Source organism: Sphaeramia orbicularis, chromosome 8, assembly GCF_902148855.1.
Source record: "Sphaeramia orbicularis chromosome 8, fSphaOr1.1, whole genome shotgun sequence".
Lineage (NCBI taxonomy): Eukaryota > Metazoa > Chordata > Actinopteri > Kurtiformes > Apogonidae > Sphaeramia > Sphaeramia orbicularis.
In genome coordinates this window covers 11419031-11534030 of record NC_043964.1, presented here as the reverse complement: position 1 = coordinate 11534030, position 115000 = coordinate 11419031, and the positions used below count along the sequence as shown (strand labels likewise).

Below are 115000 nucleotides of genomic sequence, written 5' to 3'. Positions count from 1 at the left end.
TAGAACACAATGAGTAAAATGTCCACACTGTAAAAAAAAAAAAATCTGTAATTTAAAAGAATTTTCACAGTTTATTTTACAGATTTTTCCTGTATTTTCAAGATACAGGAAAAGATCAATGAAATGACAAAAATAGACTGTGATTTTACATGTCAAATGTAAAATAACACAAAAAACTGTAACTGTGAATAACCATAACATTTCAATTTTTTAAAATATTTTTTTTTTTCCACAGAAAAACAGTTAAAAAACATTTGCAAATGTATCATAATTTCACAAATATTTCTTTTCTTATGAGAGTAAACTGTTAATTTGAAGTTTATTACTGTAAAAAAATAAATAAATAAGTAAAACAAAATAAAATTACTGACAATTAACCGTAAAAGAAGTATTGGTTTTGTAAGTTTAACAAGGCTTGTTTGTTAATTGACAAATATCTTGTGTAGTTACGGGAGGTTTCACAACAAAAATGTTGAATAAATATATTTTTGTGAATATATAACATGTTTAAGCACTGATAAACTGTCCAGTTTGCTGGACTGCTGTACAGTTTTTATCAGTGGATTGTACAACTGAGTCTCATTGAAAATTATTTATATCCATATATATATATATATATATATATATATGTAATTTGATTGTTTTAATACATGAAAATATTCTTTATTAAACATGAAAAAGTCCCAAAAATATGCAAAATCTCATGTAAAGTTAGGACAAAAAACTGTATTTTAATTATTAAAATGACTGTATTTTTATGAGATGGTTATGTTCCGTTATTTAACAGTATTTTTTTGGCACATTGTATATTTTTTCACTACAGTGTAGTGAAATTTTACCACGTGTGAGTGAGATAAAGAAAAATCAAGTCAAAAATGCTGGTTGGCTTAAGTTTCTAAGATACAGTCTTGGGTCGAAATGTGAAATTTGAGAATTAACGACAGAATGCTTTTCTTTTTCTTTTTTTTAATCAGTGTATTTTTATTCATATTCAGTCCTTCAAACATAGATTTAGATTTTAGTGATTTATTCCGAACATGCGATGAAATTTAACATGCATGCGAACAAGCAAAACATACATAATAATACAAATACCAACAATCGTAACAATCTTAGAACAGCACAATAGTTCAACTTACATGCCTGAAAAGTAAGGACAAAAAGTAAGACAAACACAGAGACATATAACAGAGGTATAAAACGCCACAAAAAAATAAAAATAAATACAAATAAAAATTAACCAATCACTTTGTACACAGCATACGTTAACCACAGTCAAGGTGCATTATCAGCTGTTCTACATAAGATATAAAAGGATGCCATACCACATTATGACAGAATGGGTTTTACTTAAAAAGAATATTTGTGTCAGAGCTACCAGATCTACTTCAAAAAAACAATATATTCACTTTACAGGTTCTATCTAGTGGAACATTTATAAATCTATTGTATAAATGTACATAAAACAACATATATGTGTAATAATACTTTATCATATACCTTGAAAACATCAGCAAAACAGCAATTTTATTATTTATTTTCCAATTAATCTTATTAAAATATTGTGGAAAAAAAATTCTTAGACCATCAAAAGTCACTAAAAATAATGGTTATGCAATACAGTACTAACTCCTGTTTGTATCATGTGACTAAAACAGACAGAAAAGAAAACATGGAATGTCTAAAAGCATGTGTTTTTTTTTGCTACTCGCTGCAGTTAGAGTTAAATAAACAGCCTGGACCAAAAAAAATAAATAAATAACTGCCTGGATTTAACTAAGCAAATAGTTCAGATCATTCCATGGGTAAGTACTGGAGTGGTTAATGTTTCAAGAGTAACAGGTTATTTAACTCTAACTGATGCTGTAAGTAGCTTTTCATGTCTTTAATATATATTAAAAAAATGGATGATGGACAAAATTGGATGGTCTGATTCTCCATCATCAGTAATCAAAAATTAATGCAACTATGGATGGAAAAAATATTATGAAACTTATTGTGACACTACAGTTGCGGAAAAAATTATTAAACCATCAAAAGTCATCAAAAACAATGGTTATGCAATCAAGTCCTAACTCCTGTGTGTATCATGTGACTAAAACAGACAGAAAAGAAAACATGGAATGCCTAAAAGTACTGTTTTTGTCAGTACGATACCATAGATATTGATGTAAGAACTGAAGTGATTTTGGTAATTATCAAGAAAACATGGAAAATGGATAGATATCAGCTCTGAAATTAAACTATTATGAGCTATTTTTGTTGTTGTCTTTATATTTGTTTAAACAAATGTACCTTTAGTTGTAGCAGGCATTAAAATGAACAAGAAACTGAAGAAAACAAGGGGTGGTCTAATAATTTTTTTCCGTGACTGTATCTTAGGGTTTCAATTGTATTTTACGGTCAATGTGCTTTGAAAAAAAAAAAAAATCAGCCTTAAATGTCGGCCATAAAAATCGGTCGTAGATATCGGTGATCAGCTTATAAAATTTTAAAAAATCAACATTGGTCTTAAAAAAACCTGTATCAGTCAACCTCTAAATTTTAAGAAGAATTTCAAGAATTAACGACAGAATGTGTTTTACTCAAACAGAGCTACCAAATCTACTTCAAAAACTGTCTGCACATGACAATACATTCACTTTACAGGGTCTATTTAGTGGAAGATTTATAAATCAATAAATCAAAAGTCATCAAAAACAACGGTTATGCAATCCAGTACTAACTCCTGTGTGTATCGTGTGACTAAAACAGACAGAAAAGAAAACATGGAATGACTAAAAGCACTGTTTTTGTCAGTACGATACCATAGATATTGATGTAAAAACTGAAGTGATTTTGGTTACTATCAAGAAAACATGGAAAATGGATAGATATCAGCTCTGAAATTAAACTACTATGAGCTATTTTTGTTGTTGTCATTATATTTGTCCAAACAAATGCATCTTTAGTTGTACCAAGCACTAAAATGAACAAGAAACTGAAGAAAACAAGGGGTGGTCTAATAATTTTTTCCGTGACTGTATCTGAGGGTTTCAGTTGTATTTTACGGTCAATGTGTTTAAAAAAAAAAAAAAAAAAAAATTAGCCTCAAATGTCGGCCATAAAAATCGGTCGTAGATATCGGTGATCAGCTTATAAAATTTTAAAAAATCAACATTGGTCTTAAAAAAACCTGTATCAGTCAACCTCTAAATTTTAAGAAGAATTTCAAGAATTAACGACAGAATGTGTTTTACTCAAACAGAGCTACCAAATCTACTTCAAAAACTGTCTGCACATGACAATACATTCACTTTACAGGGTCTATTTAGTGGAAGATTTATAAATCAATAAATCAAAAGTCATCAAAAACAACGGTTATGCAATCCAGTACTAACTCCTGTGTGTATCATGTGACTAAAACAGACAGAAAAGAAAACATGGAATGACTAAAAGCACTGTTTTTGTCAGTACGATACCATAGATATTGATGTAAAAACTGAAGTGATTTTGGTTATTATCAAGAAAACATGGAAAATGGATAGATATCAGCTCTGAAATTAAACTACTATGAGCTATTTTTGTTGTTGTCATTATATTTGTCCAAACAAATGCATCTTTAGTTGTACCAAGCATTAAAATGAACAAGAAATTGAAGAAAACAAGGGGTGGTCTAATAATTTTTTCCGTGACTGTATCTAACTGTTTCAGTTGTATTTTATGATCAATGTGTTTTTTTTTGTTTGTTTGTTTTTTTTTTTAAATCAGCCTTAAATATCAGGCACAAAATTCGGCTGTAGATATCAGCGATCAGCTGAAAAATTTTTAAAAATTGACATCAATCTTAGAAAAACCCAAATCAGTCGACCTTTAAATTTTACCACATGTGAGTCACTGATAAAGAAAAATCAAGTCAAAAATATTGGTTGGCTGAAGTTTCCCAGATATAGTCTTGGGTCAAAATGTGAAATTTGAGAATTAACGACAGAATGGGTTTTACTCAAACAGAGCTACCAGATCTACTTCAAAAACTGTCTGCACATGACAATACATTCACTTTACAGGGTCTATTTAGTGGAAGATTTATAAATCAATAAATCAAAAGTCATCAAAAACAACGGTTATGCAATCCAGTACTAACTCCTGTGTGTATCATGTGACTAAAACAGACCGAAAAGAAAACATGGAATGACTAAAAGCACTGTTTTTGTCAGTAAAATACCATAGATATTGATGTAAAAACTGAAGTGATTTTGGTTATTATCAAGAAAACATGGAAAATGGATAGATATCAGCTCTGAAATTAAACTACTATGAGCTATTTTTGTTGTTATCATTATATTTGTCCAAACAAATGTACCTTTAGTTGGACCAGGCATTAAAATGAACAAGAAACTGAAGAAAACAAGGGGTGGTCTAATAATTTTTTCCACGACTGTATAACATTTAGGAGCTAATTTCTAAAAAAAATGTAGACCAGTGTTACTTTAGAAGCACATTTGACTGAATCTGAGCCAAGTCTTTGTATAATGTATAAGATGGGACTTCAGACAACATCCCATTAGTGGTAATAAATAAGTAAATAGCAGGAGTGAAATGATGAAGCTGCTAAAAAGGCAATGTGCTTCTGTGTTCAGTCCCACTGGGATGACAAATTCACTCACTGTATGTGGAATAACCTTATTTGTCTATATCGCAGACCTTTTATGATATTTCTGTTGAACTCCCGCAGTTAAACTATAATAGCACTACTTTATCTCTTCCCAGAAACGACACTGTAAAAAAAAAAAAAAAACAAACGGTAAATGACAGGCAACTACGGCTGCAAAACGAAAACTGTAAAATTAAGGTAAAATATTCTAATTCAAATGGAGTGCAAACACATTAAATTTACAGAAAATTTCATTATGAGTTTTACAGAAAAATACCATTATTTTACAGATTTTTCCAAAATTATTACAATTAAACACCTTCAATAAAGTGACAATGCTCAAAGTTCTCTAAAAAAAATACCATTATTTTACATATTTTTCCTAAATTATTACAAACACCTTCAATAAAGTGACAATGCTCAAAGTTCTCTAAAAAAATACCCTTATTTTACAGATTTTTCCTAAATTATTACAAACACCTTCAATGAAGTGACAATGCTAAACGTTTAGCAGAAAAATATCATTATTTTACATATTTTTCCTAAATTATTACAAACACCTTCAATGAAGTGACAATGCTAAACGTTTTGCAGAAAAATATCATTATTTTATGGATTTTTCCTAAATTATTACGATCAAAGGCATTCAATAGAGGGACAATGCTAAAAGTTTTGCAGAAAAATACCATTATTTTATAGAATTTTTCCAAAATAATTACAATCAACCGCCTTCGGTAAAGGGACAATATAAAGAGTTCTCTAGAAAAATACCATTATTTTACAAATTTTTCTTTAATTATTATGATCAAACATCCTCAATAAAGTGACAATGCTAAAAGTTCTGCAGAAAAATACCATTATTTTACAGATTTTTCCTAAATTATTATGATCAAACCTCTTCAATAAAGTGACAATGCTAAGTTTTGCAGAAAAATACCATTATTTTACAGATATTTGCTAAATTATTACAATCAAATGCCTTTAATAAAGTGATGATGCTAAGAGTTTCCAGAAAAATACCATTATTTTACAGATTTTTCCTAAATTATTACAGTCACACACCTTTAATTAAGTGATAATTCTAACAGTTCTCTAGAAAAATACCCTTATTTTACAGATTTTTCCTAAATTATTACAATCAAACGCCCTCAATAAAGTGACAATGCTAAAAGTTTTATAGAAAAATACTGTTATTTTTCAGATTTTTCCTAAATTATTACAATCACACACCTTTAATTAAGTGACAATTCTAAGAGTTCTCTAGAAAAAATATCATTATTTTACAGATTTTCCCTAAATTACTGCAATCAAACTCCTTCAATAAAGTGACAATTGAGAGTTTTGCAGAAAAATACCATTATTTTAAAGATTTTTCCTAAATTATTATGATCACATACCTTTCAATAAAGTTACAATGCTAAACGTTTTGCAGAAAAATACGATTATTTTACAGAATTTTTCCTAAATTATTATGATCAAACACATTCAATAAAGTGACAATTCTAAGAGTTCTCTAGAAAAATACCGTTATTTTACAGATTTTTCCTGAATTATTACAATCACACACCTTTAATTAAGTGACAATTCTAAGAGTTCTCCAGAAAAATACCAAATAACACCGCAGCCCACAGGTGCAACAAGCTCAAAAAATTATCCATTATAAGAAAAACAAAAGAGAACAGATCAAAATTTATTCACTAGCCCAAAAAATTATCTACTCTAAGAAAAAAAGAGAACAGCCCAAAAAATTATCCACTATAAGAAAAACACAAAACAAAACATCATCCACCTTTTCAATTAGGGGGGGTACTATTTACCCAAAATGTCTCTTGCTTTAAAATTAAGTTCACCACAAAAAATAAAAGCATAGGCTGAAAAATTTTAAGGCCTTCAGCTAATGTGGCTAATGCTGAGGAAGTAACCCACCGGAAGTGGAGGTCACTGCGCTAAAAATACATTTATTTTAAAAATAATGGTTAATTTTTTTGGCTGTTCTCTTTTTTTTCTTATAGTGGATAAATTTGGGGCTGTTCTCTTTTTTTCTTATAGTGGATAATATTTTGGGCTGTTCTCTTTTTTTATTATAGTGGATATTTTTTGGGCTGTTCTCTTTTTTTTTTTTTTTTTTCTTACAGTGGATAATATTTTGGGCTGTTCTCTTTTTTTTCTTATAATGGATAATTTTTTGGGCTGTTCTCTTTTTTTTCTTATAATGGATCATTTTTTGGGGGCTGTTCTCTTTTTTTTCTTATACAAGATACTTTCTTGGGCTGTTCTCTTTTTTTTTTTTTTTTCTTACAGTGGATAATATTTTGGGCTGTTCTCTTTTTTTTCTTATAGTGGATAATTTTTTTGGGGCTGTTCTCTTTTTTTTCTTATACAAGATACTTTCTTGGGCTGTTCTCTTTTTTTTTCTTATAGTGAATAAATTTTTGGGCTGTTCTCTTTTTTTCTTATAGAGGATCATTTTTTGGACTGTTCTCTTTTTTTTCTTATAGTGGATAATTTTTTGGGCTGTTCTCTTTTTTTCTAATAGTGGATATTTTTGGGGCTGTTCTCTTTTTTTTCTTATAATGGATAATTTTTTGGGTTGTTCTCTTTTTTTTCTTAAGATGGATAATTTTTTGGGTTGTTCTCTTTTTTTCTTATAGTGGATAGTTTTTTGGGCTGTTCTCTTTTTTTTCTTATGGTGGATAATTTTTTGGGCTGTTCTTTTTTTCTTATAGTGGATATTTTTTGGGCTGTTCTCTTTTTTTTCTTATAGTGGATATCTTTTGGGTTGTTCTCTTTTTTTTCTTATAATGGATACATTTTTTGGGCTGTTCTCCTTTATTTCTTATAGCGGATAATTTTTTTGGCCTGTTGTCTTTGTTTTCTTATCGTGGATAATTTTTGGGCTGTTCTCTTTTTTTTCTTATAGTGGGTAATTTTTTGGGCTGTTGTCTTTGTTTTCTTATAGTGGATAATTTTTGGGTTGTTTTCTATTTTTTCTTATAGTGGGTAATTTTTTTGGGCTGCTCTCTTGTTTTTCTTATGATGGATAATTTTTTGGGCTGTTCTCTTTTTTTTCTTATAGTGGATATTTTTTGGGGGGTTGTTCTTTTTTTTCTTATAACGGATAATTTTTGGGCTGTTCTCTTTTTTTTCTTATAGTGGATATTTTTTGGGGTGTTGTTCTTTTTTTTCTTATAACGGATAATTTTTGGGCTGTTCTCTTTTTTTTCTTATAGTGTATATTTTTTTGGGCTGTTCTCTTTTTTTCTTATAGAGGATATTTTTTGGGTTGTTCTCTTTTTTTTCTTATAATGGATCATTTTTTTTGGGCTGTTCTCTATTTTTTTTTCTTATAGTGGATAATTTTTTGGGCTGTTCTCTTTTTTTCTTATAGTGGATATTCTTTGGGGCTGTTCTCTCTCTCTTTTTTTTTTCTTATAATGGATCTTTTTTTTTTTTTAGCTGTTGCACCTCTGTGCACAGTGTGGAATTCTTATTTTCTTGTGTGCTATTATCACCTGCTCCACTCAGATGCTTTTCCACTCGGGAGTGAAAGGGTTAAGTCTGACTCTGCATGCACTGAGCAGGCCTCCCTCCCTCCCTCCTCCCCTCCCTCCCTTCCTTTCTCTCTCCCTCCCTTTCACTGCTCTTCTCTCCGTTTCCATCCATTTTTACTGTGTGTTTTGAAGGGAGGGGGGGTGCACTGTGCTGGTCCATCTGCAAACCCTGGTCCCTGGCTTGGATTTGTGATATGCACACGCGCACAACTAAGTTTGACACCAAAACGCGTCCGCCGTTACGCACGGGCGTTTCGGATTCATTGTGACTTCATGCGGATGCTTACCTCTGGGTTTTTTTTCCCACACTAGTTCGCTGTTCGAATCCGAAAGCTGCGGGATATGTCGAAAGGCGGAGGCGTTCCTATTCCTTCTTCTTCTTCTTTTTCTACCCAAAGCCTCCCCAAGTTGGGACCCTGCTGACGCGCAATGACATGAAGGTAAGACGGAAAGTGGAAACGATGGATCGGATCATTACAGTATAGATTTTTTTTTTTACATTTATTTATTTTATCTCACTGTTATGTCGAGGTTTGAACTTTTAAAAGCTGAGTCACGGTCACATACTTCACCCACCCCGATGATCATCCCATTTGACGCAACGTGCATGATAATGGAGCGTTCGTCCTAGTTTGGGACAAGAGGAGGAAATAAGTCAAATCGACTGGTTTCGACTCAGTGATTTTGCTTTTTTTTTTTTTTTTTTTAACAGCTGTAATTACACATTTAGGCCTGATCTGGATACGGGATGTTTTGATTTTTGTGGGTAGAGTTTTGGAAATAAGTGATCACACATTTTATATATGAGTGGATTTCTGGAAAACAAGGTGTTGTAGCAGATCAAGCCAAGGTCAGAAGATAAAGTGGATGAGTAAGCTGTTTGTTTTTTTTTGTTTGTTTTTTTTTAAAGGAAATTACAAGTGAAGGTGTGTATGATGGAGGTGTGGTAAGAGTGTGTGCTTACCTCATCTCTGTATAATTCATAATTTAGTATGACAAATGGAAAAGTAAACATATCACTGAAATGACTGAAGGTGCAACAATAATAGGAGCATTTCATTTGGATTAAAATGTGGCCAAAGGGTGAATATTAGGGCTGTGTATTGGCCAGAATCTGGTGATACGATACAAATCACAATACTACGATCACGATACGATATATCACGATACACTGTAAAAAAAAAATGACTGTGGAATTAACACCAAAAAGTTGTAAAACTGCAACATAAAAACCCTGTAAGTGACAATACAATGCAAAGTTGTTTATTTGAAAAGATTTTAGTGTTAACAATTAAATCAAATATAGCTGTAGTTCCCACAGGAAGAGTATGTGAACAAAACCATCTTTTTTTTTTTTTTTTAATAAAAAAAAAAATTACAAAAAAAAGTAAACATTTAACAATGTAACATGTTAACTTTGTAAATTAATGGGTTGGTAGAGCGGCTTGTCCAGTAACGAAAGGGTTGGTGGTTGGAATCCTGGCTCAGACTGTCCATATGTCAGTGTCCATGGAAGACACTGCACCCTAAATTGACCTGGTGACTATGGATACCCTAAAGGTGTATAAAATGCACTGAACTAGAAGCACTCGGAGAGCGCAGACCTCCGCCAAGGCTGATCAGTGCCCCCCCCCCCCCCCCCCCCCCCCCCCCCCCCCCCGTGGGCCCCCCCACCCCCGATCACCACCAAAATTTAATCATTTCTTCCTTATCCCATTTCCAACAAACCCTGAAAATTTCATCCAAATCTGTCCATAACTTTTTGAGTTATGTTGCACACTAACGGACAGACAAACAGACAGACAAACAAACAAACAAACCCTGGCAAAAACATAACCTCCTTGGCGGAGGTAATAAGTGCAGTCCATTTACCAGTTAAATCTACATGTTTAAAATGTTAAATCTACATGTTACTCCGTAAATATGTTTACAGTTGAATGTGTTTTTACAGTATTGTTCTGGAAACCACAGCTGCCAGTTTTTTTTCCGTAAAAACAACAGGATTTTTCTTTTACAGTGTAAACATGTCACTGATATGACTGTAGGTGCAACAATAATAGGAGCATTTAATTTGGATTAAAATGTGGCCAAAGGGTGAATATTAGGTGTGCGTATTGGCCAGAATCTGGTGATATGATACAAATCACAATACTAGGATCACAATACGATATATCACGATACACTGTAAAAAAAAAATGACTGTGGAATTAACACCAAAAAGTTGTAAAAGTGCAACATAAAAAACCTGTAAGTGACAATACAATGCAAGGTTGTTTATTTGAAAAGATTTTAGTGTTAACAATTAAATCAAATATAGCTGTAGTTCCCACAGGAAGAGTATGTGAACAAAACCAGATTTGTATGTAGAAATGATGGATTTCTATCTGTATCTGTATAAATTGCAAGACCATAATGCTGAAATAACAGCATGTTTTCTTTTTTTTTTTTTTTTTTTAAATAAAAAAACTTATTAAAAAAATAGTAAACATTTAACAATGTAACATGTTAACCTTGTAAATTAATGGGTTGGTAGAGTTGGTAGAACGGCTCGTCCAATAACCAAAGGGTTGGTGGTTTGAATCCTGGCTCAGACTGTCCATATGTCAAAGTGTCCATGGAAGACACTGAACCCTAAATTGACCTTATGGCTGTGGAAAGTGCTTTGGACACCATAAAGATGATAAAATGCGCTCAGTAAGTGCAGTCCATTTACCATTCAAATACAGTGTTAAATCTACATGTTTAAAATGTTAAATCTACATGTTACTCCGTAAATATGTTTACAGTTGGATGTGTTTTTTACAGTATTGTTCTGGAAACCACAGCTGCCAGTTTTTTTTCTGTAAAAACAACAGGATTTTTTTTACAGTGTAACCATATCACTGGTATGACTGTAGGTGCAACAATAATAGGATGCATTTGAATAAATACCTAAAAATATCGATATAGTATTTAATATCGATACAGTATTGTGACATGAAATATCGCAATATATTGCAGAACCGATATTTTCTTACACCCCTAGGGAATATTAGTGCTGCACTTTGATATTCCAGTTAACCCTTTATAGTTCAGTCACAGAAATACTCTAATATTTAAAATGTCAACCTTAGTGTGCTATTGGAGGACCTAAAAATATTTTATTATTTTTCTGAAACTTAAAAAAAAAAAAAAAAAAAAAAAAAGTATGTATATATATATATATATATATATATATATATAAATTTTTAAGTTTCAGAAAAATAACCCACCATAAGTTCTACTCTCCTTTTTACATCTTCATTTCCTTACATAGTAATTATTATTTTATCTGTTTATTTCTTTGTATTTTATGGCTTGTCTGTTTTATCTTGTTGTACAGTGTCCTTGGGTGTCTTGAAAGGTGCTTATAAATAAGATATATCATTATTATTATTATTATTATTATTATTATTATTATTAAAGAAACAAAATAAAACAAAACAAAGCAAATTAAGACAAAAACAAAATAATTTTTAAATGAACAGAATCTATCTCCAAGTATGTCCAAAGTCTGAATTTTGCATGGTCGAAAAGGAGTAGGAAGAAGTGTAAACTTATCAAAAATATAAGAAAAACACATGTGGAAATTAGCACTGTTGCTACAATCTGGCGTATTTACAGCTGCAGTTGCTGTAGATGTTCATTAATATGTACTGTCCCTAATAAATAAATAAATAAGGTGAGAAGAACATCACTTTTAGAACATTAGACCAACATAAGACACCTGTCCACATCCACATGATCCCTTCGAACATCATTCCTTACATTAGTACCACTACTTCATGGTACCTAACAAAGCAGGTACACTCACTGTTCATGCAGAGGTGGACCTTAAAGACCCTGTAGACCACATTGGACCTGATATTGTTCCCTCACTGTAACTGTTGCATTCACTGTCTTGTAATGTGTGCGGAAATTACCAAAATTGCCCGATAAAGGGTTAAAGCACCATCTGTACTCATTAGCTGTGTTAGAACCTGTTTATTCCCTTTAACATTCCCTTTTTTTTCGCCTTACAGGAAGTTACATGCAGGGTTTGTTTTAACCGAGCCTCTATTTGTTGCTCATAAAGTCTCCCGCTGAGTAATCCCAGCAACCTGCCCGTGTTAACAGGAGATAAAGGGGATGACTAGTATCTCCTGCTCCTCTGCTTGAGATTTAACCTGTGGACAACTGAGCCGCAAATCTCCTACTACCACTTAAAAATCTATTTACAGCTCTGTTACGGCATTGGACGCTGTCTCAGATGTTACAGGCCAACAGAGTGTGGTCACTTTTTATTCATAGCACGCCCAGAGTTGGAAAACCACAATTTGTAAAGCATTAAATGTTATAGTGACTCAAGAGTAAACACAACTTTTGATTATTAGGTGAAAGGTTTTATCTGCAAACTGAGGTGTGAGTTAACTAGAACAGACAGATACAAAGGTTTGTAAGTTATCGCTGCATGAATCAGTCCAATGTCCAGATCTGTGTGGTTGATAGTAGTTAAAAAATAAGAGGTTGTTAGTCATCAGATGCACTGTGGTGATATAATCAGGTCAGAAAAACAGGCATGGTAAGAAAACACCTCCCATTTCTGACAGTGCTCCACTATATAAGCGGGTTTTCTCACTGGGTTATGTCGTCCTCGCATTCGAGCGTAGTCCGGAAGTAATATTCGCATTTCAGGGAAAGAAATGAGTTACTGTTAAATACATTTGGAAAAGGCGATGTTGACAAAACAGTCACCGGTTACTGTGCTTCATGCACTCACACACAGACCTCTTGAAGTTGTTCCAAGGAAAACTGATCTCACGTGTTGTGTTTCACTCTTCGCTCGGAGGTGCCGGTTTGTTCCTTCCTGGTTTCAAACAATATAGAAGAAAATGTGTGTGAAAGTTAGTTACAATAAAGTCGATAATGTGTTTTGTGTTTGGGGAAGAACAACATCATCTGGGAGTATTTAACCCTCAATGACTCACTGGTACCTTTATAGCAGTTCTCAAATGAATTTTTCTCCTTATTTAACTTTTCTTAAGTGCTTTATCACCATTTATCGCACTATTTTTCATCTGGATTTAGCATTTTTTACTGTAAATCATTCATTTTCCTATCTTTAATTTTTATATTTGATTTAGATGTTCCTAAAAACCCAGAGTTAATGCACAGGTTATTATATCAAAACAGAGAAAACTGAAGAAAAAGTGATATTTTCCCATATTTAATTCACTGATCGTGTAGATGTTCATAAAACCTCAGATTAAAGTTGAGGATTATTATATCAGAAACAGAGAAAACTGAAGAAAAAGTGACTTTTTCAGCCAAAATATCATTAACTGAACATAAACCAAGCATCTTCATCCACTGTCATTGATCCAACTCCATGGGTTTTACTGATCAATCAGTGTTGTAGAAGATGACGGTGTTTCTACGGTAACTACAGAGCCTCTGAACGTCCAAATGGGTCATATCTGATGACCACGAAAAGATGACAAACTGTATTTTACACCAATTATTAACATGTATTGATAGGATTAATGGATCAACAGGTATTAAACATTTTATATCAGTAAATGGTGGCTGTTTGGGACTTTATGGGGTAAATAGGCAATGGTGACCCAAAGCATCAACTGATTAAAAATGTTAAATAATGCTTGAAAAACTAATCCTATCAGTATATTGACTTAATTTAGGGAGGCTCCATAGTAAACGTGGAAACACCATCATCTTCTGCATCATTGATTCACCAACAAAATCCAAGTCATATGACAAATGATAGTGGCTGTAGACACTTGGTTTTACATCCATTTAATGATAAATTTGGCTGAAAAAGTCACTTTTCCTTTAGTTTTCTTGGTTTTTGATTTAATAACCTTTGAATTTAATCTGAGCTTTAATGAAAATCTACACGATCACTAAATGAAATACAGGAAAATAGCTGATTTTCACTGAAAAATTTTAAATGTAGAGGATAATATTATAATAACCTCCTGAGACCCATTAAGTCAACATTTTCGCCATTTTACATTAATTAATTGCCTTAATTGGAAACAGCAGGATGCAACAGTTTTTTCAGGTACATTTTTTATTTATTTATTTTATAATATAATGTCCTTTTCAGTCGACATTTAAAAAATATATATATATTTTAACCCTCTGGTATCCCGTCCAGCAAGGCCCTTACTAAGCACCAAGTGTGCACTTGTGGAATAATGTCAAAAAAATTGTCATACAGTTTGTTTTTAATTCTTTTACACTTTTTTCTACTTCATCAACTTGAGCTGTAAATAAAAATACCAAATACTCAATAATTGTCACATTTTTTAACCCTTTAAATGCTGTGTTTGTAATGTAAACAAACCATTTTTTGGATGCAAAAAACACAAAAAATAATTTTTTTTCAATATACTACATAAAAAGTGGATCGCATATTATTTGATTTTTTCATCCTGGCATATGTCAATGATTAACTCCAACACTGGTTAATTTGCATGATTATTTTTGATGCAAGGTCAAATGTTCAAAAATACTAGCATCTGTCACCAAATGTGCCATAATGGCACACCTATAAATCAAACTATTAAATATTATATATTGATTTATTTTTCTGCTCTAATTTGATTTTGAATGAATGAATGTTTATTTCAGTTAAATACAAGATACAAAACACACACATATAAAAAAGACAACAAAACAAAACACCTACATATTAAAAAAGAAACAAACAAGCATAAAATTAACACATTTTGTAACTGAAAAAGGAAGAAGCTGAAGCCGGAGGCTTATTTCTGCTTCTCCTATTTACATCCTTAGTCCATGTCCACACCTTAAGTTGCAGCAGATAAATACTTAAACTTAAATTATACTACATTCAGTGTAATAAGTTATTTTGTAAACATATTACTCTCATAGCCCTTCATAATTTGACCAATTAAATTCTTTTTGAAACTCAACAGTGAGCTACACAATTTCACTTCATCCTTCAATTCGTTCCATAGCTTGACACCAATAACTGAAACACTGTGATATTTAACGTTTGTTCTTACTTTACACTTTTCAAACACAAACATCCCTCTTAAATTATAATGTCCTTCTCTTAACTTAAAGATTTTCTGAATACAAAAAGGAAGGTTTTTACTTTTAACGTGAAACATAAATTCCATTGTTTTTAAATATACAATGTCAAGAAATTTTAGCAAACCAGATTCTACAAAAAGTGGATTACTTGATTGGAGATAACCAGCTTTGTTTATGACTCTAATAGCTTTTTTTTGGAGGAAATTAATTGAAGAGTTGCCACAAAAATAGTTTTAGGTCTTTAAAGGTTGATTTTTCTGTCAGTCTCATTTGTGTTTTTTCTTGTAAACAGAAATATCATTTTATGCCACTCAAGTTGTCAAGAGGAGGACGTCTTCGTTGCATTTTTCCACTGAACTGATCTCCACAGAGCCACGCTGCCGAGGGAATCGCAGTAGGCGGGCCTGCTGTTGAACTTTTTTGTTTTATTTTTGCTACCTGTCAAACACCGCGGCATCATGCAGACCTCTTCGCTTCGGCGGCAGATGAAAAATGTGGTCAACAACTACACGGAGGCTGAGATCAAGGTCCGAGAGGCCACCTCCAACGACCCCTGGGGCCCTCCCAGTTCGCTCATGTCTGAAATCGCGGATCTGACTTACAACGTCGTGGCTTTCACCGAAGTTATGGGAATGATCTGGAAACGGCTTAACGACCACGGGAAGAACTGGCGTCACGTTTATAAGGCTCTGACTCTGCTGGACTACCTGGTCAAAACAGGCTCTGAGCACGTGGCCAAGGAATGTCGGGAGAAGATATACTCCATCCAGACGCTGAGAGACTTCCAGTACATAGACCGGGACGGACGGGACCAGGGTATCAACGTCCGTGAGAAGGCCAAGCATCTAGTGGCTCTGTTAAGGGACGAGGAGAAGCTGAAGAAGGAGAGGAGCCAGGCACAAAAGACCAAGACGCGCATGGTTGGGATCAACAGCGGCTTAGGCTCCGGATCCATGCCTCCGCCGTATCCAGGGCGACGCACCAGCCACCCGACTTCTGCAGGGATGTACGGAGATGAGTTGGGCAGGTGCAGAGGATCGCCGTCATCCCTTCACTGTGAGTAGTAAGAAAAAGCAAAAATCGCAAGAATGTACGGCACAGGTGTCAAACATGCGGCCCGGGGGCCAAAACCGGCCCACCAAAGGGTCCAATCTGGCCCTTAGGATGAATTTGCGAAATACAAAAATTACACTGAAGATATTAATAACACTGGGTTACAAAAAAATGTTTTTTGCAAGTTGTCTAGGTTTTTTCAACTGAATTAGGACCATTTTGCACCGCTAAATCCAAAAATGACATCTGTTTTTCTCAATCAGGTCAGGTTTTTTTTTGCTAATTTGATTTTGAAAAATTTGATCTTCTCACAAAATTGATTATATTTTTGTGACTTTATCAGTTGATTTTTTTATATAGTTCTCACCCAAAATAGGTTTTAAGAGAAAAAAAAATCATTTCACCATTGTACCTGTTAGGCACAATGGTGTATTCACCGCAGATGTAGCAGAATACGTCAGGCTTATTTTTGCAAGATCTTCTAGTCGAAGCCATTTCATTCACCTGTAATATTAAAAAAAACATTAATCATAAATTGGCAAAAGTAAAATCTTCAGAACTCGTTTATTGCAAGAAATATGAAAGAATTTTGTATCATAGGATGTGAAAATGCCCATAAATGTAAGCAAAAATGTTAAAAAGCCAATATGTAGCATAGTTCAGAAAGTTGACCTGATTGAGCAAAATTAATGTGATTTTTGGATTCAGCACACCAAAATTATCCTAAATCAGCTCAAAAAACTTAAACAATAAATTTGTTGTTGACCAGTGTAATCAAGGATGTTGAAATCTTTTTAGGTCAATTCGATCTAAAGTGGATCAGACTAGTAAAATACTATCACAACAACCTATAAATAATGAAAACTGCAAATTTTCCTCTTTGTTTTAATGTAAAAAAAAAAAAAAAAGTAAAATAAGAAAAAAAAGTTACATTTACAGACTATCCTTTCACAAAAAATATAAATAACCTGAACAAATATGAACAATCTGAAATGTCTTAAGAGAAGTATTTGGAATTCTAACAATATTCTGCCTGTTCCTAAATCTTTAAGTTGATGGCGTTTCCACGGTAACTATGGAGCCTCTGAACGTCCAAATGGGTCATATCTGATGACCATGAAAAGATGACAAACTGTATTGTACACCAGAATTTACATGTATTGATAGAATTAGTGGATCAGCAGGTATTAAACATTTTATATCAGTAGATGGTTGATGTTTGGGTCTTTATGGGTTAAATAGCCAATGGTGACCCAAAGCATCAATTTATTAAAAATGTTAAAGAACGCTTGAAAAACTAATCCTATCAATATATTGACTTAATTTATTTGTGAAATACAAAAATTACACTGAAGATAGGATGTTGGAATCATTTTAGGTCAATTCAATCCAAAGTGGATCAGACTAGTAAAATACTATCACAACAACCTATAAATAATGAAAACTGCAAATTTTCCTCTTTGTTTTAGTGTAAAAAAAAAAAGTAAAATAAGAAAAAAAAGTTACATTTACAGACTATCCTTTTACAAAAAATATAAATAACCTGAACAAATATGAACAATCTGAAATGTCTTAAGAGAAGTATTTGGAATTCTAACAATGTTCTGCCTGTTCCTAAATCTTTAAGTTGATGGCGTTTCCACGGTAACTATTGAGCCTCTGAACATCCAAATGGGTCATATCTGATGACCATGAAAAGATGACAAACTGTATTTTACACCAGAATTTACATGTATTGATAGAATTAGTGGATCAGCAGGTATTAAACATTTTATATCAGTAGATGGTTGATGTTTGGGTCTTTATGGGTTAAATAGCCAATGGTGACCCAAAGCATCAATTTATTAAAAATGTTAAAGAACGCTTGAAAAACTAATCCTATCAATATATTGACTTAATTTATTTGTGAAATACAAAAATTACACTGAAGATATTAAAAATCAAGGATGTTAAAATAATTTTAGGTCAGTTTGATGTAAAGTGGATCAGACTAGTAAAATACTATCACAATAACCTATAAAAAATGAAAACTGCAAATTTTCCCCTTTATTTTCATGTAAAAAAAAAAAAAAAGTAAAATAAGAAAAAAAAGTTTACGTTTACAGACTATCCTTTTACAAAAAATATAAATAACCTCAACAAATATGAACAATCTGAAATGTCTTAATTGAAGTATTTGGAATTCTAACAATATTCTGCCTGTTACTAAATCTTTAAATTGTGATGCACATGTATAAATGATCAACTTCAGCGTAATTTTGTTAATATTGCACTTTTTTTCTTAAGAATTTTCAGGTTCATATTTGTTCATGTTATGTTAATAATGTAGGTGTAAACATTTTCATAATGGAATTTTACTTTTTTTACTCAAAAACATAGAGAAAACTTTGGAGTTGACATTATTTATCAGTTCTTATCCTATTATTTATATCATTTTTGGCCAACTTTAGATCATATTAGGCTGAAATGAGTTTGACACCCCTGATGTACGGTATGTGATGTACAGAAATCCACTGTGATGTAACCTCCTCCGTCAACATGTGGCCTGTCATTGCTCAGGAACGCACATATGACAGGTCACAAGTTTACTACAGAAAGAGATCAGGAGATAAATGACGTGAGATAAAGTCAAGTCATGATTGTAAGAACGATCCAACTGACAAATGAAGATTTCAGTAGTTTTTTATTCTCAGGTTTATGTTTATGCAGTCATCCTCCATAATACAGAAAATATAAACAATGAGGCTAATTTTAACCCATTGCTACTTTTGTGTCAGTTCAAAATCCTGTTTTTCCTTTATATTTAAGTGATTTATTATCATTTATCATAAAATTATCCTCTGTGTTTTGTGTTTTTTGAGTGAAAATCAGGTATTTTCCTATATTTACTTCACGGATCATGTAGATCAGGCGTGTCAAACTCATTTTAGTTCAGAGGCCATATTCGGCTGAATTTGATCTGAAGTGGGCCGAACCAGAAAAATAATAACGTAATAACCTACAAATAATGACATCTCCAAATTTTTGTCTTTGTTTTAGTGTAAAAAAAATCCATTAAATTATGAAAATACTTACTTTTATAAACTATCAAAAAAAAAACCAAAACCCTGAAACGACTGAAATTTAAATTAAAAAACGTAAGAAAATTTATTGTAGTTTTAACAATAGTATTACTCAACTTATCATTTCTCCATGTGCATTATGGGTCAGATCTACAAAGACACTAAACACTGAGGAACAGGCAGAAAAATTGTTAAAATCGTGCTTAATTTTCTTTAGACATTTCAGGTTGTTCATATTTGTTCAGGCTATTCACATTTTAGTGTTACAGGATACTTTGTAAATGTAAATATTTTCATAATTTAATGTAATTTTTTGGACTAAAACAAAGAAAGAAAAATTAAGATGTTAATTCTAGATTTTCTTGGCTTAATTCAAGACTTTTTTTTTTACTTAATTAAAGATTTTATTTGTCTTACTTCAAGATTTTTTGCTAAATTTGAGATTTTTTTTTTGGCATACTTGAAGATTTTTTTTTACTTAATTGAAGAGTTTTTCCTTAATTCAAGCTTTTTTTTTTTTTTTTTTGCTTAATTCAATTCAAGACTGTGGAATTTTTGCACTTAGCAAAAACATCCCAGGGGCCGAACTGGAACTGGATGTTTGACACCCCTGATGTAGATGTTCATTAAAGCTCAGATTAACATTGAGGGTTATTATATCAGAAACAGATTAAACTAAAGAAAAAGTTACTTTTTCAGCAAATATATCTTTAACTGAACATAAAACAAGCATCTCCATCTTATGTCATTAACCCAACTCCATGGGTTGTACTGGTGAATCAATGTAGTAGAAGATGACGGTGTTTCCATAGTAACTACGAAGCCTCTGAATGTCCAAATGGGTCATTTCTGATGACCATGAAAAGATGACAAACTGTTTTTTACACCAATTATTTACATGTATTGACAGGATTAGTGGATCAGAGGTTATTAAACAGTTTAGATCAGTCGCTGGTTTTGGTCAACAGTGGTGGTTTGGGTCTTGGGTTAAACTGGGTTAAATAGCCAATGGTGACCCAAAGCATCAACTGATTAAAAATGTTAAATAATGCTTGAAAGACTAATCCTAGCAATATAGTGAAATAATTCAGGGAGGCTCTGTAGTGAATGTGGAAACACCGTCATCTTCCACATCATTGATTCACCAATAGAATCCATGTCATATGATAAATGATAGTGGCTGTAGACACTTGCTTTTACATCCCTTTAATGATAAATTTGGCTGAAAAAGTCACTTTTCCTTTAGTTTTCTCAGTTTTGATTTTATAACCTTTGAATTTAATCTGAGCTTTAATGAAAATCTACATGATCACTAAACTAAATACAGGAAAATAGCTGATTTTCACTGAAAAATTGCTAAATGCAGAGGATAATATTATAAATCAACTGAATGGGAATTATTTTGAGACTGAATAGGTTTAGGTAGAAGCTAAATGCTTATATACCTACCTCACCTACATTCAAATCAAAATCAGTTTTAGGAAACAAATCAAAAAAGCAAAAATCACTCCTGCTCGTATCCCTCGAAAATATCCCCAATAACCCCAATAACAGAAATGCTGACATATTCTAATGTAGCATTTCAGTTTCTGTATATCAGTTTAGTTTTAGGAGTGTATAACCAGTTTTATCTACATTTAGTGTAGAGATTATTTGAATCCCACTGCAGTTTAAAGGTTTAGATTTAGGGTGATCTAATGGCAGAAATATTGATATCTGGTGATATTTCGGATTAGTGACGCTGAGCAGCAAGCAGCACCATGTGAAACATAAGAAAATGAAACATGAGAAGCATGACAAGTATATTAAAAGTGGTTTTTGGTTATTTTAAGTTGGTATGTTTGAGTTGAAAAATACACATCGAAAAATGAGTTACAGTATATCCCACAATAACCACAATCTGATTTTTTCAGCAAATTGCATGGCTGAGCAACTGACTTGTTTTAGTTTTTCTTTTTTTTTTCTTTTTTGATCTTTTTTTAAAAATTTATTTTCATTGTGCATCTCCAGAAATACAATACAAAAAAAAAAGAAATTCACATTTTATGATATAAGATTTTGTGACACACAAAGTATAACCCCCCTCCCCCAGAACCAACGGCGACACCCATACCAACCCAACCTGGATCTCAAAATTCGAAAACTGCTAATAAAAACAAATACACGTATATAGATGAAAGAGAATATAATTTACAGATATAAACAGACAGTGATCAGGATAGTCATAGACAATTCTGTTGCACTCTTTCTTTAACCATAACATAGTTTTAGTTTATCTTTTGTATATTTTTAGTCTCAGATATTATGAGAAAAACTGATTTATTGAAACCAAAAAAGATAAGATGAAATAATCCATAACATTTAATGTGGAGCTAATTTTACTTATTTTGTGTTTTTTTTAACCACCAGAACCTCTGTTAAGTAAAATAACCCTACAGCACAGGTGTCAAACATGCGGCCTGGGGGCCAAATCCGGCCTGCCAAAGGGTCCAATCTGGCCTGCGGGAATAATTTGTCAAAAACTGCAAAAATTACACTGAAGATATTAACAATCAATGGTGTCAAAATCCTTTTGATTCAGGTTCCACATACAGTCCGATTAGATTTCAAGTGGGTCAGACCAGTAAAATATTATCATAATAACCTATAAATAATGACAACCCCAAATTTTCTCCTTGTTTTTTGGTGTAAAAAAGTAAAATTACATGACAATGTTTACATTACCAAACTATAAATTTACAAAAAGTGTGAATAACCTGAACAAATATGAACAATGGAAATGCGTTAAGAAAAGTAAGTGTAATTTTATCAATATTCTGCCTGTTACTAAATGTTTTGTGCGATTGTAACGCACATGTGTAAATGATAAATTGATAAACCGAGGCATAATATTGTTAAAAATGGAATTGTTTTTCTTAAGACAATTCAAGTTGTTCATGTTATTCAGATTTGTAAGGAAGCTTTGTAGATGTAAACCTGATCATAATAGAATTTTACTTTTTTTACTGTTATTATTTTACTGGTTTTGCCCACTGGAGATCAAATCGGGCTGAATGTGGCCCCCTGAACTAAAATGAGTTTGACACCCCTGCCCTTCAGTTTCCATTTGTGACAGAGATACAGGTGTTTTTCCAGTTAAATATTTCTACTTCCTGCCCTGTTTCTGCATTACAAAGTATAATCCCCTCCTTAGTTTACCACGGAGTAAAACTAAATTCCCACTCTAACATTCTAGGTAATGAGAAAAATTATCCTTTGCTGCTTTCATAGATAGTGTTTCAGTTTTGCTCTGCTCTGATAGTAGGACATCTGCATTCCTTTCATTCTCCTGTTTATGGTCATGTCAGCTAAACTGGATTTACAAAAGAGTGGAGGCCCTGTTTGTGCTTGTCTCAAACTAATGTGAAACCACAACTGGATGCTGTGTTTGGACGTTAACAGTCTTAGATTATATAGTTGAAGCGTGTTGGGGTTAAAGCATCTTTATATCAAACAGTAAACAAAGTCAAAAGCATACATGTCAGTTTGTCAATGTGCCACATGTACCGTAATGTTTAACAGATGTGTGGTCTGTGTGGCCTATGGTGTTTACTCCCAGGCGTTAGTCAGTAGCAGAGCTGTGGCAATAAAGACACCAGACTATTTGTTGATCTTTGATGTCTGCGGCCTTTTCCGTGGTGTAAACAGACATGCCCGCAGATGCTATCAGGCTGTTTTATCAGCACTTATCCTTCAAAAAGTCCTTCTTCCCCTGATACTTTTTTTTTTTTTTTGCTCGATAAACGTTCCTTTCATACTTTTTCGGTTGGCCTGAACATCTGCCAGTGCAAACATGTGGTCAGTTCCCACCTTCAAGCTCTGTCTGTGGTTTAGCGACGCCACAAAAGGAGCATGGTTCGCAAAGAAAAATAACTCCATAAGATAAAACTATAAAATATTACTTTTACAGACCTGGCATTCATCATGTTAGATAACCGTTTCAGTTTTTAGTGCAATAGTTGTTTGTAATTTAAAAACACTTGGTCTTTATCTGGGTAGGAGTTTCCAAAAAGGCTCAAATGACAAAAGCTATTTCATTTAGAGCACAGGTGTCAAACATGTGGCCCAGGGGCCAAAACCGGCCCGCCAAAGGGTCCAATCTGGCCCCTAGGATGAATTTGTTAAATACAAAAATTACACTGAAGATATTAACAATCAAGGATGTTAGAATCATTTTAGGTCAGTTCAATCTAAAGTGGATCAGACTAGTAAAATATTATCATAATAACCTATAAATAATGAAAACTGCAAATTTTCCTCTTTGTTTTAGTATGAAAAAGTAAACTTAGTAAAAAGAGTTACATTTGCAGTCTAGCCTTTTACAAAATATATGAATATCCTGAACATCCTTTCAGGCACAACAGTTGTTCTTTTTTTTCTATTATTAGATTTTTTTTGTGTATTGTTTATCATTATTATCATTATTTTTCAATTGTTTGATTTTTTTTAAATTTGTGTATTATTTATTATTATTTTTATTTTATTTTTGTTTCATGTTTTGTATTATGTCTGTCTGAAATAAACTAACCTAAACTAAACTAAATATGAACAGTCTGAAATGTCTTAAGAGAAATATGTGGAATTTTAACAACATTCTGCCTGTTACTAAATCTTTAAGTTGTGATGCACATGTATAAATGATCAACTTAGGCGTAATATTGTTAACATTGCACTTTTTTTCTTAAGAATTTTCAGGTTGTTCATATTTGTTCATGTTATGTTCAAGTACAATTCGTAGGTTTAAACATTTTCATAATGGAATTTGACTTTTTTCACTCAAAAACATAGAGAAAACTTTGGAGTTGACATTATTTATAGGTTCTTATCCTATTACTTACATCATTTTTCTGGTCTGGCCCACTTTAGATCATATTAATCTGTATGTGGCCTCTGAACTGAAATGAGTTTGACACCCCTGATTTAGACATTAGTGCTTCAGGTGTGTAAATATTCAGGATGTGTGTTCATTTAAATGCATGAATTAAACGCTGCACAATAGCACCGTCTCTCACTCTGCTCTGGATGATAAAACGGAAAAAAAAACAGGCGCATAGTGGTAGGCTTTTGAAGATTTTGAGACACCGGCGCATGGATGGAGTGTTGAACAAAAAAATGCTGTGCTTAGTGTGGGTGGGGGTCATGAGGTTGGCAGTAGCTAATTGCCAGCAAGCATTCCAGCGCAGACAGGGGATATTGAGGGGCAGCACAGTGGAAGTGATTGATTTCTGAAACCCGACTTTGCCAACGTGTGGCCTGCTGCCCTCTTTTAGCCCCGTGACCCACAGCCTGGCACCCAGACTGGTACCCTGCCAGCACCCCCCTCCCAATCTGCTCCCGAATTTTGGAACCCACCCAGAGGGTTCGGGGTAATAAGGTGGGCCCCTCTCCAACCCGTCCATTCCTCTCCCCCTCCACTGCCCCAACTCTCCACACAGGCACACCATTGTTCTCAGTGCAGGCAGAGTTAGACAGACCGTGGCAAGCGATGCCAGCAAAGGCCCTAAACAACAGGCAATGGAAAAACATTAACATGCAAAAGCAGTGCCAGCTCTTTTCTGACCTTAAAAATCAGCCCAAAGTGTTTCTTTCTTTGTTTTTGTCTCCTGCCCCCAATATTTCCATCTGTCAATGTTTCTCTCCACATCCATCTGCCCTCCTTTCCTCCTTTAACACCCAATCCTTTCTCCTCTTCCTCTTCTTCTTCTGTTCTTCTTAGCCTCCACTTCCTCCCCTCGACTCGCTCCAGACCTGGAACAAGCTCGGCCCCAGACCAGCGGAGAAGAGGAGCTGCAGCTGCAGCTGGCCTTGGCTATGAGCCGAGAAGAAAGTGAAAAGGTACCTCTAGCCCAGATAAAACGCACACATACTCTCTCATCAAATCGTCCGACCATTACCGCCCAATGCCCCCGACAGAAAGAGGCCTTTTTAGTCGCCCTCCTGCTCACATGTTATGTAGTAATGCTGTAGTAAAACACTAAATGGCTCCCACACACACGCTTGGACACCATCTGCCTCTGTGGTTAAGCACTTCTACCGGCTGTCTCCTCCAAGCCGTCATTTCCCAGAACCTTTAACTGAAAGTGATATCATCAACTCTGTCTCTGATGTGGTCAATAATGGCACTTTGGCCAATCAGTGTGAGCGATGCTGAAGACCGAGGAAGCTGCTGAAAGAGTGAGAAGCCAGACAGGATGCATGCATTGATCCACTCCTAAGCACCCGGGCGGCCCTTGTCTCTAAGGCAAGGGCAGCTGTCGTCCTGTGTGACTTCTGCTTTGCCTACGATGGGAATATCCAGGGTGCTTGTGCAGGTCTTGAAAGTCTTAAAAAGAAGGGAATTTTTAAACATATTTACCAGAATGTGAAAAGTCTGAAATTTTTTGTGAAAGTCTTAATAAAGTATGGAAAAAAAGTTTTTCTCATAGGCTACTAGGGATAGGAATCGATAAGAATTTAACGATTCTGATTCCATTATCGATTTTGCTTATCAATCCGATTCCTTATCGATTCTTTTATTGATTCTCATTGAGTGAGGGAATAAAAGAATACAAATGGGTGTGTTTGCATTAACTGTTTTTTATATTTCCATCTCTGCACAGAAAATATACCATATACAGTATGTATAAATAATAATAACAGAAGACGGTGGGATGGTGGCGGTGGCGGCGGCGACGTGCAGTGAAAGTGAAACTAAAGACGCTTTACTAATTCCTCTATTGCCACATGTCCATTATGTGGAACCAGTTCAACTCGGCTCGCCTCCTGCTGTTGTGCACCTCATTTCCTTTCCCTTACCTTCGGAAACTTGTATTTGAGGGGGTACGACATTTGTTGCCTGCATCGGAACCGGAACTGGGCCCAGCGTTCACTCTGCCGCTACATTCACAAGCATTGCTAAGTAGCGTATCAAATACATGACATTCCTGTAAATGAAATGTTTGAGCATATTGGAGGTATTCCACCCTTTTGAAAACATGGAAGCTTTGACAGTGTTACAAGTGGACCTGGTGTCGTCTTGTTTAGACCGTTTCTGCCTCAACACCATGTTGGCTACGTTCTGACCAAAACAATGCAGCCTACACGTGACGTCATCGCGCATGCGCAACGAAGGCAGAATCGATAAGCAGAATCGTTAAGCAGGCAGGCAAACGATTCCAAGGAATCGAGCTACTGGGATCCGGTTCTCAAAAAGAACCGGTTCTCGATTCCCATCCCTATAGGCTACATTCAGACTGCAGGCAAATGTGGCCAAAAATCGATTTTTTTTACCTATGTGTGACCTGTATCCTGGGGTACCGATAAAGGGGGGTAAACATGAGAAATTCATGGGGCCCAGCATTTGTGGGGGGCCCATAGAGCAGTAGAGGGGGTCCAGTAGATACAGGTTAGAAGTTGTAAACATTTAGTTTAAGATCCGCTGTATAATAGAGGCACAGAAGTCGGGAGTCGGACATTGAAAGCATGTAAAGTTTCAGTTTCGTTTCACGCTAGTGTAAGTGACGTTATGTCCGACAGATCGACAAGATACTGAATTTTATGAAAGGGTCCACAACGTTTACCTTTCACGGGGCCCACAATTGGTAGCGGCAGCCCTACCTCTATCCGATCTGTTAGAGACAGTTTGAACAGCACAAATATGATTTTTAAAAATCTGACCCAGGGAACTTTCGTATGTGGTCCTAAATCCGATATGTATCCGATATTTTGCAATGTTGACTTCAGTCTGAACGGCCTGGTCGCATTTATCTGACCCTTACATCATTGAAATGCGACAAACGTCACAATTCTGTGTCCCAGTAGTGTTACTTTCGTAAACACAGTGCATGCCTGCATGGTCACGTATTACATCAGGACCTCTTTTGCGAATGCGGGTCACTTCAGGGTCGCATTCAATCCATACTCAAAACTGATAGAAGTTAATGTATAATATGAACGAGCACACAAAAAAATCAGATTCATCAAAAAATCTGAATTGTGCGTTAAGACCTGCTGTCTGAATGTAGCCAGAATTGAATTTTAGAGTATGTTCAAAGGCACATAATCATGTAAGATAAAAAAAATACATAAAGGAAACATAAAACCTTGTTATTATTTCACTAACTGGTCGGTATTGGAATGATTCTAGTTTGTGTGATATTCGTGCACTTTTGTGATTTTCATATGTTTTGAAAATGTTTCTGTCAGTTAAACATAATTTACTGTGAATTATACATTCATTCATTCATTCACACATTTATTAAATTGAACTTTTCTACTACACACAACAGGTATAATCTTAACCAAAAAAGCAGGCAGACAAGCATAAAAATACATAAAGTCAAAGCAAAAAAACTGTAGTTTTGGAAAAAGTCTGAAATTTTTGTTTAAAATAAAGACCAAGCACCCTGGTATCCTTTATTGTAGTGTTGTTTTGATGTGCCATCCAATTAAAACGGCTGATTTTAATGATCACACTGAGATCCGCTCTTCCATTTGATCTCTGTGATTCTGTTAAATCACCTGAAATCGTTGTGTTTCCTGATGAATCGGTGATGAAGTGAAGCGTGCTTTTACCTTTCCCTTTCATTAGTCTTCCTCCTAATCCTTCCTACTTGACCCTTAGCCACCTCCTACTGTGGATATTGATGAACAGACCCAGCTCCAGATCGCTATGAGTCTCAGCAAGGAGCAGACCCAGAAGGTACTGATACACTGGGGACCCTTCTTCCATCTCCAGTCCTCTGTATTAAAGCCGACCTCATGGCTAACTTTATGTCCCACTGAGAAACAACTGCATGTACTCACTTTCTGTCCTTAAGGGATTCCATCTGTGGCTTTCTTCACCTCTGAACAGCACAAGGACATGTCATTTTATGAAAGGATTTGAGACTAATATAAGGAGGCTGCATCTTTCTGTTCCACTAACCACGAACACTGTCTGGTATGGTGTCAGGAAAGGGCACAGGGACTGAAACCTTTACACTGTTTGGGGGGCTTCTGCCGTCTACGCATGCATGCAAAGCACTGGGAGAATCTCAAGACGTTTTTTCACCTTTTTGACCAAATACTAATTGTGATTCCCTTCACAGCCAGTTCAACGTGCACTGGGCGCGACGAGTATGGATGAGGAGGCTCAGCTAGAGTTAGCCTTGAGTCTGAGCAAAGAGGAGCACCAGCAGGTAGGACTGCATCCGTTTGTGTTTTGGACCCGATGCTTTGATTTTTTGTATGTTAGCATGGGTAAAAAAAAAAAAAAAAAAAACAGCTTTAATGCTTCCATAAGCTACAAATTATTTAAATAAATTAAGTCAGGGGTGTCAAACTCATTTTCTTCCGGGGGCCACATTCAGCCCAATTTAATCTGAAGTGGGCCGGAAACAGTAAAATAATAGCATGATAACCAATAAATAATGACAACTTGAAATTGTTTTAGTGCAAAAAATAACATTCAGTTATGCCCATATTTACATTTACAAACTATCCAAACCAAAAGGATGTGAATAACCTGAAAAAAACAGAATTTGTTAGGAAATTTAAGTACAGCTTTATCAGTATTGTGCCTCAACTTATCATTAATACATTTGCACAAAATATTTAGTAACAGACAGAAAGTTGTTAAAATTGCACTTCTTTTTCTTGACAAATTCCATTTTTTTCAGGTTATTCACATCCTTTTTGTTTGGATAGTTTTGTAAATGTAAACATTTTCATAATTGAACGTTATTTTTTGCACTAAAATAATTTGGAGTTGTCATTGTTTATAGCTTATTTTGATATTATTTTTGAGTTTGATGCCTAACTTGCACTTTGCAAATTCATCCCGGTTTTGGCCCCCAGGCCACATGTTTGACACCTGTGAATTAAGTGCTAAAAAATACTATCAGCTAATACACATCTACAGTCGTGGAAAAAATTATTAGACCATCAAAAGTCAACAAAAACAATGATTATGCAATCAAGGGCTTTAAACCTGGTGGGTTCCCTCTTAAAATATTACTGATATTTCGAGATTATTGTCTGGAGTGTTGGTATTTTTATTTTATTCTCTAGATCAGGGATGTCAAATTCATTTTGGTTCAGGGGCCATATTTAGCCCAATTTGACCTCAAGTAGGCCAGACTAGTAAAATAATGACTTAATAACCTATAAATAATGACAAATCCAAGTTTTTCTTTTTGTTTTAGTACAAAAAAAAAAAAAAAATTAAATTATGAAAATATTTACATTTTACAGAAAAGATGTGAATAACCTGAAAAAACAGAAATTTTCATTTTGAAAAAAATATTAGTGCAATTTTAACAATATTGTGCCTCAGCTTATTATTTATACATGTACATTACACACAGTGTTACATAAACATTTGGTAACAGGCAGAATATTGTTAAAATTTTGGATTTTGGAACTAAAATTTGAACAATTTCTACAGTATTACATCTTTTATTATTAACACAACTACAGATCACAGTGGATCCATAAATTTACAAAACATTTAGTAACAGGCAGAATATTGATAAAATTGCACATTTCGGGTAGTTCATCTTTGTTTTTATTTATGTATTTATTTGCATTTTATTGTGAAAGAATAGTTTTGTAAATGTTAATATTTTCACAGTGTAATGTTATTTTTTTCACTTAAATTTTTTCCACATAATTTTTCACAAAGAAAATTTGTAGTTGTCATTATTTATGGGTTATTGTGTTATTATTTTTACTGTAGATCACATTGGTCTGCATGTGGAACCTGAACCAAAATGATTTGGACAACTTGGACTGTTTAGGTTCATTTTTGCACTTTCATCCTATGGGCCAGAATGGAATTTTTGGCGGGCCAGATTTGGCCCCCGGGCCACATGTTTGACACCTGTGCTCTAGATGATAATCTCTCTGTGTGACACTATTATTTCTTTCCATGTCTTCTGCTTTATTTGTGTTTTTGAGTTACGTACTTATGTGTTTTATTATTATCTCTGGAAAACATTATGCAGTCGCGGAAAAAATTATTAGACCATCAAACGACATCAAAAACAATGGTTATGCAATCAAGTACCAACTCCTGTGTGTATCATGTGACTAAAACAGACAGAAAAGAAAGCATGGAATGCCTAAAAGCACTGTTTTTGTCAGTACAGTGCCATAGATATTGATGTAAGAACTGAAGTGATTTTGGTTGTTATCAAGAAAACCATGGAAAATGGATAAATATCAGCTCTGAAATTAAACTACTATGAGCTATTTTTGTTGTTATCATTATATTTGTCCAAACAAATGTACCTTTCATTGTACCAGGCGTTAAAATGAACAAGAAATTGAAGAAAACAAAGGATGGTCTGATCATTTTTTTCCCACAACTGTACATCATGTCCTCTTTGTTTCACATAAGAGCTGTTTTGATAAAGACCTTAATTCTCTCTTCTCTTTTTGGAGAAATTTCTAGTCTGCATCCATTTCTCACATCTATCTCTTGGTCATTCGTTCCTCAGGCTTTTGTGCTTGTACGCTGTCACTAAATCATAAATATAGTATGATTTGACAATATGTGAATTTTGCCGAAAGCTGTCGTGCCCACAGGCATCCATGTGTCTGTATCTGTTGACAGGAGCAACTCAGTCGCCAAGGAGACGAGTCGATGCTGCAGAAGGCTCTTGAGGAGAGCAAACGTGAGATGGAGACTAAAGGCGGGGTATGAATTATTGGGGTATGGAATATCTCCATGGGGGTCTTTGAAAGCATGAATTTATTGACCAAAGCCAAAATCACTGATGTAAATAAATACAGTTGCATCAGCTGTCATGTGGATATGTTAGATTAGGAGAAATATTATGAAGTGCTGAAGCAGGATATTGATTTATACTGATGGTGATTGTGTTCTTCTGTCTTTGGTCAGACCGCCTTCATGGACCTGGTAGATGTTTTTGCAGTGCCCTCAGATCCGCCTCCTAGGAACCATTGCTGGAATAGTGGTCCACATCAGGCAGCTGCCCGTGTGGGGGGCACAGACCCCTGGGACTCCCTGGGTGAGTCTGGGTTTATCTTATCGTGACTAACCTTTAAAATACTGAGTCATAAATGTTCTGTGGTGCATCATGGACGTGCACATTTGGGGGTTAAAAAGTGAAGTTGAAATTTGTTTTGAACATGGAAAGAAGAAGAAGAAATCTTACAAGCAAGTTGAAATAGAAGAGAGAGAAAAAACAACGTTCTGAGGAAAAGAAACTGTCATTTATATGATATTTTCATTTATATATTTGTAAAGAGTGGAAGGAAGTTTATTTATTTCCACCTCTTCCTCCGTAAGTTAATCATTAGTATTTATCCTGTTTTCTTATTGATTTAAACTTATATTCTATGGAAATTAATTTTCCTTAGTTTCTATAGATATAATGAATATAATTTTATCCATGCTGTTCAAAATAATACAAATTACTAATATTAATTTATGTATTAAATATATGAATTACTCCTCAAGCAACATATTCCTTACAAATATGTAGGTATTACTCTCCATAATATATGATATATAACACCATATACATACATATATAAACCCACACATACATATATGCATATGTACAAATAAATACATACCTATACATTGAACAATGTTGCCCATAAAGTTGGAATAATTTCGTTTTCAGATATATTCCTTGTTTTTATTCCTATTTATACACATCAGTAATCACCTTTGATCTGGTACAGTCATTACATAGTGAGTCCCAGTTACACTTTATTTATCAAGAATAAATCACATTGTCACAATCATTTCATGAAAAGAGGTAAAAATACTGTATTTATAATATTTTGTTATTTATGATTTTGATAGGCTCAACACCCCCCATAGCATCATATACCCTGTAAGCTAGACAGAATATGTGAAAGTGTCCTTTATTTAATTTACCCATATTATGATTTCTATTATTGTGTGCCCCCCCCCCCTTTTTTTTTTTTTTTTTTGTTGTTGTTTTTTTGTTTTGTTTTGTTTCATGTTTAGTATTAGCTTGTATGTACATGGGCAGGGTGGGAGGGAGGGGATTTGGTTGGTTAAACCAAGAAAAACAATTCAAGACATTGTATCTAAAATGCGTTATATATTGTTTTTCCTTTCTTGAATAAAATAAATATTAACAAAAAAAAAAATTCCAACTTTATGGGCAACAGTGTATACAATAGTACATACACATACAAACCCACATATACTTAAATATAAATACATATATACATATACATACTCAGGTATGTATACTGTGTATATACACAATCTGTGTACATAATATTCAGTAAATTAACAAATAAAAATAGTAACTAGAAAATAGTTTATGTTTGGTTGTTGCTTTAACGTCCTGAGACCCAGGAAATGTCAGGAAAGTACAAGTTTTGGCTTTTTTTAAATTAAATATTTGCCTATATTATAAACATCATGATGCAGCAGTTTTTTCCAGATGCATTTTTATTTTTTGTTTTTATGGAATGTCCTTTGCAGTGGACAGTTTTTGTTATTTTTTTGTATAACTCTGTGAAACCCATAGCCGGTTCTTATGAGGTTAACTCCACATTCAGTCTGTTCCAAAGTTAAGAATGACTGATACTTAAAAACCTCTCTTGGTTGTTCACGCCCTATTTATTTGGCAGTTGAATTTTCCTTTTAAATTATATTCCCCCTCTGGATCTCTGAACAACTGTTGAATATTTCCTGATAGTGTGTTGTTTTTGGCCATAAAACATTAGCTTGTAAGAATTATGAGTTAGTGTGATCCAAATATTACACACTGTGACTCATACATGTTGCTGTTTTTTAGTGAGTCCCATGTACTTCTGCAGTTGTTCCCCTATACTTCAACACAATGACATAAACAGCAAAGAATGGGGAGTGACTTCTGACTTTCCTGATTAACAAGTTATGCCGAAAACCATAAACTACATTTTAACTGAAACTAATTTTTTCACATTTTCAATCGATGATTATCTCGTCTTCTCTGTTAACAATGTTGAAAGAGTCACAAATATCCTGGAATTTGGTCAGAAGCTCAACTTTAACCCTTTAGAGGGCACTCATAGAAATACTCCTTAGTGTGGTATTAGAGGACATAACAAGACTTAAGTACTTTTGTGAAATTTTTCAAACATTTTTATTGTAATAGTAGTAGTAGTAGTTTTAGTTTATTCGGTCGTTAATTACCTTAAACAACAAACAAAAACAACATATCCATTGTTCTATATGCAGTGTGACTGAAAGGGTTTAGGCTGAAGTAAAGGCTTATTTCACCTAACCCTATTTACATTTAACACAATGTTTCCACACGAAAACGAACAAACAAAAAAAATAAAAAATAAAATAAAAAAACATTTGATATAATCTTTGCTAAATATACAACAGAAGAGAATACATATCGTCATGTAGAAAATCCAAGTCAATGAAGTTACCATATTTGGTTCATTGCCTGTAAGTGGCAAAAATTCAATAAGTATATATAAAAAAATACAGGAAAAGACATGCTATGTTAAAGAATCATGAATTTTATAACATTAGACCAACATAAGTGTTAATCCAGACACCTGTCCACATCCACATTATCCCTTTGAACATCATTCCTTACATTAGTACCATTACTTCATGGTACCTAACAAAGCAGGTACACTCACTAGTCGCTTTTCCATTGACCCTCAAATTGCGCGAATATAACTTGCGCATAAAAATGTACCTAATGGAAATACAATTTCGCCAAAACTCTTGGTTTTTTTGCACTGGCAAGAGGTGGTTTTTCGGGTTTAGTGCAATTGGTATTCTGTGTGAAACTGCAGTGGAAAGATGTTTTTGCGCAACTAGAATCATGTGAATTAAAAAAAAAGAAAAAAAACAATGTTGACAGATGTTACAACAAGCGAAGAACAAGTGTTTTAAAAGAAATATGGCACGGTATGTGTGGACACACCAGGAAACAAATCATTTTTTAATTTAGTACGAGATAGAGGGGTAATATATCATAATAATGAATGTATGTGTAAATCAACATGATATTTGCATTTGTTGCCATGTTTATGGAATGAGTTCTCATGTTATCTCACGATAATAAATAAACAAATCATCGCATTTGTGATTTAATGGAAAAACCGAGATTACGCACTTCTCTTTTTTCGACATTTAGTAAATATCGGTAAAGTTGTGCATATGTCCATTGGAAAAGCGACTACAGTGCATGCAGAGGTGGACCTTGCAGTCACCGTCTTGTATGTGGGGTGTGTATTGGCAAGAATCTGGCGATACGATCCAAATCACAATACTTGGATCACGATACGATATATTGTGATGTATCACGATACTGTTAACAAGGCGATATTTTTTGATTTGTTTCTTTTTTTAAAAGATTATTTCCCGGAAAAACTTAAAGTGCAGTATTTGGATAAATAAAGTTTTAACAGGCGAGTTTTGTGAGTACAAAAAACACACAAATAAATAAATAAATACATAATGTTTTGCAGACATTACAGTTTAAGATCCTTCTTAAATATTCGTATTCTATTGTGAAAAGAATGCATAGTTTTCAGCCCCTGACTCATCCCACATCAGAACATTATTTTTGTGCAATTCCAATAAAGAAAACTGACATCTGCCTCTTTCAGACAGTAAACAGTGCTTTTAGGATGCTTGAAGTAACCGTTATTGATTTAAAAAAAACTACATGTATGACCTGCGATATCACAATACTATTTTTGTAGTCAACAAACAAAGCAAAATACCCATGTGAATATAGAAATAAAAGAGCATGATAAACAAAAAACAAAAATGAATCTCCACTATGTCTGCATTTGAATAAATATTTTAAAATATCAATACAGTACTTTTTAATATCAATACAGTATCATGAAGTGAAATATCACGATATATTGTGGAACCGATATTTTCTTACACCTCTGGTCTTGTAGTGTGTGTGGAAATGATACAATATAGAAATAAAAGAACATGATAAAAAAAAGAATCTCCGCTATGTCTGCATTTGAATAAACACTTTAAAATATCTATACAGTTCTTTTTAATATCGATACAGTATCATGAAGTGAAATTTCACGATATATTGTGGAACCCATATTTTCTTACATCCCTGGTCTTGTAACGTGTGTGGAAATTATAAAATATAGAAATAAAAGAGTATGATAAACAAACAAAAAAAAGAATCTCCGCCATGTCTGCACTTGAATAAATACTTTAAAATAAAATATTGATACAGTACTTTTTAATATCGATACAGTATCATGAAGTGAAATATCGCGATATATTGCAGAACCAATATTTTCTTACACCCCTGGTCTTGTAATGTGTGCGGAAATGATAGAATAAAGAAATAAAAGAGCATGATAAACAAAAACAAACCAAAAAGGAATTTCCGCCATGTCTGTACTAGAATAAATACTTTAAAATATCGATACAGTACTTTTTAATATTGATACAGTATCATGAAGTGAAATATCGTGATATATTGCAGAACTGATATTTTCTTACACCCCTGATCTTGTAATATGTGTGGAAATTATACAATATAGAAATAAAAGAGCATGATAAACAAAAACAAACCAAAAATGAATTTCCGCCATGTCTGCATTTGAATAAATACTTTAAAATATCGATAGTACTTTTTAACATCAATACAATATCATGAAGTGAAATACCGCGATATATTACGGAACTGATATTTTCTTACACCTCTGGTCTTGTAGATGTGTAGATGTGTGTGGAAATGACCAAAAATAGTCGCTTGCCTGATAAAGGGTTAAACACCAGGCCTGAAATAGCGAGCGAAGGAAGACATAAAATTGGATCAAATCAAGTTTCCTTTTAGGAAACTTTACACCATGAGGACATTTCATACACACATGCATCAGCTGCAGTTCTTAGTTTATTCACTGTACTCTTAGATTTATTACTGACTGTGCTTATTAATGACTACACTCATCATTGTCATCTGTATGCAGAGGTTTGTAAGATGTGATAAGCATCGGGTTTCATTTATATATATATAAGGACCTGACTCCTGTTTTTTTTACCCTCATGTATCACCTTGCTGTTGTCTTTTACTGTGAGCTCCTTTCATACACACTCAAATGAGAGTATTACGTTGCAGGTGCCGGCTATTTATAGCGAGATCGGAAAATCACTGTGCAACGTAGGAGTCAATGCAGATGTATTCGTAGCTGTTCTTGTTTTATATAGAATTTAATGTGTTTTTGTTTATTCAGTTACATTGAAAATGAGGATAGAATGAGGGCAGAATTAGATAAAAGTTTACTGAATGAGTGGATAAATATATGACTCTAGATGCCTTTAACCCTTTAACCCCTGAGACGTTGTTTCTGCTGTGAATTTGTGTCTGTTTCAGGGTCATAAAAGCTGCTGTGAGTATGTGTTTGTGTTCCTTTTCTTCTGTGGTTTTTCTTTACTGTGTGTTTTAGGTCAAAACAGGGAGGAATAACCGAAAAAGACAAAGATGGGAATTGAAGTTTGACAGGTTTTTACTAAATAAGGCGCTCAGAATGTACATCAGTAAAAGATTTAGGATGTGGAACGTGAACAGTGAACTGGAACACACTGAACAACAACATGTATTTTTCAGTAGTTTTTTTCTAAATCCGTCCAGCTGCTTTTTGGCACCAGGCTGAACTCCAAAAAGCAGCTACATGGTCAAAACTCAATAAAAACACAGTTAAAAAAAAAAAAAAAAAAAAAAAAAGGAAAACACTGCAAACAACAGTAAAAACCAAAAACGACAAAGATGGTGTAAAAAAAAAAAAAAAAAAAGCCTAAAGAGTCGGTCTCACTCACTGCTCTGTGTTTTGCCCCCCATTCCATAGGTGGTGGGGGGTGTACTGAGCATGCTCGGATGTCTTTGGAAAGTGCAAAGTTGATTCTATCAGCACGTTTTGAAATTTTTACTATTGAGCGAACAGTTGAATTTTTCTGAATATTTTAGATAAATCATACATTCAGAGCGCTCACCACAGACACATCAGGGGTTAAAGGGTTAAATAAATATGTTTCTATGAGTATGTGCTTTTTAATGTCTATGGTTACACATCTCTCATCACCTCTGTGATTCACCTCCATGTTATTCAAGATGGCAGCAGCAATATACCAAGGCCCGACTCCCCATGGATGGTACCGCCACCCAGCAGCCCTCCCCCACCGTGGGAGCCGAGCCAGCCCCCAGTTGACCCATGGGATGCCCCGCAGAACAACGCCTCCAACATCAACTCAGCCAACAGAGTGTGGGCCTTTCCTTCTGACGCAGGTATGTATGTGTCAGTGTGTGCAAACGCTCACACTGACTGTAGAGTGAGTTTGGTTCAATGAAAGAGAAGAATTAGAATAAAACATTTCACCATAACAACATTATGACGAACAACCACCACCACCAGTCCAATGGAATACTCACCCTACCTCAGTACAATAACCACAACATATGCACCTTTTTTTCCTAATCTCAACTGTACATATCCATTATTACCTCTATATATATCCTATACTGGGCGACACACTGGTGCAGTGGTTAGCACTCATGCCTCACAGCAAGAAGGTCCTGGATTCGATTCCAACACCAGTCGATGGGGGGTTCAGAAAATGAATGAATTAATGAATATATCCTATATTACCTGTATATATTGCCTGTATATATCCTACAGTATATTGCCTATATTGCCTGTATATATCCTATGTTACCTGCATATATCCTCTATTACCTGTATATATCCTATATTACTTGCATATATCCTCTATTACCTGTATATATCCTACATTGCCTGCATATATCCTCTATTACCTATATATATCCTCTATTACTTGCATATATCCTCTATTACCTGCGTATACCCTCTATTACCTGTATATACCCTCTATTACCTGCATATACCCTCTATTACCTGCATATATCCTATATTACCTGTATATATCCTCTATTACCTGCATATATCCTCTATTACCTGTATATGTATATCCTCTATTACCTGTATATATCCTCTATTACCTGTATATATCCTCTATTACCTGCATATATCCTCTATTACCTGTATATATCCTCTATTACCTGTATATATCCTATATTACCTGTATATATCCTCTATTACCTGTATATATCCTCTATTACCTGCATATACCCTCTATTACCTGTATATACCCTCTATTACCTGCATATATCCTCTGTTACCTGTATATATCCTCTATTACCTGTATATATCCTCTATTACCTGTATATATCCTATATTACCTGCATATATCCTATATTACCTGTATATATCCTCTATTACCTGCAATAACCCTCTATTACCTGCATATATCCTCTATTACCTGTATATATCCTCTATTACCTGTATATATCCTCTATTACCTGTATATATCCTATATTACCTGCATATATCCTATATTACCTGTATATATCCTCTATTACCTGCAATAACCCTCTATTACCTGCATATATCCTCTATTACCTGTATATATCCTCTATTACCTGCGTATACCCTCTATTACCTGTATATATCCTATATTACCTGTATATATCCTCTATTACCTGCAATAACCCTCTATTACCTGTATATATCCTCTATTACCTGTATATATCCTCTGTTACCAGTATATATCCTCTATTACCTGCATATACCCTCTATTACCTGTATATATCCTCTATTACCTGCATATATCATCTATTACCTGTATATATCCTATATTACCTGCATATATCCTGCAGTATATTGCCTATATATATTATATATTACCTATATATCCTATATTACATGTATATCTTACATTACCTGTATATATCCTCTAATACTTGTATATATTATATATTACCTGCATATATCCTGTATTTCCTGCATATATCCTTATTTGTTAGACATACCTCTCACTTTTAGTACAGAGGTAGCTTTTCTATATTTCAGTAGTTTTTGTGGTACTTTAGTAACATAAGTGTATTCAATATTTTATCCAGCAGCTTTTTGCACATGCCTACATTTCAGTATTTTTGCGTGATATTTTTATACAATCTTTTTTGCATTAAGTGTTGTTTTTTTTTCATTGTTCCTGTGACAGTGACACTAAAGATCTATTCTATTCTATTCTATTCTATTCTATTCTATTCTAATTCCCCCTTGGTGATACATAAACCTAATCTGTATCTGTGTTTGATCATTTTTCTGGCAGCTTCCGGTGTGGATCCATTCTCTGCACCATCAGCAGTTACAGGAGCTGGAAAGGACCCTTCACCCAGAACTGGAAGCCCCTCAGGTTAACTTTATGTTTTCTTTGCTAGTCTCAACTAGATCAGTAGATGATTTATGTTGCTGTCTGCTGTTTAGATCTGTGAGGGTTAGACTGTATTTCTACCCAATGTACATGAACTTTCAGCTCTGGAACCGTAATCCCAGGAAATAGCTTTGACTGTATGTATTTCCAATATTGTCTAAACACCGGCTCAGAGGAGGAAAAAATTATAGTTTTAGCACAGATTCATTTCATCCTTAGTATAAATGCACTAATCATCTATCATATGTATTTCCATATTAAAGCTATACCGTATGATGTGGCATTTTTACACTTTTCTTTTGTCATCTTAAAATGCTCCTAATAAGTGTGTGTCAAACTAAAATGTAAAAGAAATCCGCCAGGCATTGAAACTCAAAAATGTTTAATTCTCATATATTTCTGATAAAAGTCTGACCAATCATTTTAGTCGGTCCGAATAAAATAATTGGCCGAACCTGACTGAGCCTCCTGTCAATCATCCATTACGACCGTCCAGCTTCCGATCCATTATCGCTGTCTCACATCCGATATGTGTCCCTCTGAATCTGACGCTTCACTGGTGCTGCTTCTCCTGTCACTGACCACAGTCTACTGTTTGGGATGTGTATGGATAGAACTGACATGCACATGTGGAAGGGAAAAAACTGATTTATGAACAGAAACAACAACTGAGGGGAACAAACGGGAGTCTGATGAATGAAGGATGGAGATAAAAGTCCGGAAGTCAGTTGTACTGGACTAAACCGGTCTGCATAAAGCTCAGCTTTTATGACGGTGGGACTCATACAGGTACATGTACATGGTGTCACACATGTAAGATGATGTAGGATGATAATTGTATGGACTATGAAACTTCAAATGTCCACGGAAAATTCGCGGAGGCCGCGCGTTCACAGTGCGCGCGCCCATCCCCTGAGCACTGCAGTGAAAACACTGACCCAGTACTGCACAGACCAGGTCTACTGATGGAACAGGAGCAGTGGGCCTGCGGCAGGTGGATGATGCGTCTGATTACTGAGGGAGGGGTCCGTGGACATGCCAAAACGGACCGGACCTCCACCTCTGCTTCCTCCTCCATTTCCATCGTGCATCAGGAGAGGGAGGAGGAGCCTCAGAGCTCAGGCAGAGGGAAGGGGGCGGGGCTTTGGAGGGAGGCGGGTTGTTCATGTTCAAACTTTTACTAAGTGCTGTGAGAAATGCCACATCGGTAGGTAGAGCTTTAATAATGTGCTGAATCATAATGAGAAACTATATATATACAGTGAGAGCTTTTTAAAAATAGTTGCACACAGTGTAATTTTACCTTCGTTCTGAATGTGAAGTGCTTTAACTTTTTGAGCCAGTGGTGTCATGAGGCAAAATCCCTGCTATTGTGTCGGAAAAGGGCAAAAAAAAAAAAAAGTTAAAATTAATTAGGTTCGGAAGTTAAATATTCTAACATTTAACATTCAACTCAGCTTCATTTCCAATTATGAAAGCTCAACAAGATTTTTTTTTTGTTAAGTTTGTGTGCATTATCCCCAAAATTGAGGATTTGAGTCAGTTTTCAGCTCAACAAACATGTTTTAGTGTTAAGCATCACTTTAAATATAATGCTGAGTACTAATGTGGTACAAATGTGAACATGCCTAAAGGTCCTGAGTGATTAGAGCAGGGGTGTCAAACATACGGCCCGCGGACCAAAATCGGCCCACCACAGGGTCCAATCCGGCCTGTGGAATGAATTTACACCGATCACAGATGTTGAAATCAGTTTAGTTCAGGTTCCACATTCGCCCAATTTGATCTCAAGTGGATCAGACAAGTAACATACTATCATAATAATCCATAAATAATGACGACTCCAAATGTTGTCTTTGTTTTAGTGTAAAAAAAAAAAGTATAATTATATGGGATGTTTACATTTAAAAACTATCTCTTTACAATGAAAGTGAATAATCTGAACAAAAAATATGAACAACCTGAAATATCTTAAGAAAATTAAGTGCAATTTTAACAATTTTCTGCCTTTTATTAAATGTTTTTGTGTGTTTGTAGATCCACTGTGATCTTTAAGTTGTAATGCACATGTGTAAATGATAAGCTCAGTCATAATATTGTTAAAATAGCACAGAATTTTCTTAAGATATTTCATGGCGTTTCACGTTATCGACATTTTTAAAGGATAGCTTGTAGATGTAAAGATTTCCATCATGTAATTTCCATGTAATTTTACTTTATTCACTCTAAAAGTTTGGAGTTGACATTATTTATAAGTATCATGTTACTATTTGCAAGCACATCCCATTTCAGATCATATTGGGTCGAATTTGGCCCCTGAACTAGAATGACTTTGACACCCTTGGATTAGAGGATACAGCCCCCAGAGAAGAGACCTTTAGAGAGTAAAATAAAAGCCTACAACTAAATGTAGATCCTGGTGCCTGTACTGGAAACACCCTGAGGTCTTTGACAGGTTCATAGTCCCTGCAATGTAAACATGGCCTCACTCTGGTTCTGATCATCACATGTAACAGACATACTATTTGCTGACGCTAGATTAGATTAGATTACATTAGATTAGATTAGATAAAATTTTATTGATCCTTTGGGGAAAAGTCTCAGGAAATCGAGGTTCCAATAGCAGCACAACATCGAATATACAAGAAATACTGCAAGAAAATAGCAAAACAATGACTATAAAAAAAAAAAAACGTGAGAAAAAATAAAGGAAGGTCCGCACAACCAGTGAGCTCCCAAACCATTTAATAGTGACGTTTCGGGCCGAGGCCCTTCATCAGACTGAGGACAGAAACTTACACAGGTGTTCTATATGTGGCGTCTAATCACAACACGTGACCCGCGTTACACGTCATAACAGAAAAAAATATTAAAACTTTTCAAACATATGATCAATTGTAAATGATCAAGAGTCTTACATTTCAGAGTATCCACAAATACAAAATACACAGGTGTTTGGATGTATCTCAATGTTGCCCAATATAAACTTTTTTAAAACAATTTTTCTTTTGTTTTTGCTCTTGTAAATCTGTTCTTGTATTTTTGTTAATAAGAACCGTGCACACATGCTGTGGTGCTTGTCACCCCATTCAGATGGACAGTATAACGACGCAGACCTGTAGAAATTTGATTAATATCTGTTTACAAATATGAGTGCAAAGCAATTTGATCATTAAAAATCATGTATATTTGTAGACGTTTGTAACACTTTATGATTTATGATTGATTGTACATATGATTAGGCTTTACAAGTTATTTTCTGATCTTCTAAGATGACGTATATTGCATGTCACGTGCTATTTTGGTCAGACACTGCATATAATAACACCTGTGTATTTTGTATTTGTGGATACTCTGAAATGTAAGACTCTTGATCATTTACAATTGATCATATGTTTGAAAAGTTTTAATATTTTTTTCTGTTATGACATGTAACGCGGGTCACGTGTTGTGATTAGACGCCACATATAGAACACCTGTGTAAGTTTCTGTCCTCAGTCTGATGAAGGGCCTCGGCCTGAAACGTCACTATTAAATGGTTTGGGAGCTCACTGGTTGTGCGGACCTTCCTTTATTTTTTCTCACGTTCTACTTTTTTGGGATCCTGCACACCTCTAATTTTGGATGTGCGTGTCGTTCACCTTTTTTCATTTTTTTATAAAAAAAAAAAAAAAAAACAGGCAAATTACAAATTGTAAAGTACTAGTAGAAACAACAAGTAGCACGGTGGTAGCCCTCCTGCATGGCCGCCTCCCCACGGGACCACTGAGGCCACCCGACAGCGAGAGGACACCGTATTATGCGCTCGATTCGAAATTCTGAGACACACACACTTTTATACTTCTGAAAACGGCCGCTTTGTCATGAGCTCGTCACAGCCACGCTCAACATTTGATCAAAAATGTAATCGATAGCTTTGGATCACACGTGTGTTGTAGATGATTTTTTACCAAGTTTGGTCCAAATTGGATGTAAACCCTAGGAAAAGATGTTGAAAGTATGAGGGGTGTGATTTTATAGGTCCACACTTCCACCCAATATGGCCGACTTCCTGTTGGGTTTAGGGCGGGGCCATAATGTAATTTTTACATGGGCTCTGTCCATACCAAGTTTCATTTTTCTACACGGAAAAAAATTTGGGTAGGTCTTCCATTCGCGTAATGTATTTTGATTTTTGAGGGGGCATGGCCAAGTCATTTTGCTAATTTTTTTTTGGGGGTGACTTCAAATAAAATAAATTTTTGCCAGTATTGAATTTTTGGTCAAATAAAATTTAATTTTTGTTAATGTTCAGGGGGTCAAATTTGCATGCAAAGAGGTGACAAAATAATAGTAATAAAAACAGAACTGTGTGATTTTAATAGGGGTGGGTTCGGGCCTAATAATAGTAATAATATGTGATTTTGTGATTTATTCCGAACATGCAATGAAATTTAACATATATGCACTTGCAAAACATACATAATAATACAAATATCAAGAATCATAACAATCTTAGACAGAAGAAAAGCACAATAATTCCATTTACATGCCTGAAAAGGGGTGGGAAGAAGTGCAATTTATTTAATCCCACCCCCTCTCCCTACAATATTATTAATAGTATATGTCCCTCTTCCTTTTACATTACTCTTCTATATTTATATATCTATTCACACACACACAAACACACATACACACACACTCATTCATCCATATACACATATATACGTTTATACTTATACACACACATACAAATACACATATAATCTTTTACCAATGCCATTCTTAGTTGTGCTAGCGAATAAATAAACAAATAATAACTAACTCAAGGAAGGAAATATACACATAAACAACAGTGAACATATGGTGACAATTATGTAGCTAATTATGTTGAGTGTATGTATGTGTGTGTATGTATATATATATATATATATATATATGTAGATGGGGATCTGTTTGATGAAGCCATGGATGGAGGCCAAGTCAATGTCAATGGGCGAGGAGAAGCAGCCAGTCCTGAGCTCTTTGACCTGTCCCGTCTTGGTGAAAGCCTAGCTGCCCCCAGCGCTCGTACGTGTCAGACCCCTGAAGCCTTCCTGGGTCCCACAGCGGCATCTCTGGTGAACCTGGACAGCCTGATCCCAACAAATCCCCAATCCAAGAACAAGAACCCCTTTCTATCAGGTAAAATGTAGATATGTGTATCATTGTTATGAAAGGGACAGAGTTTATTTTTGATATGTATAGCATTTTTGTGTTTGTGTTTAGTCAGAATTTAGTCTGATATGTGTAGGATTTGTGGAGTTACTTATGGGATCTGACATGGGAATTCCACATTTTCAAGATTCAAGGTTTCTTTATTAGTACCCTAGGGTAAATGTATTTGCAGAAGAGTATACAACAGTCCAATAACCATAAAAACAAGACAAAGTTAAGCAGTGTATCAGGTGAAAAAGATGTTTATTCTAATTATTGTACAAAGTGCAATGATTAAAATACAAACCAAAATAAACCATTCATTCATTCATTCATTCAGAGGTGAATTAAGTGTGACATTAGTTTAGTTTAATTTAGTTTTGTTCAGACACAAACAATACAAAACAGGAAAAAAAACAATAAAAAAAATAGAATAATAGAAATTGGAACAACTGTTGTTCCTGAAAGGGAGTAGGAAGAAGCCACTGCTTATCCAGTCCTACCCCCTGATTCCAGTCCTCAGACCGTTACTGCTTAATCACATGTTATACAACATAAGATTATTATTATCCATAAACACACCCCTGTAAACCTGTACACCCATACACATACAGGCACGTAAGAAAAAGAAGAAACTAGAAAAGCACTCAGAGAGCGCAGACCTCCTCCAACGCATATAAGTCCGCCTTTCCCCCCTCCCCCCGATGGCCAAAATACAAAACTTCCTCTCTGAAAAAATCACTTTTTTCAGGAAACAAAAAAAAACATGGATCCTGGAGAATTCTGTTGGGTTTCTGTAAATTGGCTTAAAGTCTGGTTTTCACCAACTCTGTATGTAAAGTGTCATGAGATAACTTTTGTTATGATTTGGCGCTATATAAAAAAAATTTGATTGATTGATTGTTTAGTTTTATTATAGTATGGTCTTTGTTGTTGTTGTCAGGTGACCTTCATGTCATAAGAAAGGGCGGGATTATCTTGCAGATAGACTGAAAATGTGGAGTCATCCTTGTTCTCACCATTTAATGTGAAAACTCAAAATCTAAAAATTTGCAGATAGGAGGTTTTGTTTTTTGGCCATGTTCCTTGTGCTAGTATCAACATTTCCTGAGAATTTCATCAAAATCCGTCCATAACTTTTTGAGTGTTCTTGCTAACAGACAGACAGATAGACAGACAGACAAACAAACCCCAATGAAAACATAATCTTGGCAGAGGTAATTATATAACTCACCAGTGGAAACTTAACCATCTCTTTTTGTTTTGTGTCTTTCGTTGCAGGCCTGAGCGCTCCTTCTGCCACCAATCCATTCCAAGCTGAGCAGCCCAAACTAACACTGAATCAAATGGGCTCGGCCTCTCTTTCTTCTGCATCCAATGCCACTTCTCTTCCATACAGTGCCTCACTGCCGCTGCCTATGAGCCACCAGCCTGCCAGCCTCCCCTCCTCACACACTCACCCAGCCCAGCCCGGTTTGGACCTGCTCGGGAGCCTGCCTGAGCCCCTGTTGCCCCTCTCTTCAGCCAGCACTCAGGGATCTCAGGCCACACAAAGCAGCCAGAACCCTTTCTTATGAGGACCAACGATATCAACATATCTCGGAGAAAGGGGAAGGCCATCCGGCTACACTCTCGATATACAGTATCAGTGTAGCGCCGACTGAACCACAGCTCCAAGGACTTCTAGGAAAAATACTATTCTTAGTTGTCTATATAAGGTGATACAGTACAGTAACCCTTAGATCGATGCGAACTGGTGCTGTGCTGGACTTCAATAACCTGTCCTGCTCCTCTCGACATGATTGGAGCAACAGGATATAAAAGATGTATCAACTTTGTATCAGAAAATATAAGCATCGTGACAACTCCTTTTCAGGCTGTAACTATTGCTAACAAATTTAGGACATATAAAAGCACAGTTCAATAACATTTTGTTGCCACTCCACGTAGCCATAATTACCAGGGAGATGCATCACGGTTTTTCAACTTGTCATCATGTTTCTTGCTCACTCCGCTGATTGTCATTGGCTTAGCTGCCCACTGCTGCCTCATATACTCTGACTCAATGAGAGAGAGATTCTGGTGAGGAGACAGGAGTTAGTCCCAAGTCCTGTCCAGTTCCTACAATGTTGCTGCATCACAATGTTCACATGGAGCATCTGTTGGACTATAACCGATGCACAAATGCATATACATACAATTTACTTATAAATATGATATGAAATACTGGGGTTAATTGAATGACATTGTAGTTTGGGAATACCGCAAATGGTTTAGATTCACTTTATGCAAAAAGATGCGTTAGAAAATATATGAATCATGAGTTTTATTCATTGCTTGTGAACCACTGACTCTCATCAAATATAAGGGTATAATTGAAATATTGCTCCATTCTTCATTTGGCTTTGTTTTGATTTTCTGTTATCTTCCTTTATAGTGAAATCTTCACCACACTGTCATAGTCCAATACCAGTTTGTTATGCACTTTATGCCCTCTGCTGGTAGCATTTCATGCCTGCAGTACTGTACTATGGTATTGGGATCAACATTTTTTCTTCACAATTTCCTACAAGTTAAAAAATGAAAAACAGGACCTTTATTGAATTACTCTGGCCTAAGAAGTCTTACATGCATCATCACACTTCACCATAAGTAGCACTCAAATATTTTTTTAAGAATTTATTTAGAAAAAAGCCAGTACAAAGAGCTGTAACACCAGCAGTAGTGCTGATTTAATACATTTTACTAAGGCCAATCATACAATCATTCCACTGTGCCCTGACTCAACTGAGTCTGCTTCTCATTCATCCTAATGAGCGATAATCCTTTTCTTGTGACCCAGATAGAGTATTTATATGAAACATTCAGCATTAACTGCTTCTTTGTCATTTGTTGAGTCCGATATTAGATATGAGGAGGTGATCCACATGAAATCTTGTTACAAAAAAATAAGGTGCGTCCAACATTTCTGCAGTGAAATCTTAGATAAAGACTTGAAAGTTCTTTTATAATAGTGTCTTCATGTTGGACAAATAACATCAACTGACTGTTACAGACTCCAGCCAGCCCAGGACTTCCTGAAGCCCCTCTCCGGTGCAAGCACTCAGTTCCAGTGTAGTGATTGGTTGAGTAGCAGACGCAATGATGTCCTCAAGCCGGAACAGTGACTTTATCTCTACGAGACTCATAATACAAGGCATGTCCCTGAAAAAGTTGGAATGAAAAATTCAAGTATTAGAAAATGCACAATGGTAAGAATAGCTTTGTCCAAGAGACAGAGTTACTATGAACTCTGCTGACCCAATGTCTCTGACATACTGCAGGTAAAGTAAATCAATACAGAAAATGATGTATAAGTGTGTCACCTTTTGTTAAAGAGAATCAGCACTGATGCACTGCGAAGAGGCTCAGCAGAGAGAACGGACAACACCTGGATACAAGAGGAAGATACCTGAGCAGTGTTGGATGAGTCCACAACGAACTATAGAAAAATATGAACAAAAGATGGTTAAATCAAACGGGATTCCAATTCACCCTCCTAATAATGTTCCAGATCGTAGCACTATATTTAGAGGAACCTACAATGACAGAGGAGCAGTCACTGAAATAACTTGGCCAAATGGGCCCCATGCAGCCGCCCAGCTCTCTCACAGTCACTTTCTTCCTCCTCCTCAGTGTCAGGTCTATCAGGTTGGTTCCTACCTGCAGAGGTAAAAAAAAAAAAAAAAAATGTCAGGTCTGAACTGTTTTACACACTGTGTAATAAAACTGCCTCATAATGAATCTTACTGTGGGTAAAGTTGAAGGAGGTGTCCCCAGTTCATTCAAACCATGCAAACTAAGCTGTAAACATAATGTTAGGAAAAATAACCATTGCCTTGGTCTTAGTGGCAATGTTTTCCTAAATAAGTCTTTTAATACAACAATGAAATAATACTGTGCCTGTTATTTTCTTAATTCAATTAAATTTAAGCCGTACATGCTATCTATAAAGACATATTTGCACATACATTCTCTGGATGAATAAAGGTAATCCTTTATTACTTATACGGAAATAAATAATCAAAACTAAGGTTTGTATATGCATATACATTTAAAACATCTTTATGAGGAATTTTTACACTATTTTTGTACGGACATTTGTATGGGTTAAACAAAAAAGTCAAAATATGAAACTGCTATAAATATGCATAATACATGTGGACTTTATTTTATTTTTACATAAATATCTTAAACATACAAATTCAGTATACATATACATTTGTAGTACTACATGTACATTTAATCACAACCTATTAAAATATAAGATCTGCTTACTCTAAATGTTTAGCTCTTAATAAGCTACATTAGCAAGCTAGTTAACGCTAACACCACACGTCTCTCACTTGCTTCTAATAAAAAAACACTTAATAAAGCGTAAAGGATATTATGTAATCGTTTTAACAACAGTGTTTTCCCAACGCCAGTCGCCCCGAGAAGCAAACAGATGTCATTTCTGCTCATTTCGCGTTTTCTGCAGCAACATAGTGGTGTTTTAATCCAGTTAAAGCATGTAGCAAACATAGCCTCTCAGCCTCATTTGGCACCATGGCGACGCTACGTCATCCTGTCAAGTCACTCTGATAGGATAAAATACAAGTCAATCACAAAAATCTTGTTTTTTATTGGTCACTGTTAAATATGCGTCACCAAATCTTCGAACAACAGTGTTCATTGGTTCACACACAGGAAGCTGTAGCTGCAAAAACTACAGGCGTTGCATGTTTACTGTGTTGGTATTATTCCCACCATATTTCTAGAATTAGTGTGTGTGCGGAGACAACCATGGAAGCCAAGTTAAAGAAAGAGTTGGGGACTAGCATCCTGAAGCCGACTGGACACTCAGGAGGTGGATGCATCAGCGAGGGCCAGAGTTATGATACTGACACTGGGAGAGTGTTTGTGAAGATAAATCACAAGAGCGAGGTATTATTACTGCAATCATTACTGTGCATTTTGTTGAATTCTTCATTAGCATATGCTGTTTGTGAATGCAACATATTAAAAAGGCAAATAGCAAGTAGGATTTGTTAATGATGATTTGCTAGCAACCTCACAAGTCCTAGTATTTGACTGTCAGCAGGTGGACTTTGTACACACACTGTGCAATGATGAATAGTCGAATTATATACACATGACAACACTATAACATCATCCTCATTGTTTTCTTTCTGTTGTGTTTTTTAACTCAGGCCAAACGGATGTTTGATGGGGAAATGGCCAGTTTGGAAGCCATTTACAAGACAGCAACAGTAAAAGTTCCAAAGCCTGTAAAGGTGATTCAACTTGACACAGGAGGGAGTGTGATTGTGATGGAACATCTGGATATGTCAGGTCTTAGCAAGTATGATCCCTCTCCTACAGTATATATCAAAGTGTATTAACCCTTTCATGCATGTATTATGAGAACCTTTGTCAATATTTTTTTCTTGATTGCTTTTATTCCTTTTTAGGCATGAAAAAAAACAATGCAATTGATTTTTTTTTTTATGACCCTATTTTTCATGGAGTTACAAAAATGTCCACTCAGCTGGACACCATGCATTTAATTTTTGAAGCAAAGAAACATATATTTAAAACTCATCATCAGAAAGTGATAAACTGTGTGAAAACTATGAAATAAAAACATTTTTAATGCCCCTAATTGCTAAATTGCTAATGTTTTCTCACATTTTATCATACTCTAATATTAGTTATTACTCATTTCATGGAGATAATATCCTCCTGAGACCTAGGAAATTGACAGTTTTAGCTGTTTTACATTAACTCTTTCATACATGAATTATGAGAACCTTAATCAAGATTTTTTTCAGAGTGTTTCTATTCCTCTTTAGGCATGAAAGAAAAAACATGATTGAAATTTTTTTATGAACCTATTTTTCATGGAGTTGCAAAAATGTCCACTCAGCTGGACACCATGCATTTAATTTATGAAGCACAAAACATGTATTTACTGATATACTGTGTGAAAACTATGAAATATAAACATTTTTAATGCTGCTAATCTTATTTTTTCTCATATATTAACGTGCTCTAATTCTAGTTATTACTCATTTCATGGAGATAATATGCAAAAAACCCCAAAACTTTTTGCTTAAAAAATAAACTGTTAATTACAGTCTAATAACAATTACCAATTGATTTACACTAAAACATGTTAGTGTAGATCAGGTTTATCAAGAGCAGCAAAGATACAGTAATTGTATGAACTGCAGTGTTTGGGATGATGCATAAGCTCCACTATGTTGGCTGACAACAAAACACATGAATAAACAACAGAACAGCTGTAGAATAGCTGTCCACTGTAGTGACCACTGTGCATGAAAGGGTTAATATGTGTAGCAGCACATCCATCTAGACTGGACAGCAGACCTTTTAAACTTTGTAAAATGAAATTCTGTATCACCTGTATAGGTACTCAAAACACTTGGGAGACCAGCTGGCAGATCTGCATCTTCACAACAAGAAGCAGTTGGAAAAATTTAATAAAGAGCAGCAGACAGTGGGTAATGCACAACAACCCATTTTTGATATGTATATTGACTGAATAGCAGACAGATTTTTATGTGAGAGTTAATTGTTGAATCATAAAATCTTTGTTTTTATGCAGGAAAAGGAGCTGGAGAGGTAGAGGTGGAACCTGTGGACAAATTTGGTTTTGGAGTAACCACATGCTGTGGCTATTTACCACAAGTAAGCACAAAACTATGTACTTTACCTGGCTATTATGAATCTGAATTCACTTAGCTTATGTCTCCAAATTTCTTATGTGATTATTTATTTATTTTTTAATGCTTATGGCCATTATGGGAATTAACTTGAGTACTGCCCTCTTGGACCTTTGTCATTTGTGTTGGGAAAGGAGTGTCTCCATTGTGTCTTGTCCTGTATTGTGTAATTTTATTGTGGTGGTATCTGGTAGTGCTGTTTCTGTGTATGTGCTCATGTGTTTATGACCCCTGCTGCACGCTGAATTTCCTTTCCTAAGGACAAATAAAGTTGAAAGTTGAATTACTTTACCTGTACAATATGTTAAACTGGACAACATTAGAGATGTTCCAGTTGACCTGACCTGGACACTATGTCTGTGACCCACAGTTTTTGTTGTTCTTCCACAGGAAAATGAGTGGCAGGATGACTGGGTGACATTTTATGCCAGACAGAGGCTGCAAGTTCAGCTTAACATGGTGGAGAAGACTTATGGAGACAGGGAATCCAGAGAACTTTGGGCCCAACTACAGGTATCCCTTCTTCTGAGTGAAACATGTATCCTCTCCTTCCAATTTCCTCATTAATGACATATTTAATGCATTACTGCTTACAGCTGAAGATCCCTCAGTTTTTCACAGATGTGGAAATTGTCCCTGCTCTACTTCATGGAGACTTATGGAGTGGTAACGTGGCTCAGTGTGCAGACGGCCCAGTCATCTTTGACCCTGCTTCCTTCTACGGCCATTCAGAGTTTGAGCTTGGAATTGCAGGGATGTTTGGTGGCTTCAACAGTTCGTTTTACTCTGCGTACCATGACAAGATTCCTAAGGCACCAGGTTTTGCACAGAGAAATCAGCTTTACCAACTCTTCCACTATCTGAATCACTGGAACCACTTTGGTGGTGGATACAGAGGCTCTTCCATAAAGATAATGAAGAATCTGCTGAAGTAACTGCACTTAGAACCACTAACACAGTCTTAAAAGGAAGCTATGTATTAGTGGCAGATGATAATTTGACCAATATTAGTTCTGCAGATTATTTAACAATCCAAGTATTACAGTCTGATATTGCACTACCTACTATATTGTATAGAGACTACAATTCACTAAGACCATGAACATACACAGCAATAAGTCTACTCAGTCTGCTCCACTTATAAACATTTGCTACCATCAAAACAACAACCTGATCTGTATTACTCACTTAGTATCTTAAATTTAAAAACTAAATGAGGTGTAGTGTTTTTTAATTATATTTTTTCTACAGTAACTTCTATTTATATTTTTCAACATTTCCAACTATATCATTCTTTTCTTTTGCCTGTGTTTGACCAGCAGACAAATGAATTATACTGTTGTGTAAAGATCAGACTTGACAGTGAATGAGAACATTGTATGCTTTAGCTATAAGAGCTTAACTGATGTGTCATATTGACTGAATAACTACATACACCTACAAAAGCTTGCTGTGTAATAATAAATCCTTGCAGTATTTGGTTTCACACTTAACCAACAATAAATCCCAAGATGTTGCAAAGTGTTTGAAAGTTGTTGTTTTTTTTGGGGTTTTTTTATTGAACAAGACTTGAAAACTTTGTCTCATTAACACTTTTTTTAGTCCACCTATAATAATTTGTTGGGGCTATTTGTTGTAAAGGGAGGGCACACTAAATACTTGGACATTTGGTCTATAGGCACTGATATTTCCAAACTTTTATCCCGCCTCCCGAAGGGGAGGCAAGGGGTATTTTTTGGTTCAGTTTGGGTGTTTCTTTGTTTGTTAACACTCTAGCAGCAAAACTATCAGTTGAATTCATACCAAATTGGGTTTATATATTGCCAGTGACCCAGAATAGATTATATTTTGTGACAAGTAGGTCAAAGTAATTTTTTTTTCTCCAAAGTTTTTATATTTAATTTTTATATTGTAAGAATCAAAAGTGTACAATTGAATGTATATGAAATTTAACAACATAGTTATTTAACAGTCTCAACCCTGATGCACCTCATACTTCAACAAAAATATATAAACATACACATCCAAAATGAATTCATAAAGTAAAACTACATCCTCAGTTACTATGAGAAATTGTTTGTGTCCATCTTTGTATAATAAGACAGGCTGCCACATTGCATAAAATTTGGCTGCATTGTCTCTTGTGGTATATCTTATTTTCTCTAATGTCAAATAGTTTATAAGGTATTTAATCCAGAGGTTGAATGTCGGAGGATTTCTGTCTTTTAATTTAAGTAGAATGAGCTGATGGTCAAAGTTAAAAAAATTTATGAATTTTTAAAATATTTTTTCTCCCATTCACTTACAATAGGCAAAATTTCAAATGTCTTTTAAAACATCAATGTTGTTTGAATTTACTTCAAACTTGGAACATATATAGAGGCAATTGATATGCTGACATCAGCACATACATAGACATGATGACATCAGCTGGATCGATGACAAAATAAGTAACAATACATGCGAGGGGTGGGGTTTGTTGTGTCTGGCACCACTTGTTCTTTCTAGAAATTTTAGTAGTTCCTATTTTTTTGCAGTTATGTATGGATATAGACACGCAAATGCATATGTATATTTATTTTAACCCTTTCATGTATACTGGCCACTACAGTGGACAGCAATTCTACAGCTCTTCTCTTGTATATTCATGGATTTTGTTGTTTTGTTTTTTGCACATATAAAGTTTTAACACATTACATATGTTTTCTGACATGAATTGGTAACATTGCGTAGATGTCCCCTGAACATAATAGTTATAGTTTTCACGCAATTTATCAGTAAATACATGTTTCTTTGCTTCAAAAATTAAACGCATGGTGTCCAGCTGAGTGGACATTTTTGCAACTTCATGAAAAAAGGTTCAGAAGAATTTTTTTATTGTTATTATTACTATTTTTTAGTGTATTATTATTATTATTATTATTTAATTTTTTATTTTTTTAATGTTTTATTTATTTTTCATTAGAAAATTTTCAGTCGCATTGTTTTTTTTTCATGCCGAAAGACGAATAAAAACACTCGGAAAAAAAAAAATCTTGATTAAGGTTCTCATAATTCGTGCATGAAAGGGTTAATAAAACAACAGACCTAATGGTCTTTTGAGATTTTGCACAGAACTGTATAAAGAAGATGATGTAAGAATCGCACAAATATCTCTATACATAAATAGATAGTGATATTGTTTCAATTCACACATTATGAACAGGTTTATCTGATAAATTTGCTTTGTCGCAGAGAACTACGCCCTTCATGTGTCACGTGACCGCGAGCCCTCTTGAACCTCGTCGCTTTCCGTACCTGGAATGGGCGTGCATTGAACATCCCGCACAGTTTGTCAGGATTTATATCTGTAATTTTTGTAACCACAGTTACTTTTATTTCGTGTACACGCCGTTTGTATATCACCACAATCTAGGCCGACTTCTTGCTATTTGTATATGTTAAATAACTGTCGTCGTTTCGTCATTCTTTGCTTTATGCTAAGTAAAAAATGCTAATCACAGTTAGCTAAGTGGTCTGTTTGAGTGTTACTAATAGCAGAACAAAAGCTAGCATTCGTGTCTGCTACAAAAAAAAAGTGTTTATCAGGTTAAATGTTAGAGAAAATGGCCTTAACAGAAACTGACAATGGGAGTTCCGGCGGTGATGGAGGAGAGTCGGACATCATTGTTAAAACTTGTGTCTTGGGGGGCTTCAGTGAGAGCGATGAGACCAGGGCTCTGATCTCCAGCCTGCCGGAGGTCCAGGGGGACATGGTGTCAACAGAGTCCGTTACACAGAGATTTTTGGGTGAGACACCGCCCTTAAATCGATTGATAAACCTGTTTTAATGTTTGGCTTTTCCTTGCTATTCATTGCACTTTTTCCTCTTGTTTCCTCAGTGATAATGAACAGATACCAAGAGCAGCCTCATCTCTTAGACCCACATCTTGGTACATAAGTATACCAGTAAAATAAGTATTTAGAAGTACTGGAAGTTTATTTGTAAAAGTACATTAATGTTAAAAACACCCCTTTCTTTGGTGTTCAATCAGACTGGATGTTCAACATGATACTGGAAACGATAAGGAATGAAAAGTCTCCCCCATCATTGGTTCATTTGAGCTTCAAATTTCTCTACATAATCTGTAAGGTCAGTCAGAAACAGTATTTTAAAGGATAATCTTTGTCTGTTTAGTTAGTGAAAACCCACTACACTTAACCACACAAAATAAAAACTGCGACAATCTTAAGTGTGTTTGTTTTATTTCTTATTAGGTGAGAGGATATAAAATCTTCATGCAGCTTTTTCCTCATGAAGTGGCTGATGTCCAGCCTGTTCTGGACCTGCTGTCCAGGCAGGACCCTAAAGACACTGAGGTGAGATTAATCCTTTATACCTTTGTGGCTTTATTTCTTCAGGGTTTTTGTGAGTCATTAAAAAGCATTAAAAGTCATTAAATAGATTTTGTGAAAGTTAAGGTCTTAAATGGCATTAAAAAGCATTAAATTCAATATCCAGAGGCATTAAAAAATTGAATACACATAATGGGGAAAAAAAGCATTGTTATTCAAGATTTATTTTGATAATAGAAACATTTAATAATTTTGATTAGAAGTATAGTGTGATGATTGACAGGCGGAACCCTTCAATTGGCTATTGTTTATGACCAATACACGAAGTCACAACACCAGATGCTTGGAGTGCAATGTGCTGTGAGCGTGCTCATGCTGTGGCGAAAGGAAGGGAATATTAGCAAATGTCAAAAAAAAGAGAAAATGCAAGTTTCAGCAGAAGTGGTTGGATAAGGAACTATTTCAGAACCTGGTTAAAGCCTGTTGATGGTAAACTATCATAAAACTATATATAAAACTGTATCTGCAGTGGGACATGGGCATTAAATTTGTTTAAAGTGGCATTAAAAAGCATTGAATTAAATTTGCTGATACCTGCAGAAATGAATGGATTACCTTATCTTTGTTGTAAAAATTGCATTCATTTGCTCATATTTTGTTTTACTAAATACTTTTTCCAGACTTGGGAAACCCGCTACATGCTGTTGTTGTGGCTGTCTATGACTTGCCTCATCCCTTTTGACCTTTCTCGACTGGACGGTCATCTGGAATCTGATGGTGGCAAATCCAGAGAGCCCATCATGGATCGCATTTTAGCCATTGCCAAAGTAATATATATTAATGTCTTTGTGCTGTTTTGTATTGTGTTTAAGATCCTGGTCCGTATTTCCACTGTTCACATAAAATAATGGCTTGGCTTTATCATTTGGGTAAAAAAATATCTAGAGGTTTGCTTGTAGTAATTCTATAATAGTTAGGACACACATCATGATACAATAATAACCAAGTAGCACGCACAGTCACCAACACAGCAATAACAATGCAGCTTCAAATAAATTAGCATATCATAATGTCTTCCTATCCACATTGAAGTTCTTTATGGGAAAGTTTTATAAAGATAATTCAGTTGTCTAAATTCTGAAAGATTTATGTTCATGGCTGTTAACTTTCTAAACTGTGATTTTACTACAAGCGTATCTTCCTACAGTAATAATCATCTGCATTAATAACAGTAGTTTTTTGTTTGTTTGCAGTCTTATCTGGTTGTGAGTGATTGTTCCAGAGATGCTGCATCTGTACTTGTATCAAAGTAAGTAATCAGTACATAATAATTACATTATGTGGTTATTACTGTATCTCTAAAGATTAGAATCATTATAACACTATTATGATATTCCTCTAAATATTAATAAGCTATATCCTTCCAAAGAAAAGAACTTGGCTATGAGACTGCCCCCACAGGCTTGTATTGTAGGCACTAGGCATGATGGGCAATCACTTGATCTACCTCTCTTCTCACCCTGATGCATCCATCACTCTGGAACAGGGTCAGTTTGGACTCATCAGACCACATGACCTTTTTCCATTCAAAAATAGTCCAATCTCCAATCTTTATTTTTTTCTACTAAACTGAAGGTTGTTTAAGAAATGAGAAGTTACTCCCAGCATCAGTTAGGGTTAAACATACATTTCCAGTCATTAATCTCTACAGTAATTCCCCAATGCAAGGCTTTTTGCTATTTGTTGACTTTTTTTTTGACCAGCCAGTGTACATCACCACACACTTACAGAGGATCTGGAGTGGTGATTGAGAGATATTATTATCAGATTCTTCTACATAGTGTATATTCTTCTACATATTAAAACGTATTTGCACAATAATTTATCTTAAACTAGAAGCACTCGGAGAGCGCAGACCTCCGCCAAGGCTGATCAGTGGCCCCCCCGTGGGCCCCCCCACCCCCGATCACCACCAAAATTTAATAATTTCTTCCTTATCCCATTTCCAACAAACCCTGAAAATTTCATCCAAATCTGTCCATAACTTTTTGAGTTATGTTGCACACTAACGGACAGACAAACAAACAGACAAACAAACAAAGCCTGGCAAAAACATAACCTCCTTGGCGGAGGTAATTACACTTGGCAATTGTCAAGCAAAATAAAACATTAATATAAAGAGCCATTCTGTCTCCATTAATAAGAAAACTACAAAAATATGAAACATCTTTGAATATTTGTGTAGAAACATAGAAAACTAGAAGCACTCGGAGAGCGCAGACCTCCGCCAAGGCTGATCAGTTGCCCCCCCCGTGGGCCCCCCCACCCCCGATCACCACCAAAATTTAATCATTTCTTCCTTATCCCATTTCCAACAAACCCTGAAAATTTCATCCAAATCTGTCCATAACTTTTTGAGTTATGTTGCACACTAACGATCAGTGCCCCCACCCCCCCCCCCCACCCCCCCCCCGTGGGCCCCCCCACCCCCGATCACCACCAAAATTTAATCATTTCTTCCTTATCCCATTTCCAACAAACCCTGAAAGTTTCATCCAAATCTGTCCATAACTTTTTGAGTTATGTTGCACACTAACAGACAAACAAACAAACAAACAAACAAACAAACAAACAAACAAACAAACCCTGGCAAAAACATAACCTCCTTGGCGGAGGTAATTAGGTTAAAAAGGGTACTTCACATTGAGATATATACAGTATATGTACTATTCTAATGTGGAGTTATGATTTGTATTCCGCTCTTCAGCCAGTAGAGGGCAAAGGTGTCCTTAGTATGTCTTGACTGGTTTCTGAATTTGTTTATCCATTTGAATCCTCTTATTGCTTTCTTGTCTTATTGGACATGACTCTACAGGTTCATGACACGCCCTGATGTGAAACAGAAGCGCCTTGGAGACTTTCTGGACTGGAGCCTCATGACAATAACCCAGACCAATGACCAGTCTATGACAGACATAATGGTGCTAGATGGTGCCCTGCAGTCTCTGGTAACACACAAACACACTGATCATGTTGAAGTCTGTGGTGTTGCATGCACGCTATCTGTGTGTGCGTTTGAGGCCAGTGTAATTTGTTTGCACCGTTGTATTAAAACCTGCAGAGAATAGTTTACAAGAGCTGACATGACTGGTATGTTTCATCTTATGTGGCTTTGGCAGGTGTGTAGTGTACACCTGTTGCATTTGCAGGACCTGCTGCTTTGACTGAAACGGTTCCTAAGCAAATTAAAAAGTGTATGAACGCACAACTTTTCCTACTTAATGCCTTTTGGGTTTGATTGTTTACAATACAAATCTTTATTAAAAATTGAGAAACTTTTCAAATGACTTCCAGTTCTCTTAGGTAAGGTAATGCAGCCCTCAAGCAAGCATTACACTGATATGGTTGGCAAATTAACTTGCATAACATGTTTACAAAGCATCCCTTTGTACTTAATGTCTATGACATGAACCTGGCTCCAGTCTATGTGGTGCTTAAGGCGCTCAAAACTGGCTCTGTGTGATCAGTCAGCGAGCCTACAGGACCTGTACTTGGATGTTTTTTTTTCTGTGTACACTGGGTGCAGTTTGTTCCAAAAAGTGAAAACAAAAGACATTTATATCTACATGTTATTTTGAGTATTATTTATATGTTAAATGTCACATACATAAGTGTTTGGAGTATTTAATGTCTTTGTAGATGTTACTGCTGTCATGTGAACCCTGCATTACCTTACACTGACTGATCACCTCTTTGTGAACCATAGGCAAAACTTTATAAACATGGAAAAAGAGAAGACCTCCTTCAGTACGGTAAGTTCTCATTTATCTGCTAGTACGGTACTCCTAATGAAGCACAGCTGCATTTGCTTTATGTGCAAAAACAGACTTCCATGTGTTGGAATTAATGGAACATATTATTGTCACATGGCTTGTCCTCATTCAGTTGCATTTTGCCCACAGCAACTGCAATTTTTTCTCTGTGGATTTTAATATAAATGTTACTCCACAGGGGTGTTATCCAAGTACACTCAATGTGTAGTATTTCCTTTTTAAGGTATAATTACAGAGTTTTCCTGGGGATGAATCGGACTTGATATCAGATCTAAAAATAGAATTTCTTTTGACATATGGAACTTGTCTTTCTTTCTTTTTTTTTTTTTACCTTGCATGTGATCATAATTCATGGTAGTTTCAGCAATTTCCAATGGTGTGAGATCAACAGATTTGCCTAATATGAAAATTTGCATATTTGGAAAGTAATAAAAAGTGAACCTGGATTATAGAGGAATATATCTTTCAACCTCTAGCCAGAGAAAAAGTTCTATTTCTGTAAACATCCATGTCCGTTATTTCTTTGTGTATTGATTTACAATATAATGACATTATTTATGTATTTGTCTGAAGCTCCTACAGTTCTGCAGTGCCTTGAGAAGAAGCATTTATCAGACAGCAGCCAGGCCATGCTGAGGAAGCTGGGTGTCAAGCTAATTCAGAGGCTTGGCCTTACATTTCTAAAGCCTCGTTTGGCTGCATGGAGGTTAGGCCCATAACTAACTAGTTATACATGATCATGTGAAGACTCAACCTTTAAAGATAATGTCTGTGTAACACAATTAGATGAGCATGTGTGAAAAACCTTGTCCTTTATTTTTTATCTTTGCATAGCAGGAAATAGCTCTTAAATAGTTATTATGATTATGATTATTGTAGTATTTGTATATTTAGTTGGAGCTTAATGTATTGAGTCAAGTTCTACCATTTAATTTTGAGAAGTTCGGTTTATATAAAAATATACTATACTATACTATACCATTGTATTTATTGTGTCCATATAACATGTTTTTATAAATAATAATATGCTGGTATGATCTGGTAGAACAAGATGGGAGTACAGAGTTGAGTATGTCTTTCTTAAATATTTCTTTACATGTTTTTTTAGGTATCAGAGGGGAAGCCGCTCCCTTGCAGCTAACCTGTCCATGTCCCAGACGACTGCAGTCACTGCTGCTGTGAGTCCTGATGTAGAGACGCGAGAACAGGAGGAGGACTACGACATTCCTGAGGAAGTGGAAACTGTTATAGGTCAGTCTCTGCCTTAACTGCCTTGGAAAAAGTGTCGTAATGCCCCTGCTAAAGAAATCCCATCTGCACATTTGTTTGCAGAGCATCTGCTGGTGGGACTGAAAGACAAGGAGACTATTGTGCGTTGGTCTGCAGCAAAGGGGTAACGATCTGTCTGAATTTAACCAAGAAAAGTTGAACTGTTTGTAACAAGTCATCCCTGTTGCTACTTGTCCCTGATCATCTTAATGTCAAGGACTGCACCTCTGAAAGAATTTCTGTGATTCAGTAACGGCCTATTTTATCTAATGCTTCAGCATAGGGAGGGTGACTGGAAGGCTTCCCAAGGAGCTGGCAGATGAGGTGGTTGGATCAGTGCTGGACTGCTTCAGGTCGGTTCTTGCTAAGGGCCTTTTGGCTCTCCATCACTTATGATTTGTGACTCTGGTTATGCGTTTTTTTCTTGTCACAAAAAGGACAATGTTTAAAAGACGGTATTTCACAAGCAGGGTTCAAGGTTTTGTTTGTGTTCATATTTAAGCTTCCAGGAAACAGACAATGCTTGGCATGGAGGCTGCCTGGCTCTTGCAGAACTCGGTAGGAGAGGCCTCCTGCTGCCTTCCAGGCTCACAGATGGTAAGTGGCACAATAAGATAGATGAGCAATAGTGAGCAATTTAAATGTCTCTTTATTCAACATTTGTATAGTTATAATGCATCACCACATCCTCCGTGTTAACCATATATAGTACAAAATATTAAGACAGTTTAAATATTAAGAGCCCATATATACATTCCTTTTCACCATTACTAATCAAGGGTAAGATCAAGGCATAATATGCACATACCAATGACAACAGGCTTTTTTTAATGACTGTCCTTGTGGCAGTACTTTAAACATGTCACGTCTGCTCCTCTATGAGTAATTGAATATTTCAGTGCTTAATTAACATTTTAACAATGACATTGAACTTTCTGGTAGTTTCATGTTAAGGCTTGCAGTACTGATGGCAAGAGATATTTTATCTTTTCTTTCCAGATTAAGTTCTTAACAGCAGCGAGGCCTCCTCCTTAAAGCGCGCCCCGCTGCCTTTGCTCTCTTGTTTGGTTTATGGCAGGTATTTTCACCGTGGGCTCTGTTTGTTCTTTTCATGGCTTTTGCCTTAGTCTTCGTCGTGTACTTGGTCTTCGCTGAAAATTCAGGTCTTCTAGTGTCTGTGGGTTCCTCTGAGGGCCTGTCTTTAGCGCTGATTTCACATGAAGAGACAGTAGAACTTGCGATGGCTAGTTGACAAAGTGCTAGTGCTGCCGTCTGCCTCTGGTCGCATGGTTCTTCTTCATCTTCTAGTTCCGTCTCCGGTTGAAGATCTTCTGAAGTGCTCCGGGCAGAGCTGTATTCGGAGCTAATATGAGGGGATCGGAGGCTGAGGTTCAGAGGCAGCTCATCGCCTTTTGATTTCTCAGAGCACTCCAGTCTGTGCTCAGATGGACCCTTTTCTTTGTCGTGGTTTCTCGTTGAGAGGTTGAGTGGAGCCAGATCCTCTCTTTCTGTCTCATCATCGTGATCCGATGCAGTTTCAGGACTTTGCTCAGACACAGATTTGGAGGAATAGCTACTGTCCTCTGTTGATCTGAAAGAGTCAAGACAGAATAAACAGTCAGAAAGCTGAGCATTGTTGCAAATACGGCCTAATACATGTCATTATTTAACTAGTTCATTCCTTACCCTCCATCCACCTGCAGTGTTCTCAACTGCAGCAGGCTTTCTGCAGACTCCTCTTCTCTTAAGTCAGGTTTACTGGGTTGTGAGGCAGTAGTGGTGTGTTCACCCAGTGTGGTATAGTGAGGGCCTTCCGTGTCTCTCTGGATAATCTGTGCATGGCAGGGTCTGTCAGGGGACCCCAAGGCCGAACATCCCTCTTTAGGACTCAGCCTCGTTGCCTTGTCTCCACTCTGCCCCTGGTTACTCTCCTGTCCTGTAGGTGTGTTCAGGCTGTTGTGAGCGGAACGTAATTGCATGTATAAATCATAGTCCTTGGGGCCGAGGCTTGAGCTGTACACATCCAGAGGAAGATAGCGGTGTCCTGTAATCGGCATGGAGAGCTCGTGGGGTCTGTACAGGGTGTAATGCAGAGGTGGGCCTGGGTGTAGGGAGTGGCAGTACCTGTACGGGTACGGGGGGAAGAGGGGCGGGTGAGCTGGGGCGACAGGTTGAGGGACTACTGGCCTTTGGGGATCCAGAAACTCCGTCCTGAAGGGAGGGGTGTTTGGCTCGCCGGCGTGGTGGTTTGCTGGGAGGTAATATGTTGGATAGAGGTGCTGGTCAGGCAGTAGATATGGAGGATATTCAGGGACCATTTGAGGAGGGAAGGGTTTTAAAGGAATAGATGGTGAAATCGCCCCCCAAGGAAACCCGGGATGGTTGAGAGTCGGAGCTTTTGACTCTTCTGTCTGCTGCACAGATGGTTTCAAGGCATCTGGGCCGTCACGGTTAGGTGTGACAGGGGAGAAAGCAGATGGGCGTGGCAGAGCCTTGGCCCCATTACTATCCCTGATCTCTCTATCTACAGCTTTATTCGTCACGCTCTGGCTTTCCTTATTGACTGGACTCTCACAGCCGACGTCTACTTCCTCTACGTCATCTGTGCTCTTCTTCTCCTCCTCTGCTTTTTTCTCTTCGGTTTCCTTTTTTTCAGGACTGCTGCTCTGAGCTGCAGGAAGGGTGCTCGAACAGTCCTTGGGTTTGACAGCGACCCCCTTCGCTACAGCCTTGACCTGTCTGGCTGTTGTCCCGTTTTTCTGTGTCATGAGGGAGATGGAGTTTTTACACAAGTTGTATTTCATGTGGTTAAAGAGATGAGACTTCTCATTGCACGTGAAGGGACACTGGAAGCATTGGTACTTGAAGGGTTTTCCAGGCGGCCGGGGGATGTAGTGGGGTCTTTTTGGCTTGCGTTCCTGAGCAACGTCCATCTTGATTCCGATGCACGTTTACTGAAGAAAAACAAAACACAACAGTCATGGTTTTGAGTTTGTTGGAATCAGAATCAGAGTATTTAAGAAGCTCTCAAAGGGATACATTTAGACTTCAAACTTCAAGAAAACAAAGACATTCTGGGATAAACAAATTGCAAAAGGGTGTAGACATTAAGACGCTAGGTCCAAGTGGAATTTTAACTATAAACTTACTGATTATGAGATCTATTCAACTCACTGGTGGAAGCCAGTTTTCAAAACATTTTAACAGCTAAAAGGACATGACCTTGGAGTTTTCTGTGTTTTCTATAGGTTTTACATGGTTTAGACATCCTTTTTTCATATAAGCTGAGTAACTTGTGAATCATTGCAGGTTTTCCACCTCTTGAGTCCTATGTCCACTAGAGTTGTTTGACTGGTTCACACGAAGATAAGTTCCTACTCTGTGTTTTTTTAAGTTGCTCGGGCAGTAAAATCTCTAGCCACACAAAACACTGCACCCTCAGGCTAATATATTTCTTCAACTGTGAGTTCACACTGGGCTGAACACCAAACAGAGAAACAAGTAAATATGGAAACCAGCTCACTGTATGCAAAATTGGATCCACATGTTTGCATAGGTGTACTCCAGCCCTAATGCAGTTTCGGTTGATTGACAGTCGCCTGAAAACACCTCTGCTTCACCTGTCTGAGCGTTCTGATAACACTCTGATCATCCAGTAAACTTACACAGTCACTGCTACATGGCTAGGTACAGTAGGCAGGTGTCGGGCAGACTCGGCACTTACTAAGACAACCCCGGAGGGCATGCAGAGACTTGCTTTCTCTCTCAACATTACTAAACTCTGCGCTGTTGGCGTGGGAACCAACAGCCACCTGCTTCCCATGACTACACCTGTGGGATGCACTCATCTCTCATTCATCATTTAATGAGCTCACAAGCTCCTGAGAATATCAGAAGTCTGTTTTAAATACATCTCCGTTAATGGAACAACTGAAACCAGCCATTTCTGTTGCAGGGGAAAGAAGAAAAAATGCCTCAGCTTTCCCTTTGAGATGAAACATCACCTAAAGCTGTGAGTTAAGTGTTACTGGGTGCCGCATGGACGAACCGGCTTGTCATGCACTGTCGCAAGAAGTTGTCACTCAAGTTTCTGTTCAACTGTAGTAGCATGCACAGCCACTCCCTTTAAAGACCTTAAATTTGTCAAAAAATCAATTTTAACAGTAAATTTCTTCACTATCAATGTCACCTGGTCATCATATTTCTATTGTTTTTTGCCTGTTTGTAAAAATTATTGAATAGTTGATTTTTTTAATATACTTTTATGACCAGTTTGTTAATGCTAGAAGTCTGTGAAACTGTATTTCTTGGGTGTTAAAGTCTGCTGTATGGGTCTATCACATCCAGGATTATCTCAGTCTCTAATAACAGTCAGTCAAAGCCACATTTTGTTAAACTTTCTGGTGACAGGTGCGCTCTTTTACAAATACAGGTAAAAATAACAGTGACAAGTACTTTCTCAAACTGGTAATAGTTTTTGCTAATTGCATAGAAAGTCTTTGACATATAATTAAGATTAAGCCCGTGTAATTAAATGTTGTTCTCTCGTCAAAGAGAGGTGGCAATTTAAAAAAATGGTCTTACCTGCTCGGCTCGTATCGCCGTCTTCCTCTGAGTTTTTGGGTTTTCAGCGAGCTCCTCCACAGTCAACACTCAGTGACGGTGGATCTGGACACGATGTTTACTAGTGTTTTTGCCGAGAAGTTTTAAGTGTGTTTGTGAATATGTGTGATCATGCATGTGTGTGCTGTATTTAGTGATGTTAGTCGTGTGGTGAGTTCCTCTCTCTGAGGTGTTTTCTCACTTGTGGGTGGAGCTTTATCTTAAACAGCAGGGCCCTCAGGCAACATTGATGTACCTGATATTAGTCAAGCCTCAAGCAATGATTTACATGATGGGGTGGGGTGGGGGCTCCCAGTATTTCTTCCTCTTTTGTGATTTATTTTTTTTGTTCTTTTGTAGAAGTGGTCACTTCTGCTAGTGACTGTAAATAACATATTGATTTACATTCACACTTAGAGTTTCAGGTGAAGTTCAATGACACGCAGATAAAGTCAAGATGTGCCATTCGTCAGCTGGATGGTCAAATCAGTGCTGATCTTCTTTATCTCACTGTTGACCCACAAAGATCCAGTGCTACGTTTGTGTCAGCTCCCAAATGAATGTTTCTCTATATTTAACCTTTTGATATATCATCATTTAGTATGATATTATTCTCTGTATTTTGCATTTTTCAGTGTAAATCATGTATTTTCTTATATTTAATTCATTGATCATGTAGATGTTCATCAAAGCTCAGAGTAAATTCAAAGGTTATTATATCAGAAACAGAAAAAACTGAAGAAAAAAGTGACTTTTTCTGCAAAATATATCATTAACTGAACACAAAAACAAGTGTGTCCATCCCCTGTCATTGATCCAACTCCATGGGTTTTACTGGTGAATCAATGCTGTTGAAGATGACAGGGTTTCCATGGTAACTACGGAGCCTGTGAACGTCCAAATGGGTCATATCTGGGTATTTCTATTATTATAACCTTTATTTAACCAGGAAAAAACCTCATTGAGATTAGAAATCTCTAATCAGCAACAGCAGAAGTTACACAAAATAGAAACCACAGCCATGCATCCACACTAAAAATATACATAAAACACAATAATAGTCAGCTCTATAACCATACATAAAACACTAAAATAAGAACATACATATAAAACACCAGCATTATTTTAAAAGGTACTAATAGTATAACAATATTGTTCCTTAAAAGCATCACAAAGCAGAACCAGATTCAGTCAATTAGGAAAACATCTACATCCAGATTTGTCCTTTTTCCATTCATTTAAAATGACTTTGAATGTATTTAAAGAGACCATGAAAAGATGACAGACTGTATTTTACACCAGTTATTTCCATGTATTGATAGGATTAATGGATCAACAGGTGTTAAACAGTGTATGTCAGTAGATGGTTTTGGATGACTGGATGTTTGGGTCTTTATGGATTAATGTTCAGTGCAATTAATCTAACACTCAGGTAAAAGTACAGGTTTTATAAAAATGTAGCTGACTTTAACTCTCTCCCTTTACCTGCCAGGTGATAAAGTTAATCAGGTTGTAGTTTCTCTGCCTGGCGTTACTTAAAAGAGCTGGTGATTTAATGGTTGTGTCTGAGGGCATAGATGGCGTTCCCACAGTGGAAAAGGACCATGTAGGCAGGCGCTGGCACGAGCACACGCTGGCATTTGTCATGTTTGGATTCAATACATCTTACAATAAAAACTGATAGATTTCATTATCTAGAATACTCCAACAGCATATCCATTTTACTCAGTTATAATTTATCTTTTTGTTGTTTTTACAGTCATTTATTCTAATGAAGCACTTGACACTGTGACACTGATGGTTTTCATTATTGTGTTTTTTTAAAGTCATTTGCACTTTTGATATTTATTTCTGTTAACTTTTGATAATATTCTTCTTGTGAAGCATTTTGTGACCTTACTTGACGAAAAGTGCCATACCAAATAAAGCTTTTGTACTTATATTTAATTAATAGACATGTATTAAAATTATGTAAATGATTCACTTCAGGATTTGTTTGTAGGCCAGGTTTTTTTTTATGTTGCTTTTAACCCTTTCATGCATGAATTGTGAGAACCTTAGTCAAGATTTTTTTCTTCAGTGTTTTTATTCCTCCTTAGGCATGAAAAAAACAATACGATCGATTTTTTTTTTTCTATGGAGTTTCAAAAATATCCATGCATTTAATTTTTGAAGTAAAGAAACATGTGTTTAAAAGCCAATATTAGAAAGTGATATGAAAACAACGAAATAAAACATTTTTAATGTTGCTAATCTGATGTCTTCTCCCATTTTAACATATTCTAATGCTGGTAATTACTCACTTCATGGAGATAATATACAAAAAAAAACCCTTCTTGTCTAACAAATAACAATTTATTTACACTTAAACATGTTAGTGCAGATCAGGTTTATCAAGAACAGCAAAGTTACAGTAATGGTCTGAATGTCAGTGTATGAGATGGTGCGTAAGTGTCCACTGTGTTGGCTGATATGGAACTAAAACAACGAAACCCATGAATATACAAGAGAACAGCTGTAGAATAACTGTCCACTGGAGTGACCTATGCATGAAAGGGTTAATCAAATCAGTGAATTTTCCACAAAAAACGATTGCCTTAAATTAAAGACCCTGGTGCTAGAAGTACTGAAGTCACAAAAAAAGTCTGTTAAAAATATTTATAGGGTGGACTTAGCTAAACAAATGCAACATGTTTATATGCTCAACTTGAATTGTCCAAAAAGGTGACCATTACTTCAATTCAAGTCTTCAATTTGGGATGAACAGATTAATTGAGCTTTTTAATGTCAAATAATTAAGTCAGTTTAAGTCGATTTGTTTTGACGTCATTTGTTAGCACATGCCTTCCATCCAAACCAAAATATGAATAATATTAATTAACAATAAAATAGAAAACCACCAACCCATGAGTCAATGAATTCCAAGTTTGCAATAAAATTTTTTTAAACAGCTTTTACAGATTGAACATATTTCTTGTAGAAAGTTTTAAGTAACAATACTCTTGAGTCCAATTGAGTCAAATAATGCAATACTTGATTTTTTTTTCTGACATTTGCTCTAGTCTTTTGCCTGCTCCACACAAAAAATAAAGAATTAATAAAAAATAAACTAAAGAATAAAGTAATAAAGCAATCAATAAATTACTATGAAGTAAAACATAAATCTCCTTTTTACTCCCATTGTAAATGAACTTTACATGACCGCACTTACCATTTTAACTAATCAAATAATCTGTTTTTTGTGCACATTCCTATTCCTACTCCTATTTCAACCATCTCATGCTTATCACAGTTTCTGTTTTTTCTTTACTTGCAGTTGTGCCGCTCATCATCAAATCCCTGACTTATGAGGAAAAAAGGGGAGCATGCAGCGTCGGGTCCAACGTGCGTGATGCCGCCTGTTACGTGTGCTGGTCGTTCGCCAGAGCGTACGAACCCAAGGAGCTGCAGCCTTTTGTCTCCCAGATCGCCAGGTACCTTTCTTTTTTTTTTTTTTTTTTTGCCATTCCCATAAAACTCACAGCTTGACTAGATCTGTATCTAATAAGGAGACTGTGAAAATAAGAGTGAGTCTCCTGTTAGTAAGTGAGTGAAGTGATTAGGGCGTTTGATAACACACATGTACAGTAGTAATGTTTGTTTTTCTCTTTGGTAAATTATTTTTCTTTTCATTCCTTCTTGGACGCAACAAAACCACACTTATGTTTGCTGTTTGATCTGCTTCCATTTAATGTTTTTATTCTTCTTTGTTGATGAATCACGGTGAAAATAATTAGCCGTAGAAAATCAAGAAGCAGAATACCCTGTTTTAAGTAATCTGTAAAAATTTTTCTTATCAGATTGCAGCATTTTATGGGTTACAAGCTGATAGAAATTTGCATAGTAGCTGTATGGTTTGCCTCTAAGCACCTATTTACTGCCTCAAACCAGTTTTTCTGTGCCACCATCAATCATGCATGTCCCCGTGTAACCAGCTGACACATGCTGCGTTAAGCCCTCATACTCACACAGGCTGCAGAGAACGTTTTTTCAATCACACACATGTTGTTTTGGGACTATGAAGTAATTGTCATATGTTGTTTGACCTTAAGTGCAAACATTAATAGCGTAAATGATGCTTGACGTGGCATCAAGCCCATGCATTTCCATTATATGGTTTTCTGTCTTGACACATTCTCTTCACGTAACTTTGACTCTAATAAAATAATTAATGCAGTTGCTCTTTTTGTGGCTGTTTTGTACCAGCTGTTCTTCATGCGAGCCCTGTTTGATACAGTAAAGACACACTGCACAATTTAATTTAGCCCACACTGAACTGTTAAATCCCTAAATCTCAGGTGCGACTTAGTTAACTGTTTGGGATTTCTGTGCATTTTTAAGACATTATAACCTTTTAAACTTCTGTAAAAGTAAGTAAGAAATGCAACATTTGTGCAACTGAAAAGGTTCTTCTTATGTCACGTTAGCAGTATTTGCATTTCATTAGCCTCAAAGCATAATTGCCTAAGTCACATTTTTTATTAAATCTGCGTAACTTTACTTTCCTAACACTGCTTCTACCTTTTGCAATATTTATGACATCTTGCAAAAAATATGACTTAGGCAATTATGCTATGAGGCTAACGATATGTTGAAACCATGTTTAAAACACAGATGAAATAGCCAAAAAAAGAAGTATTTCTTAAATTTTTTTATGTATTGGTTGTTTATTTTAAGTGTTCGACTTTTTATCTGATTGCTCCAAAGCTAAATGAACTCCTGCCCTATTTTTTGTTAAGTTCAAATTCTAAGAAGTAAAAGCCAAAATATCTAAATGAGCCTTTATCCAGATTAAAGGTGTGAAATGTCAAGACGACATAGCCTTTAAACATCTATAAAAGTAAGTAAACGATGCAACATTTGTGCAACTGAAAAGGTGCTTCTTATTAAGTCACATTTTTGGCCAAATTGTGAAATCTGCGTAACTTTACTCTCGTAACACTGCTGCTTCATTTTGCAATATTTACCATCTGCTGAAAAAATATGATTTATACAATTATGATATGAGGCTAATGAAATGTTGAAACCAGGTTTAACCCATAAAGACCTAGTGCTACTTTTGTGGCACTTCCCAAATGATTTTTTTCTCTATATTTAACCTCTCTGAAGCGATTTATCATTATTTATTATTATTATTATTGTTGTTATTGTCTGTATTTTGCATTTTCTCTGTGAAAATCATGTATTTTCTCATATCGAATTTACTGATCATGTAGTTTTTCATAAAATCTCAGATTAAAATTGAGGGTTATTATATCTAAAACAGAGAAAACTGAAGAAATTGTGACTTTTTACAGCAAAATATATCAATAACTGAATGTACTCCCAGTGTATCGATCCACTGTCATTGATCACACTGTGGGTTTTACTGGTGAATCAATGTTGTAGAAAATGATGGTGTTTCCACAATAACTATGAAGCCTCTGAATGTCCAAATGGGTCAAATCTGATGACCATGAAAAGATGACAAACTCCATTTTACACCAATTATTTACATGTATTAATGGGATTAATGGATCAACAGGTATTAAACATTTTATATCAGTAGATAGTTTTGGTCGCCAGTGGATGTTTGGGTCTTTATAGGTTAAAACACAGATGAAATAGCCAAAAAAAAGGAAGTTTAACACATTTTTTAATGTATTGTTTGTGTATTTTAAGTGTTTGGCTTTTAATCTGATTGTTCCAAAGCCAAATGAACTCCTGCCCTATTTTTGTTAAGTTGAAATGATAAGAATTAAAAGCCAAATTATCTACGTGAGCCTTTATCCAGGATTTAAGGTGTGAAATTTCATCAACAGCCTAGAGGTAGTCTTAAAAAACTAGAGGAGCGTCTTTAAAGTTGCACATCAAACCAACAAGCGGTGTAAAGAGTCAAAGGTGCACGATCATGCCATGACGTACGCTCAGTCTTTGTCAATAGTAACGACTCGCCTCCTACTTGATGTCTTCTCTCAGTGTGCGTGTACGGACCTGCGGCCCTTGACTGTGCAGACCAGCTCTGCAGAGTCAGTTTGAACCCCTTGCGACTACCATTTTCATCAGCAGTCGCGACAACACCCTCCCTCTCCCTAGTCTACAGGATTGCCAGGTTTCGCCTACTGCTGTAGGTTTCGGTCGCCGTTTGGCAGCGGCGCTCAGACAAGCTGGTTCCTGCTCTACTCATCACAGCTTGATGACATTTACAGAAAAATGGCTTTTTGAGATGTGGGACTAAGTGACTTGCGGGCACGCAGATATGCACGCTGCTGTATTTCTGTTACATGCTCGTTTTACTCATTAATTGAAGCAGCCGCAGACATAGTTCCAACTGTACTTAAAGATAATAAGCGATATCAGGGCTGGTTTTTGTTTCTAAACCCCCTGGGCATGGGCAGTTGGTAAATCCAAACAGTCCAGCTCCAGGCCTGGATCTGGTTGTTTGCAATCAGGAAAGTGCAAATGAGGCCAACAGCATTAGTTTCAGGCTGTCATTATGATGTAGAAGTCAGTTTTACCCCCTTTAACAACTGATTTCAAACACACGCCCTCCTGAGACTAATGAGTGGAGGGATATTGATGACAAAGCAGACTCAGTTTCCAGTATTGCAGGGGAGTCATAGTTAATCATACCGTCCTGTGTTTACCTACCGTGCTGGGAAATGTGTCACAATCAGAATCAGTCTCTCAGGGGTGATGTAACCTCTAATTTGTAAGTTTTTATGTCTACAAATTATGTCTGTTTAATGGCACACAGTAACAAAACAGACGCATTTGAATAACGGAACTGTTAAGATTTGTACAAATACAAATCTTGTTTTTTTTCTGCTTTATTTGTGTATTTTATTTATATTATTTATTGCTTTTATCTCTTCACACTTACTGTCTTTTTTTTTTTTTTTCGCTTTTTTGTTGTTTTTATATGCAACTGCGCTATTGTGACTAAGTAATTTCCCTTGTGGATTAATGAAGTTTGTCTAAGTCTAAGTGAACACAGGCACAATGGTCCTTATTAAAATATGGGATTTTGTTGAGATGCAATCAGATTGTTTTCATATGTACATGAAAGGCTAAATGGTTTAGAGTGCACACTTCAACAGGTGATTGAAATCCTTGAAAATGCTTGAATTTCAAGGTTGTCAAGGTCTGAAAAGTGCTTGAATTTTAGTTTTAAGTGCTTGCAGTTCTTACTCTGTGATGTGATTTGTTTATTTGTTTTTACTATTAACTCTGTCAGGTTAGATGGCAAGCCAAAGCTACTTACAGAAAGGTGATTTATTTAGAAAAATAAAAGTTTATGTTAAAAAAGAAAATTAGCAGGTGTTGTCAGGTCAACTCCAGGTACATTTTTATCTTAATCTTTGTTTCAGTGTGATTGGACCTCAAGAACACCAAGTAGCTTCCCTTTTTTTGGATAAAACTTTGTGTTCTGCTTTAATTTCTAAACTTTTTGCTATTATGAAAGATAATTTTGCATATTTATATCATAATACAATGTACATTATTGTGATAAAAAGTGAAAAAAATAATCATGAGTATACGCATTCCTGTAGATATGTATCAAGATTCTTTATTGTCAGTTCACTAGATGCATAACATACAGAGAATTGAGATACTGTTTCTCTCACCTTGTTCAATGTCATGCATTTAAAAAGAGGTAAAAAAAAAAAAAGAAGAAGAAGAAGAAATAAACAGTATAAAGAATAAACTATAACAGAATTTAAAGTCTGCAGTCACGGAAAAAATTATTAGACCATCAAAAGTCATCAAAAACAATGGTTATGCAATCAAGTACTAACTCCTGTGTGTATCATGTGACTAAAACAGACAGAAAAGAAAACATGGAATGCCTAAAAGCACTGTTTTTTGTCAGTACAATGCCATAGATATTGATGTAAGAACTGAAGTGATTTTGGTTATTATCAATAAAACCATGGAAAATGGATAGATATCAGCTCTGAGATTAATGAGCTATTTTTGTTGTTATCATTATATTTGTCCAAAAAAATTTACCTTTAGTTGTACCAGGCATTAAAATGAACAAGAAATTGAAGAAAACAAGGGGTGGTCTAATCATTTTTTCAGCAACTGTATATGTCAGTCCATTTACAGCAGCAGCAGTAGTAGCAATACAGTAATGGTTTTTAGATGAGAAGTAGGGGTATAAGAAAATATCGGTTCTGCAATATATCGCGTTATTTCATTTCACAATACTGTATCGATATTAAAAAGTACTGTATCGATATTTTTAGGTATTTATTCAAATGCAGATATGGTGAAGGTTCATTTTTGTTTTTTGTTCTTTTTTATTTATATTTTATTTATTATTATTTAACACTGTTTTATTAAATAATGGTTGTTTGAAGCATCCTAAAAGCACTTTTTACTGTCTGAGAGGCAGATGTTAGTTCCTTTGGAAACTAGGAGAGTTAGAAAAATTTTGTAATGTAGCATTAGATCCTGTTCTATCAAATAAAAATGTGTTTAGTATTTGTACATATTTCTGGTGTAATTCAATTCTTCCAGGAAATAATCCTTAAAAAAAATGAAAGAAAAGAAACAAACAAGAAATTGCTTTTTTAACAGTATCATGATATATCATGATATATCGTATCGTGATCCTAGTGTTGTGGTTTGTATCGTATTGCCAGATTCTTGCCAATACACACCCCTAGTGAGAAGGTGCATAATGGAAACAAACAGTAGCAGATATGACAGTAGTGCAGTGTTTACCCCAGCGATAAGGTGCAGCGCTGGAAAAATTTAAAAAATGACCCTTAAAAGTGCTTGAATTTGACCTTGAAAAATGTGTACAGACCCTGTTTAAGTTCGAGCTCCTTTTTTTGCATAACATATATCATTTCTGTCTGCAGTGCTTTGCTGATCACAGCTGTGTTTGATCGAAATGTCAATTGCCGCAGAGCTGCCTCTGTAAGTTCTCCGGTCAACGTCCTTTGATTGCTTAAGATATACAGTTTCATGACAGAAGTTAACTTTTGTGTCTCATTTTGTCCCAGGCTGCTTTCCAGGAGAATGTGGGCAGGCAGGTTTGTGACCGCAGTATTGACTACTTGTACTTCATGACTAATAGAATTACTGTGATTTGAAGTCTAATAGCTGCCAAATATCAAGGTCTTGCTCAAACTTGCCTTGTTAGTGAAAGCTTTAACTAATAGCCTGACAGTGAGGTTACAGGGCACCGAGAAATACTAACAGTGCCAGTAGTCCTTGAGGCGCATTATACATCCCACTTAATAACTGAAGTCATTGCATGCATTTGGATTCCAGTAGGTTTTTATTCTATCCACTGCAACATAAACCATTCTTTATAAATGCTTAAAATGTCTCTGTCTCGCTGTTTATTGCTTGATTTATTTCTTCATAGGGGACATTTCCTCATGGTATTGACATCTTAACTACAGCTGACTACTACGCTGTTGGGAATCTCAGCAACTGCTATCTAAACATTAGGTAAGAACCAGTGGATTTCTACCATGAAGTTGAAGTTGCATCATTTAAAGGCCATGCTACCAAATATTAACCCTTAAAGATGAAGACTTTCATCTACATTTAACCTTTACAAAGTGATTTATGATCATTTACAATAAGATTATCATGTGCATTTTGCATTTCTGAGCTACAATTATTATTTTTCTTTATTTTTTTTATGTAAACGGTAAAAAAAAAAAAGTACATTAAAAGTTAATTACATCAGTACGGTTTTCCAAGAAGCAGAACAAAAAGTGACTTTTTCAGCAAAATATATAATTAACTTAACATTAATCAAGCATCTACAACCACTATTATTTGTCAAACTCCATGGATTTTACAGGCGAATCAATGTTTCAGAAGACGACGGTGTTTCCATATTCGCTACTTAGTCTCTGAACGTCCAAATAAGTCATAACTGATGGTGCTGAAAATCAGACAAACTGTATTTTACCGGAATTATTGAAAAGTAGGAATTCAAAAGTTATTAAATGTTATCAGTGGATGTTTTCAGTCATTGTTTAGGTCTTTAAAGGTTAACAAACATCTAACTAAACTGGGATAATTAAACCAAGATACTGAAAGTAAATGTTGGAATGAAAAGTTGTGAGAAGTTTGAATGCATTTAGTGACGTTTATGTAAATGTCTGATGTCCTCTCTGCTTTTGCCCTGGATTTTAAGGGTCTTAATATATCCTAGAACCGATCAAAAACGTATGTTAATATGCATAAACCTTCATGTATGAACTTGGAACTGACTGGATCCAAACAAAACATACATATGTGTCACCAATCACAGAGAAACATTCAAGCAATGAGCATGGAAAAGGTTTCTAGCCTCAGGGTATGACTAGACTGTGAGAGAATTGAAGTGGGAAAAAAAAAACCTACAGCAACATGTAGATTATGACAAATCAGGCAGGACTGGATTATTTTCACTCTCATACATAACACAAGCTCTTTTTTTGTTGCTCTATAAAGCTGGTTTTGCCTTGTTTTTCTGCAGTGTTTATATTGCCAGTTTCCCAGAGTACACCAAAGCCATGATTGACCATTTGGTTGAAATGAAGATCAACCACTGGGACGGGTAAGTGCAGACATCAGCTTCTGCTCATAAATGTCACAGAACATGCAGGGTTTGAATTTCAATGTTGTGTTTTCAAGGTCTGAGAAGTGCTTGGATTTCAGTTTAAAGGGGTCATATTTTGCTAAACCCACTTTTATTAGTCTTTGGTTCATTTATTTGTGTATTTGGACCCTGATAGTTCATAAAGTTTGAATTTGAACCCCCCAGGTGCTGCAAAGCTATCTTTATATCCATTTTGGGAAAAATCGAGTGGATTCCTACAACCCGTTTTAATTCCTTCTTAATTTGTTGCGTCTATAACTAGTTATGTCATGACATTTGCACATATAAGGTCAAGACTTTCGACGAACATTTCTCCGAGTACGCCATAATTGTTTGTCAGCAGCAGCGGTTGTAATAAAAACTGAAAATATGTCCAAACTTTGAGCAAATTAGTTCAGTTGTTGGTTGAACGGGACAGAGCAGCACAGCCAACAACCTGGAGGGGGCTCATACGCATTTAAAGGGCCAGCGCTCAAAATGACCTTTCTGGTGTCATCACTCAGAGCTAGGGTTGAAGATGGACCTGTGGAGTTGAATTAATGAAGAATTCAGACCCAAGTATAGCATTTACAGTTTATGTAGACCACAGGGAAATGTTTGAAAATGCATAATTCCGTTTAAAAAAGCAAAATATTACTCCTTTAAGTACTTGAAAGTGCTTGCAATTATAACTCTGTGACATGACTTATTTATTTATTTTTAATATTGACTCTGCCAGATTAGATGCCAAGCCAAAGCTACTTACACAGAAGTGATACATTTTGAAAAATAAAACTTTATGTCTAAAAAGAAAATTAACCCAGTGTTCTCAGGTCGACTCCAGGTACATTCTTATTTTATTGTTTGTCTGGGTGCAAGTGTGTCTGAAGAACCCCAAATGGCTTCCCTTTTTTTTTGGATAAAACTTTGTTCTCTTTTAATTTCTAAACTTTTTGCTATTATGAAACATAATTCTAGATGTTTATAGCATAATACAATGTACATTATTGTGATAAAAAGTAAAAAAAAAAAAAAAAATCAAGAGTATAAGTCAGGGTTCCCGTGGGATCTTAAAAAATCTTAAAATTGTTGAATTTACAAATCTGCATTTAATGCCTTAAAAAGGTATTAAATTTGGTAGGGTAGGTCTTAAGTTATTTTGCCTTAAATGTGTTAAAAGCTGCACAGAAAGTAACATTAGTCGACTGTCAGTTCCACCCCTTCCAACTTGATAATATATATTAAAATTAGGAACAAGTTATCGCTAACTTTGCAGCCCCCAGTGAGAAATGACTCAGAACAGTGGGATTCAAGGTGTTGGAGTAAAAAGAAACATTTTTCTAAATTCTAGGAGTTGCAAATTTTTTGCTTTTATGGGCATGAAATAGGCTGTGAAATGGGCATTAAATTCTGTTCTAATTAGTCTAAAAAGGTCTCAAAAAGTCTTAAATTTATCTTGTAGGAACCCTGATATGTATTCCAGTAGATATGTATTTTACCCCAGTGATAAGGTGCTGTGCAAGCAAAATTTGAAAATGACCCTTAAAAGTGCTTGAATTTTACCTTGAAAAATGTGTATGAACCCTGAACCAATCTGATCTAAAAAGGTCTCAAAAAGTGTTAAATTTATCTTGTAGGAACCCTGATATGTATTCCAGTAGATATGTATTTTACCCCAGTGATAAGGTGCTGTGCAGGCAAAATTTGAAAATGACCCTTAAAAGTCCTTGAATTTTACCTTGAAAAGTGTGTATGAACCCTGAACATAATACAAGTAGAATTAACCATAAAGTTTTATGTATTTTGCAGCGTTATCCGAGAACTCTCCACCAAGGCGCTCCACAACCTGACGCCTCAAGCACCTGATTACATGGCAACAACAGGTAAACAATGTCATCTTACCTGTTCCCTTGGCAGTGAACACATATCAATCAAAGTGAATTACTCAATGAATAACTTTTGAAAGTGAGAGAATCCCATAATTACTGGTTCTGATGACATGTTTCACCATCTGTTCCTGTTTGGTTTCAGTACTGCCACGACTCTTGCCCATGGCGGTGGGTATGGACCTCCTCGGTCGCCACGGAGCCATCTTGGCGTGTGCAGAGATCACACACGCTCTGTACAAACTGGGCCTTCAGACCAACAAGTAGGCCTTAAAAGATCCCACTTTATTAGACGCGACTGATGAACTGGTAACACTGGTCTACAAGGAAAATGCTTCCAGAGTAAATGTAATGAAGTTTTACCACATGAGAGTCACTGATAAAGAAAAATCAAGTCAAAAATGCTGGTTGGCTGAACTTTCCAAGATACAGCCTTGGATCAAAATGTGAAATTCAAGAATTAACGAGAGAATGGGTTTGACTCAAAAAGGAATATTTGTCTCAGAGCTACAAGATCTAATTCAAAACACTGTCTGTGCATTAGAATACATTCACTTTACAGGTTCTATTTAGTGGAAGATTTATAAAACTATTATATAAATGTACATAAACCAATATATATGTGTAATAACGCTTAATCATATACCTTGAAAACATCAGCAAACCGGCACTTTTGTCATTTATTTTCCAATTAATCTTATTAAAATACGTAACATTTAGCATATTTAATCTCTGAAGCAAATCATTTCTAAAAAAATTGTAGACCAGTGTAATAAGACAGAAGGAACTTTTACATCACAGTTATGTAAAAGTTGGATAATTCCCAAAACATTGCAGACTGGTGTTAAAGTTTGACAGTTTTGCTGCAGGTGTGCTGTTATTGCAGGAAAGCACCAATGAAATGTGTATGAAAAAACACAGACTCTTCTGATATTGAATTATTACCTTGAACATAATGGTGTCACATGTTGTTTCCCTGCAGGACTGTAGTGGATATCATTTCTTCAGAGTGTGTGGATGGATTAAAAAACATTCACCAGATGGTACGTTTACTTCCATTTGTTTCAGACTGATGAACCTGCAGTTATATATCATCTGTTTCTGACTTTCACTGAACATATTTTGCAGCTACACGACAGAAAACAGTACAGGTAAGCAGAATGAGTCAGACTTCGCTGCAGTGATTAAAAGTGTTACTGCACTTTTCTAAATGTTGTTGTTTTGTCCAGAGGTTTTGGTGGAGAGCTAATGAGGCCAGCAGGTAAATCTAGTTTTCATATTACAGCATTCAGAATGGAAGAGATTATAAGTGCAGTGTTATGAGCGTCGTTTGTCTTTTTTTGCAGTGTGTGGTCTTATTGAAAAGCTGTCTCTGTCCAAACTACCTTTTAAAAACGACCCTGTAATCAGTAAGTGTCTCATTTTAAACACTGTTTATTAGGATTTAACACGTCTGAACATTGTGCATTAAAGTATTTACTGACACTGGGTTTCAGCTGGTTGGCAGTGGCTCATTGATGACACCATTAAGACCCTTCACCTGGTCTCCAGTGGAGCAAAAGATGGAATTATGGTGAGTTTAAGATATGAATTAAAGTTGAAGGAAGCTGCAGAGGACAGTTCATTTTTTTTTTTTTTTTTACTTTATCATTATTGATTTCTTCCAAGTTGAAAGGTTGATTTTTTTTTTTTATGTTGAATGAGAGTTGAAGTAAACAGATAATAATAGATAATATAATTATTTATATCAGAACTGTGGCTTATATTTCAGAAATCTAGAGGTTCAATGTTACAAATGTAATGAAAATATGTCAATAGTGAGTTAAAATAAACAAAAAACTGAACCATTAAACCCTAAAGGCAATAAATTGTAATTATATTTATAGCAATATGAAATTTCATTATACATAATTTTGTAGCACAGTCTCCTGTTAGTAATGAAACACCTGAATTCAATATATCTCAAAATTTTTGTCTATATAATACAATATACTATGGGATTTTTGAAGGACTGAAATATCATACACTCACATTCACATAGTATTGAACCAGAAACACAAACCAATGAAAGAGTTACTTCATGTGCAAATAACAAATTGAGTTTGCAGGCTTTGTGCGTATCATGACTGATGAATATGTGTAGAATCTGCAGAATATGAGACAGAATGAAGTCTAAATTTTAAGTTTGCTGACACCAGATCAGCCAATAGGAAAACTCTATTTTGTTCACTATTTAAGTGTTCCTTTCTTTTTTCGAAGTGTAAGGTGTAAGAATTTTTTTTCCTCTTTCCATGTAAAAAAGACTTTATCTGGAAAAGGATCAGTTCAATTATTAAAAGAAGACAAAGGAACCTAATCCAACTGTATTTAATTCAGTTGTATAAAATAGTTTTAAAGCAGTGAGTGTTCAGTCTTATATTTTAGTTACTTTAGTTTTAGCTAGGCTGGCGGCTTGGTTTATTATAACTGTGGCCTGTTTTGGAGCTGACTGATTTCCCTTCTGTATTTTCAGACCGCCGTTGTTTCAGCCTTGTCTGCGTTGTGTGAGGAGTACTACCAGATCCAACCGGGCCAGGCCGACCCACAAATGCAGGGTGAGTTGAATATAAGTCTCTGCGTCCACTAGTTTTACTGTAACTTTGACTGTAATGTTCACATGGCATTTCTCCGTGTATACGTGCAGATGTCCTCGTGTCCCAGTACACTGAAGGGCTGAACAGTCCACAGATGCTCACACGCTGTGGATCTGCCCTCGCTCTCGGATCTTTGCCAAGATTTGTGATCCATAGCAAAATGAAGCAGGTGTGTTAGCGGGCTCACACATTTTCTAGCCATTTGACATCTTCCTGCTTCAGCATAAAAGCATGTTGTGGTTTTGTGTGTGTATGTATGTGTGTGTGTGTGTGTGTGTGTGTGTGTGTGTGTGTGCGTGTGTGTGTGTGTGTGTGTGTTAGATCCTGGAAGGCCTCCAGCAGATGTGCACTGTTAGCCAGAAGGAAGGAAGTTTTCCTGAAGCGAGGAGAGATGCAGTCAGAGCAATTGCTCAGTGAGTATATGAATATAATTAGCCTCACAGCATAATACACTATATGGACAAAAGTATTGGGACACGTTGAATTCAGGTGTTTTCTTTTCTAACAGTAGTCTGGGATACAAAACAATAATGACAAATGTCAGAATACAGTGTTGTATTATGATAAATGTCATTTCATTGGTTAATTTGGTTTAAATTGATATCTTTGCTTCCAAAATGCCTCAGAGATTGTTTTTATTTAATTTATCTCAACTTTGATTTTGTTATTTTTTTTTATCAGTGACTATGATTACCTCTGCCACCTCCTTTTGCCAGCGTTGGTTTGTCTGTCTGTCTGTCTGTGTGCAAGATAACCCAAAATGTTATGGACGGATTTGGATGAAAATTTCAGGAAATGTTGATACTGGCACAAGGACCAAATTATTAAATTTTGGTGGTGATCGGTTGGGGGGGGGGGGACTGATCTGCCTTGGTGGAGGTCTGCTCTCTCCAAGTGCTTTTCTAGTTTTAAACGTTCTGCCTTTAAATTTTTAACATTTTTTCATGCTCTGACAACTAACCATCTACTTTTTTCACATTTCACTTGGGAAGAAAAATCTCCCATTAAATATTTACCACAATTTGATGTTTATAAACTACATGGACAAAAATATTGGGACACATCATGTCTACAGCTGTAAGATGTCCTTTTCTTGCTGAGTTGAGATAAAAACATCAATATTAATAATTAATATGATATTTATCACAATTTAACACTTTATTATGACATTTGCCATCACTGTTTTGTATCCCAGACCCCTGTTAGAAAAGAAACACCTGAATTCAACATGTCCCAAGACTTTTGTCCATATAGTGTGTTATGTGATGAGGCTAGTGATATATTTTTAAGGATCTACTAAGAGAATGTGTTGTGTTTATTTATTTTTTCTGACTGTATTTATCGGTGTCTGATGCCTTCCACACTTCCGTCTTTGTCTCATCTGTCTGCTAACGTAACTGCGTAGTTATGTAGATTGTAAAAGTAAACTAAACAACCACCTACCTACACCTGCAGGACCTGAATGACATGTCCACCCCTTTGTTTCCTAGAAAATTCTAAGCCATAGTCCACACATATACAAGATTTATGACAAAAGGAATTAAGAGTTTGCCCTTCTTGTGCACAAACACTAAGAAAATATCTGTATTCACGTATCAAACTGCATATGAAGTTGGCGAAACCCAGGAAAACATGGCCGGGAGAATCTTATGAGTCCAATTGCAGTGACATCCTAGCTCTTTTTTTAAATCACCCTTGTTTCCTTCTCGCAAGGAGGATAGAAACCACAAGAAAGATAAAACAGTTTCTTATTTGCATCATCAGCCAGATACAGAGGATATAGAGGGAAGTTTTAGATCCTGGTTGTAAAAGAAGACATAGCAGAGTATAATGATGCACCCTCTGATGTTACAAAACGTTTCCTGTTCACACAACAACAATGCAGATCTCTTATTCCTGCATAGTTTTCAGTGACCTAAAAGTTATTTGCATGCGGATGAAAGGCCAAAATGCTGGGACGAAGCTAAACTGTGGTATTATTTTAATCGTTTTCTCAGTTCGTGTGATCTCCGTTTGTGTTTTTATTGTTGTTATTCTTTATTTTTTTAATTTATAGAGTGTGTGTGACCGCTGGCGTTGACACCCACGGATCCCCAGACTCTGTTCTTTGCTCCGAAAATGTATCCGAAGTTTACGGCACGTTGCTCGACAGCATGAATGACTACACAACCGACAGCCGAGGGGACGTGGGCGCCTGGTGAGTTCACTTCCTCATCGACACATACATGTAAATACACACATGAACATTCACGCACAGCCCATAAACACCTTAAGGTTTTCAGAAGGCCAGTGTTCCGGTGTTGGTCTGACCCTCCACCTGGGGACATGAAGACACAGCATTCATGAGTGTGGCAGTAGTAGCCTCTAGCCATGCTTACCTACGCAGCAGGAATGTCACCCGTCTTGTCACCTGTCCTCACAACATGGGATGGGCTGCTTCTTTCATGCTGTCTAATAATCTTTTTCTTCTTTTCTTTCCTTCATTCTTTCACTTCAGCCTTTCCTACTTTGTTTACACGTCCTTATCTCGCCTATTTTCTTTCACATGCAACACTTGTCCTTTTGTCTCCTCAGCCTACACCTAGACAAACACTTATCTCACTTTTTCACCTTCATTTCTCAGTAACTAAGACTTCCAACTAGGTGCATGTTTTAAGGCAGGGTTGTCAAACATAGGGCCCCGGGCCAAAACCGGCCTGCCAAAGGTTCCAACTGAGCCCACAGGATGAATTTGCAAAATGAAAAAAATTGCACTGAAGATACAGTCAAGGGTGTCAAATTGCATTATGAAAATATTTATGTGTATAAACTATCCTCATAATAAAATGTGAGTAATCTGAACAAATATGGCAAGGCAAGTTTATCTGTATAGCACTATTCATACACAAGGTAACTCAAAATGCTTTACAGAGGCATAAAAAATCGCAGAAGGAAAAAAAAAAAGCAAGACATTGATATTACATTAAAATCAAAAGGGAAAAAAGACATTAAAATCATCAGAGATGAAACATGATTTTATGCATTCACAGAATAAAAGAAAGACATTAATTATATTAAAATCCTACATTAAAATTAAAATAGAGTAAAACAAGACATTAAAATCAAAAAAGTGCATTTAAAAGACAAGATTGAAAAGAGTTTACTCATAAGCACATGAAAAGAGGAAGGTTTTTAACCTGGATTTAAAAATGTTCACATTTGGGGCTTATTTCAGTTCAGTCAGTAGCTTGTTCCAAATGTGTGCAGCATATCAGCTAAAAGCTGCTTCACCATGTTTAGTTTGAACTCATGAAAAACCTGCAGTGTTTTTAGACAAAATAAGTTACATTTTAACAAAACAATAGATTCACTGTGATCTGTAAGTTTTGTTGATAACAAGCTGACACAATGTTGAAATTGCACTTATTTTTCTTAAGAAATGTCAGGTTGTACATAGCTGTTCAGGTTATCAGATCAGAATCAGAAGATCAGAATTGTGTTTATTGCCATGTAAGTAAACAGGGTTCACATTACTAGGAGTTTGCTTCAGTGGTTTGGTGCATACATAGAACATGGAGTAGGTAAGAAGCATGCAGTAAAAAAATAAATAAGTAAGATAGAGAATAGACAAATACGATAAAGTTTCAAAATATACAATATACAGTGATTATATTATTTTAGTGTAGTGTGAAAGTATTTTCGTACTAAAACTAAGTGAAAATTTAGAATTATTATATAACTGTTAGTATACCTATTTGATATTTTGATTTTCTGGCCCACTTCAGATCACATACGGCTGTATGTGGCCTCTAAACTAAGATGAGTTTGACACCCACGTTTTAGGGCATGACCTTTTAAAGAATGAATCAAATACCATTCACATAAACAAAACATGTCCTGAAGCCACAAGGGTTCATTTGCTTACAAAACTGTCAAATGCAGCAACGCCGAAATCTAATCTTTTAATGGTTATATGTGTCTGTGTGCCAGGTGTAATAGATAGGGGTGAGGATGACCAGATAAAGTTACATTAAAGCCAACTGGAAGTGCATAATCCTTATTTTGTTGTTCATTTTGCTCAGGGTGAGAGAGGCGGCGATGACAAGTCTGATGGACGTGACTCTGCTGGTGGCCGCCAGCAACCCGGAAATCCTCTCACCAAACCTGTGAGTGGCTGAAAACTCGAACATGTTCACCATTAAGCAGTTGCATATTCACATGGTCATTTGTGGCAGTAACAGCTTTAGTTTTACAAAGCACTTATTAATGGTTTATTCTGCACCATATTATTTATTTATTTTATTTACCTTTATTTAACCAGGAAGTCCCATTGAGATTAGGAATCTCTTTTGCAAGGGATACCTGGTCAAGGTAGCAGCCATATAAAGTCAAAAGTATATAAAACACATACATGATACACAATGAACCTTAAAACAGAACAATAATTATTCAACCATGATGGCCTCAAGAAAAATAGTGACATTCCTCCTTCATGGCATTCTCCGTGATACTTTTAAAATCATTAACAGAGATGAATGTTTGTAGTTTGAGTTTTTTTTACAGGTAATTTCATGGTGGATGGCAGGAAAATGCCGTTTTTCCAAAGTCTGTCAGAACTCGGGGACTATAAATTCAATACTTTATTGTCATTGTATAAAAAACACAATGAGATAGAAGTTGACGCATCATTCAGGTAGACATAGAAACACAAATGCAAAATTAAAGTGCAAAAAAGTAGCATCAAACATATGACAATGGGGGTAAAGTGTTCAGCAGGACTACAAATGCTTTATTTATAGATCACATTAAAGATAAATTAAAATGTTGCAGTGGTGTTCTTTTCTCTGTGGTGGTGCATCAATGCCAAATGACAACAGAGGAAATGCTGGGGTAAAAACAGTTGTCGTCTTTATGTCTACACTGCCTGACCTGTGCTGTTCTGAATGCAGGGTTAAGTGTATGATGTGCTGCCTGGTCCAGCAGGCGGCAGAGAAGATCGACCGATACCGAGCACACGCTGGAAACATCTTCCTTCGCCTCCTGCACAGCACAGAGCCTGCGGTACCTCACATCCCTCACCGGGAGGAGCTGTTGAGCATTTTTCCACCGTGAGTCAGTCCTGCTCTTAACACATAAGGACCCAGTGCTACGTTTGTGGCAGTTCCCAAATGAATTTTTCTGTTGATTTAATCCTTTTTAAGTGATTTGTCACCATTTATTATAATATTATCCTCTGTATTTTGCGTTTTTTCAGTGGAAATCAGGTAGTTTCACATATTTCTTTTACTGATCGTGTAGATGTTCATAAAACTTCAGATTAAAGTTGAGGGTTATTATATCTAAAACAGAGAAAAATTGACTTTTTCAACACAGATATCAAGAACTGAATGTAAAACAAGTGTCTCCATCCACTATCATTTATCAAACTCCATGGGTTTTACTGGTGGACCAGCGTTGTAGAAGATGACGGTGTTTCCACGTTCACTACGGAGCCTCTGAACGTCCAAATGGGTCATATCTGATGACCATGAAAAGACGACAAACTGCATTTTACCTAAATTATTTATATGTATTGATAGGTTTAGTGGATCAGAAGATATTAGACATTTTAGATCAGTAAATGCCTGTGGTCACCAGTGGCTATTTGGGTCTTCATGGTTTAAAGTTCTGTCACTCGTAACTGTGGAGTTATTCAACACCAACCTTTTAGCTACTTAGTCTGATAAACATAGATGTGAAAAATGAGTTTATCCCAGACTAAACTGTTACATTTATGGTTCTTTAATTCAGTGACTGTTTTTTCAGTGAGACCACAGCCAGTCTGAACTGGAACGCTCCATCCCAGGCTTTCCAGTACATCACCCAGCTGCTGGGACTGACTCAGTATCAGTACCACACCCTGCTGGGGCTCACTGTGTCTGTGGGAGGGATCACCGAGTCCACGGTAGGTCATCTGTGGTGGAAATCCAGTGTTACAAAATTGCAGCAGCAGTTAAAATCTGGCAGCTTTTGATGGAAGAACTATTCAGGTCATTAACTGAAGTAAAAGTATTAATATCAGACCGTGGAGGTAAATGTTCTGCAGTCAAATGTATAAAAAGATGTGTTTCTGTTATTGGGGTTAAATTATAGAATGACATGAATGTAAATTTAAAGATATGCAATTCATTAATGGTTTTTAAAGCATTGGTTTGTGGTCAGTGTATCTTTTGGTAATTGGATTTTCTTCTCAGAAACAAAGAAAAACTAGTGGTTAAATGATTTCATTTTAAAATAGAGGGATTAAAACAGAATTTCAAGGCATTTTTCTTTTTTAGTGTCAAAACCGATAAACCAAATTTTTAAAAAATGGATTGATTTTTTTTTTTTTTCTATTTCTAATAACAAAAAAGAAAGTTACTACCTGACAGAGGTGGAAAAACGGACCAAAAACGCCTGTTTCTTTTTTTTTTTTTTTTCATTTTCTGAGACCGGATGTTGTCATTTTCAAGGACAGAGCACTAATGCCTAAGGTCACAAAGATTCTTACGAATGATGGGTTTGTACAAATCTTCCTGTTCGTATGAAATCTGGACATCGTAGACAGACCTCAGACATGCTCAGAAAATGAAAAAAACAGGCGTTTCTGGTCCATTTTTTTCCTTTTTTTTCAGGTTGTAGCTTTCTTTTTTGTTATTAGAAAGAGAAAAACAAAAATCAATATGATTTTTAAACATGGTTTATTTGTTCTGACACTGAAAAAGAAAAAGGCCTTGAAATTAAATCTTAATTCTTCTATTTTAAAAACAACAATCACTAACCACTAGTTTTTCTTCTGCTTCTGAAAAGAAAATCCAATTACCAAAAGATACACTGACCGTTTGGAACGATATTTTTGATGGAAAGAAGCAGGAATGATTTTGCTATTTTGATCGGTATCCTAAAAACTGATTTAGATTTGAATCTAAAAGCATTTAGCTTTTACCTAAGTCTATTCAGTCTCAACATAATTCAGTCGGTTGACATAAAATTAGCCTCATTGTTTGTATTTTCTATTATGGATGATGACTGAATGAACATAAACTATAACCTGAGAACCTTACTTATGCAAAAGTGTGTAAATACTATTAGTAAACATATATGTAGTTAGTGTGAAAAAAAAATAATCTATGTCAGTATTTAATTACTATATATCATGTTTTTTGAATTCACTGCTGCCCCATTAAGGTGTATGTTGTATTTTACTGCTATACATGTTCAAAGTTGATCTCATTTTAACTATTTTATATATAATATTTGCACTCTGTTGACAGTTTAGAACATTCCAGCATATTCTGTAAGTTCATTATATGTGTGTCGCTTCATTGTCGCCTTGTTTCTATTCTGAAACAATACTCAACCCATAAATATCATCACAAACATTCAAAGATCACACACTTGAAATGGTTTTAAATCTGTAATTTTCACTGGACAGGAATGGAATAGAAAATTATAATTTTTAAATGGTGCTCATAACTAAAGCTATGCAGAGGAGTAAAAGTACAATAATTGCTTCGGTAATGTAGTGGAGTACTAGAATAAAATTGTGGAAAATAGACAATACTCAACTTTCCTGAGTTGTAGAAGACTTTTAGACAAGCAGATGATGTTAACTGGATTTTGTGGGCCCTTCGTCAAGAAAAGTTTTGAAAAAAAAGAGAAAAAAAAATGCAACAGGTTTGGACCATTATGCTTAAGAGGTCCATACCAGGGACCTGGATCTGGGAAAAGGCAAAGCCACAATGATTTTACATTAATTTGACTGACATGACATGGCTTATTTACACCTAAAACCCTGTATATTTAATTTCCTTCAACCATGTTAAAAAACAGAACTTTATTACTATTTTTTCCCCTTTCTTTGTTCCTGTTCTGTTTTTATGTTCATCTATGATATTGAATCACTGCATTGGTCCATGCATAGTTTTACATAAGTAGTTTTTCTTATGATGGAAGCTAAAATGAGAACATAAGGAGCTCAGTCAGTAATAAGAGATGCATTTGTTTTGCTCTTAAAAGTGCTGACATGTTATTAATTACAGAATAGACAACATGCCATACTGTATACTCAAGACCATGTGTGATACAGTCACTTCAGAACATTAGAGGTGACACGTAGGGATGTTATTCAGGGAGAAAACTGAGCTGTTTCACTGTGGAAAAGCACTTCAGATCACAAACCACTGTAAAAAAAGTAGTGTTAAATTAGTTTAACCTTTTAGCTTCTGCTGATGGGGAGGTAAACTCAAGGTCAAACTACAAACCCTTGTTATCAGGGTTCCTGCAGAGGCTTAAAATATTCTTAAAATGAATGAATGAATTTACAAATCTGTATTTAATACCTTAAAAATGTCGTGAAAAGTTTTTAAATTTGATATGGTAAGTCTTAAGTTATGTTGCCATAAACTTGTTCTCTGTATTGTGGTTGAATGTGTCCAAACTGCAAAGAAAGTAACGTTAGTCGACTCAGTTTCACCCGTTCCAACACAACAATTTATATTGAAATTAAGAACCAATTATTGCTAACTTTGGAGCCCCCGGTGGGAATCAAGGCGTTGGAGTAAATAAATACATTTTCCTAATTCTTGGAGTCACACATTTTTGCCAGTATGGACATGAAATAGGCTGTGAAGTAGGCATTAAATTCTGTTCTAAGTAGTCTTAAAAAGGTCTTAAAAATGTCTTAAATTTAATAGAAACCTGTAGGAACCCTGTGTTATTAGTTAGGATGAATTTGTCCAACAGAGGGAGCCATCTGTCTTATCTAGTAGGTGTTTTATCCTCTATACCAGGGGTGTCAAACTCATTTTAGTTCAGGGGTCACATTCAGCCCAATATGGTCTGAAGTGGGCCGGACCAGTAAAATAATAACACTGTAATAAGTAAAATGACGTCATGAAAGTGTTTACTTCTACAAAGTTTCTTTAAATATGTGAATAATATAAACGACCTCAGTTATTTAGAAAAATTGCTGTAATTTTAACAATTTTATGCCTCAGTTTATGTGCATTACAACTTACAGATCACAGTGGATCTACAATAGGGCTGAACGATATGGACAAAATTTCATACCTCTATATTCAAGCCAGATATCTCATACGAAACGATATGACTACGGGTTTGGTGAAAACCAAGCATTTATCAGAAAAATACAAACATCATGACACAAAAGAATGTGGAAAGTGCAGTTTATTTATAAGAACTCACTGCCAGTCATCGACATTAACATAAAGTACAAATAAAGAAATTACAATCAAACATTTTACTGCAGAAATGTTTTTTTACTGCAGAAATCTATATCGTTATATCGTTGCTTTTTCGATATTAATATCTTGAATGTTCATATCTAGATATCGATACGATAACGATATATCTTTCAGCCCTAATCTACAAATACACAAAACATTTAGTAACAGACCGAATATTGTTAAATTTACCCTAATTTCTCTGAGACGTTTCATTTGTTCGCATTTGTTCAAGTTATTCACATTTAGTGGGATAGGATGTTTGTAAATGTCAACATTTTTTTTTTTTAGCTTTCTTTCATGATAGTATTGTCCTGTCTGACCCACTTTAGATGCATATAATATTTTTACATTTAAAAAATTTCGTCCTGTGGGTCGGGTTGGACCCTTTGGCGGGCCGGTTTTGCCCACGGGGTCTTATGTTTGGCACCCGTGCTCTATGCCGTAGCCCCTTACTCTGCAGAATCCTTGACTTTCTATCAGATTTTAAACTCACATCCATCAGGCTGTCGCTGTGACTCGCCTCCACCCACTAAATGCAAAAGACAAACTCTGGCAACACCTGATCTGTGAGCATTGATCTGGACTTGTGCGGAACAAATCGATGTGAAGGCTCCCTTGAGGTATTGGCAAGTTAAAGTTTCCATCATTTCTGTCTTTGAAATGCAGCTCTAAATAACATTTTAAAGTCACGTCTGCTGCTTTCCACTCTTGACCTCTTGCTCAATATCGCTCTGGAGCTCAGCTGGGGCCCCAAACTGGGGTTGATCAAGCCCCCCCCACCTCCACCTAACCTGTAAAGCAAAATGCTTCAGTGGTTCCACCCTCTCATGATGATTGTGAGAGTTGTGAGTATTTTTTAACTTGTAATTTTTACCTTGTTATGATGAAGAAAAATAGCCTCTGAAGTCATTAAGTGTAACTCCTGCTCCAGGACGGCTGTAAACCTTAGAGGCGACCTGGCTCTGGCCCGCTCTTACCTTTCGTTGCCACAGATAGATCCTCAGAGACCAGAAGGACTGATATGTTTGTACCGGGTTGCAGGCCAGAAACCGAGCCAGAACTGCATCGACACACGGGCCAATGATTACCATTCTCACACCACATGCACATATTCACACAGGCCAGAGAGGCGAAGCTTAACTTACTTTCCAGGAACTGCCTTCATGTCCGTTTGCGAAGTTCACCGATCATGCAGACAAACAGGCAAAACAGGCGATTACACAACAGAAACTCCGTAAAAACTGCAGGTGGTATTAGTGTACACATTTGGCATCTATTTCAACTTTGAAATAAAGGAAAAATGATATTGAGACAAAGGAGATAGGTCAGTTCCATATTTATCATGATAAATGACGAATCAATATGCACTATATAGACAAAAGTATTGGGACACGTTGAATTCAGGTGTTTCTTTTCTAACACAGGGTTTCTGCAGGTCATAAAAATGCATTAAAAGTCATTGAATAGATTTTGTGAAAATTAAGGTCTTAAATGGCATTAAAAAGCATTAAATTTAATGTCCAGAGCCATTAAAAATTAAATATACTTGATGGAAAAAAAGCATTGTTATTCATGATTTATTTTGATTTTATAAACATTTAATAATTTTGATCGAAAGTATATTGTGATGATTGATGGATGGAACCCTTTAATTGATTATTGTTTATGGCTGATACACCAAGTCACAACACCGGATGCTTGGAATGCAGCATGCTGTGAGCGTGCTCATGCTGTGGTGAAAGAGCAGAGGGAATATTAGCAAATGTCGAAAAAATGAGAAAAAGCAAGTTTCAGCAGAAGTGATTGGAGGAGGAACTATTCAGAACCGTCATAAAACTATATATAAAACTGTATCTGCAGTTGGACGTGAGCATTAAATGTGTTTAAAGTGGCATTAAAAAGCATTAAATTAGATTTGCTGATTCCTGCAGAAACCCCGTATCGGGGGTCTAGGATACAAAACAATAATGACAAATGTCATATATGTAGATAAATATCATTGCATTGGTTAGTTTAGTTTAAATTGTTATCTTTGCTTCCAGAATTCCTCAGAGATGGTTTTTACTTAATTACTTAAAAAATCTCCCATTAAAGTTTAAGGAAATATTGATGTTTATATCTCAAATCATCATGAACAGGACATCTTACACCTGTAGCCATGATGTGTCCCAATACTTTTGTCCATATAGTTTATAAACATCAATATTTCCTTTTTAAGTTTAATGGAAGAGTTTTCTTCCTCAGTGAGATGTGAAGAAACTAGATGGTTAGTTGTGGTAGAAAACTATTATTTACAATCAGAGCATGAAAAAATTTTAGGTATAACATTTAGATAGAACATTTAAAAGGCAAAAAACAAAATCAATGTTGAGAGAAATTAAGTAAAAACAATTTCTGAGGTATTTTGGAAGCAAAGATAATAATCTAAACCAAACTTTCTAATGCAATGACATTTATCCCAATATAAAACTATATTTTGACATTTTTCAGTATTGTTTTGTATCCCAGACCCCTGTTAGAAAAGAAACACCTGAATTCATTGTGTCCCAACACTTTTGTTCATATAGCGTATGTTCAAATTTAAAGTCAGATGTTGGATACCCGCTGCTTTTAATTACTATACTGGCCGAAAACCATAAAGAAGAGTACATTTTTTGAGAAGAAAAAGAAGAAAGTCAATAATAAACATGGCAATGACAGAGAAGGTTTTACTAATGTGGATACCAATGTTGAGATTATTAAAGGTAGTTGTCATAAATATGTCAGTACTTTTTTGACTCACACAGTCGCTCTTTTAAAAGTTTTGCTATTTCTGGAAATTATACTTTTCAAATTTCAGTACTGCCTCCATGGTTTCCAGTGGTACTCCTCTGTATTCTGATTCGCAAACTCTTGGAAAACTGACAAAATTATGCACGTATTGTACGCAGAGGACTGACAGAACACTCCGTCCGTATCCATCTGCGTCGTTAACGTAGAGCGTAAATGAGCCCTTATGTGTGTAAACGGGATTAGATGTGACTTTGTTTGTGTTGTGTTGCTGTGTGTCATGTTTTTTTTTCCCGCAGACTGTTGATATAATCAGCTGTAGTTTTTCTTTCCAGGCCCCTCAGGTTCACACTCATCAGTAATAACCACAGGAATGTTCATTATAGTTTAGTTCTGTTGATCAGTGTTGTGTTTTGGTTGCACTTTATAACAGTATGACATTTATTAAAAGCATATATCCTTCTGTACTGTATGTCTTTTTCTTAATATTTCTTTTGTAAAAACAGCGCAAGTGTTAAATAAACACCATCTTAGTGCAGACTGACATTGACACCGAGTCCACTCTCCTAACCTTGGAGCTACTGCCGCTCCACATTAAATAATCCTCTCCAATTTTTCCGTCCAGGTGCATTTTTCCTCCCAGTCATTGTTTGATCATCTGAAAGGGATCCAGCACAACAGTGTCGCTCTGACGCAGTTTGGCGATACGCTGCTGAGCATTTTCAGAGACAATCTACGCAATGACAGGTACAAATACACCCATTTTTTGTACCTTTACAGTGATTTATCTGTAACTTGCAGGGCTGTATGTCGTATTTTTACTTTCAGTGATTACATAATGGCCTAAAATTACACTGGTCAACAACAAATTTATTGTTTAAGTTTTTTGAGCTGATTTAGGATCATTTTGGTGTGCTGAATCCAAAAATCACATTAATTTTGCTCAATCAGGTCAACTTTCTGAACTATGCTACATATTGGCTTTTTAACATTTTTGCTTACATTTATGGGCATTTTCACATCATATGATACAAAATTCTTTCATATTTCTTGCAATAAACGAGTTCTGAAGATTTTACTTTTGCCAATTTATGATTAATATTTTTTTTAATATAACAGGTGAATGAAATGGCTTCGACTAGAAGATCTTGCAAAAATAAGCCTGATGTATTCTGCTACATCTGCGGTGAATACACCATTGTACCTAACAGGAATCAAGTCACAAGTTTCATAAAGTGTGCTTATTTTATTTTGGTATTAATTATTTTATTTTTTGAGAAGATCATATTTTTCAAAATCAAATTAGCAAAAAAACCTGACCTGATTGAGAAAAACAGATGTCATTTTTGGATTTAGCGGTGCAAAATGGTCCTAATTCAGTTGAAAAAACCTGGACAACTTGCAAAAAACATTTTTTTGTAACCCAGTGTTATCATTAGAGGGGTTAGAACCAGAGACCTAGCAATACATTTTGTCCTCTGTAGGGGACAAAAGTTCGGCAGTTTTATTCAAAGGTAGGGTAGGAGATGTTTTCCCAGAGCATTTTAACCTCGGAAACAAGCATTGCACGTTCTGGTACTCTGGAGGCGTGGCTTCGGGGGGAAGTCTGAAGAAAGGGGTTTGGACTTTTGAATTGTGTATTTTCAAAATGTAGCTTGCTCGAACTGTTTTTCCAGGATCTCTTACCCCACCTTTAAAAATGCTATCCATTGCAAAGGACATTCCATTAAAAAATAAATAAATAAATAAATAGAATTTTAAAAATGTATCTGAAAAAACTGTTGCATTATGCAGTTTCCAATCAAGACAATTGTTTAAGGTGAAAAACTAAGAATTTTCACTTTCCTCGGTCTCAAGAGGATATAGAGATCTGAAGTTGTGCCAAAGATGCCAATGTATTGGATTATAGAAATGTGAATTAAATCTATTCATACCGACGGTCCTGGGATTTATGTGACCACTAGGGGGAGTAGTGAGTCACTCTGCTGGTCTCTCATGGTGAGGAAAACTGACGCCACAGGGCTTTCGACCAAAGAAAGTGACAAAATGGGATGAGAACCACAAATGCTGCCTTCATGTGCTATGGGAATTATGGAACTGGGAAAAAATGTTGATACACGAGTTGCTGAGGTGAAAATATCTGTTGAACTTTTCAACATGGCAGATAGAGCGAGGGATTAATTGCGAACGATAAACACTTTTTTATTAACATTCTGCTGCTGTCAGCTGATGATTATGCACATTTATAGTATACACAATTTGCAAAAAATAATTTTATAAAATAAAAGAAAGGATGGAGTTTGCAAAACTGTTTTACCCAGTAGCAGGTCACAATAAATTGTGTCAGCCATTTTTAATTTCACTCCAACAACAAAAGTACCTGAACGCAACGCACTGGTCATTTCAAATTCACAAGTGGAAAGGATCATCTTCCCGACAGCACATGAAGGCAGCATAAAAAACAACTTTTAGAGTCAAACGAATTGACAAGGTGATAAAAGTTAGAAGCACTGTTGTTGTTTTCACCACTGGACTCAGCTCTAAATGAAAAGAATGGAGTTTGATGATGAAATGTCACTATTCCTTCTACATGAGTGAGTTTGATTATGAAGGGAAAAAGTTATTATGGAATGTTATTATTTTTTGCTAAATTACCGTTTGTTGATCCACAGTTCAGACTAAACTGACAGTTCTGACCTTGTTTGTTCGATTCCAAACAGATCTTTAGTTCAGTTATTGACAACTCAAAAGACAGAAACAGAAAGCAGAGGTGATTAGTGGTTTTACAGTGGCTGTTTTTTGTCTAAAATCAGAGCTAAGCTAACAGAGCTATAATGTAAACTATCAGCTGATTCAGCACATAAAGATTATAAGACACAATGTTATTTTGACTTAAAATAACTGCGTAGGCTTTAGTTTGAAGAAGACTTGATGATTCCATAATACAGATACTTGTGAACAATGAACTTTATACTGTATTCAGTGAGTGATACACCCCTTAAAAGGGTCATATTTTACTTTTCATTTATTTGTGTATTTGGACCCTAACAGTTCAAAAAGTTTGAATTCGAACCCTCCAGGTGCTGCAAACCTGTTTATATTCATTCCAGCAAAAATTGAGTGGATTTCTACAATCAGTTTTAATTCCTTCTTAATTTGTTACGTCTATAAGTAGTTACGTCACGATATTGCACATATAAGGTCAAGACTTCCAGCAAACATTTTTCCGAGTACGACATAATTGTTTTTTCAGCAGCAGCGGTTGTAGTAAAAACTGAAAATATGTCCAAACTTTGAGCCAATTACTTAAAATATTCAGTTGTCGGTTGTATTAACGAACACAAGTGGCCGAACGGGACAGAAAGCACAGTCTATAACCTGGAGGGGGTGGGATGTGAAGTGGCTCATTTGCATTTAAAGGGCCAGCACTCAAAATGATCTTTCTGGTGTCATTACTCAGAAATAGAGTTGAAGATGGACCTGTGGAGTTGAATTAATGAAGAATTCAGACCCAAGCAGAGCATTTACAGTTTATGTAGACCACAGGGAAATGTGTTAAAATGCATAATTCTTTTTTTTTTTTTTTTTTTTTTTTAAAAAGCAAAATATTACTTTTTTAAAGACCCTTTTATGTTTTAATGCATAATCATATGACCATCTTAAGATTCTTCACAGTTGGATAAATATTTCAAAATGAATAGATACCTGTTACACACCTGTTTCTCTTTTCAGGGTTGCTATTCCTTTCCTTAAGATGCTAAACCAGATGCTTGCTAACAGCTGCTTTGAAATTTTCACCACACAAGAGAAGTGAGTGTTGCCACCGCTTTTTTTTTTTTTTTTTTTTTTTTTTTTTTTTCCCCCCAAGTATGTGTGATATGTGTGAAAGCTCATTTTTTTCCACTTTTGTTTCCACAGTCATCAGTTCTGTGTAGATCTTCTGACTCTTTGCAAAGAGATCAAGAAGTCCAAAGATATCTCCAAGCTCCGTGCATGTATATCTGTGTAAGTCTCCATAGATACATACATTTAGCCCCGGAGGCTTGGAGACAGACGGCAGCATTGACTGTGTTTATTGGTGTTTTCCAGGTTTTGTGGCCTAATCCAATTCCAGGGTAATGTGAGAAAGAAGGTTTTGTCCCAGCTGCTGATGCTACTCTGCCATTCCTTCCCTGTGGTGAGTTCACAAGACAGAAACGCTCAGCAGCCCTCAGCAGATGTATAAAACCACCAGAAAACTATCATTTAAAATAAATGCAGTCGAACTGATTTATGGTCCAAAAACCAGAATATGGAGGAAAATCCTTGTAAAATGTATCAACCTGCTGAATAGTGAAACACTCTCTTGCACACAGAGATTCTCCTTTCAGATATTTCTTCTTCAATTAATCACAGAGGAGCATGGAGATGTGTTTGTATATAGAAATGAATGACATGTTACAATCTTAGCATCTAATTATTAAAAATTCTAAAGAAGAATAGGAGGATGTTTGATTTTAAATGATGAAAAATGAGAAAACTTTTCTGTTTTAATTTGAAGGTAGAATTCTGAATTTACGAGGTGTACATGAACGTTGCATTGTACTGCAAATTATAAAGTTTACAACTTGCACCTGAATGCACCATTGTTCTGTCAATGGATGCTGTTGGAAGATGAAAGCATCCACTGACACGGTAACATTTTGTAAACTCTGTATCTCTGTATTTTATTGTATTTTTAGGTATTTTATGACTTTTAGGTATTTTATAATGTTGCTCTTTTGGGGCCTTTGTGGTTATTTTTAAGTACTCTTTGAATAAAGCTGGATAAGACAAAAATATTGGGGAAAAAAAGTAGTCAAAATCAAAACTAAGAATAAATGCATGATGTAAGTGTGTATTAAAAAGTATCACATGCTTATCAAGAACAACGTGTCAAATGAGAACAAAACAAGCAAAAGGACTCACAATTACTAATAAATGGACCAAAAAGTATAAATAATAGAGGAAATTACAGTAAAAAAAAAAATAGGAGAAGTCTTCGTCGGTACCCAGATTTTTCTTTGCTTCTCTTTGTTAAATTATGGCAAAGTAATGGTTTTGAGAGGAGTGTCTTCAGTGTGATTGTACTAAATCAATGTTCATTAAACCTATAATCTGAGACTCAAAGGTCTTAAATGTTCCACCAACACAATAAATGATATTAATATATTTCTTTGGAAATCTTTGTCTAATTTTTTTAATTGGTAAGTAGTGTTCTAGTTCAGGTATGAGCTTCAACAGCTTGAACGCCAGTTTCTGAAACATTCATGGAGAAATGAAATGTAACATTAGCTGGATTGAAACTGGTTTAAGGAAATAACTATGAGGCCTTTTGTACTGGTATTTTTGTGAATGTAAAGTCTTAAACCCTTCATATCGCACCATGTGCATTGTACAACCACAATGTAAATATGTATAGTCACGGAAAAAAATCATTAAACCACCCCTTGTTTTCTTCAATTTCTTGTTTGTTTTAATGCCTGGTACAACTTAAAGTACATTTGTTTGGACAAATATAATGATAATAACAAAAATAGCTCATGAGAGTTTAATTTCAGAGCTGATATCTATCCATTTTCCATGGTTTTCTTGATAATAACCAAAATCATTTCAGTTCTCACATCAAGAGCTATGGCATTGTACTGACAAAAACAGTGCTTTTAGGCTTTCCATGTTTTCTTTTCATTCTGTTTTAGTCACATGATACACACAGGAGTTAGTACTGAGTTGCATAACCATTGTTTCTGATGACTTTTGATGGTCTAATATTTTTTTCTGTGAATGTAAATAATATTTAATTCAAATTCTATGTTTATATACAGGGTGGGGAAGCAAAATTTACAATGAACATTTAGTTATTTTTTCTCAGCAGGCACTACGTCAATTGTTTTGAAACCAAACATATATTGATGTCATAATCATACCTAACACTGTTATCCATACCTTTTCAGAAACTTTTGCCCATATGAGTAATCAAGAAAGCAAACGTCAAAGAGTGTGTGATTTGCTGAATGCACTCGTCACACCAAAGGAGATTTCAAAAATAGTTGGAGTGTCCATAAAGACTGTTTATAATGGAAAGAAGAGAATGACTATGAGCAAAACTATTACGAGAAAGTCTGGAAGATACTATTAAAGAAGAATGGGAGAAGTTGTCACCCGAATATTTGAGGAACACTTGCGCAAGTTTCAGGAAGCGTGTGAAGGCAGTTATTGAGAAAGAAGGAGGACACATAGAATAAAAACATTTTCTATATGTACATTTTCTTGTGGCAAATAAATTCTCATGACTTTCAATAAACTAATTGGTCATACACTGTCTTTCAATCCCTGCCTCAAAATATTGTAAATTTTGCTTCCCCACCCTGTAAATACCAAATTTCTTATTGTTCTCTTTATATTTCATTTTTCACTGGTTTGTGGCTTTTCTACCTGTCTTTTCTCTGCAGTTGCTTGTTGTATATTGTTGCATTTATCTTATCTTATCTTATCTTAAATCTGACCAAAAGCCCCTTGAAAAATGTCTTAAGAGTCCTAAATTATTCCACAAACCTGCAGATTCTCTGGTTTAGAGTTAGTGAATTAACTTTCTGGAAATAATTAGTCGATAATATTTCAACTCTTTAATTTTCCTGTTGTTATCTTTATTTTTTAAACATGTTTTTTATTCTAATATAAATGTGAAAGACATGTTGTGTGACAGATTATTGTATTTTACTGTGTACAGTGAAACAGCAGCTACAACCTAAACCCTACATCCTGTTTTAATTTTTAATTTTTTTTACATCCTGTTTGAAAACCACAGATCAGAAAGACCACGGCGAGTCAGATGTACGAAATGGTGCTGACGTACGATGATGTTATCGACCCAGAGGTGTTGGACGACGCCATGACCATACTTAGTGACACTAACTGGTTCGTAGCTACACTGAACGTGTTTTTGTGATGTTAAATGCATTCAATATGTACTAAATGGTGTGAAATGTTGGGTTTCCTCTCCAGGGAGGATGACATCCCCACAGTGCGGACCCACAGAAACCAGCTGGCGGATTTGCTGCAGGTCCCAAGGCCACAGGTGATCGCCAAGGTAACCACTGAACCCACTGAAGTGTTTCTGTAAGCGGGTGTTTCATCTCCTTAACTATGATCAATGTCTTTGATCGACAGAGCCCTGTAAACTGATCAGCAGACGTTAAGTGAACATCAACCTGGAAAAATAAGAATGAACTGCATCACCGCATCACGTGGTTTGTCCATCTGTGAAAAAAAAACATAAAAGAATCACAATCTGGGAGTTTTACATGACAATAAATGACGGAAAAATGGAAAAACACAATAATCTGCCTTGTTTATTATTACTTTTAAACACTGAATCCAGAAGATTTAACAGTTTTTCATTTTGTTTAAATTTTTAGTTTTAAGTTTCATCTTAATTGTAGGGAACTTTTAGATTCATAATTTAAGACCTTTATTTGTCTCCGGGGGGGGGGGGGGGGGGGGGGGGCAACTGTTTCCGCCGCAGTAGCAATTTAAAAACAACAAACAACACTGAGCCTGTTTACATCCACTCTAACACTCTGATCGTAATCTGTTTTCTGGAGTTATCAGATTATTCCAGTGATCATGTAAACAGGATAATCTGATATGTTTTATCAGGAAACAGCAGTAATCTGATTACGAGAAATCAGATTAACACAACTGGATTTCTCCCCGATACTCCCATGTCCTCTTGTACGTGTACAGGTTAATCTTTTACATCTGTGCATGTGTAAACACAATTAAAATCATAGAAAACAGAAGTTATGTAGTCAAACGTGAGCGGAAGACAATAACAGGAAGTTTGAGTCTACCATCACTACATATGTACGAACTCCGAAAGAAACCCGATAATGGCCCGGAGCATCTAAACCAGCATTTTTCAATAATTGCATTTTTTTTAAGTTGGTCTTTCCATGAAACTGGGTTCATTTTGGGATCTGGCCCAATAATGAAAGAGAAATTTAGACGTACTTCCCCCCAGGATGTACCTAATGATGACCTCAGATAAATGCAAAAAAATTATACTCTTGCTCTGAGCCGTCCCAAAATTTATGAATTTTTAGTAAAATATTGGGGCATGAAAAGTTACCTAGGTGTCAGTGCATTTGATCTGGAAAACATAACTTGAAATAATTTATTTTATGTATTCACTTTTTTTTTTTTTTTAGCAGGGACAGTACACCTTAATGAACATTTCAGTAAACGTGCCAGTATTAGCAAAACGCTATTTTTCAACTGTTGTCCTGGGTAAGATGTAAAATACACGCATTCATAAAATTAGAAACAATATTTACCTCTATAATAAAGACACTGTTAAATTTGAGGATCCTAGTGGTTTTTCTAATCCACATGTGGTTTTTCATGAATCTCAGTCTCATTCCAGGTTTGTGTGTAACCCACCGTGTCCACTGGTGTTACATACAGAACCTGCCATTTAAACACAAATATATCGCAAGTGAATTTGCAACAGTGGTCATTTTTGTGAAACACTCTGCCTTGCATATTTACTCCGATTCCCAAAATGTACCTGTGAGAGAATAGAAAGATATTTGAAAAAATAGTAGCGAATACTAGCGAACCAAAATCTGGAAAACATGGCAGTAACTGGTCTTATATATTGCTATAAATAAAGACACTGTGTTAAATTTGTCAATCCTAATGGTTTTTCTAATCCACACATGGTTTTTCATGAATCTCAGTCTCATTCCAGGTTTTGTGTGTAACCCATCGTGTCCACTGATGTTACATACAAAACCTGCCCATTTAAACACAAATAAATCGGGAGTGATTTAGCAACAGCGAACATTTTTGTGAAACACTCTGCCTTGCATAATTAGTTCAATTCCCAAAATGTACCTGTGAGAGAATAAAAAGATTTGAAAAAATAGTAGCGTAGTAGAGAATACTAGCAAACCAAAATCTGGAAAACATGGCAGTAAATGGTCTTATATATCGCTACAAATAAAGACACTGTTAAATTTGTCAATCCTAGTGGTTTTTCTAATCCGGACGGGTTTTTTTTATGAATCTCAGTCTCATTCCAGGTTTTGTGTGTAACCCATCGTGTCCACTCACGTTACATGCGGAATCTGCCCATTTAAACACAAAGAAATCGGGAGTGATTTTGAAACAGCAGCCATTTTTGTGAAACACTCTGCCTTGCATATTTACTATGATTCCTAAAATGTACTTGTGAGAGAATAAAAAGATATTCGAAAAAATAGTAGCGCAGTAGCGGATACTAGTGAACCAAAATCTGGAAAACATGGCAGTAAATGGTCTTATATATTGCTATAAATAAAGACACTGTGTTAAATTTGTCAATCCTAATGGTTTTTCTAATTCAGACGTGGGTTTTTTATGAATCTCAGTCTCATTCCAGGTTTTGTGTGTAACTCATCGTGTCCACTCACGTTACATGCAGAATCTGCCCATTTAAACACAAATAAATCGCGAGTGATTTAGCAACAGCGGTCATTTTTGTGAAACACTCTGCCTTGCATAATTAGTTCAATTCCCACAATGTACCTGTGAGGGAATAAAAACATATTTGAAAAAAACAGTAGCGAAGTAGCGAATACTAGCGAACTGAAATCTGGAAAACATGGCAGTAAATGGTCTTATATATCACTTTAAATAAAGACACTGTTAAATTTGTCAATCCTTGTAGTTTTCTAATCCAGACGGGTTTTTTTTATGAATCTCAGTCTCATTCCAGGTTTTGTGTGTAACCCATCGTGTCCACTCACATACATGCGGAAAATGCCCATTAACACAAATAAATCAGGAGTGATTTTGAAACAGCGGCCATTTTTGTGAAAACTCTGCCTTGCATTTACTCCGATTCCCAAAATGTACTTGTGAGGAATAAAAAAGATATTTGAAAAAATAGTAGCGAATACTAGCGAACCAGAATCTGGAAAACATGGCAGTAAATGGTTATATATGCTATAAATAAAGACACTATTAAATTTGTCAATCTTAGTGGTTTTTCTAATCCAGACGGGGGTTTTTCATGAACCTCAGTCATTCCAGGTTTCATGTGTAACCCATCGTGTCCACTCGTGTTACATGCGGATCCTGCCCATTTAAACACAAATAAACCATGAATGATTTTACAACAGTGGTCATTTTTGTGAAACACTCTGCCTTGCATATTTACTCCGATTCCCAAAATGTACCTTTGAGAGAATAAAAAGATATTCCAAAAAATAGTTGCGAGTAATTTTCGTGTCCTTTTAACCATGTTACATGCGGATTTTTGTATTAAATATAATGTAAAATACTATAAAAATGTGTTTTATCTGCAAAATAGTTTCTTTTTATCTCAGTAAGTATTTATTTAAAAAAAAAAAAAAACTGGAGGATTCTGTTGGGTTTCTGTAATTGGCTTAGAGTCTGGTTTTGACCAACTCTCTATAAAAAAGTGTCCTGTAGATAACTTTTTGTGTGATCTGTCGCCTATATAAATAAAATTGATGATTTGATTGGTTTTCCCTGTAAGTTGCTTTGGAAAAAAAGCATCTTCCAAATGCGTAAATGTAAATGTAAAATAGACCCAAGTGCCTTCTAAAAGATATTTGAAAACATAGTAGCGTGAAATTTTTGTGTCCGTTTTACCGTGTTACATGCAGATTTTTGTATTAAATATAATGTAAAATACTGTAAAAATGTGTTTTAGCTGCAAAATAGTTTCTCATTTATCTCAGTAAGTATTTATTAAAAAAAAAAGAAAAACAAAACCTGGAGGATTCTGTTGGGTTTCTGTAAATTGGCTTCGAGTCTGGTTTTGACCAACTCTCTATAAAAGTGTCATGAGATAACTTTTGTTGTGATCTGGCGCTATATAAATAAAATTTGATTGATTGATTGATTGATTTGATGGTTTTCCCCTGTAAGTCGCTTTGGAAAAAAGCGTCTTCCAAATGCATAAATGTAAATGTAAAATAGACCCAAGTGCTTCTAAAAGATATTTGAAAACATAGTAGCGTGAAATTTTTGTGTCCTTTTTACCGTGTTACATGCAGATTTTTGTATTAAATATAATGTAAAATACTATAAAAATGTGTTTTATCTGCAAAATAGTTTCTCTTTTATCTCATTAAGTATTTATTGTTAAAAAAACCTGGAGGATTCTGTTGGGTTTCTGTAAATTGGCTTAGAGTCTGGTTTTGACCAAATCTTATATATAAGTGTCATGAGATAACTTTTGTTGTGATCTGGCGCTATATAAATAAAATTTGATTGATGATTGATTGATTTGATTGGTTTTCCCCTGTAAGTTGCTTTGGAAAAAAGCATCTTCCAAATGCATAAATGTAAATTTAAAATAGACCCAAAGTGCTTCCAAAAGATATTGAAAAAAAAGTAGCGTGTAATTTTCGTGTCCTTTTTACCGTGTTACATGCGGATTTTTTTGTATGCGCGGATCTAAAAAAAACATGATTTATCTGAAAAATAGTGTCTTTTTATCTCAGTAAATATTTACCTCGCCAAGGAGGTTATGTTTTTGCCAGGGTTTTGTTTGTTTGTTTGTTTGTCTGTCTGTCTGTTTGTGTTGTCTGTCCGTTAGTGTGAACATAACTCAAAAAGTTATGGACAGATTTGGATGAAATTTTCAGGGTTTGTTGGAAATGGATAAGGAAGAAATGATTACATTTTGGTGGTGATCGGGGGTGGGGGGGCCCACGGGGGGGGGGGCACTGATCAGCCTTGGCGGAGGTCTGCGCTCTCTGAGTGCTTCTAGTTATTTTTAAAATAGACCCAAAGTGCTTCTAAACTTCCTTCGTAACATTAGTCTACATCTTTGAATTTTGAACCCCTCTGTCTGTTTTAGGGACCAGTTTCATGTAAATGCGTTCGAATCTGATTATTATTACAATTATCCGATTTCTCCAGTTTTCTGACTTTACATATGAAATAAACGCACAAGGGTTTTTATTTTCATTAAGCCGGTACTTAACACCCTATCAGTATCAGTCTGAAGGTTTCGCTGTCGTGTCCTTTGCGTGACACTTCTCGTACTTGTCCCATTCCGGTTTTCAGTCGAGCTGTTTACTCCTTACCTGTACCTGGAACAACGCAGATGGCTGAAACCGAAACCACAGTGCGCCTACACTCAGGGGAAATGGCTGCTATTAGGCCGTTTTGGCGCAAACTGCAGAATGTTACCGGACCTTGCTTCCCCTTGGGTCACACGCAGACCTACTTTTTCTGCCTGAGTGGAGGTGCCACGGCCTGGAGGAGTCCCAGGCCTGATAGTGGAGCCGGTGGGACAGAGCCCGTTGTGTCACCGCTGCCCCAGGTTTTCTCATTAGACGCCGATAGTAGCCGCATTGTGTCCGATACCTTCTCCATCTTTACAAAGATGCAATTGTTGCGTTATTTTAGCCCCAGCTGGTTTCTGGTTGTGTTTTTTTCATATGTTGTTGGCTTGTAATCACTTTATTGCATTATATTTTTTCGGTAATATGATTAATTTAACTAGATTTACATTTTGCTGTTGAACCTTCATAAAACTGTGTTTAAAAATACCTCAGTTTCCATTTTTTGCAGTGTTCAGCCACTCTTGATCAGATCAAAATTATCACACCATCCATATTTTCTTCAGTTTCTTGTTCATTTTAATGCCTGGTACAACTAAAGGTACAAATATAATACCATACCACCATACCAACTTTATTATAAAGCACTTTAAGAACTTTACAGCAGGCAAAAGTGCCGTACACCAAACATAAAACAAGGAATTAAATAAGTAAATAAAACTAGTGAACAACAGGGTGTTAAGTGGGCTAAGAACAACACAAAACAAACATCATAAAAAACAAAGACAAGTTAAAATCTGTTAAAAACAGCATAAAAAAAAACAAAAAAAAAACAGACACGTCACTCACTGATTAAAAGCTAATGAGAAAAAGTGTGTTATAATGTAATGTTATAATAATAACAACAAAAATAGTTCATAAGAGTTTAATTTCAGAGCTGATATCTGTCCATTTTCCACGGTTTCTTGATAACCAAAATCATTTCAGTTCTTACATCAGTATCTATGGCATTGTACTGACAAAAACAGTGGCTTTTAGACATTCCATGTTTTCTTTTCATTCTGTTTTAGTCACATGATACACATAGGAGTTAGTACTGAATTGCATAACCCATTGTTTTCGATGAGTTTTGATGGTCTAACAATTTTTTCTGTGACTGTAAATAATATTTAATTTAAATTCTATATTTATATAAATACCAAATTTCGTATTTCTCTCTTACTATTTCATTTTTTCACTTTTTTGTGGTTTTTCTACCTGTCTTTTCTCTGCAGTTGCTTGTTGTATATGGTTGCTCTTATCTTATCTTATCTTATCTTATCTTATTTATCTTACTTATCTTATCTTATCTTATCTTATCTTATCTTATCTTATCTTATCATATCTTATCATTGTTGTTTATTATTGTTATTTTAGCCCCAGCTGGTTTCTGGTTGTTTTTTTTCATATTTTGTTGGCTTGTAATCACTTTATTGCATTACATTTTTTCGGTAATATGATTAATTTAACTAGATTTACATTTTGCTGTTGAACCTTCATAAAACTGTGTTTAAAAATACCTCAGTTTCCATTTTTGCAGAGTTCAGCCGCTCTTGATCTGATCAAAATTATCACACCATCCTTATTTTCTTCAGTTTCTTGTTCATTTTAATGCCTTGTACAACTAAAAGTACATTTGTTTGGACAAATATAATAATAACAACAAAAATAGCTCATAAGAGTTTAATTTCAGAGCTGATATCTGTCCATTTTCCACGGTTTTCTTGATAACAACCAAAATCATTTCAGTTCTTCCATCAATATCTATGGCATTGTACTGACAAAAACAGTACTTTTAGGCATTCCATGTTTTCTTTTCATTCTGTTTTAGTCACATGATACACATAGGAGTTAGTACTGAATTGCATAACCTTTGTTTTTGATGACTTTTGATGGTCTAACAATTTTTTCTGTGACTGTAAATAATATTTAATTTAAATTCTATATTTATATAAATACCAAATTTCGTATTTCTCTCTTAATATTTCATTTTTTCACTTTTTTGTGGTTTTTCTACCTGTCTTTTCTCTGCAGTTGCTTGTTGTATATTGTTGCTCTTATCTTATCTTATCTTATCTTATCTTATCTTATCTTATCTTATCTTATCTTATCTTATCTTATCTTATCTTATCTTATCATATCTTATCATTGTTGTTTATTATTGTTATTTTAGCCCCAGCTGGTTTCTGGTTGTTTTTTTTTCATATTTTGTTGGCTTGTAATCACTTTATTGCAGTTACATTTTTTCGGTAATATGATTAATTTAACTAGATTTACATTTTGCTGTTGAACTTCATAAAACTGTGTTTTAAAATACCTCAGTTTCCATTTTTGCAGAGTTCAGCCGCTCTTGATCTGATCAAAATTATCACACCATCCTTATTTTCTTCAGTTTCTTGTTCATTTTAATGCCTTTGTACAACTAAAAGTACATTTGTCTTGGACAAATATAATAATAACAACAAAAATAGCTCATAAGAGTTTAATTTCAGAGCTGATATCTGTCCATTTTCCACGGTTTTCTTGATAACAACCAAATCATTTCAGTTCTTCCATCAATATCTATGGCATTGTACTGACAAAAACAGTACTTTTAGGCATTCCATGTTTTCTTTTCATTCTGTTTTAGTCACATGATACACATAGGAGTTAGTACTGGATTGCATAACCTTTGTTTTTGATGACTTTTGATGGTCTAACAATTTTTTCTGTGACTGTAAATAATATTTAATTTACAATTCTATATTTATATAAATACCAAATTTCGTTATTTTTCTCTTAATATTTCATTTTTTCACTTTTTTGTGGTTTTTCTACCTGTCTTTTCTCTGCAGTTGCTTGTTGTATGTTGTTGCACTTATCTTACCTTATCTTACCTTATTTTATCTTATCTTATCTGATCTTATCTTATCTTATTGTTTATTATTATTTTAGCCTCAGCTGGTTTCAAGTTGTTTTTTTTCATATGTTGTTGGCTTTTTACTTTATTGCATTGCATTTTTTCTGTAATAGGATTAATTTAACTAGATTTACATTTTGCTGTTGAACCTTCATAAAACTGTGTTTTAAAAATACCTCAGTTTCCATTTTTGCAGAGTTCAGCTGCCTCTTATAGTTAACTGTGTGCTGCCCTAAATTATTACTAACATCTGGCCGTCACCGCCAGCACAGTTTATTGTTTCTTTTTCTTCCTGCATAAATTAGGGTGAAGCTAGTGATGGGTTTTATTCAAACAGTGTCATGTGGATACTCATGTTTGGTTTTTTTTTGTCTTTTTATTTAAAACTCATCTGATTTAAATTAGGCAATTTTATTAGACGGCTATTAATATGATAACTTAATGTAAAAACATGCTGGTATGAAGGAGAAATACAGATTTTTTCCTGCACCGAGTAATAAAATGAATCATAATTGTAGTAACAGGGTTAGGAAATGTGACACCAACTTTGGGGTAATTTAATACGAAACCCAAACAATCTGAAGAACTATTTACATCATGTACTCAAGTAAAGTACTAATACTACACTCTTATTCAAGTAAAATTATTCATTCAAGTACAGTAGAAGCAATATTAACAGCAGAAAAGGCTAAAAAATAAGTGTAAAAAGTACAAAAACTGCTCCTTGTGCAGTCAAATATGGCCTCAGTGTTTTTTTAATGTTGGGCGGAAATCTTGTAAGTCCATTTTTGGTCTTTTTCTTGTCATAAAATGATTCTATTGGTCAGCCTCACACTAGCCTGATAGTTTTTTAAACATATTTACCAAATGAAAAGTTGTTAAAAATGGTTTGTGACTACATCTCTTAACTCATCATTTAAAATATACATCTTACATAAACAATACATTTTTCCATTTCCCTGAAAAATAATTTTTTGGGACATAAAAGGTTTCTGCCTGACAATGACGATATATTACTGCTGTATTAAGGTTGATTCATTTAAGATAAGGCGCAAAGTAAAATAAGATTTTATTATCCCACCATGGGGAAATTACACAGTTGACAGCAGCAAACCCCAAAAAAGTGCTGGGAAGACAGAAACAGAAAAATATACACTTGTAAAACAACAAATATAAAAAGGAAAAAAAGAAATCTGCTATTAATATGAATATTTATTTACATTTAGATTTAAATTTAAATATTATTTACATATATGTGATCTACTATGCATGTGTTTAGTCCACAGCCCTGGCCAAAAAAACTCCCCATACCCTCATATTTCTACCTTTAGCCTTTGATTACATCACACTTAATAATAATAATAATAATAATAATAATAATAATAATAATAAATATAATAATAATAATGCATATTATTTATAGGTGTCTTTCTTGGCACTCAAGGACACCCTACAATAAACAAGTAGAGGAGAAAACAAGCATTAAACATCCGAGTAAAAAAGTGAAAGTAAAAAGCAGGTTAAAAAATTGGATGATGCAATTGTGATCACAAACAGAAAGCGGTCCTAAACAGATGGGTTTTGAGTTTGGATTTAAAGAGAGGGAGTGAAGTGATATTTCTGAGCTCCAGTTTATTCACTGTGGTATCGTTTCAATAACCTTATGCAATATCACAACATTTATTTTCCATCATTTTTGGACACATAACGTTTTTGAACCCAAACCTGACCAACTTAAACAACCTCAAGATATAACACTGCCCCCACAGGCTTGTACCGTAGACACTAAGGCATTCTGGGTAATTACGTCATCCTCTTGTCTTCACTGTGGAACAGGGTCGAAGTGGACTCATCAGATCACATGACCTTTATCCATGGAAACACAGTCCGATGTTTATGCTCTCGACAAACTGATGGTTGTTTAAGAAATGAGAAGCTCCTCCACTGCATCAGTTCCAGTTAAAGAACTTGTTAGAGCTCAAACCTAATAATCACTGCAGTAATTATCCAGCAGAAGGGTCTGAGTAATTTAACTAGTTCAGTTCAGGTCCGGACTTCTGAGGACAGGGATGGATGGATGGATGGATGGGTAGGTGGGTGGAAGGAAGGAAAGAAGGAAGGAAAGAAGTAAGAGTGGATGGATGGATGGATGGATGGATGGATGGATGGGTAGGTGGAAGGAAGGAAGGAAAGAAGTAAGAGTGGATGGATGGATGGATGGATGGATGGATGGATGGATGGATGGATGGATGGATGGATGGATGGATGGATGGATGGATGGGTAGGAGGGTGGAAAGAAGGAAGGAAGGAAAGAAGTAGGAGTGGATGGATGGATGGATGGATGGATGGATGGATGGATGGAAGGAAGGAAGGAAAGAAGTAGGAGTAGATGGATGGATGGATGGATGGATGGGTAGGTGGAAGGAAGGAAGGAAGGAAGGAAAGAAGTAAAGAGTGGATGGATGGATGGATGGATGGATGGATGGATGGATGGATGGATGGATGGAAGGAAGGAAGGAAAGAAGGAAGGAAGGAAGTAGGAGTGGGTGGGTGGATGGATGGATGGATGGATGGATGGGTAGGAGGGTGGAAGGAAGGAAAGAAGTAGGGATGGATGGATGGATGGATGGAAAGAAGTAGGAGTGGATGGATGGATGGATGGATGGATGGATGGATGGAAGGAAGGAAAAAAGGAAGGAAGTAGGAGTGGGTGGATGGATGGATGGATGGACAGAAGGAAGGAAGGAAGGGAGAGTGGGTGGGTGGGTGGATGGATGGATGGATGGATGGACGGACGGACGGAAGGGAGAGTGGGTGGGTGGATGGATGGATGGACGGACGGAAGGATGGACGGACAGATGGAAGGAAGGAAGTAGGAGTGGATGGATGGATGGATGGATGGACGGACGGACGGACGGAAGGAAGGAAGGAAGGAAGTAGGAGTGGGTGGATGGATGGATGGATTATATACAATTCCTATAGGAAGTCTTCACCCTCCCCGTTTGTTTTTCTCTTTCTTTCTCTCTTTATATATATCTCTCTTTAAATATGGCCCATACAAGTTGATCTTTATGATAAGAATTTCCAATAAATAAAAAGAAAACACAGATTGGTCCATAAATATTTAGAGAGTGGCAATTAAAAAAAAAAAAAAAAAAGTCTCTGTATATTACTACTGAGGATCTGAAATGAACCAATCAAAATGTGAAGCGTGGACTCTGAGCTTCAATTCAGGGGGTTTAACAAAAATATTGTTTTAAACATTGAGCAATTACAACTATTTAGATTACATTACATTACATTACATTACATTAGACTTTATTGATTCCACAACGGGGGAAATTCAATGGTCAAGGCAACAACAGAATAGAGTGCAAGAAAAACATGTATATGCATAAAGATAGTGCAAAAAAACAGGTAGTGCAAAAGCAAACAATTAAAAATAAAAATAATAATAGTAATAAAAAAACTATTTAACCATTTTATGCAAAGTTCCTTCATTTTCAGAGGCTTAGAAGTAACTGGACAAACTAAGATCATTATAAATATGAGGATAAAAACACATAAATACATAAATCATCACCTCCATAAAGTTAGGATTTAGTAAATTCTTGCCTAAAAATCCAAACTGGGCTGAATAGTTTTATGGGTTCTGTATGTGTTCAAAGTCAGCGTTTCATGAGCTGAGAAAACTGGGCCTGTGTTCAGTTTAGTGGAAATGCTTTTTCCAGCCAAATCCAAAGGGTTTTTACTGACAGTTCAGCTTCAGAATGAGAGGAATTTTCTGAAACCACAAAGGAACGTGTAATTCAGTTTATCACACACATCTAAAATCAATACATTTACTATTGAACAGTAACTAATACTGTCAGACAAAAGTAATAGAGTAGAAAGTACAAAACTGGAGTCAGACACTGAAATGGGAAGGATATGAAGGTGGATAAAATAGAATATAAACATCTGCAGATCTGGTACGTAAAATACAAGTATGTGAACGGATTCCACTATTGGACAACTGATGATAGGATAGGATAGGATAGAATAGAATAGAATAGAATAGAACACAATAAAAAAGAATAGAATAGAATGCAACAGTAGAAGAGAATAGAATAGAATGCAACAGAATAGAATAGCATAGAACAAAATAGAATAGAACAGAATAAAATAGAATAGAATAGAACAGAATAGAAAAGAACCAAATAAAATAGAATAGAATAGAAAGAATAGTATAGAATAGAATAGGATGCAAGAGAATGGAATAGAATAGAACACAACAGAATAGAATAGAATAGAATAGAATAGAATAGAATAGAAGAGTAAAAGAATAGAAAAGAACCGAATAAAACAGAATAGAATCGAAAAGAATAATACAGAATAGAATAGAATAAATAGAATAGAATAGAAGAGTAACAGAATAGAAAAGAACCGAATAAAATAGAATAGAATCGAAAAGAATAGTACAGAATAGAATAGAATAGAACAGAATAGAATAGAACAGAATAAAATAGAATAGAATAAAATAGAACACAATAAAATAGAATAGAATAGAAGAGTAACAGAATAGAAAAGAACCGAATAAAATAGAATAGAATCGAAAAGAATAGTACAGAATAAAATAGAATAGAATAAAATAGAAGAGTAACAGAATAGAAAAGAACCGAATAAAATAGAATAGAATCGAAAAGAATAGTACAGAATAGAATAGAATAGAATAGAAAAAAGTAGTACAGAATAGAATAGAATAGAACAGAATAAAATAGAACACAATGAAATAGAATAGAATAGAATAGAATGTAACAGAATAGAAAAGAACCAAATAGAATAGAATTAGCAGTCTCTGTTCTGTTTAGCAGCAAAAACACTTAGTGCAGAAAAAGACTGTATTAAAATATCACAAAATATTGGACAAAACAGTATGTTTTTGACATTATGCGACTAGCATGTGGATGTTGTTTTATATCTCCAGTCGCTGCACAAATTCATTTCAGCCAAGACGAATACATATGTAGGTGATCACATTGTTAATTGTCTGGCGGCCCTTTGGCTTAATAACTTTGGAGTTAGTGTCTCTGACAAGTGGCTTTGCCGGCCTCTCATTAAGAAGGCCACATTCACTCTTACCCTCCATGGGTGTTGTTGAATTTGTCTGGGTCGTCCAATATTGCTGCAGTCCATAATTCGACTTTAATTAATTCCCAGCCAGATGGAAATTCCTGTAGTTTCTAATGAAAGAAACGGTGTGTTTCTCTCAAGGCGGATTGATGGTAAAGCGAGCAGCTTTGCTACAGTGCTCAGGGTAGAGAGGAATGCTAATAATTCTAAAAGGCTTACAGTTCGTCTGCAGTAACCATGGCGATTCTTCACATACAATGGTGGCCTTTTAGAGGAGGAGGGGACAAGGGGAGGGGGCTGCTGCTCATTGATTCCGTTTGGTGTGATATTAGGAAAGACCTTGCACTTTTCACTGTTCTGCTTATTATGGGATTAACTGGTGGTCGTCATAGCAGTTTGCATAAGATAAAGATGATGGCATGGACAAGGTAGCATTGTCTTCAGATAGTTGTGACCCTTCGAGTTGAGGTTCAGTGCAAAACTAGTAGGTTGGATGTTGGATAGCGTGTGCCCTCATATGTATAAGCTCCATTATGAAATTAGTTTTAAATATGTCGGTTTTCGTTTCTTCATTTGTTTGTTTATTCCGTGCATTTACAGAGTACATGTAAATTAAAAAATTCCAAAATCATTCATTTATACTGGAAAAGGAGTGGGAAGAAAAACAAAATTATTGAACCTCCTAAGACCCAGCTATGGGTTTTCTGTCTATATTTGTGGACAAGAGTTTCACAACTTCATACAAAGAAAAGAAAACTGTCCACCATAAAGGACATTCCATAAAAATTTTAAAAACTGTATCTGAAAAAACTGTTGCATCATCATGTTTCCAATATAGACACTTATTTAATAAAAAACAAAAAAAGTCTGTACTTTGCTGACATTTCCTGGGTCTTTGGAGGTTAATCCCACCCCCATTCTCATCATTAAATAACTTCACATAATAACGTTTTAAATACTCACTCCTGTCCTTTGACTTCAAGCCAGAGCAATGAACAAAATAGGCCTAAACCAAATTAGAATCAAGTCATTTGACAGTATTTACATGATAAAACCAAAATATGTGTGAAAAAAAGAAACAAAATAACTTCTTTGCTTCTATTCTGTTCTTTTCTTTTTTATTTAATTCTTTTTTTTTTATTTTCTTCTTCTTATTTTTTTTTTATTTTATTTTATTTCATCTTTTTTGTTCTATGAGTACTTTGCTATTTTTTATTACTATCATAAAGTATGTCATGTAGGACCAGGAGTGTGTGTGTGGCGGGGAAGAATGGGACATGCTTAATGCCTCTGAAACTGAATATTCAAATGGTCAATGTAACTTAAATCTGCACCAAAAAATAATAAATTACGACGGCGTATTAGGGCCACATAAGAAAATAAAAACACTTGTCACTACGAGAATAAAGTCGTTATATTTCGAGATTAAGTCATAATATAATGAGAATAAAGTCGTAGTTTTAAAAAACTCATTATTTAATGAGAATAAAGCCATAATATTTCGAGAATAAAGTCATAATATCATGAGAATAAAGTTGTACCCACTCATTGAATAAAGGAGAACTTGAAACATTTGGAGAAGTTCTACTTTCATTTGAAGTTTACGCACAAAGGCCAAATACTGAGTCTATTAGCCCCGCCCACTATCAACACATGATCATCATTAGTCTAAGAACTTTGAAGCGAGTTTGCACACGTTTGGGTTTGTTTCGACGTAAGAACTGAACTGATTTGTAGTAAATTGCCTCTTTTGTGGAAGAGAAACTGAGGAAGTGTTCGTCTGCAGGACTATCGGTGTTTACACCAGAACTATAGGGTTTGTTGATGCTCAATAAACTGTGAGGATTCTACTCTGTGTTTTGGAGTCTAACAGAAGTGAAAGTTGCTGCTTTGCTCGTTGCATTCACTGTAAAACCGTAAACTCTGTCAAATTTTCAAAATATTACGACTTTAATCTCATAAAAGTATGACTTTATTCTCATTAAATAATGAGTTTTTTAAAACAACTTTATTCTCATTAATTATGACTTTATTCTCGA

At 35.4% G+C, this 115000-nt stretch overlaps 5 protein-coding genes across 7 annotated transcripts; 3 read left to right on the top strand and 2 right to left on the bottom strand.

The window, feature by feature from the left end:
* The first annotated feature begins 8290 nt into the window (after positions 1-8290).
* On the top strand, positions 8291-47244 carry epn3a (epsin 3a). 3 transcript variants are annotated; one of them, XM_030140606.1, is made up of 11 exons: positions 8291-8624; positions 15557-16320; positions 25135-25253; positions 28021-28098; positions 28487-28576; positions 30994-31077; positions 31282-31411; positions 37499-37672; positions 39574-39660; positions 44602-44841; positions 46135-47244. In XM_030140606.1, the coding sequence occupies exons 2-11, from the start codon at positions 15723-15725 to the stop codon at positions 46428-46430; spliced, it is 1896 nt and encodes a 631-aa protein (XP_029996466.1). In that variant the 5' UTR covers positions 8291-8624; positions 15557-15722; the 3' UTR covers positions 46431-47244. The 3 variants fall into 3 exon arrangements, with proteins under 3 accessions (XP_029996466.1, XP_029996468.1, XP_029996467.1); XM_030140607.1 differs by having other exon boundaries at positions 8292-8624; positions 39577-39660; XM_030140608.1 differs by lacking the exon at positions 28021-28098.
* A 282-nt stretch (positions 47245-47526) lies between these two features.
* Positions 47527-49443, bottom strand: arl16 (ADP-ribosylation factor-like 16). The gene is made up of 5 exons (XM_030140612.1): positions 49281-49443; positions 48643-48698; positions 48436-48555; positions 48219-48334; positions 47527-48057 (listed from the first exon to the last, which is right to left on the bottom strand). The coding sequence occupies exons 1-5, from the start codon at positions 49414-49416 to the stop codon at positions 47892-47894; spliced, it is 594 nt and encodes a 197-aa protein (XP_029996472.1). The 5' UTR covers positions 49417-49443; the 3' UTR covers positions 47527-47891.
* A 114-nt stretch (positions 49444-49557) lies between these two features.
* On the top strand, positions 49558-53144 carry fn3krp (fructosamine 3 kinase related protein). The gene is made up of 6 exons (XM_030140610.1): positions 49558-49818; positions 50085-50236; positions 51307-51398; positions 51503-51585; positions 52011-52133; positions 52217-53144. The coding sequence occupies exons 1-6, from the start codon at positions 49678-49680 to the stop codon at positions 52553-52555; spliced, it is 930 nt and encodes a 309-aa protein (XP_029996470.1). The 5' UTR covers positions 49558-49677; the 3' UTR covers positions 52556-53144.
* Positions 53145-54895: 1751 nt separating this feature from the next.
* Positions 54896-100104, top strand: tbcd (tubulin folding cofactor D). The gene is made up of 39 exons (XM_030140605.1): positions 54896-55409; positions 55502-55552; positions 55655-55752; positions 55878-55979; positions 56636-56782; positions 57209-57264; positions 58831-58963; positions 59722-59767; positions 60362-60494; positions 60897-61039; positions 61121-61181; positions 61336-61410; positions 61560-61654; positions 68976-69132; positions 74551-74608; positions 74695-74724; positions 75063-75148; positions 76173-76253; positions 78084-78157; positions 78306-78423; positions 79143-79203; positions 79289-79311; positions 79390-79421; positions 79507-79569; positions 79657-79733; positions 80673-80754; positions 80844-80962; positions 81115-81206; positions 82850-82990; positions 84855-84938; positions 85722-85880; positions 86578-86716; positions 93433-93554; positions 96540-96617; positions 96726-96812; positions 96897-96984; positions 99634-99743; positions 99831-99915; positions 99996-100104. Exons 1-39 carry the CDS (start codon positions 55214-55216, stop codon positions 100008-100010), a joined length of 3597 nt encoding a protein of 1198 aa, XP_029996465.1. The 5' UTR covers positions 54896-55213; the 3' UTR covers positions 100011-100104.
* On the bottom strand, positions 61687-65860 carry znf750 (zinc finger protein 750). The gene is made up of 3 exons (XM_030140609.1): positions 65642-65860; positions 62744-64011; positions 61687-62648 (listed from the first exon to the last, which is right to left on the bottom strand). The coding sequence occupies exons 2-3, from the start codon at positions 63988-63990 to the stop codon at positions 62066-62068; spliced, it is 1830 nt and encodes a 609-aa protein (XP_029996469.1). The 5' UTR covers positions 63991-64011; positions 65642-65860; the 3' UTR covers positions 61687-62065.
* Positions 100105-115000: the final 14896 nt, after the last annotated feature.

What these genes read in the sequence shown, in the direction of transcription:
- znf750 (XM_030140609.1), bottom strand. Translation starts at nt 63,990, where the DNA reads ATGGACGTTGCTCAGGAACGCAAGCCAAAAAGACCCCACTACATCCCC. An exon ending in ACACTGCAGGTGGATGGAGG is followed by an intron (nt 62,649 to 62,743) that starts GTAAGGAATGAA and finishes TGACTCTTTCAG; the next exon opens with ATCAACAGAGGACAGTAGCT.
- arl16 (XM_030140612.1), bottom strand. Translation starts at nt 49,416, where the DNA reads ATGTTTGCTACATGCTTTAACTGGATTAAAACACCACTATGTTGCTGC. An exon ending in CTCCTTCAACTTTACCCACA is followed by an intron (nt 48,556 to 48,642) that starts GTAAGATTCATT and finishes TTACCTCTGCAG; the next exon opens with GTAGGAACCAACCTGATAGA. An exon ending in CTGATTCTCTTTAACAAAAG is followed by an intron (nt 48,058 to 48,218) that starts GTGACACACTTA and finishes CAACTTTTTCAG; the next exon opens with GGACATGCCTTGTATTATGA.
- fn3krp (XM_030140610.1), top strand. Translation starts at nt 49,678, where the DNA reads ATGGAAGCCAAGTTAAAGAAAGAGTTGGGGACTAGCATCCTGAAGCCG. An exon ending in GATATGTCAGGTCTTAGCAA is followed by an intron (nt 50,237 to 51,306) that starts GTATGATCCCTC and finishes TCACCTGTATAG; the next exon opens with GTACTCAAAACACTTGGGAG. An exon ending in GCTGTGGCTATTTACCACAA is followed by an intron (nt 51,586 to 52,010) that starts GTAAGCACAAAA and finishes GTTCTTCCACAG; the next exon opens with GAAAATGAGTGGCAGGATGA.
- epn3a (XM_030140606.1), top strand. Translation starts at nt 15,723, where the DNA reads ATGCAGACCTCTTCGCTTCGGCGGCAGATGAAAAATGTGGTCAACAAC. An exon ending in GCAAGGAGCAGACCCAGAAG is followed by an intron (nt 28,099 to 28,486) that starts GTACTGATACAC and finishes TTCCCTTCACAG; the next exon opens with CCAGTTCAACGTGCACTGGG. An exon ending in GCAAAGAGGAGCACCAGCAG is followed by an intron (nt 28,577 to 30,993) that starts GTAGGACTGCAT and finishes ATCTGTTGACAG; the next exon opens with GAGCAACTCAGTCGCCAAGG.
- tbcd (XM_030140605.1), top strand. Translation starts at nt 55,214, where the DNA reads ATGTTAGAGAAAATGGCCTTAACAGAAACTGACAATGGGAGTTCCGGC. An exon ending in AAGATCAACCACTGGGACGG is followed by an intron (nt 76,254 to 78,083) that starts GTAAGTGCAGAC and finishes TGTATTTTGCAG; the next exon opens with CGTTATCCGAGAACTCTCCA. An exon ending in GAAATCCTCTCACCAAACCT is followed by an intron (nt 84,939 to 85,721) that starts GTGAGTGGCTGA and finishes TTCTGAATGCAG; the next exon opens with GGTTAAGTGTATGATGTGCT.